At 43.2% G+C, this 144179-nt stretch overlaps 3 protein-coding genes and 1 long non-coding RNA gene across 8 annotated transcripts; 2 read left to right on the top strand and 2 right to left on the bottom strand.

Annotated features, from left to right (window-relative positions):
• Positions 1-34589: 34589 nt before the first annotated feature.
• LOC102999929 (cytochrome b-c1 complex subunit 7) lies at positions 34590-39168 on the bottom strand. Of its 2 annotated transcripts, none has more exons than XM_007164941.3 (4): positions 39062-39168; positions 36493-36564; positions 35473-35639; positions 34590-34795 (listed from the first exon to the last, which is right to left on the bottom strand). In XM_007164941.3, exons 1-4 carry the CDS (start codon positions 39078-39080, stop codon positions 34718-34720), a joined length of 336 nt encoding a protein of 111 aa, XP_007165003.1. In that variant the 5' UTR covers positions 39081-39168; the 3' UTR covers positions 34590-34717. The 2 variants fall into 2 exon arrangements, with proteins under 2 accessions (XP_007165003.1, XP_007165004.1); XM_007164942.3 differs by lacking the exon at positions 39062-39168 and adding an exon at positions 37001-37226.
• On the top strand, positions 38599-41157 carry LOC102999747 (uncharacterized). Its single transcript, XR_003622660.2, has 3 exons — positions 38599-39111; positions 39700-39732; positions 40662-41157. It is a non-coding gene; the product is annotated as an uncharacterized LOC102999747 (long non-coding RNA).
• A 1842-nt stretch (positions 41158-42999) lies between these two features.
• On the bottom strand, positions 43000-72827 carry MTERF3 (mitochondrial transcription termination factor 3). Of its 4 annotated transcripts, none has more exons than XM_007164943.3 (8): positions 72750-72824; positions 66419-66767; positions 64956-65108; positions 60393-60582; positions 56234-56381; positions 55780-55851; positions 54435-54596; positions 43000-43279 (listed from the first exon to the last, which is right to left on the bottom strand). In XM_007164943.3, exons 1-8 carry the CDS (start codon positions 72798-72800, stop codon positions 43085-43087), a joined length of 1320 nt encoding a protein of 439 aa, XP_007165005.2. In that variant the 5' UTR covers positions 72801-72824; the 3' UTR covers positions 43000-43084. The 4 variants fall into 4 exon arrangements, with proteins under 4 accessions (XP_007165005.2, XP_007165007.2, XP_007165008.2 ...); XM_007164945.2 differs by lacking the exon at positions 72750-72824 and adding an exon at positions 69133-69377; XM_007164946.2 differs by lacking the exon at positions 72750-72824 and adding an exon at positions 69250-69376.
• Positions 69665-136644, top strand: PTDSS1 (phosphatidylserine synthase 1). The gene is made up of 13 exons (XM_057531699.1): positions 69665-69967; positions 82242-82333; positions 93897-93941; positions 96747-96871; positions 107222-107380; positions 110970-111121; positions 113128-113269; positions 115205-115317; positions 118175-118240; positions 124811-124910; positions 132878-132946; positions 133690-133759; positions 135544-136644. The coding sequence occupies exons 1-13, from the start codon at positions 69789-69791 to the stop codon at positions 135651-135653; spliced, it is 1422 nt and encodes a 473-aa protein (XP_057387682.1). The 5' UTR covers positions 69665-69788; the 3' UTR covers positions 135654-136644.
• The last annotated feature ends 7535 nt before the right edge of the window (positions 136645-144179 follow it).

Below are 144179 nucleotides of genomic sequence, written 5' to 3'. Positions count from 1 at the left end.
TAAAGAAAGCTGTGTTTCAAGCGATCACTGTCATTTCTAACATCTTCATCATCCTTATCTCTACGCTCATTTATTTAACTTCTTGCCACATCTTCTCCCAAGGCTACAAATTTTGACAGAACACAAAAATCACTTGGCAGGAAATAAGGCATTTAGGGATTTTTTAGATTCCATCATTAACTAGTTGTGTGATCTTAACTAACACCACAATTACTAATATTACAGATGCTGATGCTGATAACAGCTTACATGGATTGCACCCTTACCATGTGCCAGAAACTGTGCTAAGAGCTTTACATGCTTTATTTCACTTGATCCTCACAACCACTCAGAAAAGTAAATATTAGTTTACAGAAGAAGAAACTGAGGTTCAGAGAGGTAAAGTCAATTGCCCGAGATCATAGAATAAGTAGCAGAACCAAGATTCAAATTCAAGTTGTCATACCTAGAAGCTCATGTCCTTAACCGCGTTTCAGTACCACCTCTCTCAATAACTTGCCCTGATTACAGAGCTGGTGAAGAACACAAGATTCCCTTCCACATCTGCCCAACTTCAAAGCTCAGCCTTTTACTAGGATGCTGTACTACTCGTGTCAATGACACAAAAGTTAAGTCAGGTTGGTGTCTCTCCTCCCGACCTACTCACTTTCCTGAAAGAAATATAGATGACAAGGAAAAACACTTTCATAGCTAGAGGGATTTAAATAGTCTAATCCAGTGCAAAGGGTCTCTGCATTGAACTATATAATTCAGGGGACAAGCAAGTGAATCCCCGTCTAAATGTTCAGCGATTTCCATATGTAAGAAGAAAAACACACTTCATAGGTAAGATTTAAGACCAGAAACAGTAGATCTGCAGGCTGGTAAATTTTTCTCACACTATATTCCATATGGCAATAGTAAACCAAGTCTCTGATTTCTTTCATTTCTTTAGAGACTATAAAAAAGTATACACTTGCAAGAATCAATATGTGTTTCGTTTTCTGCCATTTCACGTAATAGACAAACACAACCCTCTGTCCCGCAATAGAAATTTCATTGTGTTTTCAGATCGTCCCAGAAATATGTACATAGCAATGTCTAAACTCATCAGACAGTTTAATTTCAAAGTGTTCTGGTGTCCTGGGCCAGAATCTCATGGGAATGTATATTCAGATACTTCCTGGGAAGCCTCGAGGACATCTAAGGCAAGGTCTGAAACTGATTAGAGCAATATACCCAGGAGAAATGTTTTGCATGGCCTTCCTGGAGGAGACTGTCATCACTCTTGGGTGAGACCTGGGAGGTCACAGTAATTCACACCTGACAACAGGACCTGGTAAGTAGGACTGGGCAAGGGGCCCATGGTCATCCCAGTGGTATGTGTCTAAGTGATGGGTGTCTCTCCCTTTGAAACCAGGTGAAGAAAGCACCTTCAAAGGTTGTATGCCCAGGACACTTCCTTACAGACTTATTCTAAGCAGGGCAGAGAGAGGAGGAGGAGGAGTTAGGAGGGAGTACACTGGAATTTATTCCCACAGGACCTGGACCGTATCAGCCATTTGTAATGTGAAAAGTGAATGGGAGGGGGGGAGAGGGAGAAGGAGGAGGGATGTACAAGAGAGAAAAACAACTACAGAGAGAAAGAGATATTTGTTTTCTTCAGGTGCTTTGCCACCACTATCAGGAGGAAAGGTTGCTTAAAATAATGAAAAAGAAACGTTCAAGCTGTACTCCGTTTAAGCCAAAAATCAAAGTGGGCTCCCTTATTCATTCATGCATTCATTGACACATTCAACCAATACTGAGTCCCCACGTCAGAGGTACAGTAGTAAACAAAAACCCGGTCCTATGAAGCTTACAATCTAATGAGGGAGATGGACAGTAAACAAAAAAATAACCAAACAGATACATACTATGATGTCAGGTGGTGATAGGCATCATAAGTTAAAACAAACAAAGAACAGAGTAAATCATGGAGAGTGGGAGCCAGCAGGTCATGAATTTTGAGCAGAGCCCTGACCCCAGTGAGAGAGCCCTGCTCTGGCAGAGAGAGCTCTTTAGGCAGAGGGAACCACGAGGACAAAGGCCTGGAGGTGGGAATGGCTTAACTCATTGGAAGCAAATCACTGAGTCAGGAACTGATGGACCAGCTCAGGAAAGTGGGGCACTTCGATCTAAAACCCGGGCTGCTGCGATTTCTTCCTGCACTGTCGGTGTCATAGTGCTCTTTTATACATTGCTACATATAATGACGCTTGGTGTCACAAAAACACGATTGACTTGCAGCTGGGTAGTGCTGACCGAGCTGTGGATGGGCCTCATCAGCATGTGGTAGCTTAACACCACAGATTTACCGTGTATTTATATGCTGCACATATATTTGTACATGTGCCTTATTTTGGTGTGTGTATTTTCCATGAAATATGTCATATATTTTTTTAACATGCTTGGAAATGGTCCCTTTATTTCAATCCAGATGGCTCAGTATAGTACAAATGACAGCAGAAAGATCCATTAGTTCAGACTTAGCTTGTTTTTTTGTTTGTCTTGATACTGGGGGTAAACCAAAAAAAATAAGTGTTTTTTATCATTTGTATCTTTCCTTCATTTCACTGGAGGGGAATCTCCAAAGCCTTTTAATAATTTGGAAGGGCCTGCCTATCCCCTGCTGAGCTTTGCTCAGAATAATGCCTGGTAAACACAACATGATTTCTGGGAAAGAGCACATTCATAACTCCCTTGTACCCACCATCATCATTTTTCTTGATGACACAAACAATGGTTTTTCCTGAAAGGCCAGCTCATCTTCCTTCTCTTGTGCGTAATTATAAATCACCACAATGCTTTCAAGTAAGACCTTGGAGCCCACGGCAGGTCCCTTTCAGCCTAAGGATCACTATACTTAACCACGGCCACTTCTTCCTGTTTGTAACGTCCTGGGAGAGGAAGTGGAGAGGGCATTACAGATATGTCATATATATATTAGTACACAGCAAACATTTGCACATGTTTGTGCTGTGTACAGATATACATACAGTATATACAGTGTCTAATGCTGTGTGTATGTTTAAGTACAAGGCTTACTTTTTATTCAATGCAAAATTAAGGTGACTGAATAAAATGTTGAATTTTTAAAAATTAAAAGCCATTAACATTTGCCATAACTACCCTTCTGAGTGACTTTTAATGTCATTTACTTAAATAAATTGTAATACATAAAATTTCCTGGGAAAATCAACTGATATAAATATATAATAGCAGTGTAATCAAATTTTTAAAAATATCATTCAGACATTTTTCCAACAAAAGTAAAACAATTGGAAATTAAATTAATTTCTTAAACTTATTTTCAGTGAATTTAACTTTTAATTTTATCTCAATATGCGAAAATAGCTTTAGCTGCTAGATATTCATTTGTTATTGTAGAATTTTTTTCTTTTCAGCACTTGACATAATTACCGGTGGATTAATTTTTATAAAATTAAACAATAAACATACTTTCATTTAGTTTTTTTTTTTCATTTAGTTATTTTATTTAATTCTCCAAGACAAATGCTCCGAAGAGCAAACACAAACAATATTCACAAGGCAGCTAGTATTAGCCAACATGAACATATAGGCCACCTCTCCAAATGCAACTCCAAGATGGTGCAGTCAATTGAGGGAAAGACCTCCAGTCATAGCCATCTAATCACCACAGTTTTGTAGCACTGATCTTCCATACATTTTGTGTATTTTCCATGAATTCAATGTCCAAAGTGCTGGTACCCAAGAAAACCCAACGAGAGAAATTAAATAGTAAGGAATAAGATTTTGTCAAATAGAGTTGAGCTTTGGAGGGCCACAAAGAATTGTACTAATTTTTTTGGCCCCCAAGAACCAATTTCACCCCCTGAGGTGCGCTATTACCCTGCTAAGAACATGTGTCCTAAATTGTGAGCTCCTCAGTCATAAGGTCGGAGTCCTTTTCATCCTTGTAATCCATCCTCAGCACAGAGAATTGCCTAGAGTTGATACTCTTTAAATATTTGATGAGTGAGACAAGGAGGAAGGTAATGACTAAGTGAATTAGTGAAACAATAAACACTGGTAATCTGAGAGACCATTGTACACTGAAGTCCTCGGCAGGATGAGGACATTCAGTCCATCAGAAGAATGATGAAGGAAAAGAAAGGAAGAGAGGGACTTCTTGGAAGGAGAAGCAGGGTAGGGAAGGGCATAGAGTGGGTTTCAGGTAAGTGAGGGTGATAAAGTTCTGTGTTGGAGAGGCAGCATGGCCTGGGAGAAAAAGCAAGGCAGCTCATAATGAAAGCTCTTTGCTTCATTTCCAGATCTCACATTGACTGGCTGATGATTTTTAGCAATTTACATAGCATCTCTCTCAGTTTTCCAACTTTTAAAATGGAGTTGATAATACCTATTTCTTATAGAAATGATAAGAATAAGATATGTCAAATAGGTCTGTGAGGGCTTCCCTGGTGACGCAGTGGTTAAGAATCTGCCTGCCAATGCAGGGGACACGGGTTCGATCCGTGGTCCAGGAAGATCCCACATGCCACGGAGCAACTAAACCCATGTGCCACAACTACTGAAGCTGCGCTCTAGAGCCCGTGAGCCACAACTACTGAGCCCGAGTGCCACAGCTACTGAAGCCTGCGTGCCTAGAGCCCGTGCTCCACAACAAGAGAAGCCACCACAATGAGAAGCCCGCGCACCGCAACAAAGAGCAGCCCCCACTCGCCACAACTAGAGAAAGCCCGCGCACAGCAACAAAGACCCAAAGCAACCATAAATTAATTCATTCATTCACTTTAAAAATTAAAAAATTAAATTAAAAAATAAGTTATAAAATTTTTAAAAAGCTCTGTGAAGTAAAAATAATAATAGAAATATAATTATTGAGCCTGACGGGTGGAAAGATAGGGTTGGGCCAGACTATGACAAGCCTCAAATGCCACGTGGAGGTGTGGAATGGATACAGGGGCAGCACCACTGTTATAGGTTATTGGAAAGAGAAGGGAGATTGATGTTTATTGAGTAGCTACTATGTGTTAAGCACGTCTCTCTTACCTTACGTAATCTCCACAGCCAATCTATAAAGTAGATCCTGATATTGTCATTTTGCAGCTGAGAACACTGAGGCCCAGGAATGTTAAAGCTGATAGATTTGCTGATGGATTGGATGAGGACTGCCAGGGAAAGGAAGGAATTAAGAATGATTCCTAGTTTTTGGTGGTGGATGTGTTAAGTTAGACATGGTTTGGAGACATTCACATGGAGAAGGAGGAATGTTTTGTGTTTTTTGGGGGGTTTTTAAAATTTTTTATTTATTATTATTTATTTATTATTTATTTTTGGCTGTGTTGGGTCTTTGTTTCTGTGTGAGGGCTTTCTCTAGTTGCGGCAAGCGGGGGCCACTCTTCATCGCGGTGCGCAGGCCTCTCACTGTCGCGCCTCTCTTGTTGCGGAGCACAGGCTCCAGACGCACAGGCTCAGTAGTTGTGGCTCACGGGCCAAGTTGCTCCGCGGCATGTGGGATCTTCCCAGACCAGGGCTCAAACCCGTGTCCCCTGCATTGGCAGGCAGATTCTCAACCACTGCGCCACCAGGGAAGCCCAGGAGGAATGTTTAATGTGCAGCTCAAAAGAAAGGTTAGAGTTGGAGCTATAATTCAGGGACCCATCAGTATAAATGTGTCTCTATTTTTTTAGACCATGTTACTGAGACCATTGAGGGAGTTATGGATAGAGAGGGAAAGAGGAATGATTTTAGGAGAATGCCACATGTAGAGGTTGGGAAGAAAGAAGCAAATGGAAGGATGTGGTAACCAAGTGAATCAAGTGTTTGAGAAGGAAGGGGTCACCAACTAGGACAAATGCTGCAGAGAAAGAGAAGATTTAGACTGAAGGTGGACCTCTGTGGGAGCATGGAGGTGATTGACAAGCTTTTTGAAAGGGATTTCAGAGGAGTGATGGTAATAGACCCCCTAAAATTAGAGAGAATTCAGGAAAGAGTGGGAAATGAGGAAGTAGAAGCAGTGAGTGTAAACACTCCTTTGAAAATTTTGCCAGAGAAGAAAAAGAAAGATGGGGCTGTATCCAGAAGGGGAAGTCGGGTGAAGGGACAGTTTTTTAAAACATGGAAGGTGTTACAGAATGTTGGTATGCAGAAGAGAATGGTGAACCAGAGAAAGGGGAAAACATCAGCAGCAAAGTTCTTAGGTAGGTGAGAAGTGGCACAAGTGGAGGGGTTCACCTGAGATTGGAAACAAACAAACAGAAAAAAAACAACAAAAGATTGTCTTTTATAACAAGAGGGAAGGCAGGACATGTGGGTAGATGTATAAACAGGTAGTTGTTCTAATGGTAGAAAGATGTAGTTCTCTTCTGACTGCTTCTATTTTCTCTTCCCAGTGATGTGAGTTTAGAGGTCCTCAGGAAGAATGAGGAAGGGGAAGGGAGGACAGTTGCTTAAGGAGAGAAGAGAAGGTATAAAATAGTTGTCTTGGGGAAAAAAGAATGAATTGAGGAGAGAAAGAAGGTAAGATCACCGGGTGGTACAGAGGGCCCACTTGAGATTTATTGGTAATAACTTTAAAGAAGGAAAAATCAGCATACTTGTGTGTTTTCTCCCAGCTGAATTAACTGCTGCAGCGCAGGCACAGAGCAGAGCAGTCAGAGAGTTGGGTTTAATTAGAATTGGGGTTTTTCCAGTATCATGGAGGAAAAGAAAGACCAAGAATTTGAGGACACATGTAAGAGAGTGACTACCATCATGGACTACAGAGTCCATGCTGGGTTAAGAGGGAAATGAGGGAGTTGGGAGAGAAAGAGGCAGTGGTGAGGGACAGTAAAAAAGTGGTGAGGCCAGTGGTTTTGAGGTGCTGATAGGAATAAAGAAATTTTGGTGTGGGAATAATAAACAAAGGAATGAATGTGGGATGCTGGAAATCACAATTTTGGAGGCGGGGCAATTACTGAGAATGGCGAGATTTAGGGTAAGACCACAGGAGTAGGCAGTTAACAGGGGCTGCAGGGAAAGGGCATGAGAAGTGATGAGGTCAAGGGACTGAGGCCAGAGTGTTGAGTGGATTATCTATATGGATGCTGAAGCCACAAAAGTGATGACAGGAGTGAAGACTCAGAAACCCCAGCTTCAGAGATGCTCTGAGCCATCTTTGGCTCCCCAAGTCCTACTTATGCCACAGTGTTTTGTGATTTCCCTGATGTTCAGTCTTTATTACAGGAATCCCCCATCTCTGCAGGTGCACTGAGTTTCCATTCCTTGTAACCATAAAGCTGCAATCAGAGTTCACCAGGAGTTCCTCCTATTTTCCACTAAAAAAAATCAAGTTTCTGTTTCATTTCCCCTGAATTATGCTGACAGGAGCTAGCACAAGAGATATGAGGTTGGGTCCTGGGACAAACAAGAAGAGGAGGGGAGACTGAATACATTCTTGTTGATTTACTTTTGACAGTAGACTGACCAGGTTGCTCTAGAATTACCCTGAACTTTGAGAGTTACAAGATACTTGAAATCTCCTTTATTATATACTCTGGTCAAGGTGGGTACAGACCATGCTTTACACATGCAGGTCAGCCACACTGTGCTTCTCAAATTCTACTTTTAAATTTTGATCTTTGTCTTAGATTCCTAAAACCATCTTTTTTGCAGAGGAACTACAAAAGTTTCCAGTCAGATCATGCATTTCACTGGTTTCTCTTGACTCTGGGACAATATTTATGACGAGTTAGAAGTCAATTGAATCACCTAGAAAAATTCATTTTCATAAAAAAAGAAGAAAGGAAGGAATAAATGAAAAAATATACACAATGACATCATTTGACAGATTTTGCTTCACTGAAACTCACTGGCACATCACTGAATGGGACTGAAATTTTCAACAGCTCCTACATTTGGGCTGCCTTTGATAGAATATAAGCTGCAGGGAGACACAGCTGTAGCTGTCCTTCCAAAAGGAAAGGAAATCATTCTCAGAAATGAATCCCTAAAATGGTTGTTTAATGTGTGGCAGATGTGTCTCACAAGCTAGAATATCATCAGAATGCTGGTCTTTTCCCTGTTTCTCTGCAGGAAAACCATGTAACAGAAATGGATTTATCTGGTGTATTATCACTAATGTTCTCTAGATGCTTAAGTGTCCCTGTGGATTGGCCCATATAACTTAGAAACAGCTGCTGCCTGACAGGACACATGGAACAGTTGAACAAGTGTAACACATCACAAGAAAGAAACAAAATCCTAAAGGAAGAAGCCCCCAACCTCATCATGATCATCCAAAGGCAATTGGCATGTGGAATTCTTGTTTTCCTGCCCAGTGACAGCACCGGCATTTGGGAGAGGTATTAGAACCCAAGGCTCCTGTGACTTTGTCTGCCTTTTCCTCACCAAGGAGCCATAAGGGGATTCTGGACATAAGCCAGAAACTAACCATGCTGCAACCTACAGCTCTATGAGCCAGCAGCCCCAGCCCCAAACAATTCCTGGCATAAAGAAGCTTTGTTTGTTTGGTGAGTTATTTCCAGAATGTGTGCTTAATGCCACACTGTGTGTGTGTGCGCACGCGCGTGCCCACGCGTGCATGCGTATTTAAGTTCTATTAGGTCCTGAGGCTTTCTACGGAGGAGGGGAGGGAGGCAAGAAGACTAACCTCATTTCCTGGATGAGAAACTGAGACATGAAAATAGAAGTTAATGTCTGTATTAATTAGAAGAAAGCTAACACCTGATGGAGAGTTCCTTAAAGGTGAGAAATGTAGATGCAGTTCTCATATTCATCTTTGAATCCTTAGAGTTTTGAGGATTAAGAAATAGTATATGACTTGAATACAAATTGCATGTTGGAGGAATGTTGGTTGAAACTAAATTTGTTACACCTACAATGCTTCAGGCACAAATATCGCCTCATGTGATACTGGAAACTACTATCAGATAGTTGTCATCACCCGCATTTTATAGATAGGAAAGCAAGCTCAGAGAGGTTCAATAACTTTTTCAAGGTCGCACACAGCTGGGAATAGAGTACAGTCTGTAAAATCAAGTCTTGACTTCCCAGCTCCTGATCTTTCTATTACACGTTACAGCCTTTTCACTTGTAAATCAGTGGCTTCACTAAACCCTGCTTAAGGCAAGCCTCGACCACAGCACTTAAACAGTGTTTTCCTGTCTGTCTTTGCACCCAGAACATGAATTTCATGAAGGCAGGAACTTTTCTTAGGCCATACCTTCAAAGGAGAACACTCTACCCTGGGGCTGGTGTCTTATTTACCTTCATATCCTTAGTGTCTGGCTCAAGACTTGGCACATTGTAGGTAATAATGTAAATAATAAAAGCTGAGTAAATCAATAAGCAAAGTGATTGTGAGTCTAAACTAATCTACACAGGAACCAAATTCTGGATATGAACTGCATTCAGGAATTTCATACATATTACTTCGTGACTCTGTGAGTCTCACCATGAAAATGCTTTCTCAGTGATTCCTTCTTCCATCCCCTTGACCTTGTTATGGAGCCATGACTGGAAGAAAGCAGGCTCTCTTTTGGGAATAGAACTCTCGATGTTTTAGCACAGAAGGGCTCTGGAAGGAGACCTCCAAGCATGACTAGGCCTGATGATGCAGCTATTGTCAACCTCTCCAGCTCCAACTCCCCAACTGCCTGCCACCTACTTTGCCAGATGTCTCAGAGGACCTGTAGTCCTCCACCTCTGACCCCACATCACCATTTTCCTATCTCCCTCCTCTTTATCTTTGCTCACATGGACCCCTTTGCCCTGGATCCCTTTTTCCTGCTCCGTCCTCTGCCTACCCACCCCCAACTCCTATTCATACCTTATGACTCAGTTTAGAGGCCACCGCTTTTTGGAGGCCTTCCTGGATTTCTTTCCAGGCTGGCAAATACAGTTCTACTTAGTGTTCCCATGTGTTCTCTTGATCACCACATTTCTGCCTTCCACTAAGCTATGAGTTTCTCAGGGGCAAAAATTGTGACTTATTCATCTTTGTGTCACCATATCAATGGGAGCTTAGAAAAGAAAAAAAGGGAGGGAGAGAGAGGTTTTCCATAGACGATGAATTTGGGACAGCGAAACGTAAGGAAAGAGGGTAGCAGTTCCCAAAAGTGGGAGACAACTTAAGGAAAGACTAAGTTGGCTGGAACATTTTAAAATATCAGAGGAAAGAATAATTACAATAGGACCAACAGAGAGAAGAGACAGGAGGGAACAGAATGAACTTTCTTGGTATTTGCTGCCTGTAGCAAGGGAACAGGCAACAGTAGAAGCAATCTGATTCTCTAGGTATAGACATTGCTGGGGTTTTTATTCTCATTACTTAAGTGATTCTTACAGCATGTGCTGGACTTTTATAAGTTTAAACGACTGGGCCAACTTTGCATAGTGCACATTTTCTGTAGAAATGAATATTTATGCTGAGTTAGTTGTACAAATACACAGCTCATTGGAGTTTCTTTCCCCAAAGCTATCAAACTGAAAGAAAAGTCAAATCCACATATAATGGGATTTGCTGAATCTTCATCCCAGGGCTGTGCCAGTGTGGGACTAGGAAAAAAGTAATTCTCTGTCTATTAGGTGGTTAAAAAGCAGTTGCATAAAATCATCACCAAGTATCATTTTCATAGGGCCCCAATTCACTCACACCAAGTAATTCTAGAGTTAGGAAACTTTCCAAAGAATTCCTGCAGAGCTATACTGGGATAAAATCTGGCCCATTGTGAATATAAAATGGCAATTTTATTTAAACAGTTGTAGCTCCTTGGGTCTCTTCTGGCTGACTCTAATATTGCTCCTTGTCTATATACTTTGGACACATTTTCACTTTCCTCTAGAAAGAGTTTTATTGCTTAATCATCCTCCTCTTGCCGCCTCTCCCTTCTAGTGAGTTCTGTGTTGGAACAATGGAATAATATTTGCTTGGGGGTCTGTTGATGAATTTCATAGCAAAGTTATCACTAATAATCCCTAATGTGTGTTCCTACATTTGGCACACTGACCAAGCCACTTAACCTTCATATGCCATCACTTTTCCAGCTGTAAAATTCAGCAGATAAGTCTTAGTGTCTCACATTTCTCAAATGCTACATAGCCTTCCTACCATTTCTATGCCCAGAGTGAGTAATGACTTTCAACAGCCAAATTTAAAAGGCTGACTTCAATTATTGTCCCATCTGTGTCACTTCTCTGGCAAACATGGACTAATAAAATGCATGTGACCTGGAAAATCTTTAGTAGTTTTTTTGCAAGGTATTTCTAGTTTATGACCATGAATTGAACTGACTCTTCATTGGCCAGATAATCTCATCATCAGATTTAGCCATCAGGATGAATTTGAACTTCATCCAATAATAGATTATGATTTAGTTGTTGATTAGAGGAAAAAATAGATTGGTTTATGCAGCCAGGAAATAATTGTTGGGTATGTGCGATGTGCCAGGTGTGGTGAAGGGTGGTGAGGGTGTTGGTTGGTTGTTTTTTCCCCTAAATGAACTAAGCAAAGAGTAAAAGTCTTTTGGGGTTATGGGTAAAGCTGTCCCCATGACAATGGGTGTTGACAAAGATGCTTATTGGAGCCCAGTGGGTAGTGTCTGAGCAAGGGCTCTATCCTTGTTCCACTCTTCTGGTACCAGCCCAGGATGGCCATGACTTTATTCTTTTTCTCTACTAACCCCTTGGCCAGAGTAAAGGACAAAACCCACCTCTTTGGACGTGAATGGTGTCCACGGTAGGGCGCGTCACAGCAGCTGTATCAGCCTAGATTTGCAACCTTCCCTTAAAGTCTGTCCTAAAAATTCCCCTCAAGTGGTCTTTCCTTCCCTTTGCAACCAAATGGCTTGAAACAGAAACCAATGTTTACTGCCTTATTTGTTACCCCTCTTTGTCCCTTCTCCAGCTCACCTTCAACACCACTTACTGTGAGATCTAATCATATTACTTTATTGCTCAAAGAGCTTTTTTGGCTGCCATGGGTCCACCATATGAAGTGCAAACAATTCAAACTGTTCACGTGAACTGAGGTCATTTCTACCTCTTTAATGAGATGTACTGCAATGAGAAAAAAGAGCTAACCTTTATTGACAATCTAATGTGTGGCTGTCCTCACAACAACAGTGTGAAATTTATACACTTATCAGCCCAGGTCACAGATGAGCAAAATAAAGCCCAAAGCTGTTCAGTTACTCGCCCAAAGGCAGCTGCCTCAGGGCGGAATTGGAAATCAGACCTAGATTTGCCTGATTGTCCTTAGGCCTTCTCTGCCTGAAGTCTCTCAGCAGACCCACTAACCATGCCCCTCCCTCCTCCCCATCTCCCATACTAACAGGGTGGCCCAGTGCAAGAAGACACGTGGTCATCCCCTGAAACAACGTCCCTTTACATTTCCTTATAGTTCTCGCTGTAGACAGAGGCCTGCAGAACGGCTTCCCAGCTGGAGGCCAAAATCATGAGGGAACACAGCTGCAATTAGAAGAGCAAGCCCCCTGATTCTAAAAGACTCCAACAGCTGCACTCACCGACAACCCTGGGACAAGATAAGGCATATTGTGTCATGCTGGCAAAGACCTCCTTTGGACAGAGTAGAGGATGTGTAATGTGTATCTTCAAATTAATTTCAGCAAATGCCTATTTTTTTTACCCCACTTTGTCCCCCCTCCAGTTCACCTTCAACACCACTCACTGTGTGACCCAATCACATTACCACTCAAAGGGCTTTTCTGGCCCCCATGAGTCCACCATATATGGTGACCCCACAGCACAGGCGGCTGACCTCCTCCTCTGCGGGGCTCACGGCACCCCATTCAGGTTTCGTCAGGTCAAGTATTTTGTTTCATAATCTCAATAGGTTGTAAACCCCTGAAGGACCAACATTGTGTCTGCTGTCTTTACCCCCAGCATTTAGCAGAGTCTGAGCCTGTGATAAAGGCTCAGCTCCATCCCCAGCTCTCTGAGAAGGTTTCCCTCACACCAAGCCACCTGCCACCTCTCACCCAAAAGCAGAGCTAACAAAGCCCTCCTCTGTGTCTCCAAAGCACCTCATTGGTACCACCAGCAAAACACTTGTGTTCCAGAGAAATGAGTGTCTGTCTGTCCCCTGCCATCTGACCCCTGGTTGTCCCTCCAACCACACCTCCTTTACTGTTCCATTGTTTTATCTCCTCCAGCCACACTGGCCTCCCAACCATTTCTCAACCAAGCACATTCCCCCCTCAGAGCTTTGTACTTTCTGAAAACTGTCTTCCCCCAGAGCCACACGGCCTCACTTCCATCAGGCCTCTTCTCAAAGGTCACCTCCTCAGAGAGGCTGCCCCAAGCATCCTACCAAAATAGCAACCCTGACCATTATTCTCCAGCCCCAGTTTCCTTCATAGCACTGACCCCTACCTGTCTGACATTATCTACTTCTTTGTCTGTGTGATTACTGTCACCTCCAGTAAAATGTAAGCTCCTTGAGGACAGGAATTTTGTCTATGCTCTCTTAGAACAGTGCCTGACACACAATAACCACTTAATAAATATCTGTTAAGGAAGAAAGGAAGGAAGGACGGAAGGAAGGAAAGAAGGAAGGACTTCCCTGAGGGACCGTGAGAGCCTCAAAGCCAGGAGTGTGTCTTACGCACCCTTTAACCTCCAGCATCTAGTAATGGTCGGTCTATGACAAATCATGAGCTGGTTTCTTGATTTCTGATGCAAATCAGAGGTACGTGGTGCAGAAAAGCAGCTGGCCTTTCCCGAATGTCTGCCCTGTTACATATCTCTGCTACGTGCCTTGTGTATAATGCTTTGTTTCATCTTCACAACTTCCTAAGGTAGTTGCTATGGCTCCGCCTAAGAGGGGAGGAGACTCAGTGTCAGAGCGCGAATGCGACTTACCCAGAGTCACAGCTAGTGAAGGGCGGAGTTGGGATTCGAACCCAGTTCTCACACCAACACCTCTATTCCTTTCTCCACCTTGCCTCTCCTGAGACACCAGCTACCTTCAAACAAATGGATATTTGACTCATATACAGTCTTGTAATTCATGAAGTAAATCAAAGTAGAAAATTTAGAAAACTTTTTTCTAAGTAAGTTATTTTACTTCCTCTGATTTTTAAATTTATTTTTCCCATAGATCAGTGATATTCTCAGCTTTCCTTTCAAGAGGAAATAGAATGGAAGTGATTATGATAGTGAACACGACAGTCCTCGAAACCGATTGTGAATATAAAGTGCTGTATAAAGCACAACGATGGTGAGGCTAAAGTCATTGTTATTGCTTTCCAATTAGTCACATCTTTCTCAGAAAAATTAACTTGCCTGTGCAGCTCTTTCAAACTTAACCTAAATTTATTGCTTAAAAACACCAAGGGATTTTCAAACACATTGCATTCCCCAGGTCTCAGTGAAAGACTTCCTTTTCTTATATGTGGCTGTTTGGGATGTGCCCTTCTGGGGTGGAAGCAAGAAGGCAGCTCCAGACAGAGCTCTTGTTCAGACTCTTTTCAGGGAGGACTGTTTGGAGACTGGGGGTATTTTGCAAGAGGAGTGGAGCTTGGACTGATTTTTATAAAGTTACTGATTTTTAAATATCTTGCGTTTTCCTAAGTCTGTAGTCAGCACCACTGCCAGATGATGCCATTATCCTGGTGATTGTGGTCCATGGGGTCAGAGTCAACTAAGGACATATCAGGAGCCAACCAAGCTGAGTGCAGACATCTAGAGGCAGTTGCTTGTGCTGCTTTGTCTCAATAAAGGCTTTGCAGTGTGGTCGTCCTGTCAATTAAAACGAAACAACACGAAATGAAACAAGCACTTGCCCGCACTTTTTAAGAGCTAACTTTTCTTGGCTTTAAATACAACCTGTGTGCTGTTGACTTGTCAGTTACATTGCCAGCCCGAACCCCTCACATGGACGCCAAATCCATATGTCAGCTGCTACTCAGTATCTCCGTTTGGATGTCTAATAGGCATCTCAGAGATAACACATCCCAAACTGAGCACTTAACTGGCCCTTCACCTCACCCACCAAAACCAGCTTCTACTGCTGTCTGCCCCATCTCAGTAGCGGCAGCTCTACTCTTCCAATGGCTCAAAACAGAAATCTTGGAGTCATCCTTGACTCCTCCCCTCTCTCACACCATACATCTGGTCTACCAGAGATCCTGTTGGCTTTACCTTTGAAATATATCCTGAACCTGGCCCCTTCTCCCCAACTTCACTCTGCTACCCTGGTCCTACCTACCATCATAGCTCACTTGAACTCCAACTGTTGTCTCCTAACTCATATCCTTGTTTCTGTCCCTTGTGCCTCACACCCCAACATAGTCCCCAAAGTGATTTTTTAAACAAAAGTCAGATCATGTTGTTCTACTACTCAGAACTCTCCAATGGTCCCCCATATCACTCGGAAGGTAAGTCATATTCCTTAATATGACCTCTAACGCCTGTATTACTTTCCTAGATCTTCCATAACAAATTACCATGAATTGGTGGCTTAAAAACAACAGAAATTTATTCTCTCACAGTTCTGAAGGCCAGATGTCAAAGTCAAGATATCATCAGGGCTGCACTCCCTCTGGAAGCTCTAGGGGATAATGCATTCCTTGCCTCTTCCAGTTCCCAGTGCCTGCCAGCATTCCTTGGCTTGTGACTCATCCCCTCGCTGCTATGTCTTTCCATCACCTTCTCTGTGTGTCTGTCTTATAAGGATATGTGTGATTGCATTCAGAGCCCACCTGGATAATCCAAGATAAACTTCACCTCTCAATATCCTTAATCATGTTTTTGTCATATAAAGTAACAGGGAATATTCACAGGTTCCAAGGATTAAGACATAGACATATATTTTGGGGGGCCATTGTTCAATCACCATAGGGCCCTGCATGACTGGCCCTTGTCTCCTCTCTGGCCTCATCTCTTGTGTCTCTTTCTCTTGTTTGATCCTCTCTATACTCACTGGCCTCCTTGCTGTGCCTTATGTAGACCAAGGTAATTTCTGCCACAGTGCCTTTGCATTTTCTGTTTCCTCTGCTAGAATGCTGTTTCCTCCACTTCAGGTTTTAACTCAAAAGTTACCTTCTTAGTGAGGTCTTCCCTGGTCACCCTATCTAAAATTTAAATACCCCCTAGCATTTCATTTAGCCCTTCCCTGCTTTACTTTTTCTCCTCAGCACTTATATTGTAGACTTTGCCATTTTATCTAACTTATTATCAATTTTACATAATTGTTTATTGTCTGTCTTCCCTCACCAGAATGAAAACTACCTGAGGACAGGGGTTTTCTTCTAATTCACTATGTCCCCAGCACTTAGAACAGTGTCTGGCACATAGCCTTTCAGTAAATATTTGCTGAAGGAATAAGGTATCAAGCACTTAACTACTTGCTCAGGGTCTTATATGCATTACCTCATTTTAATTCTCACAATACAAGATGCAAACTGTTATTCCCGTTTTGCAGAGGGGGAAACTGAGGCTTCCAAGTTTAGTAAGTCACTCAAGATCACACAGCCACAGTGAGAGGCCCGCGCACCGTGATGAAGAGTGGCCCCCGCTTGCCACAACTGGAGAGAGCCCTAGCACAGAAACGAAGACCCAACATAGCAATCAATCAATCAATCAATTAATCAATAAAAAAATAAATCTTTAAAAAAAAAAAAAATAGAGCAGAGAAGGGGGAAAAAACTGCAGGGGAAAAAAAATATGTAATGTTTAAAAAAAAAAAAAAAAAAAAAAAGATCACGCAGCCAGAAAGAAGCCCTGCCTGGGTTCAAACCTACCCTGTGGGACCCCAAGGCCTGTGTGCTCAGTGACTACAAATACCACTGTACTAGTTTGCTAGGGCTGCCATAACAAAGCACCACAGACTGTGTGGCTTAAACAACAGCAATTTATTCTCTCACAGTTCTGGAGGCTGGAAGTCTGAAATCAAGATATGGTCAGTGTTGGTTTCTTCTGAGGCCGCTCTCCTTAGCTTGTAGACGGCTGTCCCCTTGCTGTGTTTTCACATGACCTCCCTGCCGTGTGTGTCTGTGTCCTAACTTCCTTTTCTTATAAGAATACTCAGTCATATTGGATTAGGACCCTCCCATAGGACCTCATTTTATCTTAATTACCTCTTTAGAGGCCCTATCTCCAAATACAGTCACATTCTGAGGCACTGGGGGTGAGGACTGCAACGCATGAATTTGGGGGCACACAATTCAGCCCATAACACTACTTCTCCATCAGACAGCTGACAAAAGAAAGGGTTCCCCTCTTCTTAAATGCTTGATCCATACTTCACTCCTCTCTGACATCTTTAATCTGCCTATCTTTAGTGGCTCCTTCTCTTCCGCCCACAAAAACATATAAACCCATTCAATTTTTTTTTAAATTCTGAGGTTTTCCATCCCCTTCAAGTTCGTATCCACTCGCCACTTGACTGCCAAACTCTAAAAAAAAGTCTCTCCTGGTCTTTTTTTTCATCACTTAAAATCATTCTCCTCCCAACACCTGCTGGAATTGCTTTTGCAAAAGTCACAAAGCCCAGGCTGGTGGCTCCTTTCACCTTCCTCACCCCTTCACCCACCATCGCCCCGTGCCCAGCCCGCCGCCTGCGCTCACCTCACGCCATGTGTTCGTCTCTGACAAGATGATGCCCCTCGGCTGGCAAAAGGGAAAAGCCACTAGGGGGTAATTTCTGTTTGTTGGAGTAAGAAGTGATTTGTTTTAGGATTTAGTGTTTAGGGTTAGCATTTAGGACTGACAGGTAAAATACAGGTTACCATGCAATACTGGGGACACGTTTATACTAAACAATTTCTCATTGTTTATCGGAAACTCAAATTTAATTGAGTCTTATAGTTTTATTTGCTAAATCTGGCAACCCCGTTAGTATTCAGTCTAGGTGAATGGCCTGTCCTTACTTTGCCCCTTCAACAATGTCTGCTACTCACAATCAGTGGTGATCTGGGGAGTGAGGGAACCAGGGTGGTGCCCTAAGTGGCCAAGGGTTTGAGGAAGGGAGAACACACACAAGAGACTGTAAATTCAGAGAGGGCAGTTGACTAGGAGAGCGGTAAGTCCACCCAGCCAATTCCAGAGATCTGGAAAAAGACAGTACCAATGTACCTACCTTATGAAAAGAAGTTCAAGCCAATTGATTTCAGTATGAAAGGAAACAATCACTCATATCATCTGTAACATAATTTAGACTACTTCAGCAAAGGCAGTGATACAGATGTAACCTAGCACTCTGGGAATACCCTGTCAGAAATACAGTTAGCCTTTGGAAGACCCTATGAGGTATCTACACTCTAGAAACAGTTTTACATGCACATTTGTAGAAACAGCTGCACCAGGAGTTTCAATGCTACAATCAGGTTTGTAAACAAGCATTACGAATGTTATAGAATATCTTACTATGGACACGAGTGGTGCTGAAGATATGGGAATCGGCTTGAAGTGCCGTACACGCACCTTGCGTGAGCAGGATGTCAAATCTGGCAGATCCGGCAGCTGAATGCCTTTGGGAGGGCGTGTCTCAATCACCCTCCTATTCACCCCATTGGTTATGGAGATGACCAAACAGGTGACACTCCACACTGGACAGGTAAGATGGACAGCAATTTATTAGTCACATATGCTCACAGCCTGGAAGGAGGACCCCGAATGCCACACGGGGCTATGCAGGCATCGCACTCAGGAACAAAGTGAACAGCCAGGGACAGTGGGAGGCAGGCTTTGCAGCACCAAGAGGGGGAAGTGGCCCCTGGCTTCCTCGGGAGGATGCGGTTGGCCTCTTTGAGTAATTCTGTGGGCTGGCAGGGAGCTGAAGCCCGCTACTCAGGGATAAGCAGCAACTGTGCTGGTCCCGGGGACAAGGAGGTTTGTTTGGCTGGGGGATCTTATCCACTGGAGCAGAGCAGGAAGGGGAACTTGCAGTTAGGCCATTCAAGGCCCTCTTGGTTTTACAAGAGGCCAAGGCAGCACAAAATATGGGCCCTTGATTTTAGACCACATGGCTCCCTAGGCCTAGGGCTCCACTTGGTCCTGTGTGTTCCTTCTTCAAGGAGGATTCATCCTATTAGCCTAGAAGCTGATTCCCCCACCGTTGTCACATCTGCCTCAAGAGAACATTACATGTCAAGTATTGCTGGAAATCTAGGACGCCACCAAACTTAAAAGAAAATGTTGACTGTGTGACTTTTTCTGCACCTGCTGATAAACGTGTGTGGCATCCTCTGAGACTTGCTTTTTCCACTGTAACATACCTCCTGATGGAGATGTTTTGTAGGAGAGACCGTATACTTCTCATGTACCTCTAGTCCTCAGACTTCTATCCAAATTAGTCTAGCAATTGTGAAAGGCCAACCGCAGCCCTAGTGGTCTGGAAGGCTTAGAAATGCCCAGGGGGCTGACCCTAGGGAAACATAAGCAATCCCCCAAATCTGTTCTCAGCACCCTTCTCGCCTCACTCACACTCACTCTCCAATGTATCTGCTCCCAGGGCTCCAATTGTAATCTCTCTGTGGATTTTCTCAGGATCATTAGATCCCAGTCTTCTCTGGAGCATCAGATTTACTTTCCCACCTGTGTGGTAAACATTGCCACATGACATCATGAATTCATTAATTCAACTATTTATCAGACATTTATTGGGTAATAAGTGTTCTAGATACAAACATACATGAGACGTCTTGCTGTCTCCATGGAGTCTATGTTGGGTGTAGGATGTCATCCAGGCACATAAACTCAACGTGTCCAATATATTATTACCATCCTCTATCCCCAAATCGATTCCTTCTTTTCCAACTAAAGACACCGCCATCCCACCACCTGCTAAAACTTACAACTCCAAAGTCATACCTGTTTTCTCTCTCTCTCCATATTCCTCACAATTCCCTGGGGGGCAACAGCATAGCAATAAAATCACAATAAACAAAATAAAGAATTTTATCACAGCCCCTTAACCTCCATCTCCAAACTTACCACCCTAATATTTTATTAAGTTATCACTCCTAGGGTCCCTTTTTAACATAGATTATCATCTACAAAGAGCTGTACTTTGTGCTTTATGAATATTTGCCTTATATCTTTGAAACACCTTTTAATCAAGGTTCTCATTATTTTTAAGGTGAAATTTCTAAAACTTCAAAAAGTCTGAAAACTCTGCCATCTAAAAGACCAAAGCAAGCCAACAGATAGTGTCTGGTTTTTTAAGGCCAGATCTGAAGTAGGGAAAGAAACATCTTTGCTGCTTAGAAAGATGCTGATGGTGCTATTCAGAAAGGGACCCTGAGGACTCCAGTTTTAAACAAACTCTAATAACAAAACACTGTCAGCCAAAAGAGAAAGCTGATCTCCTGACATAAAAGGTGCCAGCAATACCACCTTCCTCCCCTCGGTGAGGTTGCTGACGCCAGATGACGCATCTCCCACCCGCTTTGTGCGAGAGCCAATCAGTTCCCTTTGAATGAAATCTTTATTCAACGCTTTAAACACTCCTGGGGGAAGGGAGGGAGAGGACAAGAGAAGGATTTCAGAAACAAATGGAGCCCCAATCGCCAAGTTTCTGTTCTTGTTACTGTTCAGGTTTTGGCCCGTGAAGATGGTCTCAATTCCATGTTTTTCGTGAAGCTGGCTTGTTTGGCAAAATCCAATGATAAATACAAAACTCTGAGGTCAGTCTCACCTTACTCGGAAAGCTGGAGCTGGGAAGGTCAGCTTTTTGTGGTTGGGGAAACTTTGGAAGCCACTGATCTGCTGTTGACAACGGCAGGCAAAGATATGGGCCAGATAATTTTTTCTTTACAAATGTGCGAATCTAGGACTTTTCTTTGCTTAAAAACCCAACATACAAGCAATCCTTTGTTGATAGTTTGGTACCAGTGGCTAGGCGGGGGAGGGGAAGGCAGGATGGATGTGCAGGTAGAATGAACACGTAGAATCCATAGATAGGTCAAGATCTGTTCTTTAGTTAATAAACACCCAAACTGACCCCTGCCTCTTCTCCCTGTTTTTTTCATCCTCAGCTACTCACAGGCCGTCACACCCATAGAAGGGCAAGAAAGTAAGGGTAAATGGGAGGGGGCAGGGGCCTAGATATCCACAGACCGGCTGGTCAATCTGGGAGACTTGGTATCAACTTCTTGGGGCACAGATCTGCTTTCCTGGCATTGCTCCCCGGTCATGGGCCCCTGCAGCTGCTTTACTCCAGGTCAGTAAAATAAGCCCTTTTTCTCTTCCCACTATTGTCACCTCCCCTCACAGAAAAACAAAAGAGTCTAAATGTGGAGAAGAATCTGTTTCAGTGCTGGAAATGGAAAGGCCAAGGTAAGTAGTTTTGTGTCAACACCTGTGAAATCATAATAGGCACCATGTATTAAGTGCTTACTAAGTGCCAAGCACTGTTCTTCACGTTTACCTACTTATCACACCATCTTATGAGATGAGTAATATTATCATCATTCCATTTTTTTATAGCTGGGGAGACAGAGGCACAGAGAGCCTTAGCAACTGGTCTCAGGTCACAAAGCTGGAACTTGAACGCAGGCCGTCTAACTTCAGAGCCCATGCCCTTTCAGCGCCCCACACGGGCCTGGCCTGTCCCCTGAGTAAAGGTACGTGACCAATGGCCAAGTGTCCTGGACAACACTCCCCCAAGCACTCCCACACACACTCACTTATTTCCAGGAATAAAGGGCAGCAAATCGGGGTTGCTTGGAAGGGCAAAGAGAAGCACACAAGGATAGGACAGCAGCAGCCCTGATTCCTCAGACCGGACAAGAATACAGGGATCACTGTGGTGAGGCAGGCGCAGGGCCCCTGCATGCCAGGATGCCAACCAAGCACTCAGAGAGGGCTGAGAGGTGCCTCACCACTGCATTGTTGGTGATGGATGGGAGAGAAGGCAAAGCCAGCAAAGTGCCCTCCAACGTGAATGAGGTTGATGTGCCAATACTGGCGTTTTATGTGTATATAAGATAGATGTATGTTTGTATGTCATCTGGTGACCCACCAAAGACATGTAGCTTGGATTCAGTTTGTGGACTAGAAAATAAACAGCCTGCTTGCTGGTCACAATACAACCAAAAGGTCTCTTGGTTGTGGTCTTAGTCAGCTCGGGCTGCTATAATAGTATACACAGACATAGAGAGGCTTGGACAATAAACATTTATTTCTCACAGACAGGATGTCCAAGATCAAGGTACCAGAAGGACAGCGTCTGGTGAGAAATCACTTCCTGGTTTGTAGATAGCTATTTTCTTGTATCCTCACATGGCAGAGAGCTGAAAAAGAGGAAGCAAGCTCTCTAGTATCTTTTCTTATAAAGGAACTAATCCCATCAAGATGGCTCCACCCTCATGACTTAATTACCTTCCAAAGGCTTCATCTCTATATACCATCATATGGGGGAATTAGTGTTTCAACATACGGATTTAGGGGGGACACAAACATTTGGTCCATAGCAGATGCCATCCTATAAGTCTTTTTTTTTTTTTTTTAAAGAAATTCACGTTCTTTTATTTATTTATTTATTTATTTATGACTGTGTTGGGTCTTCGTTTCTGTGCGAGGGCTTTCTCTAGTTGTGGCAAGTGGGGACCACTCTTCATCGTGGTGCGCGGGCCTCTCACCATCGCGGCCTCTCTTGTTGCGGAGCACAGGCTCCAGACGCGCAGGCTCAGTAATTGTGGCTCACGGGCCCAGTTGCTCCGTGGCATGTGGGATCTTCCCAGACCAGGGCTCGAACCCGTGTCCCCTGCGTTGGCAGGCAGATTCTCAACCACTGCGCCACCAGGGAAGCCCCATCCTATAAGTCTTCATCAGCACCATTAAAAATTACACACACACACACACAGAAAATGCACAGGCTTGAACCAAGCTCAGAGAGAGCTCAGGCTCACAGATGAACACATCTACCCAACCCTCATGCAGCCAGAAAGTTTAATTAATTGACCCATTGTAATCACTGTGTCACTATACTGTCTCCCCAATATTCCACTACCTAGAATATAGAAGTAATCAGCTAGAATTGTCGAATTCAGTTACTCAGACTTTCCCATTGTTCCATGTAATCAAGGTCCATCTCTACCTTCTTCCCGAAACTTCCAGTGGGTCCAAACCTCACACAGTGTCTCTAGATTCTGACTCACAGCAGAGGTGGCTACAATTTGTAGCTATTGCCAGTATTTTCATTACTGAAAGGAAGTAAAGCTTCCAGAGTAAAGATAATACTGGGTCAAGATGAATTTAAAGATTTTCCAAACTATCAGAGAGAAACCTAAAAATACTATATCTCTATTTTTGTTTAACTCAGTCACAACCCCTACATTTAAAAAACAAATTTGTTTGTCTAGTGAAAGACTCTCTTCAAATACTTAAACAGCTGCCTTCATCAATCTCTCTACTCTCAAACCCCTATCTTAAATCTCTGGACCAAAGTCCATAGACCCTTTTCTCCTAGGAATGATGAAGGTATGGAATTAAGGTTATAAATTCAGTCAAGCCCCAGGACCAAGTTCCAAGTTGAAGTGTTAAGGTCTAATGTTGATATTTTGCTTTTTAAGTTAACCAAGTCATAATTTGAAACAGTTGTTCATCGGCAAATCGATTTTCTTACTTTTCCCTGATCTTCAGATAACAGTCTCAACAATTAAAAGATTAAAATGTGGGTCAGTGAGCTAAGCTATGTTTTAAGGTCTTGATACTTGAGTTAGTTAACCAACAAAATCTTATATCAAAATTTCAATGCAGGTTGGAATGAAAAGCAACTGGGGGACAAAAAGAATGAACCATTGCCCAAAAATGTCTGTTCCTTCTTTTGGCTCACCCATTTGTGCTGTAAATATATGAGTAAAATAAAGACATAAGGTACTCTCTCTAACCCCGGAGAAAAGTTCCAGCCAATGGGTCAGCATGTTCTTCGTCTTCTCAATCAATTTCCAGTAGAAAGCTCTCCCTCTGAGAAAAGGCATCTGATTGTGTTGCTTTTATGCCAAGTTCTGCTCACCAAGTTAAGTAACTGAGTCTTGCAATTTTCCAGTTAAGGGTATTAAGATTTGACCCTTGCTTTGGAGGGCAATTAGGACTTAGTCTTTCCGCTGTCGGCAAATTTCCAAGGAAGGACTACAAAACAACTTTTTCCTAGTTGGGTATTGAACATCACTGAAATGGTGGCAAAGGAGCAATGGCTTATATACTGAGAGCTCTGCCAGCAAGTACGATCCAAAATACTTTATAGATGATAACAGTGACACAAGACATATTAAAGGGTGAGAGAGTTCCAAGATTTAAGTTAGAATAGTGCTTTCTGGTGAGATGCATGCTATTAAGAAGTAAAAGAGAGGTGAAGAAATGAAGCTAAGTACCGGAGAATCATCAAATATCTTAATTATGAAGAAATGAAGACAGAGAGGCATTACTGCTGAGGGAGGTATGGAGTTTGCTTTTTCATATGGGAAATACGTACATATTTAAAATTGATGACCCTTAAGCAGGGGTGCCCTGATGATTCTGAGGATTTTTTTTTTTTTCATACTGAATCAGAATCTCTGGGGTGGGATTGGGGTGGGGGGTAGATGTGTATTGTGGAAAAAGCACCCCAGGTGGTTCTAACACACACATCCCTGGTTAAGAAAATTTGTGCTGCATACACATTTTTCTTCCTTATTTTCTCCTAAACCACAGCCTAATTTTTCCAATGCCATTAAGTTAAAAAGGAAATGTTCAGATTATAAAAACAATTCACTGAAAATTTGGAACACTTGAAAAAGTGCACATAAAAAGACTAAAATCTTCTCTAAACCCATTAGCCAGAGATATCCCTTTTAGTCCAGGGTATCTAAATCTAGAACCCTAGGAGGGATTTCAGAGGGTCCATGGTCTAAACCTCTGAAAATTTATGGAAAATTACTGTGCCATTTTTTCCCCTAAGCATATACATGGCTTTTAAAATGTTAGTAGCATATTATATATTTTGTTTTCAGATTGCCTTTTTTTAGTTAACAAGACATATTCTTAATATGCCATAGCCTTATGAACCCTTTGAGAATATCACTTGTAAAGAAAGAATAAAATTTCAACAGCCATCCCCCACATTGTTGGACAGTGATATTACCCATACTTGCTACTATAAACAATGCTGGAATTAACAGCCATATACATATATCTCTACATTTTTGTCTATTTCCTTTTCCCCTCAATCTGAGATGTATCTGAGATGACCCAGAGTCACTGGGTCAAATGGTATGTCCTTTGAAAGACTCTTGGCATCTCTTCATTTTGGGAAAGATTTTGTCAATCTGCACCTCCACCAGGAGTGTATTAAAGTGTGAGTGACTCTAGTTTTTTATTGGTATGCTTTTAGAACAGACTGTGCATCTTTGATTTCTTTTCAAGTCTTTTATTAGTAAAGTTCTTTTGGAAAGTGGCAGCCTGGGGCTTCCCTGGTGGCGCAGTGGTTAAGAATCCGCCTGCCAATGCAGGGGACACGGGTTCAATCCCTGGTCTGAGAGGATCCCCTATGTCACAGAGCAACTAAGTCCCTGCACTACAACTACTGAGCCCGCAAGCCACAACTATTGAGCCTGCATGCCACAACTACTGAAGCCCACGTGCCTAGAGCCCGTGCTCCTCAACAAGAGAAGCCACCACAATGAGAAGCCCGCACACCTCAATGAAGAGTAGCCCCTGCTCGCAACAACTAGAGAAAGCCCGCGTGCAGCAACAAAGACCAAAAATGCAGCCAAAAATAAATAAATAAAATAAATAAATTTTTTAAAAAATGGCAGCCTGATAAAGGGCCCAAGTGTCCTTAAGTGAGCTACCTGAAGAAGAAGGACAGAAGAACTCACCTGAATTACGCTTACAACTTCCTCAGGCCTCCAACCCAGGTCTCTCTTCCTCCAGGATGACGCCCCCGGCAGTGTTTCAGACATTACATGAAATTTCTAAAAATCTTATATGTTCTGGTATAATGTTATAAGTCATAATTCTAGTTATTACTTTAAAATGTATATCTCAGAAATAACTAAAAAAAAAAAAAAGGAATCTTGAGATGGGCAGATTATCCTGGATTATCTGTGGGCCCAATGTAATCACAGGGGTTCTTACAAGAGGAGGCGGGGGTCAATGATAGGACAAGGCTGTGAGCTGGTAGCAGCAGAGATTGGACTGATGTGGCCATGAACCAGGCAATGCTGGCAGCCTCGAAAAGCGGCAAGATTAAAGGAACAGATTCTCCCCCAGAACCTCCAGAAGGAACCAGCCCTGATGACACCTTGATTTTAGCTCCCTGAGACTTATGGGCTTCTGACCTCCAGAATGGTAAGACGATAAATTTGGGTTGTTTTAAGCTAGGTTTGCCATGATTTGTTACAGCAGCAATAGGAAACTCATACACCTTCCATTGATTTCATGATATTCTCCCAATACAAATGTCTGCTTAATTTAGCCACAATCCTTTCCAGTTGCTTATCACCCCCCTCCAGCCCTCAGCACGGTGTTTGGTCCATCCTCTGTGCTCCCACATCATCCCCTGCTTTCCCTGGAGAAGCCCGGCTCACCCTGAGTTGTGACTCACTACCTGCTGGGCTACCTCGCCCTCCAGACTGCAAAGTCAACAAGCACGAGGGTTGAGCCTGCTCTGTCTTTGGAGCCCAGCAGCTAGCACAACCTATGAGTAAACGTTAGTGAAATGAACAGATCAGAACTTTTTTGTACACAAATGTGTCAGAAAGGTGAAAACGCCTTGAGAAGTTAAAAATAAAAAAAGATTTGAATCGATGGAGAAACATTTTGTATTAGGCTCCTTTTGTATAGACAATGGAAATTATAAAAAATGGTGTACTTATCTAAAAGGGAAATTCTGTTCTGATTTATGACAGGATTTTTAAAAAGCTGACTTTCATGTGAACATGAAACACTAAACATACAATATGTTAGCTAAATCACTTGGATAGGACTGAAAGCAGAGCGAATGTAATCAATTTATGATATTATTAAAACCTAAGGGGAAATGAAATGTCCGTTTCAGTAACGCCAGGCGTGTCCATGTTTGTCACACTTCGGTATTATTGTAGGACACTTCAGCGGCTGTTTGCAAAATCTTGATGGTCTGCTAAACCTGGCTTTATCCAGGCTGGTGTGGAACACACATTTGAGACACTTGGGCTTAAGAGATCTCTCTCCCTTGCATGACACGGAGTTTTAAAGGATTTTCTCCCCCCCCCCCTTCCACCACAGTGTTCCCTGTCTAAATTTTTTAAGCCTTTGGACTCTATCCTACAAAAATGCAAAAGCACAAGTGCACGAGGATTTTCACTGCAGCTCTCTTTGTAATAGCATTCCACTGGAAGCAACCCAAATGTCAATCAACTGGAAAGTGGTTGAATAAATTATGGGACATACATAATCTGGAGGGCTATGCTTTCCTTAAAAAGAATGAGGTAGTTTTATACATAGTACTTGCTTCAAAATCATAGTTCACTGTTATGCTCAAAACCCTTCAGGCCTTCCAGTTGCATTTACATAAAATTCAAACTTATTCCCCAGGATAAAATGCCCTCCATGGGGGGCTGTGCCTGTCTTTCTGATCTTGGAGTTTGCATTCTCCCTCCTCCATTCGGATTCAGCAGGATGGCCTTCTCCATCAGCGTCCCCTCGCTGCTCCCCGCTCACGCTCGCTGCCACCACAAATCCTTTGCACTTGATGTTTTCTCAGCTGGGAATGTTCTTCCCTTGACCAATGTTTCTCAGCCTTTGTCACACAGTAAAACCATCTGCATTCCAGGCCGCATCCCAAACCAATCAATTCAGAATCTCCAGAGTTGGTACCCAGGCATCAATTCAGAATCTCCAGAGTGGTACCCAGGCACCAAAGTGGTTTTGGTTTGGGTTGCTTGTTTGTTTTTAAGCTTCCCAGGTGATTCCCTGAACAGCCCAGCTTGAGAACCAGGGTGGCTTCACCTGGTGGCTCCTCTTCAACATTCAGGGCATAGTTCAAATGTCACCTCCTCAGAGAAAGGATGATTACACTACTTTTCAAACCTAAGATCGATAACTGGTAGAGTTGAAAAAGAAACATATCAGCAAAAGATGAGTACAAAATGAAATTGAATTTGTAAACTTAAAGATGGTAAGTATGAGATGGCATACACTGAAAAGACAACAGAGCAATATAAAGGCAGATGGAATTTAAATTTCAGTTTGCTCACTTGCTAACTGTGATCTTGTAGCAGTTACCCACTCTCTCTGAGCCTATATGAAAAGCGGATAATCACACCCACCTTGAAGAGTTTTTTAAGGAATAACAAGACCACACATGGCACATAATGAACACTAGGTAAATAGTATTAGCTATTGTTAAGTAACAAAATGATTTTTTGAAGCAGTAATGCTTCAGAATTCCAAGAAAGTAGAAAATGTCAAGTGTCTGGGGATCAGAGAGGGCTTCTCCAAGTAAGTAGAATTTAATTTTTGCCTTAAAGTAAAGCTAGAATATGGGCAAGCGGAGAGAATGGTGAGGGTTGCGAGTGGCATCCCAGGAGACAGGGAACAGGAGGGACAAAGATCAGAGGTAGAATTTTGCAGAGTGCGTTTGGGGAAGAGGGAGTTAAACAAGAGGAAAGAGCTTGCCCAGAATGACAGTGCAGCAGTATGTCAGGATGGGCGAACCTTCTGTTTTCTGTCATACAGCATCTTTTCAGCACTGGCATTTCCCTGAATTAAATTGTGTCGTAGAGCAAGTCTCTGATTGGAAGCAGATCCATCAGGCGTAGAGGCAGAGAGGTGGGGGTGGTGGGAGACACTGCCTTTGACAGGAACTGGCGTGGCCTCTTGGAGGCTGACTCTGGGCCATGAATTAGCCAGCCTCAAAGAAGCAAGCTTGTAAGGTTTCCCAGGGACAAACCACAAACCAGTTCCGCAGCCCTTGGTGCTCCCATGGGAAACCCCCAACTACCTAGGGTTGGGGGATGCAGCCCAGCTCTGTGTGAGTCAAGGTCCTGGGTTGCCTTCAGGTTCCTGCAACCAAGGAACATTCAACGAAGGAACTACTAACAAAGGGCAGGCAGGGTTAAGAGGAACCAGCAAGAGATGGGTGTGGGAGGGAGAATGCTGCAGGAGTCCTGAGAGGGACTGCCAACCTGTAGCCGGGGTGGGCTGGGGGAATACATACCCTAGTCTTTCTGCTTGTCTGCCCTCTTCTGCAGGTGACTTCTCATTGGCCAAGCCCAAGCCGGAAGCCAGAGGGCAAGGGTGTCCGTTGATGCAATCCATACAGGTCAGCCCCTGGGGCTCAGAACGGGATGGAGGTGTGCAGAGAGTGGATCTGGAATGCCCAGGACAGCAAACAATCTGACAGAATGACAAGCCCACAGAAGGGGCTGATCACCAGCCTGCATCCTGAAGGGATCCCCCTTAGTGGGTCCCCTCCTCACCTTCCTCTCTACTTCCCACCTCCACACCCTACACGTGTAATTGATCAACCAGCCTTGCCAACTGGACCTCCTAGTATCTCTCAAAAATATACTCTGCTCACACCATATACCTAATTCCATAGGGATTAAAGGCTTATGGTTTTACTTCTTATAGCTAAAAGTACTGGATGAAAACCTTGCTGGATATTTATATAACCATGGAGTAAAGGGAGGACTTCTCAAACATGACCTTAAAGGCAAAATCACAGAGGAGAAGACTGATAGACTGTACCACATAAAAACTGGAAACTTCATTTGACAAAAACCACCATGAACAAAGTTGAAAAGGCATCAAAAAATAACCAAAACAAAATTCAAACAACGAAATAAGAAAATATCATTTCAGCAAATTTAAGTAAAAGGAGTACTGTCTAAATATATAAAGGTCTTATACAAATAGATAAGAACTGACCCAAATTGGGGGGAGAGGGAGGAACTAAGAAGAAAACTAAACAAATAAGGAAAATGCTGTGAAAATAAAAAGACACATAGGCAAAGGACATGAACAAGATTAAGGAGGAAAAACAACCTGATAACAGCATATGGAAAAATGTTTAACTACCCAGTCCAAGAAACGCAAATTTAAACAAGAAACCCTTTCTCCAACCAAATTCACAAAGGTTGTTCTTAATGAGAATACTCAGTGCAGGCAGGGGTGCATTGAAAAGAGCCCTCGTGAATTGCTTAGAGGAGTATAAATTATCACAGTCTTGAAAAGCAAATTGGCAGCTCAGTATTGAGAAACTTTAAAATTAATCTCCCTTAACCCAACTTGAAAATTCTGGGAATTTTTACTTGCTAGAACCTATTCAAACACTTTCCTGCTCACAAAGTGCAAACATCTCAATGTGGCATATACCTTCCAAGTTTCATTTCCCCACCTCCCAGCTGACATTTGCCACTCCATCAATGTGAAACCACCCATTCTTCTCTAGGCATACGCCTGAACATCCCTGCCTCTGAGCATTTCCTGTTGATTTCCCTCTGCTTGGCTTGGCTGGCTTTGCTTACTCTTTTGGAATTAGCTAAGGTGTCAGAGGGTCTTCTCTGATCACCTGCCAAGTTGAGTTAGTTTTCCCTTCTCCATGTTTCCATAACACCCAGTGTATATAGGCTTACAGATAATTTACACATTTGTTTACATATATTTACATGTTTATATACCTATTTACATATCACTCTCCACCATCTTGGTTTCTCTCTCTGTATCCCCTGTACTGGTGGTTTTCAACTGGAGGCAATTCTGTCCCCCAGGGGGACATTTAGCAAATGTCTGCAGACATTTTTGGTGGTCATAACTGGGGGAAAACCAGGATGCTGCTAAACACCTACAATGTACAGGAAAGCCGCCACAACAAAGAACTACCCAGCCCAAATGTCAATAGCGCCAATGTTCAGAAACCCTATCCTACGCCTAGCTTCTGCCTAGCATGAAACATAAAAAGCACACACCAAAAAATATATACATATAATGAACAAGCCCAGTTTCTTATTCCGTACAATGGGTGTAATTATATCTTATTCCAGAAGGTTGCAGGGAGGATTAAAAGGGACCACATATGAACAGTGCCTGGTACAAAGTTGATACTCCATCAATATTAGTTCATCCTAACAATAATTGCATAAATTAAAAATACAGACCCAGGATGTTTTGGTCCTGAAATAACGACTCATTTCATAAACCGCTTCATTTTATAGCTGAGGAGCCCGAGCCTTTAAAGGATGACTTGCCTAAACTGTTGGCATCAGATCTGAGTTTCTAGTTTAGTGGCAAACCATACTTTAAATGCATGCATAAGAAAGCAATTAAAAGCTGACTCTTGTAAAACAAATAATTTTTTTTTTGCTTGACTTATAAATACAAGTTCATATATATGTATAAAATTTTCTTTAAAATAGTTAGCATACTACTAGAACGATGATTCAATTGAATAATGTTACCAGAAGTTTCACAGGGATTTATTTTGAAATTACATTTTTGGCATTTTATGCAAAAATAGGCAAATGTATTAAAATACAAAGTTAAACAAATAATGCATTCTTTCAACTGTAGGAGAGAGAGAGTCAGAATCCAGAATACCATTTAAAATAGTTTGCCATAATACATAAGGCACTCAAATATTAACAAGCTTTCTGGAATCTACGCTAAAAATTAACAACCTTGTAATGATTCAGTTCTTCTTCCCTGCTCAGTTGTTAATACATACAATGAAATTTCTCAGCAAAATATAATTCAGACGCACCATCCGACCTGAGATCTCAGATTCTAACATGTTATGGCTTTTAATATGAATACCAGTATAACCAGAATTTAAACAAATTATGGCAAATAAATTAAAACATATATATTTTAACATCTATAGACTTTATTAGGTGTTCCTTACACAGTCATCTGGTATGTTTAAAGAGTGAGCAATCATATAAAAGGAAATACGGTCAAAACCGATTGAAGTAATAAAATCCTGAAACTAAATAACATCTCATAATTCATTGCACAGCATATATTAGATTTCATTACATCAGTATATAGCTTAGTAGTAAATCCTCCTGATGGCCATAAACCTCTAAGGTGTTGTCAACTTGAAAAATGAAGGGGAAGGAGTTGGTGGGGGCAGAGAATGGACAGATCTACAGAAGTGCTGGTGCAGTGCACCTCTAAGTAGGAAAGTTGTAGTGCATCACCACCTAGTGGCTGAATTTAGTACCTCATTCTAATAAAGGGACCTTTTTCCTGTTGTATCATCTCATTCACCCTTTAACTGTATTCATGTTATTGTGGTTCCTAATATTCATGTCGTTCAAATGGGTAAACCCATTTGCATTTCACCCACCAGGCTGTCAAGGATTTGGTTAAGGTTTTATGCTTACCTAACCTTTAAATTCTATTTTGGTTATTTTCAAAGTCACGCAACGGGGATGCCTATATTAACAAGATACCGTCGTTTGTGAATAGAGAATTATTATGGCTATAGGAACTCTGGGCTTTGGCCGTTTTTATTCTTATTACTGAATCTTTTAGCAAGTCAGAATAGTGCTTACTATGTGCCAAGAACTGTTCTAAGAGCTTGACATACAATGAAGTCAGTTAATTTTCACAACAACCCTTAAAGTAGGTTATCATTAGCCCCATCTTAGGCCTGAGGAAACTGAGCCACAGAGAGGTTAAACCATATTCCTAAAATTACCCGGTAAGTGAATGGATTCAGATCTGGGCCGTGTAACCCAGAATTGGCTCTGACTAATTCTACTATCCTGTCTACAGGATGATGAGCCACCAGCAATATATGGGATTCAAATTTATTTGAAAAGATCTGAGAAAAGAAAGAAATTGGAGCACTGAAACACTGGGAGGTCCTTGGTTGTCTGAGAATTTATCTTAGTTACCTACTTAGGTCTAATAGGGAAGCATCATGACAGAAGTCAATCAACAGACCCTTAAGCAAACAGTCCCTTAACATCAGCATCTACCTACATCTTCTTGTTTCTCTGTGATTGGCAATACTGCTCCAAAAGTGTAATTCAGATTACAAAGTAAAATCACAAATCTTACAAAAATACTAAACATGTTAAAGAACTGCTCTTATCATGATCAAAACCATTATCAAATGAGGATCTAGGCAACTTGGACAGACCCCAAAAAACTGACAAGAATGACTTCAGGATAGATGTTTCGAGTATCAAAGAGAAGATAGGCTCTTAGGGAATTTAATGAGGCTTCCTAATATTTTAGCAAACTTTTAAAGACACTATGTACACGTTGCAAAAGTCAAACGTATGTTTGCCAAAATCTTATCACACTCCATGGAAAAAATACATGCCAAATGTACACACCAGCTTTTGATTCTGTTTTAGGAATTTTAACTACAGGCATACCTCCTTTTATCGGGCTTCACAGATATCGTGTTTTTTACAAATTGAAGGTTTGCGGCAACCCTGTGTCCAGCAAGTCTGTTGGCGCCATTTTCCCAACAGCATTTGGAACTTCATGTCTCTGTCACATTTTGGCAGTTCTCGAAATATTTCAAACTTTATTATTATTGTGTTTGTTATGGTGATCAGTGATTTTTGATGTTATTACTACAACTTGCTGAAGGTATACATTGGTTTTTTAGACACAATGCTACTGTACACTTAATTGCAGTTATAAACGTAACTTTTATATGCACTGGGAAACCAAAAACTTCAAGTGACTCACTTTATTTTGGTATCTGCTTTATTGTGGTGGTCTAGAACTGAACCTGCAGTATCTCTCTATAACACAAAACTCGTTCGTCACATTCTGTTGCTTTGTTCTTCAAGGTAAGACCCCAATCAGACGTTCCCACCACACACAGCAGTGGTTTGTGGGACACTGTGTAGACTGCAGGTTCCACACAGTTCCTTCCCCCCTCGCTGTGGGGTTCCATGTTCTCGCTTCCACCAAAAAAACTTTTTAGAATTTAGGGGTGGGAATGATGACGTTATTGAATGGTTCTAATTTATATTAAAAAATTAGACTATCGCCTTAAAACTTTTAAATATTATTACTATCCAACGCTTATTATAGACTTTAATAATCATTTCCAAAGTGGAAAGCCACTAGGATCTGGGAAGAAAGTATGATCTGTCTTTATACTTTTGACTATTTTTCTAATGTCTGTTTTTTATTTTCTAATACACATATGAACACAGGAGCACATATATATAACTTATACAGACTCATATTGGGGTTGTATACATAATTTTTTTTTAAAAGATAGGATGCAAAAGCAATTATATTTGGACAACAGTGGTTGAAAAAAGGCTGTTTCCCAATCCTGGCAAACTAAGGGGTGAATCCTCTCTCCTTTCATTCAGTAACTTTTGAAGTCTGAGAGCCAATCTGCTTGTGCTGTTTGCTTCAGGTAAAATAAACTCACTGGTGCTTGTTTCTTGCTCTATTCCATCCTTGCAAGGGAGGCCCTGCTGGGGTTTCTAAGTATCTTGCTAACAATCCAGATGTGACCATTCTACTTAAACTGATTCAAGTGGCTTCTCTGGGCTCCAGGAGGCAGTTAACCACTAACTGAAAAATATCTTACAAGTTTGGAAAAAACTGTAACAGGTAAGTAAATTCAGTAGTTATTCGGAATAAGGTTTAAAATTCCAGAACTCCAGCAATAATTATAATAGAGATTTATTTAAAGTAATACATTTACAGCCCAGATAGTTCTACATTGTACATTTCAGGTTTAACCAACTTCATAAAAATACTTTAGGATAGCTGCGTCCAGATTTAGACTACATGATTATTTCTTTGCCCATTCTTCTCTCTCTTTTCTTTCCCGAATAACCTCTTTCAGATATGGTTCAAGGTAGAATTTATCCTAAAGAATGAATAAAAGAAAAATATTATATGCTACCATTACATACTAATATACCCCCAATACTCAATAGGTCTTAAACAACAAAAGAAATCTATCAAAATTAATTTCCAACTTAAGAAAATATATTCTCAAGCAGACTAAAAACTGTCTGCTTTTCTAAAATGTAAAACCCCATAAAGATATTGTAATAAGCTACTCTGATAGGTTATTAGAGAGAAGTCTGTCAGAAAAGAAAAAGGAATGAGAGTCTACAAGCTTTGGCCCAGTTTCAATGCAGTTCAAGGCGTGAGGGTTTGCTTCACAGCGTCCTTCCCAGGAGCTAGAAGGCCACTCAATGGGCCGATCACATGAACACCACCATTTTTTCGTCCGAGCAGAAAGCAGAGTGTAGAGGGAGAACAATGGCCTGGGAGGCAGAAGACCTGGATTCTAGTCCTGGATCTCTGTACCAGCGGCCTGCTTAATGATTCTGGAAGTCACTTCATCTCTAAGTCTCAATGTGTTTACCTCTAACATGGAGCTAACACTTGCTCTACTAACCTCACCAGATTGTCATAAGGATTTTGATTTGACACAACTTTAAGAACTCTAAAGCGCTATACAAACGAACGTGTTCTCTGTTTCTAATACTCAATCCTTCATGGCCAACATTATCAGATATAAAAGAGCTGTTCTACCTCCTCATATTTTGTCCACTGCTCTTTAGGCAAGATCTGCTGCCTCATGGTCAGGTCCAGTGCTCTCTTAATGCGAAACACCCTGTCGTTATAAAGGTTCTCAGGAAGCCTTCTTATGGCTTCTTTTACATCTTCATTCTCATATATCGTATCATCTCGCATTAAGCCTATGATAAAAAACAAGAGAGTAAGATTGAATATGCATCTCAAAACTAAGGAATTTCTAAAAAATGAGTAAAATTATGACTTATAACCTAAGTTATTTACTTAACTTGGGTGGTAATATGAAGAGTTAGGTATCATGGAAACTCAATGCATCTCACACACAAAAATGGGTTATCTAATGGATTATTTCTTAAATGGTACTGTGGAAACAGTATGAGTCTTTTAAAATCCACTGCCACAAAATTCACATTTTATCTACAGCAATTTTAAAATCATTTAAAATGTCTACTTTGTTTTTAAACACATATCAATAGACTATATCTCTACTTTCTTATACTTTAATTCTGAGATCAAGGTATTAAAGAATCTTAAAATGATAGTGTACTAAGGAACCAGTAACATTTAATGATGCTTCCCTCATGCTTCAATTACAAAAGATGAAGTTCATGGCAAAGTATAAAGTTCTAAAAAATAGTTCAGGCATCAAATAACTGTAAAGATGTCAGACAATTTTAACATTTGAAAAATTTCTACTTTCAAAGTTCATACAACTTAAATTTTAAAATGCTAAGCGGAGGAGTTGAGAGAGGGAACATATAATAAGGAAAATGTCCTGCTACCATATTTCAAGAACATAAATCATTTCCAGCTCATACATTTGAGTCAATTCCATCCCTCTCTTCTCATAATAATAAAAACGAAATGAATTTAACAATAAAATGTGACCTAATTTTAAGATTTCTAATGTACACAGGTGCAATTAGTTAACGTATTTTTGGGATCCATGATAACTCTTGCAAAAGCACTACTCTCAGAAAAAGAAAAAAAAAAACAGAAGAAAGCCCAAATACTCACCCAGTTTATTGAACCCGGCAGCATTGTAATACCATTTTCGAATACCCTCCAGCCACTTGCTTGATGCTGCAACTGATATTGTCACACTGTTAACTGCTAACAATTCACTTATATAGTACATAAGCAACCAGTTAAAAAATGCAAACACAGGAAGGAATTTCTTTTAAAAGCATATACCCTATATATTGTAGATAAAAATAGCTTATTTTATCTATGAGCAAAAGTATTGCAGGTAAAAAAATTGGGCAATTAAGTCATGGGGAAAAAAAGGATAAACTCAAACACTTAATGTACTAAAGCTCTGTAGGTACAATTACAGTCCCTCGATATCCTCAGGGGATTGATTCCAGGACCCCCCCTCAGATATCAAAATCCGAGAGGCTCAAGTCCCCTACATAAAATGGTGTAGTGTTTGCATATAACCTAAGCACATCTTCCTGTATACTTTAAATCATCTCTGGATTACTTATAATACTTAATACAATGTAAATGCTATGTGAATAGTTACCTGAGAGCAACAAATTCAAGTTTTGCTTTTTTAAACTTTGTGGAACTTTTTTCCCAAATATTTTCCATCAGGAGGTCGGCTGCATCCTCGAATGTGGAACCCATGAATTCGGAGGGCCACTCCGGCCTCTCAAAGTCAAGCATCCCATTCCTTTTTGTCCCCTTGCTACCATCAGAATTGAGGGGTGGGGGATGACAAAGAAACTGGGAACTTCTCCATCATTTGTAGTTTCAGAAATGGGTTACAGGAAATAACTGTAAACTTTTCAAGGGAGCTGGAGTTGTATGAAAAGATGAGATTTCAGCATACGCTAGCAAATCTAAATGACCCCCATCCTCCAAAATTTTTATTCTACATTACCTTTATTTCACTTGGCTACTCTCTTTAAAAATATATGTATTTCTGGGAGGGTTTTGATACCATTAGTCAGTCATTTAATATTAATATGGACTAGTAAAAGAAGCACATTTTCCTACTCCCAAGCAGCTAACTTTCCACTGAGGGAATGGATACTTGAAAATGGATGAGGAAAAATAGGTAATGTTAAAACTCTCTGGGGAACAGGACTGAGAAGGATGGGTTACCCAGCAGGACCTAAGGGCAACATGATAGTGCCTGATGTTTACAGGAGACATGTGGTACAGAAGGGGAGGTATGGCAAGTTTAAATTTTCTTTTAAAGTTTTGTCTTAGGGCTAGTCCCTTACCAAAGAAGGAAAACAAACTCTCCTTTTACTTCAACCCCTCCTTGGTACATCACAGCTTTGGTGAATCTCCTTGGAAATTAAGCACTATGTATAACGTTACTTCCGGAAAAACAACTACCAAAGAGTCAACAATATACAAACATACTTATAGGAGACAAATTATTTGTAAACATATTTACCAGTGATGGTAATAATGATTACTATTCATTGAACACTTACTGTGTGCCAGGCACTATTCTATTTGCTTTACCATCATTAGCTAGAGTTATTTACAACACGCCTATCCTTGCAGAAGAGGAATAAGGCTTACATAAATTATCCCATCCAAGATCAGAGGCAGCTAGTAATAGGGCTGAGGCCAGGTCTATCTAGTTTCCAAACACAGGGCAGAAGCAGAACGCCTACAGTATTTGCCAAGTTAATGAAATAATGAATTCTTAAATTTCTCCCCCACTCCCCAAAAGCTCAACGTCGTTTAGGTTAACGAATTTTTCTGGCAATCTGATGTTTCCTAATAGCTTCACAATTGCTGGGGGCAGGGAGAAAGGGACCAACATTTTTTAAAGCTATTCCAATTTATACCGCCAGAGGGCAGGGATTGGCAAAAAACAAAAACAAAAACAAAAACCCCACACAGGGAAAACTGCACTTTTTTCACGTTCTGTTTTAAGTATTCCGGTAATTTCTGCATCCTAGTCCATAATAAATACATTTGTTCCAGTGCCTGGAATAAATACAAATTTCTCCAAATCCACAGATCAAGGTGACTTTCCAGATAAGCCAAGGTTAAACTGAAGCTTCGCTGTAACCCTTGCTCAGCTGCCTCTAATTCCCAGTTTGAGAAGCGCGAGAGGTGGAACGAGATTGAGATTTCCAATCCTATTTCCTCCGGTCACTTCGCCTCAGTTATCTTACCAGCCGAAAAGGGAAACTAGCACCATCTTCCTCGCGCTGGCAGGAGAGTTTATGGAGCTAATAACGCACATGACAACGCTTGGCTCACAGTAAGCACTCAGTTCACCTGGGTTGAAAGTCAGCCACTAATTATCTCCTGGTACCCCTGAACTCTTCTAAGGCCGAGGGGAAGGGCTGCCGAGCTCGAGCAGGCCGGAGCGCCAGGGCTGTGGGAGCCACCGCGGGCACCTTCACCAACGGCGGATCCCATCCCGAAACGAGCCAGGCCTGGAGACAGCAGGGCGTGAGGCCAAGGCCTCCTTCAGGCGGCCTGGAGCCGCCGCCTTCCCTTTTGCCGCAAACCTGGCCATTTAGAGAGAGCCGAGGAAGAAGAGCAAGTTGCTGCGAGAATAAAAGGTTGAGCACGGCGATGCCCGCTAAGCAGGACACCGCTCACTTACCGGCAGGCCTACTCGCCATTTTAACCCGAGACAGAACCGTTGCCTGCTGGGTAAGTCCTAGAGGTCGCGCAAGGCCCAGTGCGCAGGCGTATTACGTCAAAGTCGCGGGGAGGGGCGGGGGTGGGAGAGAGAAGGTGCACGCGCAGGCGCAGTTCTGGCAGCCGGCGTTCGGCACCTGCCCCGCGCCCCTCTCCGCAAGAATTACAGCAGTCCCATAGGCTTGGACCCGCCCCTGGTTCCAAGAGGCATTCCATGTGACAAGATGGAAAAAACACTAGGCAAGGAATTAGGACACCCGGTCTTCAGCCTGGTTCTGTTGCTGACGAGCTTTGAGAGCTTGGGCAGTATAAATTGCGCCCTTTGTGACAAGCAACACGCTAAGCGTTTTATGGACATATTTTCATTTGATTCTAAACCTATAAGATAAATACTATGATTGTACCCATTGTAGAGAAGAGGAAACTGAGGCTCAGAAAGGTTGCATAAATTGTCCAAGGGCACACAAGCTAGGAAGAATCCGGATTCATCTTCCAGAATCTGAGAATCCAGATAAAACTTCGGCACTCCTTAATTCTAGGGCTATATGCTACACCACTAATCCAGAAGGCACTAACCCTCTCTCACCTTGTTTCCTCCAGGTGAAGTTCTACCTCAAGCCATAACAGTGGAAGGTTAGTTGAAAAAATTTTTAATATTAAATCTGAGATGTATAGCAGAATTCGAATGCAATTTTTAGGTAAAAGTACATTGTTAAGGTCTCAGTCCCAACATGTTAAGTCTAGGTATAAAAACCTAGGGACAGCAATATCACAAATTGTCGAGGGGGGAGAATTTTAATAAAGGATACAGAACAAAGTAATTGGTTAGTGGGTGAGGCAGGGAGAGGGGACAATTCAGACCCCCTCTTTACACCTTTCATCAAAATAAACTCCAGGTGTATTAAAGAGATTTAAAAGTTGGGGGAAAAAAACCACTCTAGGGACAGAAGACAATCCAAGTTAGGATGACTGATGCTTAGGCAGTTACTGATGAACTTCTGCCACCACTACTGTCTGGGTCAGCTCAGTCCATGGTAACAAAATACCGTAGACTGAGTAGCTTAAAAAACAAATTTATTTTCTCACAGTTCTGGAGGTTAGAAGCATAAGATCAAGATGCCAGCAGGGTCAGTTTTAGTTGAGAACTCTTTCCCTGTGGCTTGTAGAGGGCTGTCTTCTTACCGTGTCCTCCCATGGTAGAGAGAGAGCAAGCTCTTTTGTGTCCTTACAAGGACACTAATACCATCATGAAAGCCCCACCTTTATGACTTTATCTAAACCTATATTATCTCTCAAAGGCCCCATCCAAATGCCATTACATTGGGGGTTAGAGCTTCATTATATGAATTTGGGGGTGGGGGGGTCACAATTCAGTCCATAGCAACTACCCACCAATATCTACTTCTGTTTTTTTCCGTCCTGAGACCTGGGACAGTATAGAATGGCTAATTGTAAATCTAATTGTAAGTCCAAAAGGTTTAATGGTCTTAGTCACATTCCAATTCTAAAATTCTGTTGCCTTCTGCCTTTTTCTTTTTCTCTGTGCCACCACAACTTCTCAGTATTACTCAGCGCTATATGCAGTACTAAAAGGTGATGAATGGCTGCTCCCAGACTACCCTAGCCAAAGTGAAGTTGGAAGATATGAAGAAATGCAGTACATTTGTAACTTGGCACATTGCCTTAGAAGAAGTACTCAGTAGGGACTTCCCTGGTGGCGCAGTGGTTAAGAATCCGCCTGCCAGTGCAGGGGACATGGGTTCGAGCCCTGGTCCGGGCACATCCCACATGCTGCGGAGCAGCTAAGCCCGTGCGCCACAACTACTGAGCCTGCACTCTAAAGCCTGTGAGCCACAACTGCTGAGCCCGAGTGCCACAACTACTGAAGCTCATGCGCCTAGAGCCCGTGCTCTGCAACAAGCCACCGCAATGAGAAGCCCACGCAGTGCAACAAAGAGTAGCCCCCGCTCGCCACAACTAGAGAAAGCCCGCGCGCAGCAACGAAGACCCAACACAGCCAAAATAAATAAATTTTAAAGAAATTATTAAATTAAATAAAAAAGAAGTACTCAGTAAACTCTTCTCCCTCCCTCCTTACCCTTCAAGTTTCAGTTTTCTGGTTACAGGGTGAAGGTGGCAAGAAAAGGAAGACCTTGTCAAGGGATTATACCCAGGACTGTCACAAAATCCAGCTCCTACAGGCATTAAGCCTAGAGAGCCTGGATGTTTGCTGGTAGCCATTAGTGTTGATTCAAAAATTATTTTTGGTTTTCCTTCTGGCATGTGGCAGGATGGCACTTCTCTGCCCCCTTAAAGCTAGGCATGGCCATGGAGTGCTTTGGCCAAGAAAAATGTGAGACGTTTTTAAGAGCAATTTTTCACATTCCTTTCCCCTTCCATAGACTGGCTACATTTCAGACATGGTGGAAGCTCCATCAACCTCTGCCACTCAGATGATGTGGAGCAGAAACTTTCTGGCCCCAAGTTGGACATGTATGAAGTAAAAACTTCTGGGGTTTTAGGGCTGTTCATTACAGCAGCACAGCTAGCCTGTTCTGAGTGGGTTGATAATAAAGGCAAAATGAGGTTCTGAGCCATAGAAAGACTAGGCAGGATGGTTCCATGCTTTGCCTCCTGATTGAACTTTCTTCCTTGTTCCCTGTTTATTGATCTCATCCATTAGAGAACTCCATGAAGGCACATATCCATGCCACACTCACCAGTCTATTCTAGGAACTCAAATGTCTGTTGAGCGAATGAATAAAATACACCAACAGGAAGGCCCTGACCAATTACGAATTTAGTTTCTCACAGGGTTTCAGGATATCCAGCACACAAAACCCTAATGCACACAAACTTCCCCCAAAGTTAGTGGTTTAAAACACTTTGTTTCTCCCAGTTCTGAATTCGGCCGGGTAGCTCTGCTCCGTGTGGTATCTGCTGAGGCTGGAATATCCAAGACGGCCTCTTCAGTCCCTTACCTGGTGCTCAGGTGGCAGAGCCGGAATAGCTGAGGTTTGGTCAGAAGTCTTGTTCCACCTCATTTCTCCAAGAGTCACCAGACCTCTTTCCATCCTGGCTCAGGGTTCCAAGAGGACAAGCACAGATGCACAAGTGTCCCACGAAGCAGAGCGCACCAGCTGAGTCAGTGTGGGAGGGGGCTACGGTGCAAGCGCAAATACCAGGGGTGGCTCCTTGGGGGCCACCAGTGTTAACAGTCTACTCAATCTCGTGATCCTAAGGCAGGTAAGTGAAGCCAGGATGCCTCACCTTACAAATAACGAGTCAGACGCATGGGTTAAATCATTTGCCCAGGATTACATGTCTAAATGGTAAATGGAAAAAACAAAAACAGTATGCATGCTTCAAATCTTTACACACTGGCAAAAAGTCAGAGGTTTGTTATGGCCTTTTACTATGTCTCATTGCTTACCTTCAAACAACTTTTCTCCCTATCCCTTTTCCTTTCCTGATTCTCAGTAGCCAGCTATGGGCAACTTTGACTATCTTTGCTCAGAAATGTAACAGTGTAGATAATCCAAAATCGAATGTGTTCTGTAGCATAATCTAAGTGAGCAGTAGATATCAGATGGATAATATAGCCTGCTCCAGAAACTCCTAACACTTCAAAGAAAATAGAGCTGTCTTGTGATGAAACCACTTTAAAAGACTTTGAAAATAAAAAGGAAAATCTTCCACTGTTCTCATCTTCACCAGAAGGACAACACACCAGCCTAGTAAACTGACTCTCTTTCTCTAAGCTTGCTATATTTTAATTCTCTTCTTCCCAAGAAGGAAATGATTGAGTCAAAGATGAATTAACTTACCAGGAACTTGTAAGAAACATCTACCAGAAGTGTTCCCAAATTTATAATATTAAGAAATTGTTTCCGATATCAATTGAGGTTTGAGGTATTTATTTTAAAATATATTTATTCATATGTACATTCACTTTACATTATTACATTTTAACATCTATCAAAAACTACAGAGTTTTTAAGAATTTTTCAAAGTCCTGTACTGAGGCCTTGGCCATCTCTTCACAAAATATTTCATCAGGCACAGATACCAATTTGTCCAAAGAGATGTAGTTAGGTTTTGCTGGATCATACTGTGCTCTTCCTAAATAGGCAAGAAACAAATGTCTTTCTTTGACTTTAAACAACCTTGAATTAAATACCTAGAAAAGAAAAAAAAAGTTTTTAAACACTGTGCACTGAAAGATGAACTATAAAAATGTTTATCTGGCTAAAAATTTTAATAGGCTAACAAATATAAAGACTTGAGGGGGCGGAGTCAAGATGGCGCACTAGGAGGATGTGGAATTCGCGTCTCCTCACAACTAGGGCACCTACCAGGCACCCGTGGGGGACCATGGACACCTAAGGGGACGGGAGGAAAACCTAGCGACCAGGTAAGACGTGGGGCGTGGGGGATGTGAAGGGAGAGGAGAAGTGGAGGCGGGATGGGACTGGCGCCCCTGAGGGGCAGCTGGGGGAGGGGAAGGGATCCCACGCCAGAAGCGGGAAATTGGGGAACCACTGGGAGGGCAGAGGATCAACAGGGAGCATGGCCAGGTTTCCCCCTCCCACTTGGACCCCCAGGAACCTGCTGAGATCCCGGGCCTGATCCTCTGCTCGCCAAGGAGGTCCAGCTGCAAGGGTCCTGAGGGAGTGGGAGGGAGGGAAGGGGGAGCAAAAGTAAAGGCTGCACCTCCTGGGCCAGCACCCCTGAGGGGTGGCTGGGGGAGGGGAGGACTTCCTATACCCAGCGGGACCCGCCCACGGTTAGGGGTCCAGCAGCGACGGGGGAGACCCTGGGGGAGTTGGTGGGGGCGGGGGGGGTGGCGCAAAGGAATGAAGGGAACGGGGCCAGTGCCTTCCCTGTCCACTTAGGCACCGGGAAGCCTGTTGGGCTCCCAGGCCTAATCCTCTGCCCTCAGAGCCCCCTCCAACGAGATGGGCCTAAACCCCACCCAAACACCCTCACTCAGGGCCCTACCTCCTAACTCGGGAACTCCACACTCCAGAGCCCCTCCTTTCCACGTGCTGCCTCTCCCCTTCTGCGCACGTCCTAAGCAGAGGCCCCGCCCCACACTCAAAAGTCACCCCCCCCACCCGCCTGGGTCCTGCCTCCCAAACCCTGCCCCTGCCTAAGTTCCACCCCCACCTAAACTCCACCCCCATAGCCAAGGCTTTTTTTTTTTTTTTTCCTTTTTTCTTTCCTTTTTTCCTCTTTTAGATTGGGGTTCTGTTTTACCTTGTTGATTCATTGTTGTTGATTCTTTTATATTTTTATTTTCCTAATAAATCTTTTATTTTTCTAATTTCATTTTATTCTTTATGGTTTGTTAGTGATCTCTCCTTTTGGCTTGTTGCCCTCTCCCCCCCCCTTTTCTTTCTTTTTTCTGCTGTGGTTTTATTTTACCTTGTTGCAGTTGTTTCAATTATAGTTTTATTTTTTGTAATATATTTTTTATCTTTCTAATTTTATTTTGTTTTTTATTCCTTGATATTGTACTGCTCCTTTTTTTCTTTCATTCTTCCTTTTTTTTTTTTTTTTTCCTGCACAACGAAGCTTGCAGGATCTTGGTTTCCAGGCTGGAGGCAGGGCCCGAGCTTCTGTGGTGGGAGCTCCAAGTCCAACAGCTGGACTACCAGAGAACCTCAGACCCCAGGGAATATCAATCAGAGTGAGGCCTCCCAGAGGTCCTCATCTCAGCATAAAGACCCAGCTCTATCCAACTGCCTGCAAACGCCAGTGCTGGACATCTCAGGCCAAACAACCAGTAAGACAGGAATACAGCACCACCCATCAAAAAAAAAAAAAAAAAAAAAAAAATGAAACAACTAAAAAATATGTTACAGGGGCTTCCCTGGTGGCGCAGTGGTTAAGAATCTGCCTGCCAATGCAGGGGACACGGGTTTGAGCCCTGGTCTGGGAAGATCCCACATGCCACGGAGCAACTAAGCCCATGAACCACAATTACTGAGCCTGCACGTCTGGAGCCTGTGCTCTGCAATGGGAGAGGCCGTGACAGTGAGAGGCCCGCGCACCGCGATGAAGAGTGGCCCCTGCTCGCCGCAACTGGAAAAGCCCTCGCACAGAAACGAAGACCCAACACAGCCAAAAATAAATTAATTAATTAATTAATTTTTAAAAAAAAGTTACAAAGGAGCAAGGTAAAAACCTACAAGACCAAATAGATGAAGAAGAAATAGGCAACCTACCTGAAAAATAATTCAGAGTTATGATAGTAAAGATGATCCAAAACCTTGGAAACAGAATGGAAAAAATACAAGAAACATTTAACAAGGATCTAGAAGAACTAAAGAGCAAACAAACAGTGATGAACAACACAATTACTGAAATTAAAAATACTCTAGAAGGAGTCAATAACAGAATAACTGAGGCAGAAGAACGGATAAATGAGCAGAAAGATAAAATGGTGGAAATAACTGCCAGGGAGCAGAATAAAGAAAAAAGAATGAAAAGAATTGAGGAAAGTCTCAGAGACCTCTGGGACAACATTAAACGCACCAACATTCGAATTATAGGGGTCCCAGAAGAAGAAGAGAAAAAGAAACAGTCTGAGAAAATATTTGAACAGATTATAGTCAAAAACTTCCCTAACGTGGGAAAGGAAATAGTCAATCAAGTCCAGGAAGCACAGAGAGTACCATACCAGATAAACCAAAGAGAAACATGCTGAGACACATATTAATCAAACTATCAAAAATTAAATACAAAAAAAAATATTAAAAGCAGCAAGAGAAAAGCAACAAATTTCATACAAGGGAATCCCCATAAGGTTAACAGCTGATTTTTCAGCAGAAAATCTGCAAGCCAGAAGGGAGTGACAGGACATATTTAAAGTGATGAAAGGGAAAAACCTACAACCAAGATTACTCTAACCAGCAAGGATCTCATGCAGATTCCACGGAGAAATTAAAACCTTTACAGATAAGCAAAAGTTAAGAGAATTCAGCACCACCAAACCAATTTTACAACAAATGCTAAAGGAACTTCTCTAGGCAGGAAACACAAGAGAAGGGAAAGACCTACAAAAACAAACCCAAAACAATTAAGAAAATGGTAATAGGAACATACATATTGATAACTACCTTAAATGTAAATGGATTAAATGCTCCAACCAAAAGACATAGACTGGCTAAATGGATACAAAAACAAGACCCATACATATGCTGTCTACAAGAGACCCACATCAGACCTAGGGACACATACAGACTGAAAGTGAGGGGGGGGGAAAGATATTCCACGCAAATGGAAATCAAAAGAAAGCTGGAGGAGCAATTCTCATATCAGACAAAATAGACTTTAAAATAAACACTATTACAAGAGACAAAGATGGACACTACATAACGATCAAGGGATCAATCTAAGAAGAAGATATAACAATTGTAAATATTTATGCACCCAACATAGGAGCACCTCAATACATAAGGCAAATGCTAACAGCCATAAAAGGGGAAATCGACAGTTAACACAAAAATAGTAGGGGGCTTTTAACACCCCACTTTCAAGAATGGACAGATCATCCTAAATGAAAATAACTAAGGAAACACAAGTTTTAATGACACATTAAACAAGGTGGACTTAACTGATATTTATAGGACATTCCATCCAAAAACAACAGAATACACTTTCTTCTCAAGTGCTCATGGAACATTCTCCAGGATAGATCATATCTTGGGTCACAAATCAAGCCTTGGTAAATTTAAGAAAATTGAAATTGTATCAAGTATCTTTTCCTACCACAACGCTATGAGACTAGATATCAATTACAGGAAAAAAATCTGTTAAAAAATACAAACACATGGAGGCTGAACAATACACTACTAAATAGCCAAGAGATCACTGAAGAAATCAAAGAGGAAATTAAAAAATACCTAGAAACAAATGACAATGAAAACACGATGACCCAAAACCTATGGGATGTAGCAAAAGCAGTGCTAAGAGGGAAGTTTATAGCAATACAATCCTACCTCAAGACACAAGAAAATTCTCAAATAAACAACCGAACCTTACACCTAAAGCAAATAGAGAAAGAAGAGCAAAAAACCCCGCAAACTTAGCAGAAGGAAAGAAATCATAAAGATCAGATCAGAAATAAATGAAAAAGAAATGAAGGAAACAATAGCAAACATCAATAAAACTAAAAGCTGGTTCTTTAAGAAGATAAACAAAATTGATAAACCATTAGCCAGACTCAACCAGAAAAGAAGGGAGAAGACTCAAGTCAATAGAATTAGAAATGAAAAAGGAGAAGTAACAACTGACACTGCAAAAATACAAAGGATCATGAGGGATTACTACAAACAACAATATGCCAATAACATGGACATCCTGGAAGAAATGGACAAATTCTTAGAAAACCACAACCTTCCAAGACTGAACCAGGAAGAAATAGAAAATATATACAGACCAATCACAAGCACTGAAATTAAGACTGTGATTAAAAATCTTCCAACAAACAAAAGGCCAGGACCAGATGGCTTCACAGGTGAATTGTATCAAACATTTAGAGAAGAGCTAACACCTATCCTTCTCAAACTCTTCCAAAATATAGCAGAGGGAGGAACACTCCCAAACTCATTCTACGAGGCCACCATCACCCTGATACCAAAACCAGACAAAGATGTCACAAAAAAAGAAAACTATAGGCCAATATCTCTGATGAACATAGATGCAAAAATCCTCCACAAAATACTAGCAAACAGAATCCAACAGCACATTAAAAGGATCATACACCATGATCAAGTGGGGTTTATCCCAGGAATGCGAGGATTCTTCAATATACGCAAATCAATCAATGTGATACACCATATTAACAAACCAAAGGATAAAAACCATATGATAATCTCAACAGGTGCAGAAATAGCTTTTGACAAAATTCAACACCCATTTATGATAAAAACTCTCAAGAAACTAGGCATAGAGGGAATCTACCTCAACATAATACAGGCCATATATGACAGACCCACAGCCAACATCGTTCTCAATGGTGAAACACTGAAACCATTTCCTCTAAGACCAGGAACAAGACAAGGTTGCCCACTCTCACCACTGTTATTCAACATAGTTTTGGAAGTGTTAGCCACAGCAATCAGAGAAGACAAAGAAATAAAGGGAATCCAAATCGGAAAAGAAGAAGTAAAACTGTCACTGTTTGCAGATGATGTGACACTATACACAGAGAATCCTAAAGATGCTACGAGAAAACTACTAAAGCTAATCAATGAATTTGGTAGAGCAGCAGTATACAAAATTAATGCACAGAAATCTCTTGCACTCCTATACACTAATGATGAAAAATCTGAAAGAGAAATTAAGGAAACACTCCCATTTACCATTGCAACAAAAAGAATAAAATACCTAGGAAGAAACCTACCTAAGGAGACAAAAGACCTGTACACACAAAACTATAAGACACTGATGAAAGAAATTAAAAATGATACAAACAAATGGAGAGAATCAACATCTTGTTCTTGGACTGGAAGAATCAACACTGTGAAGATGACTATACTACCCAAAGCAATCTACAGATTCAATGCAATCCCTATCAAACTACCAATGGCATTTTTCACAGAACTGGAACAAAAAATTGCACAATTTGTATGGAAACACAAAAGACCCCAAATAGCCAAAACAATCTGGACAAAGAAAAATGGAGCTGGAGGAATCAAGCTCCCTGACTTCAGACTATACTACAAAGCTACAGTAATCAAGACAGTATGGTACTGGCACAAAAACAGAAATATAGATCAACAGAAAACAGGATAGAAAGCCCAGAGATAAACCCACACACATATGGTCACTTTATCTTTAATAAAGGCGGCAAGACTATACAGTGGAGAAAAGACAGCCTCTTCAATAAGTGGTGCTGGGAAAACTGGACAGCTACATGTAAAAGAATGAAATTAGAACACTTCCTGATACCATACACAAAAATAAACTACAAATGGATTAAAGACCTAAATGTAAGGCCAGACACTATAAAACTCTTAGGGGAAAACATAGGCAGAACACTCTATGACATAAATCACAGCAAGATCCGTTTTGATCCACCTCCTAGAGAAATGGAAATAAAAACAAAAATAAACAAATGGGACCTCATGAAACTTAAAAGCTTTTGCACAGCAAAGGAAACCATAAAAAAGATGAAAAGACAACACTCAGAATGGGAGAAAATATTTGCAAACGAAGCAACTGACAAAGCATTAATATCTAAAATATACAAGCAGCTCATGCAGCTCAATATCAATAAACAAACAACCCAATCCACATATGGGCAGAAGACCTAAATAGACATTTCTCCAAAGAAGATATACAGATTGCCAACAAACACATGAAAAGATACTCAACATCACTCATCATTACAGAAATGCAAATCAAAACTACAATGAGGTATCACCTCACACTGTTCAGAATGGCCATCATCAAAAAATCCACAAACAATAAATGCTGGAGAGGGTGTGGAGAAAAGGGAACCCTCTTGCACTGTTGGTGGGAATGTAAACTGATACAGCCACTATGGAGAACATTATGGAGGTTCCTTAAAAAACTAAAAATAGAACTACCGTATGACCCAGCAATCCACTACTGGGCATATACCCTGAGAAAACCATAATTCAAAAAGAGTCATGTGCCACAACGTTCACTGCAGCACTATTTACAATAGCCAGGATATGGAAGCAACCTAAGTGTCTATCGACAGATGAATGGATAAAGAGGATGTGGCACGTATATACAATGGAATATTAGTCAGCCATAAAAAGAAATGAAATTGAGTTATTTGTAGTGAGGTGGATGGACCTAGAGTCTGTCCTACAGAGTGAAGTAAGTCAGAAAGAGAAAAACAAATACCGTATGCTAACACATATATATGGAATCTAAAAAAAAAAAAAAAATGGTCATGAAGAACCTAAGGGCAAGACGGGAATAAAGACGCAGACCTACTAGAGGATGGACTTGAGGATACGGGGAGGGGGAAGGGGAAGCTGGGACAAAGTGAGAGAGTGGCATGGACATATATACACTACCAAACGTAAAACAGATAGCTAGTGGGAAGCAGCCGCATAGCACAGGGAGATCAGCTTGGTGCTTTGTGACCACCTAGAGGGGTGGGATAGGGAGTGTGGGAGGGAGGGAGACGCAAGAGGGAAGAGATATGGGGACATATGTATATGTATAACTGATTCACTTTGTTATAAAGCAGAAACTAACATACCATTGTAAAGCAATTATACTCCAATAAAGATGTTAAAAATAAAAAAAACCCAAAAATTATTATAAATGCTAGAGGGTTTAAACCCTTTGCCTTCTGCTAAGAAATTACGATTTAAAAGGGACTCAAAACTAACACGCAGAACAACTGTAAAACAATAAAGGGCTACCTTGTAGGCAGAGACCAGACTAATCCAGGGAGACAAGAGGAGCTGTTGAAAAAGCAAATCCTCAGGCCCCACCCCAAAGCTACCAAATCAGACACTTTGAGAGTGGGACCCACAAGTCCTCCAAGTGATTCTGATGCCTGCCAAGTTGGAGAACCAAAGTCAGAGATCAAAGTTTATGGCATCAAAAATTGTGTACGACTTCATAATCTGTGAAGCTTCCCTGTTTTCCTTTCTTTCTTTCTTAATTCCTGTTGCTCCCTCTGACTAGTATCAAAATGAAATGAACCTGGACTTCATGGGTTCAAATGATCCTGCCTTAGGGTTAAACTCCTGAGGAATAGAGTGAATACAGTAACTTTAAAAGGGAGTCAGAAGCAGGCTAAGTCCCTAAAGCCAGCTGCAAGGAAGAAGGGAGAATTGGGGGATCTGGCCAGACTCGAAATAGAGCCCTAAGCTGAAGAGACATCTGTGAGGCTCCCTGGCAAGGCCCAATGAACCCACATTCAGTATTAGGTCTCAGGCCCTTCTCTTGACTGTTATGTCAGATACACTGGGGACACTCCACATGGCACATAACCTCCAGGAGTCTTTCTTTATATTCAAGTGGAGACAAAATAATAACAGATCACTTGGAAAGGACATTATGAAAAACAATTGTTGAAAACTAAAGTAATTTGAGAACAGTGACCAAAAAAATATAGTGTGCTAACTCAACGTGGGATTGGCTTGCTTTTGGAACAAAACATCTTTTACTCCCTCTGCAGAAACAAATTATGTGCTGCTCTGCCTTCATTTTGGTAACTAAATTCCCATTACTGCATTATTACTGGTCAAAAGATGTAAGAAGCTTTTAGATGTATTTCTTTAGAAGTATGACGCTTCCAGCGACTCTCGACTTACAAAATTATCATACAACATACGGACAAGGCCACAAATGATTCTGAAGCTCCCAAGCTATATTTCCTAAATATAGTAACACTTTGAAGCACTTATACATCTTATGACCAGATATTACTTTCCCAGTGGTTCAAAGTGACTTTATTATCACAGATTTGTGTGATCTTTCAAGTCCAAAAGTCATGGCTCAGATTGAGTTTCTCTCTCTTTTTTTGTTGTTGTTGACCACCAGGGGCCACTTTGCAATGTCAGAAAAGTTTCATCCTATCAATGATCCGTTAAGTTCTCAAGGATTAAAACAAACAAAACACACCAAAAAAACCCTAACTTAAGAATTACTGGGGCTTCCCTGGTGGCGCAGTGGTTAAGAATCTGCCTGCCAATGCAGGGGACAGGGGTTCGAGCCCTGGTCTGGGAAGATCCCACATGCCGCGGAGCAACTAAGCCCGTACGCCACAACTACTGAGCCTGCGCGTCTGGAGCCTGTGCTCCACAACGGGAGAGGCCGCGATAATGAGAGGCCCGCGCACCGTGATGAAGAGTGCCCCCCCCCTCGCCGCAACTGGAGAAAGCCCTCGCACAGAAACGAAGACCCAACACAGCCAAAAATAAATATAAATAAATAAATTAATTAAAGAAACGTTTAAAAAAAAAATCAACATTCAAAAAAAAAAAAAAGAATTACTGATCGCCTCCTGTCCTAATGTAGACTCCAGCTCTGCCGTCACAGAAACCCACAGGGAAAGAGGAGAAACAAGGTTTCAGGGGATCCTGAATATAATAGCCTCTTTCCTGAACTAGTGGTTCCCTCATGTTCATTACCCTCACTGCTTTTGTTATCCTTTGCCTACCATGGTCACTGCTTTGAAATGACTAACCGTAGTTTTAAAGTTATAATTGTTTCCCAATTTTTAATTAATCATAAAATTATGTACCAACCAGAACTGTTATCTGCATGAGAAAACTGTTTCACAGCACTAAGTTTTTAAAGCTCCAGCCAAAAATTTTAAGTCTACATCCATTCCCTCACTGTCAGGTAATGTATTTTTCCATTAATGAGGTTTTTTGTTGCTGTTTTTGTTCTTTTTTTTTCTGGCTGTGCCACGCAGCTGGTGGGATCTTAGTTCCCGGACCAGGGATCGAACCCAGGCCCCCAGCAGTGAAAGCACTGAGTCCTAACCACTGGACCGCCAGGGAATTCCCAATGAGGTTTTTTTTTTTTTTAAAGCAATCCTACCCAGAACCCTAAGAGTCTGAGAATCCTCCCAATATGGAAGCCACAGGTCTATAACCAGGCTTCCCAGAAGCTAGGATTTGGGGAGCCTAAAATCTGTGTTTTTAAACAACTGATTTTGATGCATCTAGTCAAGTTTATAGTTTTCTCTACTTGGAAAGTTTCTGTCCACTGTTAACCCCAATTCATTCTACCGACAACTCAAATGTCACTTCTTAGAGTGGCAGTATATCTTAGGTAAGAGCATGGGTTTTCAAACTGACTGCCAGAGTTCTAATCCTGGCTCTGGCCCCTGGACAAGTTACTGAATCTTTTTATGCTTAATTTCTTCATTTGGAAAATAGGGACAATAACAGTACCTACCTCACATGGTTGTTGTGAAGATTAAATGAATTAATACAAGTAAAGCAGTAAAGACAGAGCTGGCACACAGTAAATGAACAATCAATAACTTACTATTTCTATGATTTTCCTACCTCTCCTAAATTAAATCAATAGCTGTATACAATATCTGTTAAGACTCTAACATTATGTAAAGCAATTGCATTTTAAAAACTTGTCTTCCACGCTAGATTATGAGTTCCACAAGAATACAGACCATGACTCATTGATTTTTCTATCCTCAAATCATATTCTCTTATCATGCTCTACTGTCACTGAATTATCTATCAACCCAGTGGAAAACTAACTGTCATTGCTTTTTAGTTGAAGATTACTTACTTTACAATGTTTCTATAAGCCAAATCTTCACCACTGCAGGCTTCTAACACTTTTTATAATGAATGCACATGCATTTGATGAAACAGAAAAATGCTCTATTAAGGGCCCATTCAGAGTGAAGTATGATAGGTAAATAAACACTACTATTTGTGAGGGAACTGCACCACATGCAGTCTAGTTCTGACAGTTATATTAAAGTCATAGTTCTTTGCCCACCTTTACATCAAGAACACATTTGGCAAGTGGAGTAGAGGAATCACTTTAATGAAATTCAATCTTTCATTTATCCAATGAATACTCACTGAGTGTCTATTCACATGCCAAACAGGAAAGAAGGATGACTTTTATGAGATTCAATCAATCATGTGTTCAACAAATATCTATCCAGTGCCTACTAATTGGCCCATTATAGTTCCAGGCTCTGGGAATTCAGCAGTGTATAAATCAGACAAGATCTGCTTTCAAAAAGTTAACATTCTTGTGAACAAGCAGATAATGTCATTCACCAAGTAAAGAACAGGAAAATGTCTAATTAGCTTAGAAAATATAATTATGGCTTTGGCATGACAGCTAACTGGAACTGTTTTATGCTTTGGTAGGAGATCATCATAACATGGCTTGTTAACTAATGGATTTAGATAGAATGTGAATGGAAAAGTACATTTAGAATTGAAAGTACCTTTAAGGGAAGTGATCTATTTCAAATTTAAAGGGAGAAAAGCACAAGAGAGTATGTTAGATTCCAACAGGCAGAATGAGGACTAGGTGACGAACTACAGGGAAACAGATTCATCACTCATTTCTCCTCTGGAGATGCACATGAACGCCCTAGAAGACGTCAGCTTTTCACAAGCGATCCATCTCCTGCATTTGCTAGATGTGGTCTTGCTAAAAAGACGCGCAAAGAGAAATGTGACCTTAACACGACTCTCAGAACTATACTGCATTTGGCCTGACTCCTCCACAAACAGCAAGGGGTTTTCACGAGCGGACTGTGCACATGGAGAGCAGCTCCGGATGAAGGGCGATGACAGCTCTTACAGAACAGCGGGCTATGCGCTCCTCACCTGCGGGAACTTGACAATGATGTGGTGCGGAACGCACATCACGTTGTGCACGTAGTCGAAAGTCTCGGTAACTTTCCTTTTATTTGCAGTTAACATCTTTGGGATTTTGGTGATCATATGTTGAATTTCATTACGTTTAAAACCTAGTTCAAGCCGATAAACCTAAAAGAAAGATAGAAATAGTTATTTTGGTAATATGCCAGAGGACACATTGATTCTCTCAAAATTTAAAATAAGGACATTAAAATCTGGAGATGGCTATTCCAGTGACCTTAAGGGTACATAGTTTCCTGCTTCTGGGGTAACCTGAATTTTAAACCCCTCTCCTGAGGATGAGCTAGTCACAGCCTGACGACCATCATGAAGATCACCAAAAGGAGCTAGCATAATTACGGAATTAGAGTAACGGTGCTCACAGGAGGCCTGGTCAGGTTATCTGTATGGGCCCTACACCACACAGACCAACAGTAAGACTTTCAAAGTGCTTTCTGAGCCTCTGCTCCCAAGCACACTCCTATGCATGTCATCTGGAAAAACTACATGTCAGAATTCTAAACAGAGATGATTGAAAAAAAAACACTCAAATTAGGTTAGGTCCTCTGTGTGCATTCATAGTATCCCATGCTCCCTCACCAATCCGCTGCTCTCATCACTCTGCAGGAGATCCCCCCACTGGATGGTAAGCTCCACAATGGCAGGGACTGTCTCCCCAGCACAGGGCATGGGCAGGCGCTCAGTAAACATTTCTTCAACGGCTGAGTATGAAACACTTTAGGCACCTCAGAAAATAGGCTTAATATACTAATTTCAAATACTCCGACAGCTTTGTATACAAACAAGTCATCTGCCCCTGGTTGTATACTATTCTCTTGGAGGGAGGGCAGTAAAGAGTGTCTGGTATGTTCTGTGATAGATCTAGAGCCGGCAGTTGGCACAGGTTCTAGGAGAGCAAAGTGCTGGCTACTACTCTCTTCAAAGAAGCCTTCTGGCTCCAGGCTCCACAGCTCATCTCCCGCCTAGGGGACGAAGACGCAGACCCTCACCCTGGGCAAAGGAAGCAGCTTCCAGGTCCCATCCAGATACCTAACCTGCTCCTCTAGGATTAGGGGTACCAGTGTCTGCAAGGAGACTAACTCAGGTAACACCTGGTTGACATGTGAAAAAATTATAAACTAAGATAAACTGCTTGCTAGAGATTTATTATATCATTTCCTGTGTCTATCTTTTTAGAAATAACTTCTTTTACAATCTAGTTTTCTTTAAGATGATGGGAGCAAATCTATCCTCTTCAGAGGACTTAACCACTTAAAGAAGCTGATTTCTCAAAAACTAACAGTCATCCTACCTTCATGTTTTCCTTCACAGGCTCCAGACTTCCAGTTAGTAGCCTGGGGAGACGAATTACCAGATCTCTAGTCTACAGTTATAAAACAATCTATTATTAATATGTATGCATATTCAACTAGGTTGGAAAAAACAAGGCATTACTAGGAATACAAAACTAAAATTTAAAATATGACCCAGTAGAGAAATGCTAAGGAACCCAGAAATACATAAACTTAATATTGTTTGAGGAAAAAAAACCAACGCTCAGAATAAAACTTAAGAAACCAACTTGATGGAATTATTACAAAATGATATAGCTATATGATTAACCTAGCAAGGTAATTCATTCTTGTACAGAAAATATCAGGCGTTTATAGAATTCATACAGGCCAAGTATCTGTTAGAAACATGAGATTTAACAGTTACTAAATGTAGCTGACATGGAAACATACAAATTCTCCCCTTCTCTTTACCTTCTTCACACTAAGTTCAAGTTCTTTCTGAAAAAATCCCAATCTGTTATCCAGTCTTTCCACTGAAAAACTCAGCAAAAATGGTGCATTTCTGACCATCTGTGCAATATCCACTTTACTGAAATTTTTTGACAGTAGATAAGCCACCCTAGAGAAACAAACAAAATACATGCACGTATGATAAATATTTACTAGTGTCATATTCCCACACCAAAAAAAAAGTTTAAGTAAATACATTCTATAATAATGGCCCCAAATATGGTTAAAACAAAACAAGCATCCACCCAACTCTAGAATGGTTTCCATTTATAATTGGAAGCAGAAAATATTTCTGAAATCCACTAACAGACAGATTCCCTTTTCAGTTAATCTGACTTATTTTATTAGTTGGTAGAAAAAAATGAAATAGCTTCTGTTTAAGATTTTTTTTTTTTTTTTTTTTTTTGCTAAGAATAGAAAACACACAAATTAAGAAGAGATTCAGAACTCTTTTTACAAAGAAAGACCATCAAGCATGGCTAAGACTGAAAAGAGGAAATTTTTTTTTTGGCTGCGCTCTGCGGCTTGCATGATCTTAGTTACCCCGAGCAGGGATTGAACCCAGGCCCCTGGCAGTGGAAGTGTGGAGTCCTAACCACTGGACTGCCAGGGAATTCCTGGAATTTTTTATTTTAGTACATTAATTGAGAATGTATTTTCATAAATAATTTTTACTGTGGTCCTTCAATATGTATTTTGCTAACAACTGAGAAGTTTCCTGCTAAATTTCTGGGAAACAAAATAAGGTAGCAATATACAGGAAGTTTGACTATAAAATAACATTATTGATTTTTTAAAATCTATAAACATAGTAAAAGGCAGTTTAATTAAATGCCTAAAATATTCCAGGACATTATCTTGTTTAATTGTCATCAGAGAAACAAAAACAAAAAACAAAAAACCCCCTGTGAGCCAGGTAAATTTCCCACATTGCATTTGAAAAAACACAGACTCAGAGGATTTAAATAACTTGTCTTAGACAACCAGCTAATTAATGACAAAGCTGAAACCTGAACTCAGGCATGCCTACTTCTAATGACTACAATATTTTTTTTTTTTACTACAATATTTTTATACCATATATCGGAATTTATTATATTTTATACTCAGTGACTATTACGTTACCCCTTTAAACCAGTCCCTTAGAGGCAATGAGAGAAAAAAATTGATAAATTTAACTACATAAAAATTTAAAATGCAAGGCAAAAAGAAAATCATCAACCATGTCAGACAAGTGACAGTCTGGGAAAATATTTACAACATGTCACAGAGAAGGAACTAATTTTGTTAATATATAAAAAAATGCTTACCAAAAAAAGAAAAAGGCCCAATTAAGAATAGCAAAGGACACTTATAATTTATAAAAAAGGAAATGTAAACAGAAGTTCGACATAAGAAAAGATCCTCAAAAAAAAGAAAAGATCCTCCAAACATCTGATGCTCCAAACATCATTTCCAAAACAATGAGGCAATGTTTTCATCTATGAAATGAACTGAAATCATAAAGTCTGATGACACTGTATTAGTGTGGATAACAGGGAAATTGGCACTTCTGTACACTGTTGGTGGGAGTGTAAACTGGAAAACCTGTATGAAGGACAGTTTGTCAATATCGATTAAAATTATAAATGCATATATCCTTTGACCTAGAAATTCTACGCCTAGAAATGTATCCTACAGATATACACCAATATGTGTGACATGATGTATATATAAGAGGAATCACTGCAGCTTCTTTGTGATAGTAAAGCCAGAAACAACCACCATGTTTACCAAAAGGGGACTAGACATATCCACAGTATGAACTATAAAAGGGTTAAAAAGAATAGGCAGAGCCAATAAAAACTATCTCCAACATAGAGTTAAGGTAAGAATGTGAGGTGCAGAATGGTATGCATAAATGCTACAAACTGTATGTACATGTGTTCTTGTGTATGTGTATACACAGATACACATACATGCTTGTATATGATAGAACATTCTTAGCTAGTTGAACAAAAAACTTGATAATAGTAGCTCCCTCCACAGATGGGTCTTGCAAGGCTGATGAGGGATAGGAATATGTAGGTTGGGAAGGAGAATTACCATTTTTTTCCTTTTTTCTGGATACAGGAAAGATCAATATCTGATTAAAATATTATTGAAACTGTTATCTACTGTGATAACTTTTCCAATAAAAAATTAAGATATAAGGCCCAGCCAAAAGAAAATTTCTAATAACTTAAATGCAGATTATTCATTTGAAAATTCTTAAAAAGAATCAACCAACTTTTTAATACATTTCAAATTCTCTTCATTGAAAAGAAAACAAGTATATGCAATCAGTGCTATTATAGAAATTCTAGAAAATAAGACTGCTGTACATACCAGAGCCAGAAGGTAAGTTCAAAAAAGATTATCATACCTTTGCCTCTTCCAGGAGAAGCTTATTTTTCACTGTATACCCTTTTGAGTACATGTGGTAAATTACCTATTAAAAAATTCCAAGTAACTTTTTAAAATGCTCCACTTTAATTTGGCAGTCAGCCAGGTTTAGGAAACATTAGACTATACTATTACATGAGAGTATTCTTTAATTGTTAGGAGCATGTGTGATCTTGAGCAAGTTAACTTAAGCTGCTTTTAAGCTTATGTTTCCTTCACAGAATTAAAAGTAGGGAGACAGTACAGTGTAGTAGCCAGGACTCTGGAGGTAGACTAAGTGGATTTGAATCCCACTGCCACTTATACTAGCTGGGTAATCTTGGGCAAATTATTTAACCTCTCCGTGCCTCTCCTGTAAAATGGGGATATTAATAATAATGGTGCAGTAGGCAGCCTCTGAGACAGTTCCCAATGATCTCCACCTCCTGGTATGTACTCTTTCTTGAACTAAATCTTGAACAAAAGGACAAGTTGGTTTTCAAATGGGGAGAGAATGAGTGTTCCAGACAGTCAGGAGGAGCAGAGCTGGACATGTCAGACTGAGTCCCCTAGAATCATCCTTTCCCTCCCCTGTACTGTAATAGCCTGTCTATATTACACCAGACTGTAAGTCACATGAAGGGAGAGAGTGTGTCTATCTAAGTGCCTTGCATATATAATAAGGGTTCAAACTATTCAATATAAGAAATGTAGTTTTTTTTGTTCTGTTTTTTCCCAGTTCAGAGACATTAGACTCTGATAGTTCAAGGAACTGCAAAGCTCTCTGAAACCAGTGTGAGAATAGTCTAGGGGGAGAAGACTAGAGGCAGATTAGTTGGGAGTCAGTTGCGGTATTCTTCACGTGAAATGATGGGGACCCGAGGTAAAGTATTCAAAGTGAAGATTAAGAGAAATGCATTGACTGATTTGAGAGCAATAAAAATAGAACCAACAGGCCTCGGTAGGTTATTAGATGTGGATGATAAAAGAAGAGAAGCCAAAGTTAACACCGGTATTTCTGATCTGGGCAGCGGGGTGAACAGCGCTCTCATTCAGGCAATCCAGGAAGACCTAATATAAGTGAGAGGTGGGGGTGATGATAAATCCAAGATGTGAACTTACGAGACACAGACTCTGCCTCACTCTCTGGTGTGCCCAATGCCCAGCAGGACTCTTACCTCACAGATCAATACTATCTCACTGTATCAGTTCTCACAGATGCAATAAATTCTTTGAATGTTCAATGAAGTGCAAAGATGTTTATAAAAGTGCTATTTAAAGAAGAACAAAAGGAAAAACCAAAATAGACAGAAATGATTAAGCAAATTATACAATATTTGCCAAAACAAGGTCACATGTCTACCATCAAAAATTGTCCAGAAAGAACAACAGAAAACATCAGGCTTTCAGAATTTTAAGTGTACTCTCAGATAATTTAGCCATTGTTAATGGATTTTTTTAAAAACTTATCCCAGTTTCCAAAGGATTGACTTAGCATTAAGTTGAAAACATAAAAATAATAATGGGTCGTTGAACAAAAGAACTGATTTAGATACTTAATTTTGATCAAAGAAGGTCCATAACAAAAAACTAACATTCACATTCATTAACTACCTCAGTAGATCCTTGTGCTGCTGAGACTTAAAAAAATAACTTACCCATATATTTCTTTATAGCCACTTCTAGGATTACGTGAAAATCATTCTAAAAGCCCTACCTGGTCTTAAGATTTTCAAGGTCTTCAGAGAAAATAGCATAGTTTTTCGTCAGGAATGTTCCCAGTTGGTTATCCTCTATGCCCAAATCTTTAAGAAACAGGAGTATCTGCTTAATGTCTTTTTCAAAATCCAGTCGCAGAAGGAGGTTGGCTGCATCCGGATGTTTTTCTATCTTGGATAAATCCACTCCTGGAATAAATTACGAACACCATTTGAAGATAACTGCTTGGCTGAGTCATTAAACTTTATATACAGAAACACAAGAAATTACTGATGGAGATCAACAACCCATCCCAAGGAGACCTGAGACAGGCCAATAGAAACTTCTAAATATTTTTAAACTAATTTGGTTGCAGAAATAAAAATAAATTTTAAAAAAATGTAGTACTTATTTCAAAGCCATGTATAAAGGAAAACAGTGCATTTGGGGCTAAATTTCCACCCAAAACAAATTCACTACATCATATTGACCTAGGATCATCATCTTTACCGATGGTTTCTTGAATATTGTTTGCAGGATGCTTATGAGCCCCTAATGATCTCCACAGTAACTGCTTAACTGGTAATTCTGCAGGGTAAAAAACCCTATGAATTGTTACTTTCTTTGAAGTTTATCATTTCTTTAATTATAAGCATTATTTTAAAAATTTGTTTATGATCGCCTCCACAGAAGGAATAAAAGTTACCCTGTCTTACTCATTGTATTCTCCAGGCCTTTAGCATAAAGACAAGTACCTTGAAGGAGCTCAAGAAATGTCTGCATGAAGCAGGTGAACATACACAGCCCTCAAGTACAAAATGAAGCAGAAAGTATACCACCTTCCGCCTTCACATATCCTTAGAATCTTAGGTAATCTAAGTAAATGAGACAAGGGACAGGAGAGATTAAGAAGGGGGAGAAAGCAAGTTGTTATTTGACTTTGGTTATGGATATTATTAGATGTCCACGTTAATTAGGCAGGGAATCAACGTAACCTTTGATTCAAAATTCTCATTAAAACTAAGCATTTTATTCTCTCGCTTTTTTCCTTTTATCTGATTTTAAAAAATTAAACATGAATAGGAAAGGCCTATTCCTTATCTTTAAAATAAACATTTGAAAATAATGTAAAACTTTAGTTTAGACTTAAATTTTATATTCTTAAAAATATTTCTCAAAAAAAAAAAAAAAATTTCTCCAGGTTAAAATGTAACTCTCAAACCAATTTCTAGATGGAACTTTACGGTCTTAAACATAAAAACAATGAAATAAAAGCACTTTTTTTTAATGGTGTCTACAACCAGAAAAATAAATTATAATTCCATGTATTATTAGATCCAAATATAATTCCAAACTCAAATTTCTTGATATTAAAACAGGTATTGATATAAGATGATCATGAACAGAAAAATAGATTACACAAACACACATACACACAGAATGAAGACACAGAATGAAGACCAAAAACAGATCCAGGATGAACTACAAATCTAGTATACAATAAGGACATTTCAAATCAATGAGGGAAAAGATGGACTATTCATTAAAATATAATGGGACCTCTAGCTATATATTTGAAAAATAATAATTCCTTCTATGTCTGATACAAAAATTAATTTCAGATAGATTAAGAATCTAAATATGTACTAACTCTAAAGCTACTAGAAGAAAACACAGAATTTTAAAAATAATATTAAGTATGACTACATAAGCCATTGTATGGCTTTCTGTAATACATGTATTTGCATAGAAAAAGGTGGGGTAATATATGTACTTGGGTAGAAAATTTGCACTCAACAAATTGGTGACAGTGGTTACCTTTGGAAAGTGGAACTGGAAACGTAGAGATGGTAAGAGTTCTCTCTCCTGTAACAGTCTGCACTTTTAACAACGAGATGTAATTCTTTTATAATTTAAAAATAATACTAATAGAAAAATAAATTATTCGATGGATGGATAAATAAGATAGAAACTAGTTCCAAAAATCTGTGATAAATGTGGGAAGGGATGCTTTGAAAATAACATAAAGGGTTCGGACTCCAAACTTATCTCAATATTACAGCTGACATGTGCTGAAGTGCTCCACTCAGCATGCGCCGTCACACCCTGACTGTGCCGAAATCGAATTCCTGAAAAGCTGCTTCTTAACAGCAACAGGAGAGCAGAATCTCACCAGGAGAGCACACTGCTGTCAGCACAAATACTTGGGCTTACTCACGATTTCATTAACTTGAAAAAATAGTCACTGAATGCCTCTCATGGACCAGGCACTTATGGGGATATAAAAAATGAGTAATACATGATTCTAACTTCTAGGTGACCACAGCCTAAGTTGGCTTTACCCCATCAGTTCAGTAACTATAATTACCACTGTATTCAGTTATGGTTACACATACTTAGTGCATCAATCAGGGTCTGGCAGGCAACAGTAGTTGTCCTAGAAAGTTCAAATGAAAAAAACTTTAATGAAGGGACTCTGTACAGTGGTGTGAGCAGAGTCAAGGGAACAAACAAGGGCATCCCTAGCACTACAGAGACAGGGAGGAAAGAGTGTTATGAGAACCCAAAGGGAGCTGGAAGCTATAAAGAAAGGGCTGCTCAGTAGGAGCTGTTGCCATGGAGCAAGGCAGTTACATGACCCAAGGCTGGGAGGGAAAAGGGAAAAAAAACTCCCATCTGCCCTCCCTCTTCTCCTACAGGTGCCCCCCACTGCTGAAGCTGCCCAGAAGCCAGCTGGCAAAGGAGGTCAAGTGCAGAAGTTAGCCTCCTGGGATAAAGAACAAGCAGAGAAAGGGAGAAAACAGATCTGAGAAGCAGAGAAGAACCAGGACACTTGAGTCCTCAAAAATACTGTTTAACAATGCAATCATGGCTCCTCTAGGGTACTGTTATTTAAGTTACTGCCAAGACGTGCTGTTGAAGTATCAGCATACAGATGAAGGAATGGCTGAAACATATTTCAAAGCTCTAGGTATACTGTGAATTATTTAAATGTAGGGACCACATGGGTCTTACGTTTATCTGGCATTACCCATAGCACCTCTCACAGGGCTGGGAAAGCCCTGGGCTTTCATGCCTGCAGCCGATGTCATCTTTCTCTCTCCTCTGAACCCACAGAACACTTTATTTGTATCTCTGTGTGGAATTTATCACTTCATCTTTCATTTTTGGATTTCTGTTATTCTTATGTATGTGTATTTAGATGCTCCTGAAGACCTGAAGCTTCTTGAGAACAAAGGCCATTCCCTATACATTTGAGTAACTTGCACAGGGACAGATGAGTAAACAATTATAATAGTGCTATTATTGCCAGGACTGAGGTAAGCAGGGGGTGATGCAAAGAGCCCAGAGGAGCCTCACCCTATCTGGAGGGTCAGAGAAGACATTTGGGAAGTTACTTGAACTTGAGTTAAGTTCTCCAGCTGTCAGACCTGGCCAGCAAAAAGGAGGGAAGCGGCAAGCAAGTGAAGCTGAAAGGCTAAGCAAGGGCCAGACCAGGAAGAGCTTAGAAGGATTTCGCGTAGGTCACTGACATAGGCAGATTTGCATTTTAGAAAGAGCACTAATGTTAGAGAGATTACCAGGGCAGTACTGCTGAAAGGAAGACTATCAAGTTAGGAAGCTCCGAACTTTTCACTGAAAACTAAGGCAGTGACTAAGCAAGGAGAGAAGCAGTGGATTTGAGATAATCCCTTGCCCATCCCGTTCCTCTCAATCCCCCAAAGGAGGTTTCTTATCTGGGAAAATCAAATAAGAGAAGTGCCAGGTCCAGAGATAATGGGAAAAGCAGAAAGTAGCAATAAGGTGCTAGACTGAAAATATTGGTAAGAGGACTGACCTAAGTTTGCAGGGAGATCTCTTGGCTGCCTTCAACCATCCAGAGCTAGGAGCAACCTACCAGCCAACAAGCTAAGATGGTTATGGCGCAGGCCTAGAGAGAAACCGTCCACATCAGGAGGATAGCGGGCTCCAGAAGGAAGGTCAGGGTAGTAGGGAAATGGAAGTAATATATCATCTGATAGAGTTGACTGTAGGAAAAACTGTCCTGAGAGGCCATTGGAAGTTGTGGGAAAATTTAAAGAAAACTAATCAAATGAAAAACAAAGCAATTGTTAACTCCAAGAAAATGAAAGGTTGTAAAGGAAGGAAAACAATCATAGCACACTTTCTAGGCGGCCGTCGAGCAATATTTAGAATTATAATGAAATCAGTGACTAATGATTAACCTCAAAATTGTTAATATAGCCTATTGGGAGAATTGAAGAGAAGGAGAGGGAAAAGTATGTGTATATATAAGAGATTAACTGATGTCTAAAACTGATGAACCAAGCAACAGCACCATAAGCAATTACATGAACATTGAGAGGTTAAATACAAACAGAAAGAGCTAGGAGAGTAGATACTCTAGGGAACGGGGTGCAAAGTCAGGAAGGATGAAGCTGGGAGTACAGTTTTTCACTAGAAGCCTTTTCACACTATTCAACTTCTATGCATGTGTATTTTGATGTGTATTTTGATAAAGATTAAAACTGCTAATTTTAAAAGTAAGGCAATAAAATAAGTGTAGGTTACTGAGACTTACCTAGAAGCACTAACTTCTTCAGAGTCTCGGAATGATCCACATAGTCTCGAAGTGTGAATGAAGATGGGGGCAGTGGAGGGTCCGCAATAATCTGAATGGCCTCCTCCTCGGAAATTGGCTGCAATGGAGACAATGGAGGCAAATCGTCCAGTCCTTTGCAGCCAGGATATGGAAAAGGAGAAGCGAGTTAGCTCTCCAATCTGTACACTTGAAGCTCCTTCTACAAAGACAGCCACTTGCCTAGTTTGCTTCTTTTTGAATCTTGGCATCATTTCTGAATTAAACATCTCAAAATTCCATATATTTTCTACCTTCTAAGAGGTAAGGTTAAGACTCTTTAGAGATATCAACTACTATTCCTCCAAGATAAGAAATCTGTTGGTGAAGTCCGGTACAAAATTCCTTTCCTTCACTTGTAATCAACAGGTATGAATGCTAAAGACCAACTGACCTTCAAGTACGTTTTGAGAAAGAGATCGAGTTTACCACAGCTTGTTAAGTTGGCCAAAAGTACAACATACCAGCCTGAATTGTACGGGTTCAAGTCATCACATCCTGAAGTGTCTTCACTTTGATCCAATCCCTTCTCCTCCAAGGTATTCTCAAATATGTCTGTAAGAGGACTTCTATGATTCTGCTTCTATCACCTACAATCCTTTGCCAAGGACATGACCTCTCCAGTACAGCCTTGAGTCTGAGGTTTGGTTTGTCTTAAGTCAAACCCTTAAGTATAGAAGATGCTGGTAACTGTAACCTACCGTAGGCTAAGGAATCAGGGCCGTGACTTTTTATTCTATTTTTGGTCTCTAATCACTACCCTTTCTCATTTCTCATAGCCAGCCTCCCCTCCCTGCCCTTACCCCCCAGCTTGCTTGCTTTCATCTTCTACTTAACCTAATATTATCTCATTTACGGTGAAATATTCCTTGCATAGGAATGTGCCTAGAACAAGAAGCACAGGATGGAGAAGACTAACTAAAAAAAACTACATGAGGGCGCTTTTTGGAGTGTGCTATTTGTTGTTCTTTTTGTTCTATTTGTTGATTGTGGTGGCTGTTACACAACTAAAAGCATTATGTCAAAATTCATAAGACCGTATACCCAAAAAGGAGGATTGTTACTTGGGTATAACTATACCCTAACTAGGTATATAGAATAGGGTAAATTAAATCCTAATAAACCTAATTACCACCAGAAAAAAAGTTTTTTTAAAGAATCTAAATAACGAACTTATAAAGTGTTATTCGTATAGCTACAAAACGTTCTTATACATATTAATCTCTAAACTTTTTTCTTAGTCAGTAAAATAGAGGCATAATAGAAGCAAATGAATAGAAGCAGCATTGTTCTTTTTCTTTCCTGGCACAAAGTATGACTTGAAATGGGCTAACAAAATGTAAACAGGTAGTCGTTCAATCTACCGAAGTGGGGCAAAGGGGAATTTTCTGAAACTTGAAAATTACCTTCTAGAGACAGTTCAGAATCAAAGCTGGGTATCTTTTGTGACTTCTGTGACGGCTCATTCACAGAAGGAAGCAGAGTGTTTTGGGCGCAATTAATCTCTTGCCCACTTGAGTTGGTAGACTGGGAACTATTCCACACAGAGGAAGTCCGATAAGTCTTAAACCCCGACCGGAGAAAGCAATCGTCAGAGGACAGCTGAGGCTGAGCAAAAAAGCCAGGCAACAATGTTTTTCCTGCTCTCGGAAAACATTTTCTGAGTTGCGTAGCAGTAATGGAGCTACTCAACTTAATTGAGTTGAGCCATCTGGGTATCTGTTGGGCTAGCAGGGCCATTTTTCTTAAAGTAGCCTACAAAAGAAATACATAACTATCAAAAAAGAGAAACGTATTTTACTTAAATGTTTAAAACAGTATTCAAACAACAAAAAGATAAACTGGAAATTATTTTTTTCTAATTAAAAGGTGTTTAATAAATTTAGATCCCTAAAGCAGTCAGATGTTTTTAAGCTCAGGAAAAGCCAAAAACAAGGCAGTTTCAGTTACAAACCAAAAGACAGGAACTTCTGAACTGGAAAAATAAAGATATACTTTGCAATTTAAAAACAAAAAGCAAAATCAGTGGCGTAAGAAAAACAATTAAAACAAAAATCTGTAAATGTTCAAATTACAGCTGAACCTGTTAATATTTAAAGAAAACAGGTGATGCAATTAAGTGCTCTTGAAATTTGGTTTGAAGGACATTTAAGAAGAAGATTGCTGATCAAAATAACACTGAATTATTCAGATACATTTTATGTACGTACATTAATCACAAAATAAAAATAGGAAGAATTCTACTTGGTCTTAAATGAATCATAAAATATTATCATTGCTATCTAGAAGGTTGTTTCTTGCTTCATTCTCAGGGTTGAGCACTATTATTACACAGATAAAGCTGTTCCTCAAAAGAGAATTGAACAAAACCAGTTTTGCCAAATTCTGTTTGACTGTAGGAAAAAAGAAAAAGCCTTTTAAAAAAAGGGGTCAAAACTAATAAACAAAATGAACAGACAGAAATAATACGCAACCAGCAATGAATATATGTATATTTTGACCGAAAAAGCAGTTGTTTTTAAAGAGACTTTTATCAGGAAAGGACTTTTATATTTAGCCAGCTTAATTAAAGGGTAAATTTGGTGCATATTATTTTACATTAAGTAAGACAATCCATATAAAATACAGCATAGAGTCTAGCATATGCAAAATGCCCAACAAATGTTAGCCATCATCATCAATATTATTACTGATTACACAACCAAACATAAATGAATTCTGAATTAACTGTTGCATACAACTTTTTGATTTCTCTCTATTCTGAAATTCAGCTTGTTTTATGCTCTGAATTAGACCAGATAAATGCTTGAGGGTCTAACCTCCTCTTAGAGATTTGTGGTTTAGGGAAGTCTCCTGAAAGGAATTTATAAAAGTGAAATGTCTCACTGTCATTCTGAAATGATCTTAGAAAAGAAAAAAGTATTTACAATAGATAGCCTTGTGGGATAGGTGACTTTTGTTAAACTTTGGTGGGAAATGAGCCTCCAAATCTGCCGTGTTTCCCCTCAAACCTACAATATTCATTCTCTGCACAGCAATGTCATAAGGGCATTGAGCTGGAAGCCAGAAGACCTGTTATGCTGCATTAAGACTAAGTTTTTCACCGTGATCCAGCACAACAACTGGCCCATGATGGGGGGGTTCAATAACCATTCTTTAAATGACAACTTTTAAAAAGGTTATGGGTACAATAAGATGATTCTTAAGCTCCAAAATGTTTTGACTTCTCAGTTTGTCTAAGCAATGTCCTACTTTAAAGCAAACTCCTGAAATCCCAAACTCACTCTGAAGCCTCTAGAGTAAGGCTCAAATTAAAACTCCTCTCACATTAGAACGATTTGCTTTTGAATTCTATCCATATTCATTAAAAGATCTTTATGCAAACAAACAACTAATGTTTATACTTCTGTTTTTATTTACAAGCGCACTATCTTCACTACATCATTTCATCGTCGTGTATACCTCTTAACAGTTGATTAATTGTTCGTTCACGAGAGCAGGGCTGGGTCTCATCTCTGGATCCACCCTCCCAGTGACTATTCCCTCTAGCCCAGAGCCTTGCGCTGCTCCAATGTTTTATGGACGGAAATGAATCAGTTGCAACTACGGTTAGCTCATCTGCTTACACAGTATTTAAACCCGGTAAGGCATTTGCGCATGTGTATAAAAACCCTACCCCGTGATCAGCCCTCTAACACGACCCTTTTCATCAGGAAGGTTAAAGTTAAAGAAAAAAACCTGTAATAATTCTGAAGTCCATTAAAATATGTCATATACTAGTTCTCAACTGTGTGCCTTAGTATTTCGTTAGGAATAGGAATTGGCACTTAAATATTCTTTGGCGAGGGTTCAAGATTTCGACCTGTGTAAGGCTAATAAATGAAATCAGGAGATGAAAGGTGGGTGGGAGGATGGCTTCGTAATAACGGGCCTCTCATCTACTGCTTGACGCCCTCCCTAGGCCATTTTAACAAGTCCATTTTAGTTCCCCAACCGAACTTCCGGAGGAAGGCCGTTGACATGCTGGACCTCCTTCCGCGTCCTCCGCAAAGCGCGCGAATAAACAAACATGATTGCGTTTTCGTTTCATCAGCCAAGAAAACAAAACGAAATTATTCACCTTTAATTGAAGACCTAAAGGCCAAGAGGTCCCCGGGCGCGGCCTACACCAGGATAGGGCCGGACCCGAACCCCAGCAGGGAGTACGCCCCTCGCGCTCCGGCGGCTCCCGCTTTACCTGTGGCGAGGCCTATGCCTCGTGGTCTTTCTCGCAGGGGCCACCAGACTGGCCGGGCCGCGCGGACTGCCCCGCAGCACAGCTACCCCACTTGTCTGCCCGCCCGCCGGTGGCTCCTAGCTCCCTAGCCCACGTGGGCTGAGGCCGGAGTGGGCCAGACCATCTGCGAGGCTGCGCGGGGGGAGAGCGGGCGGCGTGCGGGGGACAGAGCCGGCCAAGGGCCACAGCTTCCCTTCTCCGGCGCGCCGCCTCCCTCCAGACTCTTCCACTTGGAACCTAAAGCCACTGCGAGTCCCTAGAGATGCACGTCCCCCAACGCCAGCCGGGGCCCGGCGAGCGGCGCCCCCCGCCAGAGGCTGCGTTGGCGGCGCCGCGACCCCGCCCTCCCGCGCCTGTCCTTCCCTCTGCTCCTTGCCTTTGCTCCTCGCCAGACCCGGCCCCGGCGTCCAGCCGCTTTCTCGCTGCGGCTCGTCACCTCCGGGCTCCCAGCCTCCACGGGCCGGGGCCGCCGCCGCCGCCGCAGGACGGGGAGGCGGGCCATGGCGTCCTGCGTGGGGAGCCGGACCCTGAGCAAAGATGATGTGAACTACAAGATGCATTTCCGGATGATCAACGAGCAGCAAGTGGAGGACATCACCATCGACTTCTTCTACCGGCCGCACACCATCACTCTGCTCAGCTTCACCATCGTCAGCCTCATGTACTTTGCCTTCACCAGGTGAGGCGGGCCGGGCTGCGCTGGGGGCGCGCCCTTGGGCGAAGGGAAGGGGCGGATGGGAGGCCGTGGCGGGGAGCATGGCCGGGTGAGGAAGTGGGCTGATTGCTCCACGCACACGCTCTTCCACCGGCGGGCATGTCACCTAGCACACCCAGCTTCCTTCCCGACAGCTCCTCTGGACCGGCGTTCGTCCCTACCCTCCAACCCACCCCCATCCCCACTCCCATCGCCACCGCCACCCCTCTCCATACCACCTTTCCCCATACAGCGCCTCGGGCCACATCAGGAACACTCGTGGGTCACCTAGCACGATCTCCGCCCCCCCTTCTCTCGCGGCTCTCAGCGTCGCTCCCCACACACATCACGACACTGGCCCCCTCCTCCGGCCTCCGTCCCTGCCTAGCACACCGCATGAATCATCTGGTATGCACCACTTTCAGCACATACCTCTTCACACTGAAAACACCCCTGTCCACAGCGTCTTCCACGCACCATCCACAGGCCCAGGACACAACCCAGACCCCTTCCCGCGGAACTCCTCCAGTATTCGGCACTACCCGCGTGCACAAAATGCACACGTGCGGTGCACTCCAGTCTGTATGCATTGCATGCAAATCATCTCGCGTAACCCTTCCCCCAGCCTCAAACACCACTGTCTGTACCACAACAGAAACTGCGGCCGTGGACACACACATCACAGCGGACATTCCAGCACTGCCACACAGACACCAACCCACCACACATCACACAGTGCACGCTCTGTTCTGTTCATCACCTAACATACATGCTGAAATGAGACATTGTCAGGCCATTGTAACAGTGCCTGGTGCATCATAAATGCTATGGAAAGTGTTAAATAAAACGCACAAACCTCACACACTGTAGCACAACTCTCATATCCCCCTGAAAACACACACTCAAAGCACTTCTAATATATACCTGTGCATAGGAGTTAACCCTGCCCAACTTTCGTCAGCCCAGAGCTTATAACTCTACCTCACTGAACATGTGGCCCTTCAACCCCAAGCCAGGGAACTGATTCATGCCTAAATGATAGGCACACCTTGGGTCCTACTTATAAGGATTCATGTTTTCTGAATGAATCTCTTTAAAGAAAGAAAAGGTGTGCCTATACCATGCTTAAAAGACCCACCCAGAGAACTGGAGTTTTGGAGCCATACTGTTGGTCTCAAGACTATTCGTGTGACCTTGGTTAAGTTATTTAACCTTTCTCTGAGACTCAGGATCCACCTTTAAAATGGGGATAGAACATGTACTTACCTCATATGGAGTTATAAGGATTAAATGAATATGTGTGAATGCACTTAGCAGAGTACTTGGCACATGATGCATAATTAATGTCAGTTACTTCTCTCCTAGTATATTTATCCAACAATCAATGGTTCTCAGCCCAGATCCGCAGAAACTGCAGGGTTATATTCAGTGGCCACAAGCATTGAGGGAACTTCTGGTATTTAGTGGGTGGAGGTTAAGGATGCTAAATGTTTATAACTCAAGGGATAGCATTGTACGACAAAGAGTTGTCCCTTACACGCAGGCACACGTGCACCTACACACTTGTATACACACAAGTGCCAATGGTGTCTCCCTTGAGAATCAATGCACTTTTTCAGATTTTCATAAAACTAATAATGTCCTCCTACATCACACTTGTTCCTTATCTCCACAATCCATTTGACTCTTGATTCTTATTTTGTAACTCTTTATCTATTTGCATGACTCTATCTAAAGCCATAAAGCATATAAACAATTACTCTTAATGATTGAGGGAAACAGCTACTATTATTGTAAAATCTTCTGCTAATGCTCTGCAGTGGGGTAAGACCAGATCTTTCCACAGTATCCAACCAAGAACATATTTCTAGCTTTGGAGAGAAATCAGTCTTGTCCCTATTTATGGTTGCCCTCAAATACTTATCACGTCATCTGATTTTACCACCTAGTAGCTGTGTGGCCACTTAATTTTGCTAAGCCTCAGTTTCCTTATCTGTATGTAAAGTGAAAATATCTAGTAATACCTGATAGGATTTTGTTATAAGGGCTCAATTCATTTTTTTAGATAATCTGTATTTAGCTCAATGCATGACAAATAGTAAGTGCTCAGTAAACATTAGCTATTGTTATTATTACATCATTTCATTGTATGCTAATGCCTTCTACATTATGTTTGTCATTGAGTGAGAGTGTGGTGTGCTCTATAATTAAGAAAAGGGATAAAGACATTGGAAAAATGGACAGTGCTTTGCTCGGGTAACATACATCCCTGTTTCATATTAACTTCAGTTTCACTTCATCTCGTGTGGTTTGGCAAGAGATGGAATTAGTGCAGGTGTTTCTTTGGAACTTAGAAAAGTAATTATGGCATTTTATTTTAAATAATGAGAAGCAAGAATGAGCAGTTAGTTTCAACCTTTTATCTTTAATATTATTCTAGACCCTTTCAGAACAGATTTCTCTTCCTCTTTTCTAATACAGAAAGTCACATTCTTCTGGAATTTCCCTTTTACAGCATATTCTGCCAAAGCATTCAATAAATTACAGCAGTGAAACTATAAGAAATGAATATGAATTTTAACAGCTTGTCAAACGTAATAGAAAAGGCATAATCTGAACCTCAGGCTATGGCCTATTCCAAAAATGATAATAATTTTACTTCTTCCACTAATTTCAAAGAGACAGAAGTCACATACTAAAGAGCTACTTAATAACAAGATTCATGTTATAGAAAATCATAAGCACCATTAGTACAATTAGTACTTACTGTGTCTTCCTCATTTTTTGTAATGATTTGTGACCCCTTAAACTGAGACATTACAGTGATAGCTCTGTCTTCTTCCATAAAGACTGAAAGTAATTACTTCTTAAAGTTTGTTTTTCAAAGACTAGTAGTTGAAGAGAGCCAGGGATAGAATACTTTCGGGGTGTCAGATTACCCGTATGTGTGAAACAGTACCTGGGTCATGTCACATGCTGCAGAGACACAGCAAGAATTTAGGATTGGCAAGGATTAGATGCCTGTCACAGAAGTCTGAGACAAGTTTGGACTTATCAAGCAGTTCTTTTGTTAAATAACAACTAGGCCAACTCACTGTTAAATCATAGCGTTTAAATCTCCAGTCCCTATCACTAACAATAAAGCCAGATGTTATTGAATCATTCCCCCTAAGATTGGAAAAGCTCACTTTGCCACATTTTAGGATAAGTATTTTTAGAAATTAAATGCTTTGGCATATGTCTTATAAGTTTGTTCAGCCAAAGTAGGGCAAGGAGAGCCTTTCTCTTAAGCTCAGAGTGCCTCATATTTACGCTGCTTTCATAGGTTGGTAAACTTTGAAACGTTGAATGGCCTCACTTTCAAACACTCAGGCTTTAGATTTGAAAACACCAAAATTTACGAAACCACATTCGTAGCAGCTCACTCTCTCCTTAAGAGGCACCTGGCAGTAAAACAGTGGAGTCAGTCTCTCCAGTGACACTTGTCCAGCAAAAATCATCACTTACCCAGAAGAGATTGCCTTCCTGCTGCTTCCTGTACCTAAGGGATCATCTGCTTACCTATGGTTTCTCCTTGATATGGGACTGAGGAGGCGGATGAGGGCAGGGAAATGGACAGACTTTCGATTGACTGATTTTTCTTTGTTGGTGATACCGGTTTTTACTTCATTTCCTTTAGTGGCTTTGGAGCTCCAGCTCTTCATCTTATCACGGAGCCATAGTTCCACCTTCTGTGTCTCTTCCCTCCTGGATGCCTGCCAGCCTTCCCTGTTCTTTCCCTGTAGACCACATCAATTCCCATTAGAAAATAACTCCTGATCCTGCCGATTCAGTTGTCTTGAGCCTATTTCCTTTATGTACATCATGTTCTTTCTCTCCCAATAACAGAAGGCCTGGCTGTCCTTGTTCCTGGACACCAGCAATGTTAAATGATCCTCCACGTCGGCTGTGTACTGGGGCTACGCCAGCCTTGGAGGTGAAGGAGCGCGCTGTGTTAGGTGGCGCCATCTAAAGAGGTCCAGTTAACAGCCATCTTTTTTTTTTAAATTTATTTATTTTTGGCTGTGTTGGGTCTTCGGTTCTGTGCGAGGGCTTTCTCCAGTTGCGGCGAGCGGGGGCCCCTCTTCATTGCTGTGCGCGGGCCTCTCACTGTCGCGGCCTCTCCCGTTGCGGAGCACAGGCTCCAGACGCGCAGGCTCAGTAGCTGTGGCTCACGGGCCCAGTTGCTCCGCGGCACGTGAGATCCTCCCAGACCAGGGCTCGAACCCGTGTCCCCTGCATTGGCAGGCGGACTCTCAACCACTGCGCCACCAGGGAAGCCCAACAGCCATCTTAACATTTGTCTTCCTCACTTCCTATTTGAATCATATTTTTAATTGGATTTAAATAAGCACCTTTTAGGGACTTCCCCGGCAGTCCAGTGGTTAAGACTCCGTGCTTCCACTGCGGGGGGCGCGGGTTCGATCCCTGGCCGGAGAATTAAGATCCCGCATGCCCCGTGGTGCGGCCATAAATAAATAAGCACCTTTTAATTATCCTCTCTCATCCTTATTTCTGGTGTTTTATGTCCTTAATAAGATTACACGTTTATTGAAGGAGAAAATGTGTCATATTTCTTTGGGGTCTTCTGTAGTAAATAAGCATCTGAGTGACTCAAATATTTATTTGGTTTTCATGATGCTTACCTCAGAGAGTTTACATGCCTAGTATTGCTGCCTAGTGTTTAGCATTTTAGGTATAATTCTATTACCAAGTGTAATATAGTTTATCTTGTGATATAATCCCTCTAGCCCCAGATTTCTATAGGGAAGTTATCAGCATTTTAGTCGCAGCAAATCTGGAAGCCAGGGACTCGTCCAGGCAGCTAGGACTGCTTTCCTGAGCCCTAGGTCCTGGCATCACATTTAATTTAGTTCAACAGTCTGCACTCCGCCCAGCCCAGGTCTCCGCCATCCTGGAGTTCATCTAGTTTATCTTCACCAGGTCCAGCTGGGCCTTAGCAGCTTTCAGAGCTGTCCTCCTCTGCCCATGCCCAGGCTTTGGCTCAGCAAACCCCCTGCTCTCTGGGATAGACACTCCCAGGCCTTGGCTCCATTTCCCTCCGGTCCATCGTCCACACTGCTTTCCTCATGACCTTTTGAAATCAAGATCGTGATCTCATCCGTCCCCTGCTTACACTCTTTCCCTGGATCCCCATCACCTATAGCACGTGCTCGCTGGACCCTAAGCTCTTTCATTACAGAGCCTTACATCTCCCCACACCTGTACACGGCACACACAGCAGGCCCAGACAGCTCCCTGGCTCCGCACCTAATGCCAGGTTGGCACCTCTCTCTGACTGGAGAGCACCTCCTGCTCTCCTGCCATGAGCCCACCACATCCCTGGCAACGCACCTGGATGGTCCCCCACCAGCCACCTTTCTTGATTGTTCCAGGAGGCTCAGAGGAAGAAATGTTTATATACTTCCAAACATTTTTTTTATTATTGTATCTCTCCTGTTGTAGTATTTGTTTCTATATCAGTTTCTTGAGGCCAGATATCTTAATCATCACAGAATACACACCCAGTAAATGCTAAATGAATCAAATATTAAAAAAATCATTTATACAATGTGAACTTTCAAAAACTCTCACTCTTCTCTTTTCGTTGATACGTCAGCTGTAATTCTTAAAAAGAATCCTAACTTTTTATAAAATGAAACGAATGTAGTCTTCAAAGCTAGTTAACATCGGTCCACCTTGTAACCCGGGACTGAGTTTTCCATTGGGAGAGAGGATCCTTAACGGTGACTAGCCTCATAAACATGAGCCTACCTGTGGGTCTCAGTTTCAAGGATTCCTATTAAAGAGATGGAAAGGAGAAGATAGGAGGGGGAGAGGGGACAATCAACTTTGCAGCCTTAGGAGTCAGGATAGAGTTCTTCGCTTCCTGGCCCCAGGGAGACAGCCTTGTCTAAAAATTGTCTGTGAGTGAATGGAGTTTGTTTTCCCGGTCTCCTTGCCTGTAGCCTGTTGTTCAAGTTTAAGAATCTGAGTCCAAAACTTTTTGAGTTCAAACCTTTGTTAAAAAAACTCGGGGCTTTCCTTATACTTGTCCTGCTTTTAGGGTTCTCTCCTGGGTAGTTACCTGTATTCAAACAGGGGTGACAGAAGGAGTTGAGATGTTTGAGTACTTGATTGGTCAGCACTGGGGCGGGAAGGTGCAGTGGAGCCTGTGGGCCTAGGCCGTGACTCCCCCTCACGTTACCCGGGTCTCGGGCCCGCTCAGCCCTGGCCTCTTGCTCTTTCTGGCACCCACCACACTGAGAAGGCCTGCTCTGTGCCAAGCGTTGTGCTGGGCACTGGAGATACAGTGGGTGAATGAGATGGGGCCTGAAATTACAATTTTACTCTAATCCATTCAGTATTTTCACTGTGTATGGTCAGGGCTACGCCAGCGTGCTTCTGGAGCTCCTCCTAAATTTAGCAGAACTTCAGGGAAAAGGACTCTGCCTCCCTAAGCTTGTCGGTATCATACCGGTAAGGGTAGCAGTCTTGACCTAGAGCCAGCATTCCAGAAGCCCTGGCACCTACTTCACCCTGCCTCTATTTGTTGTAACTGTGGGCAAGATAAAGCAAGAGCTTTATTTTCTTCATCCTTCAAGTAGAGATAATACTCCCCCACAGAACTGTGGAGCAGTTCAATCAAATGCCAGCTGGGAAAGGTCTTTGGAAAGTTCAGAGCCCCAGAGACCGAGGCGCTTGTTATTAGAGCCTCAAGAGGACCTAGGAAAGAGGTCAGGGCACTGCCACGGCATCACAGTTGAAAGCTTGAAGTCTTTTTATTTTTTGTGGCTGTAAAGTAAAATGTCTTATTTGAGCAAGAATCCTGAGGCCAGGAAAAGTCAAGATGGGGGTCTGGCAGCCCTGACTGCAGGTTATGAGCTCCCCTGGGAAGTGAGAACTACATTGCCCCCTCAAAGCCTGAGGAGATGGTAACAACCCCACGAACAGGGGCCAGTCTTGTGTGAACAATCGAGGTGGGTTTTTGGTTTTGGGGGTGTTTTATCAGGTTAATCAGAGGCAGTGCCAGCGAGTTGAAAACTTTTATCTCAGGCCAAAGTTATACTAAGATAATAATTTAATTTTTATGTCTTACTGTGCTTTTCATCATGATTCTTGCAAGAATCAGGACCAAGTTTGTTCATCTTTGTCCCCAACGATAGGTGTCAGCTAGCTGACGGAATGGGTGGACAGACATTGTAAACTAATAACTGACAGGCCCTCTGTGCCAGGCACTGTTCTAAGTCCATCGCACATGTTATTTTATCCTCACAACAACCCTGTGAGGTAGAACTATTATTGCCCTTTGATATACTGAGGAGGAAACCAAGGCACAGAGAGGTTGAGTAATCTGCCCAAGGTCACACAGGCTGATAAGTGTGAAGTCAGAATTCTGGTCCACGCAGTCTGGCCACAAGCCTGTCTTCCTTGTCACTGAACCAAACAGCCTCCTAAAGGGGGAAAAACTTAGACTTTGGAGTCAGTAAAATGCAGATTATGATCATTTCCCCCTTTGAGGGTGTTAGGAAGATTAAGAGAGCTAACATGCAAAGCAGCTAGCTAGCTTTCTGAGTGAGGCACAGATCTAGTGGATGTCCAGAGATAAACCCTTCTTGTCCTCTAATTGAGGGTCTCTGGAGTCAGTAGTGTGGTCTTTGCGGCCTTTGCAGCCAAGTTGCTTTTCATGATTAACTGTGGAAAATGTCTGTGTCCCTCGGCATATGGTTAAGTCTCTGGATTGCTGGGAGCGGAGAGAGAAGAGGCCACACCAGAGCTTACAGAATGGCCCTGTGTGGTCAGCTTGTCAGGAGGCCAGTGGGGTGGGCAGCCCTCAGTCATGCATTCCGTTCTTTCTGCGCGCCCACCTCTTGCAGGGACTGTGCTGGATGCCGAGGGTACACCCTCTCTACTCTCAGGAAAGCCAGAGGGTGTATCTGGGGCTGCTAGTCTGATAGGACTCAAGATTTCTTCTTTAGCTCACCTGCCTACCCTTCAATCTTCGATCACAGGAGTTTGATCTTCCTGTACTATATATTTTCAGTTTTGCCAAAGATCTTGCTGTCCATCTTTGATACTTTTTGTTTTTCTAATTAGGCAAATATAAAACGGCCAGCTTTTCAGACTCGCTGCTGTTTTATTCAGGTTTAATTGGCCTTTTTTTTTTTTTACTTCTGAAACTAGGCCATTCTTTTGATCCTGTCTTTCAAATAAAATGGCTCAAAATTTACAAAATTGCAGTTTCATTGTTTTATCACTGATCTCAAGTTCTTACAAATTTAATGTTGATGTATAATTGACTTTTTTGAAACGTAACATATCTACATTGCTTAAAATCCAAGATACCCCAAAGGGTATATAGTGAAAAGTCTCACCTCACTCTTCTTTTATCCTCTTTGGAGAAAACCAGTGTCACCATATCTCGGATGGATTTCCAGAGACATGCTATGAAGCCACGAGCAGAAGTTACAAGTTATATATACATACACACGCTCTCTTTTTTACATAGAAAGCTGCTTACTATACTCACTGCTCTGCAAATTGCTTTGTTTACTTCATGATCTCTTAAATTATTCTGTATCAGTTAATTAATTAAAAGCTTCATTCTTTTTACAGCTGCCTAGTACTCCATTTTGAGACGGAGCCATAATTTACTTAATCAGTCCCTTTTCGGTAGACATTTAGTTGTTTCCAAGTTTTGCTAATACATATAATGCCACAGTGAACAACCTTGTACATATGTCATTTTTGCATAAATGAAGGTATATCTGTGAGATACATTGTCATACATGGAATTGCTGGGTCACAGGGTATACGCATTTGTAAATTAATATGTTGCCAAATGGCGCTCCATAAAGGTGGTATGTGAGAATGCCTGTTTATCTATTTCTGCATAGCCTCACCAGCTCAGTCATTAAATTTTTACCTTTGTCCATAAGGTAGATAAAAATGGTCTCTTTGTGTTGTTTCCATTTGCCCATCTCTTACCATGAACAAGGTTGAACATCTTTTTTTTTCACTTGCCTGAGAGCCAATGGATTTTTCTGCTCTGTGAACTGTCCCTTCATATCTTTTGTCCATTTTTCTATTTGCTTTTCTTTGTCCATTTGTTCTTCCTGTTAATTGATTTGGGGGGAGAGCTTTGTAATTAGGGGAATTAACCCTTTGCCTTCATATGAGTTGCAGATATTTTTTCCAAGCTTATGATTTTGTTACTGATTTCTTTGCCACGCAGATTTGTCAGCTTTCTCCTTTACGACTTCGGAGGTTTGTATCGTACTTTCGAAAGGCCTTCCCCACTCTGAGATTGTTGTGTTTTGTTTAGGGGTTTTTGGGTTTTTTTTAATTCTCCCATCATTCCATTCTAGAATTTTGTTTTGGTTTTACTTTTAGTTTCTTGAATCATCCAGAATATATTTTGGTATAAGTTGTGAGTTATGGGACTCCATCTTCTTTTTTTTTTTTTTTTTTTAAGGATTTTCTTATTTTTATTTATTTATTTATTTATTTTTGGCTGTGTTGGGTCTTCGGTTCGTGCGAGGGCTTTCTCCAGTTGCGGCAAGCGGGGGCCACTCTTCATCGCGGTGCGGGGACCGCTCTTCATCGCGGTGCGCGGGCCTCTCTCTATCGCGGCCCCTCCCGTCGCGGGGCACAGGCTCCAGACGCGCAGGCTCAGCAATTGTGGCTCACGGGCCCAGCCGCTCCGCGGCATGTGGGATCCTCCCAGACCAGGGCTCGAACCCGTGTCCCCTGCATTAGCAGGCAGACTCTCAACCACTGCGCCACCAGGGAAGCCCGGGACTCCATCTTCTTTTCCTAGGCCACAGTTATTCATTTTAGCCTTTATTTTATTTTGTAACTTACAAATTGCATGCCCTGTCAAACTCTCTTATGCCATCCCTGTGCATCTACCATGAGTCAGGTTGATTTAGGATGACAGATAAGTTTTCATGAGGCAGTTTGGCAAAGAGGAAAGATCATCATCTTCAGAGTCTAGCAGGCCTGGTTTTGAATGCTGGCTCTGTAACTTCTTACCTCCACAATCTTGGGCAAGTTACTAAACCTATCTGAGCCTTTATTACCTCAGATGGTTGATAATAGCCCAATGGGTTGTGACAATTAGAGATAATGTCTAGAAACTGCCTGTTCAGTGCCTGGCACACAGTAGACACTTGAAGAACAGGAGCTATTATCGTTGCTGTCATTATTAGCAATATCAGTAGTGTGATTTGGTCTGAATGAGGACACTGTGTTCCTACCCTCACTGTGTGTAGCCATCCTTCGGTAAAAGTTGGTGTTCCTGGAAGTTGGATATGGGGCTTCCCTGCATAAGCCAGAGGGCATGGCAAGTGCCCTGGTAATGGTCGGGCTGGCATTTTTAGGTTGTGTTCATAACCTCTGGGCAGGTGTTTAATTATTAGTATGTCCATTAAAATAAGATTGTACTTTTTAATGCACTTCCTTCCTGCAGAAGGAAGTCTGTCTGATTCTGTAGTTTGGTTTTGTAATCAGATCTCTGAAGTTAACAGCCAAGCATTATTTGTCCAGCATTAGTTTACGGCTACTTGGCCATATGATGATCTAGGAAATGTTTAAGATCTGTATGATCTCTTATTTCAGAACCTTATGTTCAATCCTGTCATAAGTCTGGAAATCATTTCATTGGGTGCAGAAACTGAGCAGCCTAAACAGAAGTTGGCATCTAAGTTAACTTCTGCTTTTAAACCAACACCCCAGGACCCAGTCCTTAACTAGGTAATTCATTACTGTTTCATTCCTACCTTTTCATGTATGTATTCTGATGGTCTAGAACTTCTTTCTACGCAAACTTGGTTTTCTTCTAAGATTTTTTTTTGACCTGTTCCTTTTCCTTTAGTAATATTTAATCTTAATTTAATATTTGTCTTTTGAAAACTCTTTCACTACAGTCCTTCTCTAGATAAACCCAACTTCTTTTATCCTTTTAAGATTTATTGCTACCGGTCTCATCATCTCTAAACTATCTCCTTCCATTCTGTTTCATCTCATATTTTCTGTCTACTCATCCTGTGTCTTTTGAAACTGAAACACTGAACTTCCCTCTCCCAAGCTTCTCAATAATTATCAATACTTCAGAAAATTTTACTGTCGTGTATTTCTGTTTTCCCACTTTTGTTTGCTTCTCTGAGCCCCAGATATGTTACTAGAATCTTCTTTTTTGTTGCAAACTGTCAAAACCTAAATTCTTCACCATCAATGTTAAGAAAATTTCCATTTGGGAAATTTTACTTCATTTTAAAACAGTAAATTTTCTTCCATAATCAATCATCAGTCCAGAAATATATTGAGGGCCTATTAGTAAATAATTCCCTGCCATTAGGAGTTTACTTTCTACAGAGAAGATAGACAACATATAAACCAACAAATGTAATCATTTCAGTTACTGGGGTTATAGAGGAGTTAAACACAATAATACATTAGAAATGACCAGGCAGGAGAGGGGGGAAGCTTATCTCCTATTTACAGTTCTTTTGCTTCTGCTCTGAGTTTAAATCTTGTATTTTGTTTTCTCTTAATTTTTCTTTCTTTTTTTTTAATTAATTTTTATTGGAGTATAGCTGCTTTACAATGTTGTGTTAGTTTCTTGCTGTACAGCAGAGTGAACCAGTCATATTCATACACTCTTAATTTTTCTTTTAACATTTTTTACTGGTGCTTTCTGATTATGTTACACTGCCCCATTTTTATTCATCCCTTAGATAGCCAACTGCCCATATTTGACAAGCGACTGCATAATCTCATTGCATTATACCCTTATTCCTTATAATCTTATGCTTCCTTTCTGATTCCTGAACAATTTTTCTGCCACAGTCTATGTAGTAAAGGTCATCTTTAGTTAGTCTTAAAACCAAAAGGTATTTCTCCAAAATAAACCTTACCTTTTGACATCCTGGGTATTTTTAATTTTTTTTAAAGAACAGGGATTCTCAAATGCTTGTCTGAGCAGAATGTGTGTTGGGGTGTGAGATTGCCAATTGCCTTCCTCACAAGAACTGGACTTGACTATGACACTGTATTATTTTAGGACATGATAGTGAATAGTAAATAGCGTGTGTAATGACTTAGCTCAGCAAAATAAAGTTAGCAATCCCCCAGTTTTTAGAACATGGAACTCTTACTCCTTCTAGGCTGACTATTCAGATCCAAAAATGAATACTCAATGTTCCTTTTCTATTTTCAGGGATGACTCTGTCCCAGAAGACAACATCTGGAGGGGTATCCTCTCTGTAGTTTTCTTCTTTCTTATCATCAGTGTACTAGCGTTCCCCAATGGTAAGTGATGTAATGCTTTATCACATTTCTCCTGTGCATTGTGCCCTTGTTGGTATTTTTGAGATGCATGTCATCTGGAAGATGAAACTAGAGGGTGGAATAAAAAAAGACTCTTGAGTGTTGTATGGTGGTTAGGGGCACAGGCTCTGGAGACAGACTGCCCTTTCTGCCACTTCCTAGCTCTGTCCCTCTTTAAGACATTTCTCTCTGAAATGGAGAGAAGTACAGTTGTAAGCGTTCACTGAATTAAAACAAGTAAAATACTCTGAACAGGGACTGACAAATTGTAAGCTCTCAATGAATGTCAACTATTGCTTTTGTTGCTGTGTTTGTTATTATCGGCCGAGTCATAAAATACTCAATTACTGTTCAGTTACTCCTTTTTTGCTAAGGACAGGGTCAGTGCTCTGAAGAGTATTACTTAAATAATTGTTGTCTTAACTGTAAACTTTGTTGGGATAAGAATTTTCATTATCAGGTTAAAAAAAAATTATTACTGTGAAATTTTCCCCCATCATGATTATAGAGTGAGGCAAAAGCCTTGGTTTAAAAACTAATTTGGGGGCTTCCCTGGTGGCGCAGTGGTTGAGAGTCTGCCTGCTAATGCAGGGGACACGGGTTCGAGCCCTGGTCTGGGAAGATCCCACATGCCACGGAGCGGCTGGGCCCGTGAGCCACAATTGCTGAGCCTGCGCGTCTGGAGCCTGTGCCCCGCGACGGGAGGGGCCGCGATAGAGAAAGGCCCGCGCACCGCGATGAAGAGCGGTCCCCGCACCGCGATGAAGAGTGGCCCCCGCTTGCCGCAACTGGAGAAAGCCCTCGCACGAACCGAAGACCCAACACAGCCAAAAATAAATAAATAAATAAATAAATAAATAAATAAATAAATAAGAAAATCCTTAAAAAAAAAAAAAAAAAAAAACTAATTTGGTATCTTGCCATACTTAAGATTCATACCTTTCCTCTGAATTGTCCCTTATGAGTTGCTTTATTTTTTCTTATTCCCCTTTAGTACTTTCTCCCTGGAATATTCTCTTATTTATTCTCTGCGAGTGATTTCTAAATGCTCACTTTTTATATCCTGTTTCTTTTTTTAAGTTTTTTGTTGTTGTTGTTGTTTTGTTGTTTTTTTGATGTAGACCATTTTTTTAAAGTCTTTATTGAATTTGTTACAATATTGCTTCTTTCTGTCTTATGTTTTGGTTTTTTGGCTGTGAGGCATTCTCCCCAACCAGGGATCGAACCCACACTCCCTGCATTGGAAGGCGAAGTCTTAACCACTGGACCACCAGGGAAGTCCCTCCTGTTTCTTCTACACTTAGGATATTTTGTAACTGTTTCAGTCTCTTTTTATGAGTTATGCTTCATGGGCCCTGCTCAGGTTTTAAATATGATGATTTAAGATGCACTTCTTCTCCATCCTCCCATCGTAGAATATAGTGTGTAATATTAGGAGCTCATCATGAACGTTACTGATTGTTATCTGAAGCTGCACTGTGGTGATAGGATTCTAATACCCATTCCAGTGTGCGTGGCGGGGGGTTGGTGTCCCCGCACCAACAAGCAAGTTGAACATCAGCTGGGTGTCCTATAGTGCCACCCTATTCTGACACTGTCTACCTGGAGGTAGCATCAGATTGCACAGGTTAAGTCCCACAGGGTTGCTCCTGCCCCCGCTGCAGATGCCAATCACAAGTCCAGGGTGTCACCTGTGCTTCTGACCGAATGGCTGTAAATCCTCCTTGGGTTTGATTAATTTGTCAGAACAGCTCACGGGACTCAGGAAACCAGTTTGCTCACTAGATAACTGAGAATATCAATCAAAAGCCAGATGAAGAGATGCGCAGGGTAAAGTCTGTGGGGAGGGGCGAGCAGCGTCCCAGCCCTCTGCAGGCGCGCCACTCTCCCCAAATTTCCACGCCCTCACCAACCCAGAAGCTTTCTAAACCCTATCCTTTTAGTTTTCTATGGAAGTTTCATTCCGTCGGTGTGATTGATTAAATCTTTGGCCATTGATTCAACCGCCAGCCCCTCCCTGCTCCCCAGAGCTCAGGGCGGGTGGGACTGAGGGTCCCTACCCTCTAATCTCATTGTTGGCTTCACTGACCCCCATCCTGAGCGGCTTCCCAAAAGTCACCTCATTAACATAACAGAAGACGCTTCTCACTCTCATCGCTTAGGAACTTCCAAGGAGTTTAGGATTCTGCTCCAGGAAGGGGACAAAGACCAAATACTTACTTCTTATACATCACAGTATCACACATGGCAAGTCCTTTAGGCCTTCCAAAATGTTGGCAGTGGAATTTCGTTCTGTATTTTTGTGGGTTCTGCTGGTAGCATAATAATCCAACCAGTAAAACCATGATTCTGAATCCTTCAGGGAATGGATTGTTCTAGATAGCCAAGTTATTTGGCAGCTGCATTTAGCTCTCTAACCACTCAAGCTTTTAGATTAAATTTTACTTTTATTTTATTTTTATTATGTTATTATTTTTTTTTTAGTGAAAACCTTTCAAGATATGAAAACCTCTGTCTTAGTATAGGCCTCTATAATAGAATACCATAGACTGAGCGGCTTAAACAGCAGAAGATTCATCCTGCGGCAGAATTCTTCTCCAGCTGTGAACCTGTGAAATCAAGCAAGTTCTGTGCTTTCAGAATACAATAGTGGGCCAGGCACAGAGTAGGCATTCCCATTCCCAAAGGAAGAAACAGGAAAGAAGGAAGGGGTGACAAGCCCCAGGCAAGTCCAAAACATAGGAAGGCAAACTCTAGGCGATCTCAAGGCTCGAGAATAATCCTCTTCGGCTTGATGCTCTGCCTTCCAGACCCACTGGAGCAGTAGTCTGCCGCCACAGCTTTCCCAGTGGGGGTCGAATCCCCAGGGCTCCGGTCCCCTGTCTCCTGCCCCAGCAGAGCCAGGTGTTGGTCTTGCCCTTTGAAACCAAGGTGGAGGCAGTCCTCCTCCCCTCCCCCCATGGCCCTGTGGTGGAAATGACAGCCCAGATGATCTCTGAGCCACCTTGGGGTCCTTCTTCCTATGTCTTAAAGGATAGCAAATGTTCACAGTCAGGTAGCTCTATGGTTTGGCCCTGTAGGGTCCAGGAGGTACAACAGTCTTCAGCTTCGGGGTTAGAATTTCAACATATGAATTCTGGGGGGACACAGACCTTCAGTGCCCAGCACCTGCATACCTTATGCAGGTATGACCAACATAGTTTGGCCTTTCCACAATGATGAAAGTTCTGATAATGCAGAGTGATTGGAGTATGAAGATAAAATATTCATAATATAGATAGGTCATGGAATGAAGGGGGATTGGTCGCTATGGCATTCGCTTTCTAGGAAAAGTCCCCAGTGTTGAACAGTTTTTCTAGCTATTTGCCAACTTTCTTTTTCCTACCACTTCCTTCACATAAAATCTCAGGATTTTAGGTTTAGGGAGAGCTTGGACCTTAGGGAGCCCATCCTTTCTTTCAAGGGTGCTGTGCTGTAGTGCAACTTAAGTGGCCACTTGGGGCATCAAGCCTTTTACACACACTGAAAATACCAGAGGCTATGGGTGGCCCCCCTGAGCTCTAGAACCTGGCTTTACAAAGATGGAGTAAGAATACAGCCCAGGAAGAGGAGATGATGAGCTGCATCTCAGATTTGATACCAACACAAGGTCTGTGGCCACCAGGGTCCCTAGGGAAGGTGAGTAGGTGACAGTTCAGGTAGTGGTCACCGTCACCCCCCTCAGCCTTCTACCTTCTGTATCCTATGAAGTTCTGCTGCTTACTTCCCGGCCATCACTTGATGCCATGAACATTATTGTTCTATGCCCTCTATTCCTATTTCTCATCTTGTCTGTGCCCTACCATCCTTTTTTTAAATTTTTATTTTTAAATCAGTCAATCAGAACATAGTACGTGTGCAGGAAACGGATCAATCCAAAGGTATGTCTGTTCTTCAAGTCTCCAGCTTTCCTTGGCTGTGTATTAATTGTTTCCTAGTTCTTCACAGCTTCAAAGGTTTCTTTTCTGCTTTTTTAAAAATTTAAACTTGCTATTTCTGAGAGCCATTTTGGAAGTTTGAGGATTCTCAAAGATCAGTCTCTCCATAGCCATGATTTTACAGATAGCCCTTCTGTGGAGCTTTGGCAGGAGCTGGGCTTTGGGACTTCATTAGCAGCTGTTTTTCTTAAGGTTCCAAAAGCCCTGAAGGTTGGGGGATTAAATCTGTTGGACGTGACATTTTGCATGATTTCTGCTGATTTTTCCTCTCTTCCCTCATGAAGACATCTAATCTTCAATGTCCACTTACCTGGCTGAGTCTCTCATGGTGGGACTGGGCTTTTGTTTTCCTCTTGGAAAGATAAAAGTTGTTTGTTTTATGCTTTTCTTATCCTGGCTGCCCGGACTTTGTGATACACACAAAGTGCGGAGGACCCACAGGGCTCATGTAGTTCAGCCTTCTCCGTTTACGGCTCGGAAAGCTGAACCCAAGGCCGTCAGTCACCCCTGAGCTGCCACCCGGGCACTGATGCCAGCCTGATGTTAGGGCTCCGGCTCCCACACATTCCTGTACTAGGCGGAGTCCTGGCCTTTTCTCATACGAGGCCCATCGTGAGGTGTTTCGTCCCTGTCTTCTACATGTTTCTATCTCCCTCTGCTTCTTCTTCTCTCTGTCAGTCTCTGGCTTTTCTTTTTCCCAGGAGCACAGTCTTAGGGCCTGAGTTGGCCTGTGCCTAGTGTGCTTTGGACCCCAGGCCCAGCGGCGGTGGTTGTGCCTTTGCTCCTCTGGATCCCAAATGTCAGCCCGCAGATTGATCTGAACCTTCTGCCACCAAAACCAAGGGCTCAGGTTTAGAAAAGGACAAAGTCCCTTCAGCATTCTGTGCAGGAAGGATTAGGGCGTTAGGGAAGCAGTGCTTGGAGGGACTGTCTTGCAGCCACGTGTACAAAGCAAACACAGTGTCAGCCTTGTTTTCTAAAGAGCCATTTGCTCACACTTTACATCAGATTAGTAAAACTGTAAGTTTTCCACATTAAAGAATGCTGTTATTGAATATTTTTTAAATTGGGGGTGGCCTTGGAGGGCGCCCTAGAGATGATTGGGGAGCTGGCAGGCACCGGGAAAGGGTACTCCTGGGCATGTGGCTGCCCCCCACAGCTGGCATTCAGACTACAGCCTTTGCAGGAGCCATGATGCTCGGTGGATGCTTCTCCGAGGGGAATGGACACGACTCTCCTTGTTCCAATCTCGTCACCTTCTCTTCCCCTCTCCCCACCCTTGGCACAAATTCTCAAATTAAGTAATGGAATGAATGGGAGCAGTGGAGCCCAGCATTTGCCTTGTCCTTGAAAGGCAGTTTTGGGGAAGTGCCCGCAGTGGATGGCATTCCCAGAATGGCTCTGTTTTGGCAACTTCAAACGCATTTATCCTTGACCTAGTAAAGGCTGCCCTGAATGTTTAAGTATAGACCTAAGTTTGGTTGTGTCCATATGTCTCGTATGTGTGAGTTTACATACGCTCTCTGTGTGCTAGAATTGATCAACTCCTACAGGAGGGGCCCTCTGGTTCTTTTGGTACAGAGTCTAGATAGCAAAGAAGGCCCTTGACTTTCTCCATGAGGTTTATGACAGTCAGGATGCTTTTGGCCACAAGTAATAGGAAACCCCTTTCAAAATGGCTTAAAGAATAAATAAAATGTTTGCTTTCTTACATTACAAGAAGTTCTGAGATAGAGTGGTTCAGGGTTGACTAATTCAGCAGCTCAGTGACACGTGAAGACCCAGGTTCTTTACCTGTTTCTGCTCCACCATCTTCAGCAAGATGCCTGTGCTTTGCTGCCCTCATGGTCTTGGGACAGCTGCTGCACTGCTGAAATGTAGTCACAGACAGTGTCCAACAGAAGAGGAGGTCATGTCTTCCCATGCATCTTTTTAAGAGTGAAGAGGCCTTTTCTAGAGACCCCCCAGCACACTTGCCCTCACTCCTCTTTCATTAGGCTTGGGCCACTTGCCTCCGCTCCAAGCAGACCTGAGGACAGGCGTTTACAGTGGCTGGAGGACATCAGAGGCAACCATAGATCTCTAGTAGATCTTCACTGACTGAAAGAATAAAAGAGAAACAGGATAACCTCCATTGGCTTAGAATTTACCCCTGAGTTACACGGGGGAGGAGTGGAAACTCAGAATTTCATTTGACAGTCAACAGGGTGAGCGGTGGGGTGAGGTCTAGAGTTCCTTCCTTCAGTCCTACAAACAGACATGGAGAGAGACCCTGAGGGGAGACCTTGGAGGGAGAGGGTCTGTTACCTACGCCTGCTTCTTTCCTGCTGTCTTCTCTCCCATTCTCTCTCTTTTGGTTCCCTTGAAAAAACTATTTTAAATGCCACGTCCACCTTCTTATAGTAACTGACACTCAAGTGTAAGTGTAATTTTAACTATGCCACTGTGTCATTGGAGTGTAATTACAATTGCATCACTCTGTCACTGGAGTGAAATTTAGAAACCTGTTGCATCTCCAGCTGGCTGTGAGATTTCTTTCAACAGGTGACTTCTGTGTGCTTTTCCAGCTCCTGAGGGCCTCCACGGACTCTCCCTGCCCTTCCCCCATGCCCCGACCCAAACCACCACAGCCTTACCCTGTACCCCCAGTGCCCGGCCCAGAGTGGCCTCTCAGTAAATATATGTTGAATTAAGAATGAATCTGCCAGGAAAAAAGTTCACAGAATTAGCCCTCTCTTTTCCTTTCCTCATCTGCAAGAGGAGCGCCATTCAGCACTTCTTCAAGGTATTTTGAAGAGAGTGAGATAACTAATATTTCTTGATTTTCCTAAGTTTATCCTTCTCTTTGTCCTTCGGCCCCTTCTGATTCCTCTGAGCTGAGATAGTGCGAATCACATCTCCTTGACGCATGAAGGTGATAAAAATGAGGGAAAAAAAAGGTACTGTGTCCCCCCATTCTCTGTCTCCTGCTCCACTACTTTTTCTTGTAGAAAAATTCTTTCTTAGGTTTGAAATTTGCTTAGAGATAATTTTATTCACCTTTTCTAGGTTTTTCCTAGAGGAATTTAAACTTCCAAATCATACAAATCAAATATCTCATGATTTTATTTGTCAATTATACCACATAAAGCTGAAAAAGAGATAATAAAGAGAAGAGGCAGCCTGAGAGGACCTGAGGGCACAGACGTGCAGCTGCGAAGATGCAGCTTCTGACTTTGGTTAAAAGGGTCCTGCCTCCCTAGGGTTGGTCCCTGGAACTCCGTTATTCGTGGATATGACAATAGATTGCTGGCTAGTCAAGCTGTGATCTTATGTTTTGACTTCTGAGGAAGTGTTTTAAATGCTTGCTTTCTCAAGGCAGAGTCGTTTGGTTTCTATTTTCTTTTGAAATAAAACTTGCTCTTAATATCTGATAGAAAATGATGTATTCTAGACATAGGGACTGATGAGAAAGTAAAACATGTAATTTTTCAATGTGCCTTGTAAGAAAACCACCTTTGTAAATAAAACCAGCACGTGTTTCTCCATCACCACCCTGAGACACCTTCCCCATCTCTCCTGCATAACTGAATTGAAGACCCAGACTCTTCCAGGCAGCTTTTACCAAATAAGAAATATAGACAAGAAGCCCACCGTGAGATGGGTCACCCCTACTGATGTCCTGGCCATAACAGTGGGCAGAGGAAGACCACCGAGAAAATAGTTTGCTGGGAAATAAGACCTGTGGGAAGGTACTGGGATGAGGTAAATTTTCCAGGAAGGCTAGACTCACCTGGGCAGGTGGATGCAGTAGGAGGCTTTCAGGGTGACTTGACCAGAGTAAGCAAGTGTGGGTGACCTAGTGAGCGTAAGTATCAAGGCTTCTCATACAGGAAAACACCAGCCTCATCCTTGATATTTTAAAAAGCAAAATAGTATTTTCAGCAATATTATTGTCTTTGATGGTGAAGAGGCGACTCTTTGTGAGTAAAGCTACAGGCATGTACTTCTGGAAATACTACATGAAAGCATTCAGAATTTCTTCTCAGAAAGCAGAGGACAGATTGGATGACTGAAGTAAGGCCTGGATTGGGTTTTAAAGTTAGCAACTGAAAGGTCATCTAACATTCCAGGGCCTTATCTTGCCTTTTGTAGGCAAAAGGCCCCAGTGATCTGTTCTCACTACCTGGTTCAGGGCAGAGCTCCTTGGTGCGCTGCTGTCTGTTCTGAAACCCACCGCATCAGATTTCTGAAGCCTTCCTCAGATCAAATGCAAGGCAGAAAGGACTTTTTTTTAATTGTATTTTATGAGAAACATTTATGAAGTAATATTATGATGTATAAATGGGATATTGGAGAAGAGAGGAAAAAATTCAATAGCAGCAAGTCAAGATAAGCCTTTAAAAAACCAAACTGCAGTGCAGTAAGATGAAAATTCTCTTTCCAGGCCCTGGAACGTGTGTCTTGTCTCTGGAATCACAGCCGGACAGAGAGAAATACCCTTGGGCTGAAGTAGTTACCTGTTAGGTTAAGGAGAGCTTAAGGCCCCATCAACCCCAAATTCCTCAACCACTCTACCCTCTTATTTACTCTGGAGCACACTGCTTAGGGTTAGATATAAGAAAGGGCCAAGTTCTGTTTTCCAGAGGCCGCTCTTAAAGTAATCACAGGCCGACGACGACTTTGGAGGCCTTTCTACTGGTGGATGTGAGGCGCGGGAACGTGTATCAGTTCCCTGCCGTCTCCCTCACCTTGCTTATCAATTCCACATCGCGGCAGCGCTAAACACCACTCACTAGCTTGCTTCTCTCTTGCCCCTCGCCTGGCCCCGAGACAGTCCTGGCTCAGACCGTCAACTCCTCCCTTCCCCCCTCCTCCTCCTCCCAAGCTGGCCCAGTTCTGACAGTTGATGGGAAAGTGCACATGGGCTCTCAGACCTGATGTGGAGTCCTGTGAGCATTGTGACCCTGGGTGAGTTCCTTATGCCCCAGTGTCTTTATCTATAAAATGAGAATGATGGTGGTCCTCTCACCACCCCACTGCCAAGTACCGACTGGGCATGGAATTCTGTTGCGAGCCAAATAATAGATCATAAAATTTCAGAGTTTCACCTTATAAGAAGAAATCATAGAGAAAACTGGGGTCCCACGTTATGTCTGAGGGGTTAATTCAATAGTTTGGATGGTCATACAGAGTGAAGTAAGTCAGAACGAGAAAAACAAATACCATATGCTAACACATATATATGGAATCTAAAAAAAAAAAAGGTTCTGAAGAACCTAGGGGCAGGACAGGAATAAAGACGCAGACGTAGAGAATGGACTTGAGGACATGGGGAGGGGGAAGGGTAAGCTGGGACGAAGTGAGAGAGTGGCATGGACTTATATATACTACCAAATGTAAACTATATAGCTAGTGGGAAGCAGCATAGCACAGAGATCAGCTCGGTGCTTTGTGTCCACCTAGAGGGGTGGGATAGGGAGCGTGGGAGGGAGACACAAGAGGGAGGAGATAAAGGGGATATATGTATATGTATAGCTGATTCACTTTGTTATAAAGCAGAAACTAACACACCATTGCAAAGCAATTATACTCCAATAAAGATGTTAAAAAAAAATAGTTTGGATGAAGTAATGCTTGCAAACCAAACTGCTACCATAAGACAAGTCATTCCTGGTGACAAGTCAAGCTATTAAAATTACTTAAAAGAAGACAAATTTAGCCATCAGTTTTCCAATAACTTGTGAAGAAATTTAACCAGGTTATGTTACCTGGGAGGGGATTCTGGTTTCTATGCTTTGCTGTGTCTTTTTTGAGAAAACAGCTGATTAAAAAGAATATAGGTGTCCCGTGCTGTCTGAGCCTTTGCTGTCAGAACTCAGAAATCGAACAGGCACAGATAAACTTTCAGACAAATCCCTCACTTATCTGAGCTCTCTCAACTTGCCATCCAAAACTCAGACACCATATTATTTTGAATAGAGTCCCTCAAACTTAATTCATCTTCTGATCTCTCCTCATTTAAACTCAGAAACTGAATCAATTTGGAGGGTAGAGGTACTTGTAACTGATATTACTGAAATGAACTTGATTCCTCCAAAGAAAGCAGTTAGAATGTTTCAGTGTGGTCTTTTTAAGAAGAGATGAGCCCTTTAGAATGAGTCCCACAATAAAATTTACAGTGTAATGTTTGCTGCAGAGAGGATTCCTGGTTATAAGCAATAGAAGCTGACTCTGCTGATGCAAAAGCCTGTTCTCCAATACTGACCGGCTGGAGGAGTCCTAGGAGGGCTAGGAAACCAGGCCCCAGGCTAAGCTTCTAGGAGCTGGCAGCACATCACCCAGGCCTGGTCTCATGAGTGAGCCTTGGCTACAGTCTGTCCCAGCATCACGTGTACAGACAACTCTAAATGGAACTGCCTCTGCCACAGTCGCCAGTGCCACCTTCACCAGTGTGAGGAGTGCCACCTCCCACTAGTGTCCCTGCTGGCCAGGGCCAAAGGGAGAGAGGGAGGGAGAGGAAAGCTCTGCATACTTACCTCCACTGTCACCCACTCTTGATGTTGTCTGGCGTGGGTGCGACTAAAGGACCAGGACCCACTTATAAAAAAGCTGAGCAGCAAGCTCTGGCATCTCTCCTGGAGACGTGGGATCACAATGCTAGAAATCCTCCAAGTGCAGGAGAGCGTGGGCAGCCCCAAATAGGTCAGGTGCCCTCTAGAACAATGGTCAATATTTGCGAGCTGTAACCCTTCAGTCGGTGGTAAATCAGTTTAACAGACCAAGGCCCAGCTTACTTGCGTTCCTCTTCTATTATTATTTTTTAATGAAATAGAACAGAAGACAGAGTATTGTTGTATCACTTGAGTAAGAGTAAATTTCATCCTGTGAAACTTTGGTTTCCCTCGTGTGGAATCTGCATCTGTGTATCTGAGCTAGTCAAAGGTATTTTGTTACCACAGGTCATCAAAAGCTCCTGCACCAGCGTGTTCCACTGCTCCAAGGGTTTGCTTTCAGTGTCACTCCCCGTTGCACTTGTTTTCCAGGCACGGTATTTCTCTCTTTTATTGTCAGAGCCCCTCAGTGTCCGCTCTCTTTCTCTTTCTCTCTCTCTCTCTCTTCTCTCTCTCTCTCTCTCTCTCTCTCTCTCTCTCTCTCTCTCTCTCACACACACACACACACACACACACACAGACACACACGATGTCCACTAGCTCCTGGGGGGCTGTGAGGTTTCTTGTTAATGTCCAGTAAGTATTACATACAGTTAAAGGCTGGCCTGGTGACCTACTCGCTGTTATAACATTGTGTCCACAGGAAATTAGGATCTGAGTTCGGAAGACAAAGCTTTAAAAAAAAAAGCCTCTGTTGAGATTGGTGCCTGTTACAATTGTGGGGAATGGTTGTTACAACGTGGATAAAACATTTCAACCTAGACTTTTGACCCCAGAGTATTTATGTAGAAAAAAAAATTGAACAGTGGAGAGCTTTTTTTAACCCTTTATCTCTGTGGAAATCAGCATCACTGTCTTTATTTTAGTCTTGGTTTGAAAGCAGTCTGTTCTGACCTTGTAATGTTATCTCTGCAGGTCCGTTTACTCGACCTCATCCGGCCTTGTGGAGAATGGTTTTTGGTGAGTTACCTATTAGTCGGTTTAAAAATCCATTCTACTTGAAGCAAATCTTTTTCTGTATATTGTAGCAGTTTTCCTTACCACTCTACTGTAAAACTTAATAGCTTTTTACTTTTTGGTGTTCCTGATATCAATTTTTTTATTAAAATGCTCTGCCACAAAAAAGTGCTGGTGACAGCTGAAATTCTCAAACACGTGAACTGTTTCAACCCCCCACCCCTACCCCTCTCACCACCCCGCCCCCATGCTGTTGTCTGTTAATGCACAGGATTTGACATGAGGGAATGTGGCTTGTTCTTCCTGACGTTGCTCTTCGCTAGTGCAAGCTCACGTGCATCATATGAGCACGTTTGTCTCGTCAGCATCCAGGAGAGACTGAAACCCCAGCAAACTCCCCAGTGTTGTGAATGGGAAAGAACTTAGAAAAGGAGAAGTCTTAGCAAAGAGCCCTGATTTGAACTAAGGTTTAGTGATAAGCATCTCATATAAATGTTGGATCTCTTATGGTTACTTGATTTCTAGTCCAAAGAGTAAAACCACCTGAGTGGATTTAAAGCATATCTTCAGAACTTCAGATATTGGCTTCACCTTACCTAAATAATCATCAAATAAATTATTCAAGGTTCAGAAAATTTAATCTTATGCAAAAGGACCGAAAAATGGACATTTTGCTCAAGTTTGTTTATTTTTCACCCTTCAGAGATCATAGGCAAATCTCTCTGAATTTAGTAATGAATCTTGGTCGTTCGCTCAGCAGGTGTTCACCGAGTCCTTCTGCGTGGGTGGCTGCTCTGGCCCCGAGGCTGCAGGTGGAGGGGCCCCGGGCAGGGAGGGCAGCTATAGCAAACACACTATGAAACAAATCAATAATCAAAAAGTAGCTGATGTCACGAAGCGCTAGGAAGTTTATTAAAACCACAAGATGCAATAGTGACTAAGTAGCCGCTTTCACTTTCAGGTGAGGGGTGGCTTGAAGGAAGTGTGCTTAAGAAGAAACCCGCCTGCAAAGAAGGATGCAGGCAAAGATGCAGGGAGGAAGGCCAGGCTAAGGGCAAGACTGCCAAAGTGGTCCCCAGCTAGAAGAGGCTTGGTGTGTCCCCAGTCAGTGTGGCCGGAGGGTAGCAGGCCTGGGAGTAGTGAGAGAGGCAGAGTTGGGCACAGATGGGACCCCACAGGGCTTGTGAAGGGCAGGAGGAAGTCATGGGAGGATTTTTTTTTTTTTTTTTTTTTTGCAGAGAAGTGCATGATTCATTTACATTTCTTAAAAGATAGTCCTGGGTGCATTATACTTATAGCTCATGGACTTAATATTGCTGCTTGAAGTTATGTCCTTTTTAGCTAGTTGGCTACATCTGAGTTTTTCAGATTTCAAATGGTCCATCATAAGTAGTGAGGAGTTTTATTTCTTCCCTGGGATCTTGGAACACTTGGATAACCTGATGAGAACTATAGACCCTTTCCCAGTACACACATGCTCACACACACACACACACACACACACACACACACACACAGAGTTCTGTGTATTATATCTGGGGCTTCAGGAATGTTGAAGACCAACTGTGAACTCTAGGTTAAGAGCCTCCTGCTGCACAAACACTTTCTGTCTTAAAATAATTATTTCAAAAGGGTGTAGTAGGGGGTGTTTGAAGTGAAAATCTGTAAAAGTAGCTGGTACATAATATATAAGAAGGTTATCATATAAGCTTGCCTAAAAACACATGCGCCCTGGGCCCCAGGATGCATGACTGAGTCAGCCGTGCTACTCGCAGGCCTCCCGAGCTCCCCGAGGACCGGGAGAGGCCCCTTCTGAAGGCCTGTGCTGTAGCCGCTATGGAGAATTTCAGCCACGGACATTCTCTCCTCTGGAGCAGCTCTCTGGGAACTAGTGCCAGCCCGCTTTGATGGGGTACTGTGGTCCAAGGTCATTTGTATCACAGCGTCTAGATGTCCTACATACGCATTTTCATTCTAGCAGGAAAAGAAGTGACAAAGCCACTGGTGGCTGGTTCTCAAGCCTTTCTAAAATGTATTTACAGGCGTTTGCCTTCTTAAAGTAGATTATTAGCTGTCTTTTTTAAACGATATGGGGTGATTATTAGCATACCAATTACGATATGATGTGACAGTAATGTGATGCCCACAGGGACTAAGGTGGGGTGTAAGATGGGGATGAGTGACCATGGGCCACCTCTCGCCTCCACACCTGTCTCTGTCTCTACCCCAAACTGGCCTGTCCGCCTGGCTTCGCCCATCTCCGGTCTACTCTGCACCCAGTGACCAGAGTCCATTTCCTGAAATGTTACCTACATCATCTGATTTCCCCATTTGAAACCCGTCAGGTGCTCCTTCTTTGACTTAAGATCAAGTCTGCCGTCTTCGCCGTGGCCCCGAGCCCTGACCATCACTTCATAGCCGCCTTGCTCCGTGCCCCTCTCTGCCAGCACCCAGCCACGTGCTGGCTCCCAGACCTCATTCCGGGGACCTGCCTGCTCGCCTCTGCCTGCCTTCCCTGCCTGAATGCCGCGTCCACTCCTCCACGCTCTGGCCCGTGGTCCGCCACTCCTCCAGCTCTCAGCATCAGCATCAACCCTTCTCAGAGAGGGTTACTGACTCCTCTCGGTCTGAATTAGGACCGTGTGTCAGACTCTCATCACAGGAAAGACCAGCTTGTCACGGGGGTCTCCACAGCCCATGTTACAGCACCAGTGTCCGCTTTGGGCCATGAGCAATTTGAGTACAGCGTGTGTTGTGCGTCTGACACCGGCTCTCTCCCCGACTTGAGGATGTTTCTATTTCCCTCAGGGCTCAGCGTGCTCTACTTCCTGTTCCTGGTGTTCCTCCTCTTCCTGAACTTTGAGCAGGTTAAATCCCTGATGTACTGGCTAGATCCGAACCTTCGATACGCCACAAGGGAAGCAGATATCATGGTACGTACTTGTCTGCTGTGTCTTAGAGAAACTGGTTGACTCTTGGGTATAGGAGGTAATTGACTTCCCGTTTTAAATTGGTCCTTCTCCATATTTCCTACGTAGATATCTAAACACCAGGTCTCTGGGCAGGTTGGTGCAGTGCGTGGTTCCGTGAATGATACAGTCCAGGGAAATGAATCCTCTCCTGGCCCAAAGCGGGTGGTAGGAAGATGTGAATATTATCATCCGGCAGCCGTGGGTGGGAATTGGGCCTCTGACACTTGTAAGCTGTAGGACCTTGGGCTACAAACTTATAGCCTATTCCCTCTTTTGTTAAGTGAAATAATACTTATCTTGGAAGTTTATTGTGAACTAAACGAAGGCCTAACACGATGCCTCGCACACACCAGGTCCTCTGAGGGCGGCTACTCCTGCTACGTCAGTGTCACCCTTGGCCCCTCTGCTCCCTGACCCCGGCCCTGATGCTGTGATTCTTCCCACCTGCTTGCCATGAAGGGGCCAGTTGTAATGATGGAGGCTATTTCATTCATTAGTTTTATTAAATGACAATAAATACTTTTATTCTGGGCTAAAACTACTCTGTACTTTGACTTTTAGTGAAGAGACTATTTTATACTGTAATACTGTTCCTTTCCTTTTTCACTTTTTAAAGTGCCTACCATTTAGTGCAGATTGAAGAAACACCTAGTGATGATCAGAATAGGAGAACAGGCATTTGGACCGTAGATGGGTCCTTGTTTAACAAACAAAAAAGCAATACAGAGGGACTTAATAACCAGTCCAAGAAGTGATCATTCCTTATAGCATAGTTGAGATTGGTCAGACCCTTCTTGGAATGGTGTTTCCAGATTTTATCTTTATCTTTTATAAAGGACAAGCTAAAGACAAAAATAAGAATGCCAAAAATTATTTAAAAGTGTCAAGGAGAAAAGTCTGTCTTGGAGTTTCTTCCTCTAAGAAAGAGAATGGTACGGGGTGATGTACAGCTTCTAATGATGCTGTTAATGACAGTTACAGTGAGGTTGACAGCAGTTGCTCATTGTGGATTGTCTGCTCTGCCAGGCAGTGTGCTGGGTGCTTTATATACAGTCTATATATTACTGTCTCCATTTTACCAAGGAGGAAATAGAAGCTTAATATAAGATCCCTCTGGGTCCAAAACCTACATTTCCCCCTAGGCCTGTGCCTCAAGCATATAGTTATTATAAAAACAAGTGTTTGACACTCACAGGCATCTTACAAAATGGAGATCGGGAGAAGGATATCCCAGATTATATTTCCCCCCACAAGTTTCTTGGGTTTTTAAGCAAAATTGGTCATATTACGAAGTAAACTAACTTCAGGTGGATTTGCTGTTGTGTCTCTCAGTCTTGTTCTCACAGTCATGGGGGGGAGGTTGACTCTAATAATACTTTGACATCTACCTTCCTTAGGAATGTGACATCACAGGGACATCCGATTGTCACAATTACAGCCCCAAAAGAGCTAAAACCGGCTTTTAAAACTAGTTTTCAAGGATTGGCTAATTCTTTCTTGCCAAACAAAGCCTGAGGCTGTTTTCAACTTCTGCAGTTCCAGGTGGTGGTAGACCAGCCTCAGTCTTCTCCATCTCCAATCCCTTATCACTTTTTACTTCCTTAAAGGAATCTTTTACAGTTCTAAGGACCTGTTCATTGATGGCTCTAGAGAAACGCATTCCCTTGTTAGAACCTGTGGTAAGGAGGAGTGCCTTTATGCAAGACAGAAGCCTTTAGTTGCCTGGCTCCAGGAGCCCTCTGCCTTCCCTATTCTTCAGCTGCCACCTATTCCTAATCCTGGTACCAGGCTCTAGTCCGTGCCTGGTATCGCACATTGAAATTCAGACTCCCTTTTCCCTTAAAATTAATATTATAACTTGGAGTTGGGGGGCGGGACAGTCATTGAAATCCTATTAGAGGCAGTCTTTTGTATAATTGGAAACTTTGCTATGTTCCTAAATATTTATTCTATTCAAAAATATGTGTTCTAAGCTTCAGACGAGCTTTGTGAGCACATCCGAATTGGAGATTGGGTGGTCTGGAGCAGCAGTCTTCCATTTAGTAAATACTCACTGAGCTTTTCCTACGTGCTAGACACCGTGCTGGTGGTAGTGGGGAAGAGGGTAGGCCCAATCGCTCCCTGTACCATTGGAGCTTAGACTCTACAAGAAGGCAAATTAAACAAATTATCGTTGGCTCTTTTTCTAAGTGAGTTGTCTAAGACAACTCCAATAATTTTTAAAAATTTTATCAACACAGGCCCAATCTTGTTTCATTCCACCCTCCCCCTGCCACCAACACACACATATCTTGCATTATCAGACATTTTATCCAAATATATGGATTTTTTTAAACATAACCACAATGCCATTTTCAGTCACTTAAGGTAACAGTATGCAGTGTTCACATTTCCCCAGTCACCTCGTAAAGTTTTTTTTACAGTTGATTTGTTCAAATTAGGATCCAGACAAGGTCCCCATATTGCCTTTGTTGCAGCTCTTAATCTGCAGTCCCTCCATACCGTTTTTCAACCTCGAAGTTTGTTTGTCAAAGAAGCCACATTGTTTATTTTATGTAGCTTCTCGAGTCTGGATTTTGTAGCTTGCATTTCCAGGGTGTCGTTAACGTATCTCTCTGTCCCCCTGTATTTCCTATAAACTGGAAGTTAGATGTAGAGGCTGGATGGGGTCCAGATTCCAGTCCAGTTTCCGTGGCAGGGCTGCTCATAGATGTTGCTGTGTATCACACTAAGAGCCACACGGTGTCTAGGTGTCTCTCTTTTATAACATTAAGCTTGATCATAGGGTCAGGAGGTCAGCATCAATTGTAAGATGCACCATCAATTACAAGTATGACTTTGGGAAGGGGAAAAGGGAAACCTTATATTATATGTGCACCAAACATTGTAATATGTTGAAATATCCACCCAATTCTCAAAATGCTAAATGTGAAAAGATGTGTCCTAGAATCAAGAAAGCACAATGTGAGGGAGAGGAGGGGTTCTGACGCTCGGAAGGGCCCACTCACGGCGAGGGAATCAGCGTGGACAGGGAGAGACCTTCAGGGGGTTGGGGGATCGGAGGGGAACACAGCCAGCGTCTCGCCCGCCTGCTTGGCCCCAGGCCTGAAACTCTGCCCTCCAGGGTCCCCTCTGGCCACAGAGGTCCTGAGCCTAAGCCCCGCCCCCCAGAGCCTCTTCTGGCCTTTTTATTATTTTTTTTTTCTGTTGTGGTTCTGTTTTGCTTTGTTCTTGTTTCATTTTTATTTTTATTTTTTCTAATGTATGTTTTATGTTTGTAATTTTATTTTATTTTTTATTCTTTGTTATTGTTCTGCTCCTTTTTGTTTGTTGCCCTTTTTTTGTTGTGTTTCTGTGTCACTGTACGGCTTATGGGGGGTCTTGGTTCCCAGGCCGGGTGTCAGGCCTGAGCTCCTGTGGGAGGAGCACTGAATCCAAACCACTGGACTAACAGAGAACTTCAGGCCCAGGGAATATTACTCGGTGTGAGCTCTCCTGGAGGTCCTCATTGCAGCACCAAAACCCGGCTCCACCCAACTGCCTGCAAACTCCAGTGCTGGACGCCTCAGGCCAAACAACCAGCAAAACAGGACGCAGCCCCACCCATCAAAAAAAATGAGATGACAAAAATATATGTTACAGACGAAGGAGTGTGGTAAAAACCTACAAGACCAAATAAATAAAGAGGAAGTAGGCAATCTACCTGAAAAAGAATTCAGAGTAATGATAGTAAAGATGATCCCAAATCTCGGAAATAGAATGGAGGCACAGGTCAAGAAAATACAAGAAATATTTAACAAGGACCTAGAAGAACTAAAGAACAAACAAAAAGTGATGAACAACACAATAACTGAAATGAAAAATACACTAGAAGGAATCAATAGCAGAATCACTGAGGCAGAAAATATAGCAAATCTGGAGCAAGTAAGTGAGCCTGAAGATAGAATGGTGGAAATAACTGTGGAAGAGCAGAAGAAAGAAAAAAGAATGAAAAGAAATGAGGACAATCTCAGAGACCTCTGGAACAATGTTAAACGCACCAACATTTGAATTACAGGGACCCCAGAAGAAGAAAAGAAAGAGAAAGGGTTTGAGAAAATATTTGAAGAGATTATAGTCGAAAACTTCCCTGACATGGGAAAGGAAATAGCCACCCAAGTCCAGGAAGTGCAGAGAGTCCCATATAGGATAAGTCCAAGGAGAAACATGCTGAGACACATATTAATCAAACTAACAAAAATTAAATACAAAGAAAAAATATTAAAAGCAGCAAGGGAAATCAATAAATAACATACAAGGAAATCCCCATAAGGTTATCAGCTGATTTTTCAGCAGAAATTCTGCAGGCCAGAGGGAGTGGCAGGATATACTTAAAGTGATGAAAGGGAAAAACCTACAACCAAGATTACTCTACCCAGCAAGGATCTCATTCAGATTCAACAGAGAAATCAAAAGCTTTACAGACAAGCAAAAGCTAAGAGAATTCAGCACCACCAAACCAGCTTTACAACAAATGCTAAAGGAACTTCTCTAGGTGGGAAACACAGGAGAAGAAAAATTCCACAAAGACAAACCCAAAACAATTAAGAAAATGATAATAGGAACATACATATCGATAATTACCTTGAATGTAAATGAATTAAATGCTCCAGCCAAAAGACACAGACTGGCTGATTGGATACAAAAACATGCCCTGTGTATATGCTGTCTACAAGAGACCCACTTCAGACCTAGGGACACATACAGACTGAAAGTGAGGGGATGGAAAAAGATATTCCATGCAAGTGGAAATCAAAAGAAAGCTGGAGTAGCAATACTCATATCAGATAAAATAGACTTTAAAATAAAGACTGTTACAAGAGACAAAGAAGGATACTACATAATGATCAAGGGATCGATCCAAGAGGAAGATATAACAATTATAAAAATTTATGCACCCAACATAGGAGCACCTCAGTATATAAAGCAATACTAACAGCCATGAAAGGGGAAATTGACTAACACAGTAATAGTGGGGGACTTTAACACCCCACTTTCACCAATGGACAGATTATCCAGACAGAAAATAAACAAGGAAATACAAGCTTTAAATTACACAATAGATCAGATAGACTTAGTTGATATTTATAGGGCATTCCACCTGAAAGCAGCAGAATACATTTCTTTTCAAGTGCACATGGAACATTCTCCAGGATAGATCACATCTTGGATTACAAATCAAGCCTTGGTAAATTTAAGAAAATTGAAATTGTATCAAGCATCTTTTCCGACCACGATGCTGTGAGACTAGGTATCAATTACAGCAAAAAAACTAAAAAACACAAACACATGGAGGCTAAACAATATGCTACTAAATAACCAAGAGATCACTGAAGAAATCAAAGAGGAAATTTTAAAAAAATACCTAGAAACAAATGACAGTGAAAACATGTTGACCCAAAATCTATGGGACGCAGCAAAAGCAGTTCTAAGAGGGAAGTTTATAGCAATTCAGTCTCACCTCAAGAAACAAGAAGAACCTCAAACAATCTAACCTTACACCTGAAGCAACTAGAGAAAAAGAGCAAAAAAAAAAAAAAAAAACCCCAAAGTTAGTAGAAGGAAAGAAATCATAAATATCAGAGCAGAAATAAATGAAATAGAAAGCAATAGCAAAGATCAATAAAACTAAAAGTTGGTTCTTTGAGAAGATAAACAAAATTAATAAATCTTTAGCCAGACTCATCCAGAAAAAAAGGGACAGGACTCAAATCCGTAAAATTAGAAATGAAAAAGAAGAAATTACAACTGACACCACAGAAATACAAAAGATCATAAGAGACTACTACAAGCAACTATATGCCAATCAAATGGACAACCTGGAAGAAATGGACAAATTCTTAGAAAGGTACAACCTTCCAAAACTGAACCAGGAAGAAATAGAAAATATAAACAGACCAATCCCAAGTAATGAAATTGAAACTATATTTAAAAATCTTCCAACAAACAAAAGCCCAGGGCCAGATGGCTTCACAGGCAAATTCTATCAAACATTTAGAGAAGAGCTAACACCCATTCTTCTCAAACTCTTCCAAAAAGTTGCAGAGGGAGAAACACTCCCAAACTCATTCTACAAGGCCACTATCACCCTGATACCAAAACCATACAAAGATACCACAAAAAAAGAAAACTACAGGCCAATATCACTGATGAACATAGATGCAAAAATCCTGAACAAAATACTAGCAGACAGAATCCAACAACACATTAAAAGGGTCATACACCATGATCAAGTGGGATTTATCCCAGGGATGCAAGTGATACAGCCACTGTGGAGAACAGTATGGAGGCTCCTTAAAAAACTAAACATAGAATTACCATATGACCCAGCAATCCCACTACTGGGCATATACCCTGAGAAAACCACAATTCAAAAGGATACATGTATCCCAATGTTCATTGCAGCACTATCTACAATAGCCAGGATATGGAAGCAACCTAAATGTCCAACGGCAGGGGAATGGATAAAGAAGATGTGGTACCTATATATGGAATATTACTCAGCCATAGAAAGGAATGACATTGGGTCATTTTTAGAGATGTGATTTTTAGAGTCTGTCATACAGAGTGAAGAAAGTCAGAAAGAAAAAAACAAATATCATATATTAACACATATATGTGGAACCTAGAAAAATGGTACAGATGACCCTATTTGGTGGGCAGGAATAGAGATGCAGATGTAGGAAATAGATGTGTGGACACAGGGGGCCTGAGGCAGTAGGTAGTGGGATGAATTGGGAGATTAGGATTGACACATACACACTACCATTTGTAAAATTGATAGCTAGTGGACCTGCTGTGTAGCACAGGGAGCTCAGCTCAGTGCTCCGTGACTACCTAGATGGGTGGGATCGGGTTGGGAGAGTGAGGTCAAGAAGGAGGGGATATATGTATACATATAGCTGATTTACTTCATTGTACGGCAGAAACTAACACAACATCATAAAGCAACTCTTCTCCAATAAAAAAATTAAAACAGCTAAAAATAAATAAGAATGAAAGCTTAATGATTTCAGTGTACAGTGCAGTGCGATAAAGAAAAAGATATGGGTGCTATTAGAACTTATAAAAGAACCCCAATCTAGTCTGGGAGGTCAGGGAATGCCTCTGTAAGAGCTGATGTCTAAGTTGACAACTAAAAAATGAGTGGGAATTAGCCAAGCAAAGCGGGAGTAGGGGGCCGAGGCCATTATTCAGGAAGAAGGAACAACCTGCATGGAGGCCCCAACTTGGGAGCTGGGATCAGTCAAGAGTGAAGGAGAGTAGGAATTAGAGGCAGAGGAGGGCAGTTCCTGAGGCTGGGGAGACATTGGTGAGGAGTTAGGATTACACTGTGAATGTAATAAAAGACCCTGAAGGTTTATAAGCAGAGGAGGTCCACGATCTCCATTGGTGCTTTAGCGGGTCAGTAAACATTACACCCATCTCCAGTCCAGTGTTGAAACTGGGGAAAAAAGTGCACAGTATCAGCTGATGTCTTCCTGGTTGAAGCTCAGTGAAGCAGATGGCTTTAGACCTGCGCCACGAGGTTGTGCTAATCCCCCGCCCCGAATTAGGTTTCTGCTCCCCTGTCCCATTGGACAACCACGGGCTTCTTCCCACAAGGCAGAGCCTGACTCACAAAAATTCCTCCAAGGTTGAAAGAACAGATGGGAACCTGTGCTGTCTGTGGGCGAATGATTTCCATAGAGAGGACCCTAAAGAGGGTGGAGTACATGTGTTCTTTCTGCCTCCAAGGTCACCACCTTCCCCAGGGAAGAAGGAGCGAGAGAGCAGGGCAGGAGGCCCAGAGATCCTTCCACACTGGGAAGGCTGTCTTCCCAGACACCACCCCCCACCCCAAACACACACACACCCAAAATGGTCTGATTTGTGATCTGCAAAATCATTTTGTATGTAGAGAATCGATTACAGAGAGACCAGTTAAAATCTGCAGTCTTAAGCTAGAGCTGGGTAGTCAGGTGCTTATCAGAGCATCATGTATACATTTCATAGTTTTAGAAAGCTACTGCAGGCATCTAGGCAAGAAATAACAGTGGTGGTGAGACAGACGGAGGACAAAACACTTGGGGAGGTAAAATGAATAGGACTTGGTGTTTGGTTAAGTGTTGGGCAAGCAAGGGAGAGGGTGGAGCCGCCCAGATCAGCGAGCCACCAGCTGGGAGGTGGGCAGAATCTGTCCTTAAACTACTGCTTACTTCCACCTCCCCAGACTTGGCTTCCCCACCTCTGTGTCCTCATTCCATGCCCTGTCCTCCCGCTTCCAGGAGTTCGTGCCTGCGTGTGCCGCTCCCCGTCTGCATTAGAGCACGGTGTCCTGCATCCCTCCCAGCACCAGGGTCTCGGGATCTTCCAGATGTGATTATTGGCAGATTTGTTCATAATAATTATATGCCAGTAGACACATTTGGCTCTTTATGGTTTTCAAAGTGCCTTTACATTTGTTGAACACAGAAATATTCTCATGGAGAGTAGTAGAAAGGCCTCCAAAGTGGTCTTCAACCCATGATCCCCTTAAGAACAGATTTCTGAAAACAACTTAGCCCTTTCTTATCTAACCCTAAGCAGCCCACTCCAGAGTAAATAAGAGGATAGGGTGGGTGAGGAATTTGGGGTTGATGGGGCCTTAAGCTCTCCTTAACCTTTAAGCTCTCCTTAACCTAACATGTTACTGCTTCAGCCCAAGGGTGTTTCTCTCTGTCCGTCTGTGATTCGTGTGACGGGCACGTGCTCCAGAGCCTGGAAAGAGAACTTTCATCTCATTGCAGTGCAGTTTGGTTTTTTTTAAGCCTTATCTTGACTCACCCCTATTGATTTTTTCCTCTTTTCTCTAGATTTCCCACTTACACATCATAATACCACATCAGAATGTTTCTCAAAAAAATACAATTTTTAAAAATGTCCTTTCAGCTTTGCAAATTAAAATGGATTAGGTCTGAGAAAGGCTCCAGAAGTCTGATGCGGTGGGTTTCAGAAGAGACAGAGGGGCACCATGGTGCTCTTTTGGCTCCCTCAGAAAGTATTGCTTCTAAAATTTGAAAATATTATACTTTATAGGAATTCTGTCAGCTGGCTGAAATCTTACTCCTTCCTATCGGATTAATTTGGGGAAAAAAGAATGTGAAATGTAGAGCTTCCTGAGAAATGTTGTCATATGATAATTACTTCATAATAAACACAGAAATATAAGGAAGTTGATTTAAAATTACTTTAAAATATATTAAAAACGAAAAGATTAGAAGTGGAACCTAAATTCTTAAAAGCTTTATAATGTTTTAATATTTAAATTATGTAATATTTGATACATTTTTGGGTGGAGGAGTAATTCTGTTTTCTTCTAATTTCTGAAGTTGGATGTTTCAGCGTTTCTTCTTTCCTAATAAAAACATTTAAGGCTTTATATTTTCCTCTAACTTCTGCTTAACTGCATCTCATCATTTTGATGTGTAATGTTTTCATTATCATTTAATACTGAATATATTTTAAATTCCTATTATGATTTCTTTTTTACTCCATGATATTTAGAGATACGTTTTAAAATTTCTGAACCTGTTGGGTTTCTATTTATTCTTTATTTGTTGGGATTCTATTTATGTTTTTGTTAATGGCTTTAACACAGTTGCCCTATGGGCAAGTGACATGGGCTATATGATACTGCTTCTTTTTTTTTTATAAATTTATTTATTCATTTATCTTTTTTAAAAAAAATTTTTGGCCACGTCGAGTCTTCGTTGCTGCGCACGGGCTTTCTCTAGTTGTGGCAAGCGGGGGCTACTCTTTGTTGCAGTGGCTTCTCTTGTTGCGGAGCACAGGCTCTAGGCACACGGGCTCAGTAGTTGTGGCATGCAGGCTCAGTAGTTGTGGCTCGCAGACTCAGTAGTTGTGGTGCATAGGCTTAGTTGCTCCGCGGCATGTAGGATCTTCCCGGACCAGGGCTCGAACCCGTGTCCCCTGCATTGGCAGGTGGATCCTTAACCACTGCACCACCAGGAAGTCCCGATACCACTTCTTTAAGATGAGCTAAGGCTTTGTAAAATGGTTTTGCTTCCCACTTTAACCAAGCTTTTGCAATTCAGAGCAAAGCAATTCTGGTGTATAAACTCTAATGCTGTCCATTTTTCCTCAAGCATCTTCAGTTACCAAAACTTTTTATTGGGCAGGACATATATTAATTATCAAGATCATATCAGTTCTTTTCATTTTATTGTCCAAATCCTGGAAACAAGTTGATTTCTAGAGTATTACTAATTATTTCCTTTTTATTTTAAACAGGAGTATGCTGTGAATTGCCATGTTATCACCTGGGAGAGGATTATCAGCCATTTTGATATATTTGCCTTTGGACATTTCTGGGGCTGGGCTATGAAGGCCTTGCTGATCCGTAGTTATGGTCTCTGCTGGACAATCAGTATTACCTGGGAGCTGACTGAGGTAAGAAGGGGGTGTGGGCTGCTATCTAGATGCTACAGTGTGGACAGTTTATATGCAGGAAGAAGATAGTCCATCAGTTAAGAGTCAAGTAATCCATTCTGCAGCTCCTGTGGTACAAAACTATATACATCCCCAAGGGATATTTTATACCTTTGTCAAACAAACTGAGAAACTCCTTGTCAACTTAAGGTCTGCTTTGTCTCACAAGTCTTAAAGAGAAACAAATGGAATCAAGCTAAAGAATGAAGTTAAAATCCTAAGCAAGATAATTCAGTGGCAATGAGGACATCTGCTAAGAAGTTAATAGGTAGTTTACCCACTAACTAGTTTCCAGTTAAATAGAATTGTGGTGTTTAGGAATTATGAGGCCATCCAGGACATTTTGTCACCTAAAAATGGATTCCCAGTATAGCTCAAATACCACGGTCATCAAAAGTTTTTCTCATTCAATGAATGAAAGAGATATATTCTTTTTTTTTTTTTTATGGCTGTGTTGGGTCTTCGTTTCTGTGCAAGGGCTTTCTCTAGTTGTGGCAAGCGGGGGCCACTCTTCATCGTGGTGCGCGGGCCTCTCACCATCGCGGCCTCTCTTGTTGCGGAGCACAGGCTCCGGACGCGCAGGCTCAGTAGTTGTGGCTCACGGGCCTAGTTGCTCCGCGGCATGTGGGATCCTACCAGACCAGGGATCGAACCCGTGTCCCCTGCATTAGCAGGCAGACTCTCAACCACTGCGCCACCAGGGAAGCCCAGAGATATATTCTTGAAAAACTATTACCGAAATGATATTTTGGGAACTAATTCATTTATTGTTCAGTTATTATGTTATTCTTAATCATTCCCAGGGAACAAAATTTGGCCAGTTATTTCTTGATACCAGTCATTGTCGTGACCCTAACTTTTATCAAAACATGCCAGTTAGATATTCGCTTCTATTAATGTTCCTCTCATGGCCCTGAAGCCCGAGTTCAGGGTGTGGGCAGGGTTGGTTCCTTCAGAACCTGTCCCAAGCCTCTCTTAGGCCTCTGCTCGTGGTTTGCTGGTCATCTTTGGTGTTCCTTGGCTTATAGATCACCCCAATCTCCGCCTCCATCTTCACGTGGCCTTCTCCCTGCACGCGTTCACATGGCATTCTTTTCATAAGGACACCAGTCATGTTGGATTAGGGGCCGACCTCCTCCAGTACGACCCCTTCTCAACTATTACATCTGCAGTGACTGCATTTCCAAATAAGCTCACATTATAAGGTCCCGGAGCTTAGGACTTCCAACGTATGGATTTTGAGGGGGAACGATTCAACCCACAACAGTGCCCAGCACTGTTCATATATCATCCTGAATCTTCACCATAACCCAGAAGGGCAGTGTGTGTTCCCAGTGTACCGATGGGAACCAGAGCTCAGAGCCAGGAGTGGATGCAGAGGTGCTTGATGGGGAACGCGGCCCGTGCTCCTGCCCTCGTACCACGGGCTCCCTCTAACTTGCAGGCGTCTTCAGGACCTCACCGCCGTGTGACCTGTGCAGGGCACTTGGCCTTCCGCAGCCTCCCTTGCTTCCTCCCCTGCCCGCCCCCCCTCCCCCCCCCCCCGCCACTGGGCCTCTTGCGCCTCCCTTTCCTGCTCCTCACATCCTGTCGTCCCCAAGTCCTGGTGACTCTTTTCTCAACACCTCTCCAGTTCACCCCTCTGCTCTGCTCTCCTCTCTCATCTGAATTTCCCATCTCCTCCCTGCACACTATCTTTGGCCAAAGTGAACCTTTCACACCTCAGCCCGATCACATCCTTCTACTAAAAACTCTTCCCTGTTGGTCCATTGCTCTTAAAACAAAATCCAGGTGGCTCCTGAGGCCTGGTGTTAGCTGGCCCAGCCCACCCCCCCAGCCTCCTTGAACCCTCTCACCTGCCCTCTGCTCCAGCCAGCTTTGCATTCTTTGCTTCAAAGATGCTGCGTCCTTTCCTCCCACAGAGGCTTCCTCTGAGTTCCTCCCTCTCTGCCCTGTCTCTGCACTGGCTGGGCTCATGTTTGTATACCTGGCTCTTCTCCTCTGACACACTCAGCATAGGTTAAATACTTGATAGATGTTTCCTTTTCTGCTAAACGTTATGCCTCAAGAGGGCAGGGCCCATGTCTGCCCGGTCCCAGACCCCAGCGCTCTGCCTCATACGTACAGGCAGACGCTCCCAGATCCCTAGGGAGTGAACAAATGTGGTTCCTTCCAGCTCCCCGACTCCGCTCTCTCTGGGCTGTCTCACCCCCGAATCCGGTACTTTCCAGAAAGACTCCTCGGGCGGACGTATGTCCTCCACCTCCCCTACCCCGTATTATTTCAGCAAGCCTGTCGTTGGCTTCTGCAGAGGTTTCTCTCTGCCCCGTGTGAGTTAATGCTCCATGTCATGGCCTGGACCTGGGAATGCAGTCCCGGGTGGTACGTGGCCCGCTGGGGGTCAGCACACAGCCCCTCGCTGTCACATGCGGGAGCTGTTCAGTATCTCCTCGGAAGCAGGCATATCAGGAAGGCAAACTCCTCATACAATATTTGTGTTCTTTTACAATCTATGAAATGCTTTCGTGAACAGTTTTAACTGGTAGCATTTATTATATTACTTCAGAGGTTTATAATCATGGGATTGCCTCTTTCCAGAGAACCGTCAGGCGTTGTCTTTGTAATTTCAGACCTTCTTAAAGCAGGCCTTCACACAGCACGCCATGCTGCTCGATACAGCCGATGGGTCCTATGTTTTGGACAAAACTCTTTCCGTAAAAGACTTCTGTTCCACCCTTGATCTCACCGTGCCCTTTTGCTGGAATGTCCTCACCTTCGTCTCCCATCTCTTGAAATCAGTCATTCCTGTCCTTAATGATCCCACTCCACCCTGTCTTCCTTCCAGAAGTCTACCGCCATTGCCGTCTACCAGAATGAATCTCTTAGCGTCCCTGCTGTTTCGATTTACGGCACCATTGTAACACTTGCCACAGCATACCTGATTTTGCGTTCTGAATAAGCGTCTGGCCTCTGCCCTTAAGATCAAGAACCTTGATCCATTTTATCTCACCACCTTGTACATCGTAGGCACTTAATAAAAGATTATCGCTGCAAATCACTTAGTGTGAGATTTCCTATTAAGCTAATTTACCGCTTACTCACTGTTTTTCCCAACTATCTATAGACCGTTTCTAAAATACGCAGCTTAAATTCTCAAGCTGCTAATTTTGAGGATTCTGCCAGTGTTCTGTAGGCAGTTAGGAACATTTTGCTCTCTTCTCTCTTCTGGGTCCATGTCATGTTGTCATTAGCCAAGGTAATTTACTGGTAGTATTTTTCAAGATGGGTCATCATTTCTTTAAAGCCCTGTGTCCAGAAAAAAGGGGAGCTGTTTGGAGTAGCAGTATTTGCAAACCATCCACAAAATAAACAAGAACCTGATAACAGACCTCGGTTTTATTTTATTTTTTTTAATACATCAGGAAAACCTAAAATGTCAACACGTTTTGCTAAGAGAATGTACTATTAAAAAGGAAAGTTATCTTTCTGCGTGGTACCCCGGGTTTGCTTTTTTCACGTTTGTTTTTTCGTCATCGCTTGTGTTTCTCAGCTTTTCTTCATGCACCTTCTGCCCAATTTCGCCGAGTGCTGGTGGGACCAAGTCATTCTGGACATCCTGCTGTGCAACGGTGGTGGCATCTGGCTGGGCATGGTCGTCTGCCGGTTTTTAGAGATGAGGACTTACCACTGGGCAAGCTTCAAGTGAGTCATCTTCCTCCGGGCCCTGAGTCACGGTTTCTCACAATGTAGATTTAACTGCCTCAGTAGCACGCAACATGAGTACGTTCTCTGATGATCAGGAATAAATTATGCATTAGTAACTGGAACTCAAAAAATGATTATAAACCCAGTTTCAGGCATTGATCCAGAAAATGCTAAATCATTTACGAGTTTCTCAAATCCATCCCCTCCTTTTTATCCATATGCCTCAGCCTGAATTCAGACTCCCATGGCTGGATTGATTCGTCCCTCATCCCCAGGTTAACCCCTCTGAGCCTCTGCCACCATTGCTTGACTGATCTTCTTAGGAACGTCACATCCATCGTGTCATTTCCCTGTGGTGGCTTCTCATGGGCCTTAGGACAAAGTCCATAGGCTTGGCAATTATAAGTCACTTATTTATTCTATCTCAAATTTATTTTGTTATGTGGTATAAGGGGGAGATTTCACAACGTTATTGTATTTGATTAACCAGTTTTCCCCATCCCTTTCATGAATAATCCTTTCTTTGGCCCCTGACTTGAAAGGACACTTTTTAATATATTTCATACAGTATATACTGTAACAAAATCTATAGCAGTGCTGGGTTTTGCTCCAAGCAAGCTTCATACGCAGTATCTCATTTGAGCCTTACATCAATCCTAGGGATAGACACTGCCATTCTCTTCACTTTAGGGTTGAAGGTACTGAGGCTTCAGTTTAGTAATTTGCCTGAGGACACCCAGCAAGCAAGCAGTAGAGTCTGAATTTACATCAGGCTGTCTGGGTCCTTAAACACTCCATAATGCTTCCCTATTTTCATACATTTATGCTTCAAATTCAACTTGAGAATCATCCTGTCAAGTTCCCAAGACGTAAGCGCAACTAATGAACAAAAATTCCTGTTGGTCTTAAGTTACATTAAACATATGAATGTATATAGATCAGGTTGGATTAACCTTTGCACTACATTAAGTATTCCAGTTCTCCATCACGCTGTATCTCTGTTTATTCCCTTCTTCCTCTACCTCTTTCCGTGACGTTTCACCATTTTTTATATACAGATTCTTCATCATTCTTGTTTATTTTTGGATAGTCTGTTTCTTTGTTGGCCTTGTGCCTCAAATCTTCTTGCTGGGAGATTTTCTCACTGCATGCTTGTTGATGGGTGGGTGAGTGAGTGAAGGAACAAACCTGGTTTCCTTCTACTCCCCCTTCCCATCCCCCCCCTCCCTCCCCAAGAATAAAAGGCCTGGCCTGTTTATCCTTATGCCATCAGCACTTTAAAACGGTGTCTACGACCTAAAGGTCCTCGATATACATATTTGTTGAATTAAAAAAATCTTTACCATTTATTAAATACTATGACCTTGGATTTCGGCTCTCCTGGTCTAGCACAAGAGGACCAGAATCTACCCCCAACTCTCAGGTTTACAAAGTGAGCCGGCGTCAGCCATTCCCTTTTTCGGAGCTTCAGTGTTCTCATTTGTGAACCGTGGGGCTATTTGTTTCTATCACAGGAATATGAAATTGAGTGATTTCTAGGATTGAAACTAAGAAAGGTTAAAAATCACCGTCACTCCAAACTGTTCACTTAATTGAGGAAGCTGTAGAGTGAGGGAATGCTGTGGGTCACCTCACATATGCAGCATGTTCTCTGTTTTATCAGGGCGCCCCGGGGGCGGGGGCATGGGTGGGAGTCGTGTCCTTCCTGGCCTAGTTCCAGGTGGCTGTCTTTAATGTACCTCAGCTTCTTTTGTCGCCAGTTCACAAACTGTGGCCTGTGCTGGCGTGGCCAGTCCACTGATGCTCCCCACCTGGCCTGCTGCTCTCAGCGCATCACCTGTGAGTAGAGGCCGCTGTTGGAGAGACGTTCAAATAGAAGGGAATCTTTCTGTTCTGAGCATTGGTTGTAAGAGAGTCAATGCATTTTTTACAGTCTTTTGCTTTTTTGTTTCTTCCCCCTCCTATCTCTCTGGATTTTCACCGGAGCTGTTTTCTTCTCACAGGGATATCCACACCACCACCGGGAAAATCAAAAGAGCCGTGCTCCAGTTCACTCCTGCTAGCTGGACCTACGTCCGGTGGTTTGACCCCAAATCTTCATTTCAGAGAGTGGCTGGAATATACCTTTTCATGATCATCTGGCAGGTATTTCTTCAAATGCTCAAAAGTAGGGGAAAACAAAAACAAAATAAAAGCCATCCAGGAATTTAGGGTTCATGCTAGTTGACATTACTTATCAGCTCGATGCTTTGGAAGATGCAATATTCTGCAGCTGACATAGAGGATAATTAAACAAAGTGATGCTGTTACGCCTAAGGTCTTGCTTCATCGTGAAGACGTTTTAAAATATGGATCTTTGAATTACAAATTGGAAACAGATTAAAATTCCCTGTAAAAACTTTGTGCTCGGCATCTATCACCCAGTGAGTTAGGCATTGGATTAATTTCTCGAATGATCGTTTTCAGGACCACAGCAACAAACGTAAGGCTTTTTCTTGCAGTCCAAATTCAGTATTTGAGTTTTAAAATTGTGCCTCAGCTGTTACCACTTTGGGTAATTTGTAGAACGCTAAATACAGAAACCCTCTGCTGCCTGTGGGGACTGGAGCCCTTTGGGGACCTGGGTCCTCCAGAGTGGCATCGGCGGTGGAGAGTGGCTCTCGCTCCAAGCAGACTGAAGCGATTCAGACAGCCAGGGGTCTTGGAAAGGGATTACCCAACGACTCTGTTTTCCAGAGGCAGCCTTTTTTACTGTCCCTCCTGCCCCCAGGTTAATTGTTTCACAACTTTGGGAGACTAGCTGAGGGAAACCAGCTTTCACCTGAAGGGTCTTTCAGAATCATCAGACATATTTAGAACACATATGCACAAAATACTCCCAACGTAAGGAGAAAATGGGCGTGTGTCGCTTTAAAGATAGACGGTCCTTGTCCACAGAGGGAGAATAATAATGCCCATGTCAATAAATGGAGTTTATGGCTACAGAAGTGTTTGTGAATAGTTATATAGTCACCGTGGTTTGGGGAAGTCAGTGTGTATGCAAATGGAGTACGATTAAGTTTTATCTTATGGGACAATGCCAGGGAAGGTAGAGGTTTTCTTTTATTGCGAGGACCTAGGAGGAATTTGGATTTGCCCAGGAGAGAGAGCGGAATGTGCTCCTAGAACGGCAGAATTCCACTGGGCCCACTTTCCCCTTGATCGTGAGCACTGTGCAGTGATCAGCTTTCCTTATGTGGTGAGGAGTGAACCGTTTTTATTTTATATCCTTAAACTCAGCCCTGTGGGGAAAGACGCACATTTTATGTCACTGAAATGAACCTGCTGGTCCACGTGATGTGCTCTTAAAGCAGTGACCTTTCCTAATCTCTGCCCCTTGCTTAATCTGGAGGGGAAATGCAGTGGCCTGTGGGCATTGAGCACAGATTTCCTGGTGGCCATCTCTTTTGTGCTGCCAGGACGGGTCATGGGACGAGCGGTACTGGGCGCCGCCCTCAGGGAGCAATCCCACTGCCAGGTGAAGCCTGGACCAACCCCACACCCACTTTTAAGAGCTGCCTTCGGTTGAGGGTCTGCTCGGTCCCTGGCACAAGCTGACCGAGTCCACAGTCATCTCTCAGTCACGCACACACGCCTCAAGCTTCTTTTGGTTATTGAAGAGCCTCCTTTGCTGCTGTCAGACTTTTCAACCTGGCCTCATTTCTGTCGGGCTGCGGAGGTGTTCCACGGCACAGATTTGTTTTCATCATTTCGCTCTTAAAGCATCTCTGTCCCGACTGTCCCAGCAGCTCACACACGTGAGCCAGGTGACAGTCACATGAATCTGGCAACACAACAGATGGCTGAAGCCCCCTGTGCCCCTCTCAACACACAGCACCTCCCCTGGACCGCTGCTTGGTTGGTGCCTGTGTTGTACTGGTTGTTACCGGGCTTAAACAGCAACCCTTAGAGACCCGGTATCTTTTCTGGAAATGCTTTGAACATACCAGTTATTTTTAGCTGTAGAATGTCCATTGAAGGAATAGATGTTCATGACTTAGCACGAAGCACCACGTTGACTCACGCCTCCTTCTTTTGCAGCTGACTGAGTTGAATACCTTCTTCCTGAAACACATCTTTGTGTTCCAAGCCGGTCATCCGTTAAGTTGGTGTAGAATTCTCTTTATTGGCGGCATCACGGCTCCCACAGTGAGGTAATTCTGTGTTAGCCTGACCGTCAATTGGCATGTTTACCTGCTTTGTATTCTCCTATGTAGCATAAGGGAAGTCACGTAAACTAGCAGATTTTCCATGAAAATGTCATTCTGAAGAATTATACATCCAGGGGGGGAAAAAAAAGGACTTCTACATCCAGAATATGAAGAAAACGTTTTGCCTCTCAGACCTCAGTAACATGAAGACCAGCACCACACCATTATTTTCAAACCCCTTTACGATCTTCACTGCTGTTCTTTTTTCCCCCATACCATCCTACTTAAAACAAAATGAGTAACAGAAATGCTAAGGTTTTCTTCCTGAGATTATTGAAAAAATAACAACCGTTTTTATGGTGGATTGAAGTAATAAATTATGTTATTTTTAGAATGAGACTTTATTAGTTCTTTTAGAGCCAGTTAATTTCCTTTTAAAAATGTCCTTCCTGTGGTCCTCCAGGACAGCAGGGACAAGGATGGGTGTCCATGCCATCCTTCTCCTGGATTCATGACTCAGGTAGGGCCTTAGAGATGTGGCAGTGTTCAGAGACTGTCCCCGACGTGGACCGATCCCAGTGGACTTCAAAGCAAAACACTTGCATTTGTTTCATTGTTCCTATTTGGAAATGGCATTGGGGTTTTATATCTAGTATGGAGGACCGGCATTGATCAGCAGGAACACCCAAGATCTCTGCACAGCTGATATAAATACAAACCAAGCAGATAAAAGGGTTTGCTCTTTAGAAGCTGTAGGATAACTTAATTCATTATTTGTAATGGACTTGTGAACTCCACAAGTAGAAGGTCTCCCTTGCCAGGGAGAGTGGGTGTTTTCCTTGGTCAGACATAGCTCTCACCCCCAGCTAGCACCTTTTCTTGTCCTCATTCGTTATTACAAATATATTTATAATATATATATATATATATATAAAAGGAAAGTAACAGCTGGTAAACCGCAGCCTTTTGTCACTTTATAGACCAGTGGTCCGTCGAAGTAGTTATCTCAGGAATGCAATTTTCCTTTGGTGGGTTGGAGCCTCCCTACTGTATTTAAAATTTGATTTAATTTGAGGCTTCCAGTTATTTTCAGGAAAGATTAGCAGCAGTTTCTTCATAAAATTAGGAGCAATCAACAAAGTCAATAAGCGGGGAAAGAAATGTCCTATAAAACAGAACAGCAAATCACATGTGATTTATCATGAAAATTTCAATATTGTTAAACATTTCACAACAAAAACTAGAGATTAGACCAGAGACTAAAAATCCAGTGTTCAGACTTTTCGAGAGCTCCTTAAAATTTTTGCCAAACCCTATGGGTTTCCACACAATTCTTTTTTGTTTAGAACTTAGCCACTTTCTGTGTTCCTACACCACTTGAGGCTATTCATATGTAAGGAGATGGTTTGACAAGCTTCTTGGAAAGATGGAAGTACTCTGATGGGTTTTAGGTCCCAATTAGGAAATGCCAGGCCCTAAAAGGGAGAGAAAGCTCATAGGCTTCAGTATAAATCATACATACATGCCAGATCTCCGTTTTCTTCCCTTTTAGACTTTCACATGACTCTGCTTTGAGAAGATATTTGAGTGAACATTCTTTTAATCAAATAATATAATGTGCAGTATAGGACAGGGACACAATTAGTAAAGTAGCTGAACTGGCAAAAGCAAATTAGGTAATGAAAATGGGAAGTTAGAGGAAAACCTGAATTCTTTATAGTTACAATTCTTCACTTTGGGGTACAGAGGCGATAGTTTATGGATGAGCTTCAGGCATCCGTGAACCCCCCGAAGTTTAATGCAAAATTCTGTGTGCATGTTTTATGTGCCTTTATCATAGCTTTCATCAAACCCTCAAAGGAGTCTGTGACCCACCTCCACACCTCCCCTCCAGAAGATGATGGGTTAAGTTTCAGGGGCAGTAATGAGACTCTAAGCCCGCACTGTCCCACAGACAGCCTCTCCCACGTGTGGCTACTGAGCACTGGGAGTGTGGCCAGTCACCCTGAAATGTGCTGTACGTGTAGAACACACACTGGACCTTGAAGGCTTAGTGCAAACACAGTATAAAATGCTTCTTTATAATGTTTTCAATATATTGGATTATATATAAATAAATTATTAAAATGAATTTCATCTGTTCCTTTTTTACTTTTTTTTTTAACATCTTTATTGGAGTATAATTGCTTTACAATGGTGTGTTAGTTTCTGCTTTATAACAAAGTGAATCAGTTATACTTTTTACTTTTTTAACACAGTTATTAGAAAACTTTAAATTGCACTTGAGGCTCATACTGTATTTCTATTGTGTGACTGCTGCACGAAGCCTCTCAACTCCGTGTCATCGCCTCTTTGCTGATCATGTCAGTAACATTCAAAGTTATCGGCCTCAGTGACAGTGAGGTGCAGCTACAGTCCCATTCCAGTTTCTGAGAGCCACAAATGTATATATTTATCTCCTGGTTACGATCAGCAACCTGTTTCCTGGAAAGAGCCAGAGGAGATAGTGACCATACAGGAGACCTTCTGGAATCACCTCCATGGAGAGAGACTGAGGCACCCACCTGGGGTGGCTTTGGCTCAAGGCTGTGGGAGTCTGTGTCTGAATCAAGACCGCCTCTGCCAATAATCTGGCTCTTTAAACCATCCCCCTTCAGCCCAGTCCAAATTCTTAGCCTCTTACAGGAAGGTTTCAACAGGCACCGGCTTCCTATTCCCTTAAATAGAACTCGACCAGGCAGCTCAAGTATGTGGAACAAGGCAGACATTTTTTATACTCACCCTGTCAAAGTGATTTAATTCTATATTGACTTGCTGGTCTTCCAGAAGCTCTCAGTGAATTCCACCTTTGTTCTTTCAGACAGTACTATGCTTACCTCACCGACACACAGTGCAAGCGTGTGGGAACACAGTGCTGGGTGTTTGGGTGAGTAATCTTTTATCGTGGACATATAAAACCACTTTAGCCTCTGAATTTCTTGGGTTATTTCTGAACCCTACATTAAGTGCCTTTCAGCGCAGTTGTGTTTTTGTGTGTCTTTCATTTTTAACATTCCTTTTCTGATTTAAATTTAGAAGAGTTAATTGGCGAGTTACACAAAGAGGGTGTAGAAATTGTTTTTTAAAAAAATATTAGAAAATCAAAACAAAAGATAATTCCCATGTAGAACTTGGAGACCTTGTTTCTTGAAATAAATTAGAAAATGAGTTATTTGAATTCCCTGTGAAATTGATGGTGAGTTTGGGACAACATATCGTGATGGACTTGACCACATTTTACGTTACTTTCACACCAGAAAGACCCCACAAAGCGGCTGCTTGCTGTCTACTGGGGTCTAATTTTATTGTCCCAAAGAAAACTAACACATGGTGACAATTTATTGTCTCACTACAGATACAAATGCTGTATCTGAATTTACAATTATTTAAATGATTTGAAAGAAAGCAGAGGTCATCCAGTTTAACCCCCAATATTAAATGTGAGATACTCTTCAGTGTCTCAGATAAGTGCTTCTTCTGCTTCAATACCATCAACATCTCACCATGCCATTTAGCCACTGAAGTTCCAGAGACATCCAGCACACCTGTAGGTGAAGTTCAGTCCCTCAGGGAGCTTACATTCAGGACCTAACCTAGGTTCTAAATGGAGTGTGACAGCATAAAGATAATCTGATGAAAACCCCAACAGATTTTTAAACAGAGTAACTTTTTTTCCCCTGTATTACATGCATATTGATAATGTAAAAAAAGAAACTAAACATCATCCAAAGACATCAACTATTTAGAGATACTTGCTGCTTACGTTGCATTGTCATTCCTTCCAAGCGTGCGTGCGTGTGTGCGTGCGTGTGTGTGCGTGTGTGTGTGTGTGTGTGTGTGTGTGTCTCTGGAGCTCTCACTCCAGATTCTGGGGAGTTAGTAAAGTTTGATCTAGGCAAGTTTCCCACAGCCTTCTTTCCAAAAGACAAAGGGCCATTGTCACTGTTTCTCATAAATTCTGTGATGTAAGCTGATTTTCCTACACAAAGTAGCTTAAAGGGTGATAGGATGGATTCGATTTCCATCCTATGGATAGGATGGATTTCCATTGATTACTGATCTGGCGGGATAGAGAATTCACACATCTACCAGATTTCTAATATACTTCTGTCACAGGAAGGAGGAAGATGGGCTACCTTCCTACTGTCTTGTCCAAGGACTAGGGATCTTTCCTGCATTTCCTTCTTCCACCACATGCCTCTTTTTCCACGGGCATTTTTCTCTTCAGGTTTACAAGTCCTTGCCACGGTCTTACTCTACGGAGAGTGGGTATATTTGCCACAGAACTCTGTCTACTTACCTGTTGAGGAAAAGGAGATGGCAGATCAGAGAGAGAGGCAATGTTACAACAAAGTTTTTTTTCTAATCAGGCGGTCTGAAAATATAATCCCTGTGGAGGGAGAAATGGCCGAGAGGAGCAAGGCCAGAGAGTGGTGGCAAACGCCACTCCAGAAAGCTGCACCTTGCTGAAAAGTGGTGAAAGAAAGTAAAATGCAAATGATCTGAGATGCAGAGGTCAGTTGGCTAACTTAGGATGCTTTATTATAGAGACTCGAGGACGCCCAGAATGGTGATATCAAGGTTAGCGAACCTTGAGAACTAGTGGGCCATGCTGAAAAATAGCAAGTCCCTCTTCGTAACTCAAGCAGGGCAGACCTGCCCGGCGCGTGAACAGGGGCAGGAGCTGCCTCTGGACGGTCAGCACGATCAGTCCGTGACGGTGAAACAGGAGGCCCGGCCTCCAGTCTCTTCTCTGGTGTTTGCCCCTTGGAGCCCACTACCTCCCACCTTCTGCCCCTTCCTTTCCCAGGCTTCCCTGTTGCCTTCGCTTTGTCTTTTTTTTCGTGTTCTATCAAACAACAACCGCTGAAATGTCTGATTTCCTTTAACACCTAGTCCCTGCTTTATAGTTTTCTTTTCACTAACTTTGGAATGACTTTGGCTCTATCGAGGTGTGGAGATGTGAGGGAACAGAGTAGGAGCCCGTGTAGTGACGGTCGTATTCTGCCTTTGGGGAGCCGGTGGGGGGAGGTGAGCAGGGCCACCTGAGGCTACTTGCCCACCATGCCCACACCCCATATTGTGTTCTCCTCAAGAGGGCACTTTCCTCCTCTGTAAACGTTACACCCTCAGAAAGTTGGCATTAACAGCTGCTGATGTAAGGAAGAACAGACTTGCAATGTGGCCTCCTGCAGTTGTGCCGTAGATCTGAACTTTACAGCCTTTTATATTACACTTAACCGTGCCGAGCCCAGCCAAGATAGGACTCTATCCAGCCGGGGAGTGGGAACCCACCGGGGAGAAGCAGGAGTGTGGAAAGTTCAGCTTCTTTTTTTTTTTTTTTTTTTTTTAATTAATTTATTTATTTCTTTCTTTATTTTTGGCTGTGTTGGGTCTTCATTTCTGTGTGAGGGCTTTCTCTAGTTGCGGCAAGCGGGGGCCACTCTTCATTGCAGTGCGCGGGCCTCTCACTATCGCGGCCTCTCTCGTTGGGAGCACAGGCTCCAGACGCGCAGGCTCAGCAATTGTGGCTCACGGGCCTAGTTGCTCCGCGGCATGTGGGATCTTCCCGGACCAGGGCTCGAACCCGCGTCCCCTGCATTGGCAGGCAGACTCTCAACCACTGCGCCACCAGCTTCTTCTTGTTACTGCAGCTCTGTAGGCGTGTCAGGGCCAGGGCGAGGTAGACAGATTCCCCAGGTGTGCACCATCTTCATCTTCGCTTTTCTCCCCACTCAGCTCCCCCCAATTATAATTGAGTTTCTGTGCCTCCAAAGGAGAGAACTGGGCTGGTTTATGAAGAAAGGTTGTTGGATCCCTTGGCCCTGGAAGGCAAGCATCCGAGCTTTGGCTGTAACCGGAGTGAGCAGTCACTTTTCCGCCTCCGGAAAGTTGCTGAGCCTCCAGGGCTTGGGTCAGAGTCAGCGGTGCCTGGGGCCCAGTTGCTCTCAGAACCGCCCCTCACCCCATTAGCTTCCTGGCACGTGTTATCCCAGCCCTACTGGTGACCCCTGACAGTAAGCTGCCGCCTCTGCTGCTGTGCAGATTGTCCCGTCCAAGGTCAGCTCCACATCAGCACGTCCTTCTCCACCCTCATCTCTCCTGTCTTCTCCGCGGTGTCTGCCATCTTGAAACTGTTCTCTTCCTTCTACAGCAGCTGCCCTGCGGGTTTTCCGCTTCCTTTTCTGCTGTGTCTCAGTTTCCTTTGCTGGCTTCCCCTCTACCCCTCTGCCCTCTGCAGCTTCTTGTAATTATGCCGTTGTTCTTCCAGGCTCCTTTTTTATTTTTTAAGGGTAGACACAATGTGAAGCACAGGGTCCTTCTAGGAGGAGGGAGTGTGCAGAGGGCAACGGACAACCGGAGGAGGCCTCACCCGACCCCTCCAACCTCCCCAGCACGGCCGGTCACCGCCATCCTCCCGTTGACCTTTGCTCACAGCCTCTCACGCCGCCTTCCCTCCGGCCCACGCGCCTGTTTCCCACTCTGAGCGCTCACGCTGCAAGGGTAGCTTCGTTGCCAGTTTCCTTTCTCTGGTATCTTCCCCTTCATCCCATCCTCCTCCAGACTGACCACGCTTTTTCCTGCCACTCTCTGCTCCCTTGCTCAAAAACACCTGCACTGACAGCCCCAAGCCTCTGCGGTAGTCACAAAATTTTTTTTTAGAAAATCCCTTTCCTCCAAGGACATCTTGCTCCAGACCCTAACATACAGCAAAACAATTGAGCAGAATGGTTCTGGGTACCCCACCCAGGACCCTTTGCCTCCTTCTCACCCTCTCCGTCCTGTCCCGGGGGTTCTTAGGCAGTCAGGACGTTCCATGGAGCATGATTGAAAGTGCTTTCTATCTGGTTAAGGCTCAGCTCAGCTCTCACTTCCTCAGGGCCAGGGATGATGGTGAGGGGCCATGGCTAGTGGGTAAAGGGTCCACGTGACTGTTGGGTTTGATGCACGCCAGCTCCTGCCGCTTCCCACATCCCCACATCTCCCCCCAGGTCCTCGGCCTGGACTAGAAAAAGCGCCCCTGCACCACTCTGCTCCTTACCGCAGTTCTCAGTTCAGCCGCCAGAACGATCACCTTAAAACGTAGAGTGAATCACATTCAACCCTCTGCTCCAACACCCCCAGGAGCTCCCCTGTCCCTCAGACTAAAAGCCAAGCTCTGGGGTGGCCCTCAAGACCCGTGTTACCCTGACCTCGCTCTGCCCCCTCCCCTCACTCCTGGCCCCCTCCCCACCCCCGCCCCAGTCTCTGTTCAAGGTCACCTTCACGGACAACAGCTCAGCTAAGATTCCTCAGCACGTGGGGTCAAGTCATATCCTAAAGTTCCTGACTGAAAAACACTGGTCTTTAGGGCAAACTTCAGGTCGTTACGAAGTCAACTGAGTGGGTCCTGAACAGCATTTTCTTAAAAATGAAATAGAGTAAGAAGATGTCAGAGCCAGGGGACAGTTGTTTTGTGTGACTTTTGTTTCAGTCATGTGTGTGTGTGTGTGTGTGTGTGTGTGTGTGTGTGTACTGGGCCACAGTGAAAAATATGCTTCCTGCCGTGGGTCTCAGATCACAGAAGTTGGAGAAACAGCTCTAGTCTGCTGGTCACCAAGCTCTTGAAAGCTGCCTCAGTCGGCTTGAATACCCAGAAACCTCTCACAGTAAGCTCTGGGTGTTCTGTCTGGTTAAGGGCAGGTAGGCACACTTCTTTCCTGGGCTTAACAGTTTCTGATGCATCCCAGCAAGAGGTCCCAGCAAGAGGCAGCATACGCTCTGTGTGTCCGCCGGCAGGCACCCTTGCCCTCGCTGCTTCCCTGCCTTCTAGTGTCGGCTCGCGGCCTCGACTTCAGTGTGACAGTCGACCTCAGCCCTGCTCTCAAACGTGCCGACCTTTGTTGTGGCCGGGAGGTGGGGAGGAAGAGGGGGTGCTCTGTAAAGATTCAGGCGACCACTCCTAACCTTGTTTCGTTGGGGCTGTGGGCCAAGACAACTCCAGATTCTCTAGAGACGTGTCCAGGAGACTTTCTGCTTTGCACAGGTGGTTCTGACTCTGGGCATTCAGTTGTTTAGAGCCGTCCATCCATTTGACCATGGCAGTGACCTCTGTGTCTGCCAGTAGGGAGGGGACCGGGGGCCTTCTGGGCCCCTTCCTGCCCTTTTAGAGATTATCTGTGCAACAAGACCAGTCCCTCTAGATTCCGTCGTGAGCAAGGCACACCTAAGGTGGCCTTATCTGAAATCGCTGTTCCTGGGCAGTCTTTGGGATCACGTGACCGGCTATGTCACCCTCACCTCATCCGCTCTTACCTTCAAGCTCTGAACCTTAATAAAGGTCTGATTTTAATATTCATAGATGAAGTTGTATTATACAAGATTAGCTTTTTTCTTTCATGTTTTAATTAAAGAGGGAAACATGGAAGGTTTTTTTTCCAGCGTTTTTGTATTCAGCAAAATTGCTTACAGATGCAGAGGATAAAGGGTTTTTATCAGCAGCAGAACTGGAGCCTATTAAATCTGGAAATTCTAAGATGGCTGGGAGGGAATGTGATTGCTGCCTTCAAGTTATTGAAAGACTCACCTGGAAGGCTCACACTCCCATATACAACTGCGGAGGGCAGAGTTAGGACCAGGGGTGGAAGGAGGCAGATACCAGGCAGATACCAGCCTCCTGGCAGATACCAGGAGACAAGGAATGACTTCTCAACAGCTAAGGAGACTGAGCAGCAGAAGCAGCTGCCCACAGAGGTAGTAGGTTCCCTGGCCCTGCAAGGGTTCCAGCCAAGGGGGCGTCTGTCCACCCATTGTGATAAGTTCCGACTTAGATGATACCAGGCAGCCTCCGGCTATGAAGACGTACGAGTCGAGATTGTAGTCTGTGAGGAAGGAAGATGTAAAGAATATTTGATTATTTCTGGCGACGGATAGAGAGATGAAGAGGCAGAGCACAGAGGGTTTTCAGGGCAGTGAAACCATTCGGTATGACCCTCTAATGGTGGATACATGTCATTATACATCTGTCCAAACCCATAGAATGTACATCACCAAGCGTGAACTCTGACATAACCTATGAACTTTGGGTGATGTGTCAACGCAGGTTCGTCACTTGTGACACATGTTGACAGCAGGAGCGGCTGTGCATGTGTCGGGGCAGAGGCTATAGGGACTCTGTACCTTCCCCTCAAGTTTGCTGTGAACCTAAAACTGCTCTAAAAAAAAATAGTCTGCGGAAAAGAAGAGAGGAGTGACGGTACAATAAACTTTTAATTAAATCTAAATATGTATGTATATATAATAATATATATTATTCCTGAAGAAAGCACAGTGTCATTTTGTTGAGGACCTGCTTCCCGTGTTTGGGGCAGAAATCTTATGACCACTTGAACTTTATGATGGAATTATGCATATTTCTGGTAATGCATAATGCTCTGATAAGATGAATTCGTATCTAACCTCTTGTTCTGTCTAACAGGGTCATTGGTTTCCTGGAAGCTATTGTCTGCATAAAATTTGGACAAGATCTCTTCTCTAAGACCCAAATACTCTATGTTGTGCTTTGGCTTCTTTGTGTGGTAAGTCATTACTTTTTTACCCAAAAGTGTTAGTTAAAGTCCCCATGGTGTCTTCTAAAACAAAACAAAACAAAACACTCTTGTGTACCAAGGTTCCTTAGAAATTTATAGACAGGACGTTCTACTGTAGTAACGCAAGACTGGCCACTAGTCTGAAGTTCAAGAATAAATACATAGGACCACATGGCACCTAAAATTGGTCACTTTTGCAGGTTCTGGTCAAATGCCCTCAGCAGGTGCATCATACTCTCATTTATTTCGCTTATGAGAATTCATCTACACTTGCTGAAAATGTCAGGCCTGCCATGAGGGGATAAGGATGGTTACAGTGTCCCATAACATATGTATTACTGTCCAAGGGTTTATGTACAAAATGACAGACTGTTGTTTATAGGCCATGTGAGGTGTTTTTGGAGGTAATCAGACCATACAGTTTCTTCCCCGTGGGGCTGACATTATAAACCTGTGAAGGATGTGTTTTCCTCTCGGAAGGGAAGAGCCCTGGGGGCCTCCAGCTGCGTTGTCCTGGGACTTTTCCCTCATCTTTCAAATGAAGCAAGATCTTGCCTAGCTTAAAATTCTGTGATTGCGCTTCTTAATTTGTTTTGTTACTTTGGGGAATCATTTAAGATTCTTCCCTTTTACTTACTTGGTCCAGAAAATTAACTCAGGCTTTTTTTTTTTAATGAGCATAGAAAATTTCAAACATATGTGGAAGTAGATAGGGGGTCGCTCACCCGTCATGCACCCATCATCCAGTTTCAACAATTATCAACCCATGGCCAGTCTTATGTCCTTATATTCCATACTCATTATCCCCAACCCTGGGTTACTTTGAAGCAGACCCACTTTACTATTTCAGGATGTATCTCTAAAAGAAGATAAGAATGCTTTTTGGTTGGTGCAACCACCGTACCATTATCACACCTGAAAAAGAATTAATTCCTTCATACTGTCAAATAGCTAATCAAAGTTCACATTTCTAACGTTTCCTTACATTTTGTATTCTTTAGCAGTTTATTTGAATCAACATCCACTGATTGCAATTGGTTGGCATGCCTTTTAATAAAAGGTCTCTCTTAATCTACAGTTTTCCCTTTGTCTCCAGCTCTCACCTTTACATTGAAGAAACAAGCCCTTTTGTCTTCTAGATTTTCCCTCAGTCTGGTTTTACTGACTCCATCCTTACTGTAACTTAACAGATTTCTTTGTCCTCTGTATTTTCTGTAAATTGGTAGCTGGATCTAGAGGCTTAATCAGATTCAGGTCTAATTGGTGGGGAGGGGGAACAAGACTAAACTCTTCTTATTGCCTTTTATGGTGTCTATTTTTAGGGTTACTTGCTAGAAATCCTAACTGTGCCAGGGCACCTTGAGCCTGGTCTGTCCTGTTTTATCTCGAACAACGAAAGGGAATAATGATCTCCTTTGTACTCAGGCTCCGGAATTAACGCCCAGATGTATTTTTTCTGTTGCAGTGTGACTAGATGTAAGGATTGGTTAGGGGCAGTGTGTCAGATGGGCCAGGGGATCTCACCATGCGCACCTCACATTTCTGTCTGGCGTGGGCACCCCAGCTCTGTGAATTGTAGCGTGACCCGTGGCGGTGGGCAGGTGTGGGTGCAGCCCTTACCCTGCGCCGCTGGGACCACAAGGAGGTTGAGGCAGGCGGGACTCCTGGGACGTGGGCCAAAGGCCCTCCTCACAACGGCCCACTGTGGGCCTCCCCCTGGGGCATCAGCAGCCAGAAAGGTCTCCCCAAGGCCGTGTCCAAGGAGCCGTCTCTGGTCACCCAGCCGGTGGGGCTCCTCCAGCCTCTCTCTAAGTTTTAGAGATTTTCACTCTGTTTTGCTGATTAGACCCTTAGCATATGCCTCCTTACGTTGGTGAATTTTGATCTGCCTTGGTGTCTGTATGACGGTAGCTTATTTTGAGGACATGACCCGTTCCTCAGTCTCTGTGTCACTTAGCATAGTCCCTTATAAGTCTGTCATGTTGTCACGTTCTTGTTAGAGCGGCCCTGGTGCTGGAGGGCAGGTGATGGTGAAGATTTATTCATGCTTACGAGGTGCCAGACACTGTTTGAAGCACTTTTCATGAATTGCATATTTGATCTTTACACTTTGAGGGGAGGTACTTTATTATCCCTCTTTTATAGATAAAGGCACAGAGAGGTTCACTAACTTACCTAAGGTCACACAGGTAGCATGTGGCAGAGCCAGGGCTCAAACCCAGATAGTCTGGCTGGAGATTTCCTGCTCCCCCTCCACGGGTGTCCCCCTTCGGAGGATCTCCAAGTCCACGTGGGAATTACACATGCAAACTACTTACATCACAAACATCATAAAAGATGTGTGTGTTGTAGCGAGGTGGATGGACCTAGAGTCTGTCATGTAGAGTGAAGTAAGTCAGAAAGAGAAAAACAAACACCGTATGCTAACACGTATATGTGGAATTTAAAAAAGCGTTACTGGTGAACCTAGTGACAGGGCAGGAATAAAGATGCAGACGAAGAGAACAGACTTGAGGACACGGGGAGGGGGAAGGGTAAGCTGGGATGAAGTGAGAGAGTGGCATGGACATGTATACACTACCAAATGTAAAATAGATAGCTAGTGGGAAGCAGCCGCATAGCACAGGGAGATCAGCTCGGTGCTTTGTGACCACCTAGAGGGGTGGGATAGGGAGGGTGGGAGCGAGGCACAAGAGGGAGGAGATATGGGGACATATGTATATGTATAGCTGATTCACTTTGTTATACAGCAGAAACTAACACACCATTGTCAAGCAATTATACTCCAATAAAGGTGTGAAAAAAAAAAGAAAGATGTGTGTGCACGGAGCTAGAGGAGCCCTGGAGAGAGCAGCAGACAAGCTGGGTGAAGCTCCTGGAGGTGATGTGTGCTCAGGATCACAAAGGATCACAGTGAACGGCTCTCCCATCCCTCAGGTGCCCCAGCCTAAGACCCAGGCGGCTGCTTCCTCTCCTCTGTCAGCCCCCAAGTCAGCCCTCCAGCTCTATTCATTCGCCCAGGTGGCCCAGCTCCATCCCCTCCTCTCTGTTCCCACTGCCTCTGCCCTCTAGACACCCATCTTCTCCATTCTGCCCTTCACCTCCATTGCCTACACTGCTGCCAGAGTGATCTTCCAGAATTCCGATCGGAATCCCTTTGCCCTGTGTAGAATCATTTTCCCTATTGTTGGGGCCTAGAGGGCCTAACAGTACAACATTTCCCCCCACCAGGTTCAGAGCAATTAGAGATAGTCAGGATGGACGAAAGCTATGGAGACAGAACGGCAGCTTTACTACTGAGGGTCCACATTTTTCAGTATCAGCTTCAGGTGCGTGCCAACAAGGGGCTTCGGAATAGTGAACCCCAGAAGCAGACACGCTTCCTCTGCAGCCCCAGGAAGCAAGCCCCCCGCATTGCGCTGGTGGCCTCGCACCCAGAGGGAAAGACGGGAGACGCCCAGCTTCCTTATCTGTTATTCCCTAGGCAGTTAAGATACTGGCCTCCCTGGGGAAGGGGCGAGGGGTGAGGGAAAGCAGGAGTGTTATACCAGGGAAGCTCCCTCTGTGTAGACAGAAACAGCAAGAAGGAAGCCTCATCCCCACCACAGACCTACCAGCTGAAATAGGAAGTCCTGCTTGTGTGTTTAGGGCCGTCATTCTCTGGATCGTTCACCACCCCTACCCCCTGTACCCTGCGCTCGGGCTCCGCCAAACTATTCCTAGTTACCTCAACCCACCGTCCTTCCAGACTTGTCTTGCCTTCACCCAGGAGGCTTCCTCTGCCCGATCTGAGTGCTTTTCCCTGCGTTCTCTACCTGGTGAATCTTAACGCCAAGACCAAACTTATATCCGTGTCCTCCATGAAATACGCTCTAACCTGCAAGGCAGACTAGACAACTCCCTCCTCGGGGGACCAGTCGCATTTGGTACATGTTTCTTTGAGTTCTAGCCCCAGTGTGATGTAATCTGGGGTATTTATGTCGGTCTCCTCAACATGGCACTTCCTGCTCACAAAGAATAAGTTTCCATTGTCCTTTTGTCCCCACGGACACTAGCACAGTGCCTGATGCACAGGAAACACTCGGCAAACGCAGGGAGGAGAAAGGACTGAGGTCAAGGGACAAAGACCGGGAGACACAGAGGCAGGTTGAGAGACAAGTACGTCCAAAGACTCGAAGCCATGCCAGTGCCCGCGTCACAAGAGGACGGCGACCTGTTTGGGGAGCAAGAATGAGAGCGAGTTGGAGGCAGAGGGGATCGTCTGCGTAGGATGGGCTCTGTGTGTCTTGGTTGGAGATTCGAAGGTTTTTCAGAGGAAAGACTGTCTCACGGGGCAGCTGGAGGGTGGGAGAGTATGGGGGGGAGGGGATTGGAGAAGGGGTGAGCCTGAGGGTGTTGGAGGGACCTCAGTGAGAACCTATCCAAGGCAGCGGCATTGAAGATGCAGAGAGAGGGCTGAATCCGAGAGCTAAAGAGCCCGACTCGATAGACGCCGTCCCCTTCTGAGAGCTGGGGAGGGCAACTCCAGGCTTTCCTGTTTGTGCCACTGGTGGCTTTTGGTGCTGGTAACAGGTTGGAGGATATCAGAGAAGCCCCTCGAAAGGAGATGAGTTAGGTGTGAGGGACCCTTAGATTTTACAGGTGAAGGTGTCTTGTGTCATTGGAAATTCTGGTCTGTCCAGTAGCCCTGGAGAGACTCGGTCGGCGGTGGAGGTGAAAGAGGTGGGAGGCATCCGTGTGTAGGGTACGGTTGGAGCCGTTGGGTCGGTAAGAGTCGGGGAACATAGTGTGGGAAGGAGAAGCTGGCTGAGAATGGCATCTGGGGAGCATCCACATTTTAGAGGCCAGGCCAAGGGCAAGAAACAGCCACAGGAAAGAGGACTCTGAAGATAAGCAGAATCCCCCAGTTAGTGTTAGCAGTGATGAATGCCATGGAGGGGGACCTGGCCTGAAAAGAGGCCTTTGGCTGGGATGAGTAGGGGTCCCCACTGCCTTGCACATTTACCAGTTAGAGAAAAAGTGTGGAAATAAGGTCCTGGCACGTTTTTATAATCATGGCCTTTATTAGAGATCAAGATTGGTCTCAATCTTAGGAGTGAGGCAAACATTATTGAGTAAGAGAGCGTTGAGTTACACCAGGCCTCCACACTAAGAGAAACAAAGCCCCCAATTAGTCGCCTTGCCTGGTAGGAGAACGTACACAGAATTTGAGATCAGTGTGGAAGTAAAGCTCCCACATGCTGGTTAATAAGCTGCCCCAGCACCAGTTGTCTGATCAGTCTGGGTGAATTTGAGCACACCTTACCATAGCGTGGAAGCCACACCGGGGGGTGTGTGCTGCCTTGGCGCTCTCAGCCCTCATGTTTTTCTCTTTCTTTTTTTCTTCCTTTTATTTAAACAAAATCCGTACACTTGTCATTTTAAATCCAGGCCTTGACATTTTAAGTGGGTACTTGCCTAGATTTCCACAGGTGTGATTGCAAACCCATAAATTACAAGCTTTTGTCTCCTGGGACAACTGTATAAAAGGGGCCTCTTGCACCCAGGTGAAGTGGTAAACTTGGCAGCTGCGGCAGGCCCTTTGCATGGCGATCGTGATGATAAGCATCTGTCTCCCAGCACCTGCCAGTGTTTGCCTGCCCCGCTGCAAAGCCAGCTCTGCCCAGCTGTCTGCTGCTAGAGCAGCCCCAGCTGCCCTCCTGCCCACCCAGGGGAAGGGAGGAAACTGGGGGAGGAAGAGGAAGAGCCCCACACGCCTGCCCTCTGGTGGGCGGGATGCACAGCGACAGCCAGCCCAGCCCTGACTGCTCCCATGGTCTAGCACCCCCCCACCCCACCCCCGCACAGCCACTGACTGGTCCTCGGAGGTGGAACCTGTCCTCCCTGCCCTCCGTGTGAAACCTAGGCCGACCTGTTCTGCTCTTTGTCAAGGAGCTGACATATACGTAGGTTTACACAGTGCGGATGCTCTAGTCTTCCCACTCTTGCCATGCCGTGAAAATCGTACATTTAATGGTGGTTGTATATTAGAAATCTGAACAAGTACTGGAATATGTTAAAGATTAGAAGTAGTTTTCATTCTATAATTTTAATATATTCATATATTGCCTAATTTTTTGATGGGGGGGATATGAGCTTTTTAAAAAAATTCCTAATTTATACCAGTTTGCATATGGATTTAATATAAAATGAACTAGTGGGTCTTCTTATATTTCATGTTACCTCTCCACCATGCTGCTATTCCCACTTCATTGATGTAGAAGGAGAATGGCCAGCTGGAGCGCTTGGACTCCTTTCTTTCTTGAGACTTAAGGTGACTCTGTGCGCCCAGCAGACACTCAGTGAACGTCACTGACCTGAGGAACTGGGCCAGGGCTAGACTACAAGCTGCGGTGATGAGAACGCACAGCCCGGCCTTCCCTGCGGTCTTGGCTCTTCCCTCCAGGCTGTGGGCTGTGCAGAGGGATGGGATGGGACTGGCTCTTCCCATGATGCTTTTCTTCCTCCAGGAATGGATGAGTGGACAGATCAATAGAGATATAAAGAAGTGTAGACATAAAATCAGTATTTATCTCGATAGCCATCCCTGAAATTTGATCCAGGGATATAAAGAGACCTGTGTTCTGGCTTCAGTCGTGCCACACTGTAGCTGTGTGTCTTTGAGAAGGCAGTCACCTCTCTGAGCCTTCATTCCTCTGCTGTGAAATGAGGGGAATTGAAATTAACGATCTAGAGGCAATGCCTCTAGATCTAAAGTTATGATTCTTAGAAAGAGTTCAAATTATTCAAGAAGAGAAGAGTCCATCATGATTTCACAACTGTTCCCACGACTGGGTCAAGGTGACAGGTCCCCAAGAGGAAATGCAGCGGAAGAGATGGAGGTTAGGAGTCCTTGAGGAGGATTCACTGTCAATGGGTTCCTAAATCAAGGAATTCTGAAGAAATGTCATGGCAGGACGGGCAGTTTGGTTTGGTTGGGTTTTGGTGATTCACTTACAGTCGCGAGGGGAAGGGGAGGCCTGGCTGGAGGGCCTGGCCCAACACACTGCTCAGTCCAGGCAGCCAGGAAGTTTTCCCCGACCTGTAGTTTGTTGGCACATTTTTAAACTTTGGATTCTTAGGTGCTATGTTTTTCCTTAAATTAGAGTATAATTTAGGGTGCAGGGGGGCCAGTGGGGCACACTCGGGGGTAAGCGGAGGTGATCCTGGCCTCTGGGTACCGGTGGACCACGCCCTTCTCTTTTCACACCAGGGCTCACAAGACATTTTTATTTTCTCTTTAGTTTCCTATCTACTTAACTGAGAAAAACAAAAGCCACCAGAACTGGGGTCAGAGCGGGGCCACTGAAACTAAAAAGCAGCGCCAAGCCCAGGGCAGCGGTGTCCCGCTGGGGTCTGCCACCTACACGTGGGTGTGTGTCCTCAATGCCCTCCGGCACCACTGTGACCCCAGACTGAATGAAACTGCTTTTTCATTCAGAAATCCTCTTCCCCTCAGAAGCTGACAAGCTAAGTCCTTTTAACTCTTTCCAGTGATGGGTGGCAGGGTGCAGAGGATGGGCTGTGAAAATCAGGCCAAAAAGAAAAAAAAAGAAATACAATGTAGAGTCCTATACGTCCTCTTAGGCAGAACCTGCAGAGCTGTTCAGAAAATGCATCGCACCTGATCCCACATCTAGAAATGATCTTCACTCTGACAGTAGAGTCACAGTGGTAACTGTGGCCTCATCGGAACTCTTCTTGCCGAAAGCTTTAGGGGTGCCCCCCCTGCTGCCCCCCGGGGTTCACCTCTGCCGCATCCAGCCCTTCTGTAACCGGCATCCCGGGAGAGAAGGCAGAAATGCATCGAGCCATCGTGTATGAATTCCCATTGAAACCCTGAAGTTCCGGGAAATGGGATTTTTTTTGTGCACCCTCACTTATAAAATGGTTTTGTGCTTGTTTTTCTCTTCCAGGCTTTCACTACCTTCCTGTGTCTGTACGGCATGGTTTGGTATGCAGAGCACTATGGTCACCGAGAAAAGGTATAGAAGGGAAGGTGGAGATGGTCTTTTATTTAAACTAACCACGTCCTGCTTGGCACTTTAGCCCAGAGCACATTCACGTGAGGATGTGGCACGTACAGCACAGTGAGAGCCGGGTGTCAGCCTCCCCGCTTTAGAAACGTAGCCAGTTCAGAATTCACTTCCTATCAGTTGCCATCCTTGCTTGTGACTGCCCTATTCAATAGGTCAGGACTTCTATCCTCATTTCTTAAGGGGGTTAAAGATTAATTATTTGTTTATATATATATATATTTTTTAAAATTGCATGGCAAGCCCCAGAGCAGTTTTTGAAAAACTAGGTCTTTCACTCTGTGCAGGCCTCTTCCCGTATCCCAGCCTGGGGCTCCCATCTGGAAACTCCTGCCCTGCCCACTTCATAGTAGATGAAGATTAAGGTAGAGGATAGATGTGAGTGGGCTTAAAGTGCTGTAGCAGTCTTGTCAGCTGTAATTTTTTTTTTAAGTAAAAATAACAGCTTTCATCCTTTATTCATACTTTTAGTCTAAGGAGCTAAAGGCGCTTTCTAGAAGATGTATTCTGCATCACCTGGGATATAGCCTTGATCTTATAGCTGAGAGCATACGCGTGAGGTGGTCCTGCACTTGCTGGTGGGGATCCCCAGCCCGGGAGAGGCCAGGGTTGAGCAGCCTGGCTTGTTTGCTGGCCCCCCCTCCTCCCGGGAGCACTTGAAATTCCACCACTAAGCCTGCCTCTCTCCCTAGACCTACTCAGAGTGTGAAGATGGTACCTACAGCCCTGACATCTCCTGGCCTCACGGGAAAGGTACAAAAGGTATCTCTCTCTTGCTCATTGTTAAAAACTCTCCTGGGTCCTCTCCCTCCCAAGGCCCAGGAAAGGGATTTAGCATCAGTACTTATCTTCCGAATGTTGATAAATATATGCCCTGAAGGGTCTCAAACCTACACCTCGCATGTCTCCTGTTACTTATTAAGAAACATGCAAAGTGCTCACAGGTTCTGCCCAAGAAACTTGCTTCGTAAGAAGAGGTGCCACGTGGTTCTGCCTTTTCTGAGACAGGAAAACGTAACGAGACCCCACTGTCTCAGGCATCCTGATCGGGATGTTCTTCCTCTTGACTTTCATCGCGAGTGAAAAGCGTTAGGAAGAGTCGTGTGCCAGGAGGAGAAACCTTTCCGAAGAGGTGGATCAACTTAATCGTGTTTATTCAAGAGATAGACCAGCATAAGAGGGATCTCAACAGTGTAGTCAGGGATCTCCCACTGGCCTCTCTCCAAGGAGCATTTTGGAAAGATTTGGGGCCACCTGGTTATCCTAAAGAATTTGACTTGTAGAACAGTGACCCAGAGGAGGTGCCACTGGATAGTAATTCCATGTCAGTTATGAGCTGATTGTGGGCTTGACCGAAGGAAGAGAACTGAATGTCAGAGCCCGTGAATTTTAACCCACAGCATTGCTCAGAGAAGCGGGGACGAGGGAGGGGAAAGCACTGCTGAGGCAGTTGCTCTCCCGAGTCCTTTTGGGGTGAAGCGCATCACAGCTGTCCCTGGGGAAAACACTAGCGAGTGCTGGTCACCCTGTTTGAGATGGTTTCTGCTGAATCAGCTACCTAATATAGAATGCTGATGGAGGTAGGCACAGGGGTTCCCCAGGGCTCCCTTATTCAGAACCGTCCTAGAGATCAGTCCGTGGCAATTCCGGGTTCTCCACTGAAAAGACTAAAAGAAACAAGCAATGGTAGAGATATATTTAAATGAAAGGTAGACAGTTTAAAAAAAAAAATCTGAGCCCTGGAGCAGAGAACCTTTTGGCTTAGCTGCTAAGCCAGAGGCTTTCCACGTGCTCAGCCCGAGGGCAGAGCCAGCCTAATGCCAGAAAATTCCGATGACCTTCCAGGCCTTACACACCCTAACCCGGAATGCCCACCCTCACCCCACCACTACCCCGGCTCCAGCCTCCACCTGGCTGATGCCTGCTGATTGCCCAGCACTCAGCCAATGTAGACGTCTTTCTCTAAGCTCCCACACAAATGATAGAGCGTGACAGACGACACCATCCCTGCAGCGGCAGGGGCCTGATTTGTAAAGGTGGCTTCCAGATCAAACCGTTGAGGGCATGTAATATCTTTGATTTTTGCCAAGTCAAGAATCCATTCCAATTTAGGGATTTAGAAACAGTGGTGTGTAGCGGGTCAAGGTGTGGACACCTAGTTGATGCGTCCTTTGATTGCTAAGGTAGACTTGACACCCACGTGGTTTGTTTTCATTGTCCCTCCTTTGTGCTTCGATGTTATTTGTGCTCTCACTTCTGGTCCCCATCACCATGACCACAATCCACCCTACGGTGTGAATGTAAACATCCTCGGGACGCTCCTGTCTTTGTGGAGCCCTGACTTGCACACCCTGGCCCCAGCTGTGCTAGCTCAGCGCCGGGGTTTCTGTGCCTTGATTCATTGATGAGGCCACTAGATGGCGCACAAGGGTCAGTGGAGGAGCGGTGGGACGGCCGGGCAGGGAGAGCCGGAATCAGAGGCTTCAGAGGCCCGAGCCGGGAGCCCACAGCCCACGGTGACGGTGTGTCCCGATTCCTTTGGCCAGGTTCTGAAGACGGCCCACCCAAGCATCCAGGCAACAGCGAGAGCCATTCTTCCAGAAGAAGGAATCGACATTCCAAGTCAAAAGTCACCAACGGAGTTGGAAAGAAATGAAAGACCCTGGTTAATCAAAGATGTTCCAGGGAGTGCCTCGAACTGGGAGGGGACGGAATTGGCTGGACCTCCCTGTGGGGAGGTCGAAACGCATAGCGTGAACGGGAAGGAGCGGGGGCTGGGAGGGGTCATTATTTGAGAGCATAAGTCTTGTTGCCCACAGACCCGGCCACACGGGGCAGACCATTGCGGGGGGTCCTTCGCCACTCGGGTGTCTCTTGTAACTTCAGCACTTGGCACGTGGTCACCGGTAGCAGGACAGCGCTCAAAGGAGAGCGTAGCTATTTACTCAGTTGCCAGAAGCAGTTCTGTGCTTGCGTGTGTTGTGGATGCAGTTTAAACATCTTCACTCAGGCAGGGCACCAGCCAGCCAGTTGACGGACTGGTCACCAGGTTTCATTTTTCTGAATCTGCCTTTCCGTTTGACTGACTGATTTAAGTCCAGGCCACTTATCTGTCTTTTATTTTGTCGTTTCTTATTTCTATGTCAGGATGCTTACAGGCCTTCAGAAGCCACCACTGAAGTTAAATTGGGGGAGGTTTCTCTTTTTTTCTAGAGGAAAAAAAGGGGGGGAGAGTTTGTGTTACACTTTAGCAGCCTTCTCCCCTTTTTAGGACCTGAAACTACACAGCGGTGGGTGGAAACCAGGCTGAGGAAAGGTTAGCTACCCACGTAGGATCCTGGGCTTCAGATCGGAACCTTTCTGTTCCCTTTCCAATGTCGCTTGTCCAGACTTATACACAGTGCACAGGCGTGGACCTGCCGAGAGGCAGTGCTCACCGCGGCCCCTCCCCGCCAGGTGCCTTTTCCATTTTGTTTGTTTTCCTTCCATGGTGTGTTGCTGACATTGTCTTTTAGTCCCCTGTGAGGTGCTGGTGAGTATTCCCTTTCATCCATCCGTGCCATGCTCTAGAACATTGACCCTGATAGTTCACCACTTCTGATGGATCCCTGTTTTAAATAAAACAGTTCACGTTAAAGCCCATCAAATTCTGTCTCTGTAAAGTGCTCATTTCTTTGCCTCTTATTGGTATTTTCCACTATTTGTAAGCAATCACTGTATTTTTCAAGTGACTTTAGGATAATATGAATGTGTATGTGTTTTACGTAGTGAGAAGAAAAGAAAAGAAAATGTGTGCTTTAGAGGGCTTACAGACACATGTCCCTTTTCCTAACCTTCCCAAGTGATCAATAGAAAATGAACAAGATAGTCATTGTTTTCTTACTAGGGTAACGGTTACATCAACCAAGTTGGATTTTTTTCTCTAACAAGTGGCCGGTATCCAGTTGATTTTCCTGCAGATATAAACTTGCTGAAAGCAACCCTTTTGTTCCCCCATTTCACAGAGCACAAAAGTTTCGATGTCTTTTCCCCCTTTAAGGAAGTCTTTACCCATAGAAGTGTCATGTGTTTCTTTTCCTGCAAAAGAATCCCAGGGTGAAGGGGTTAAATGAGTCACGCAAAGCAAGGATCACCCGCTGTGCTCGGGGTGAGGGGTGAGTGTCGCCAGTCACCGGGCCGGTGCGCCCGTGCAGTCCCAGCAGCGGCCCCATCCTTCCCATGATAGTCCTGAAGAGAGGCAAAGAGGTGCTCATCCCATAGACCCACGTGCTCTTTTATCACCCATCAGAGAGGCCTTTCTTAAACAGAGGTACAATGTAAATCTGTTTGACTTTGAAAGTAGGTGAGTTTGTTTCGTTTTGCTTCTCCGAGCACTTCTGTGCTTCACGGACACCGTGTACATCGTCGGCCTCAACTCCACTTCCTCGTTCTGGGCCACCTCCCTGAGTGTCTCCGAGTTCGTTTTCTGGCGCTTTAACCCTCCTCTGATCGATAGCCGGGCGCAGCTGAAGACGTTTCCTTCCCCAAGGCCGGCCTAGGGGCGGCACCCGCCCACCTGCGATGACTTGGATTTCCTTGGGTCACGTGAAAGCAGCGTGCACGTGAGACAGTCTTTCCTCAGTGGCTTTGTACGGAACGGCCGGGAAAGTCCTCAGCTGCTTTCCGAGTCCTTTCTTTGAGTTTAATCTTTCTTTTTTTCCCTTTCAGTAAGAGCTCTTGACTACAGTGTTTCCAAAACTAGTGCTTTCCTTGGCCAGCCAGATCCGCGGCCGCCATTCCTCCTAGAAACTGTGCTGCTGGGTTTGGTCTACTTTTTCCACTCATTTCTATGCAAGTGGGCTTCACACTGATGAAAATAGATCAGAGTTGTCATTTAGTATCAGAAATGATTTGATTGCAAGTGATCTCACATTTGCCATTTACAAACTGCCCTCTTAAAAGGCACCATTGTTTTAGAAGTAATGTGCGAAGAATTCTTGACGTATATTTCTCTGTATGTAGCATGGCATGGAGTGTTGAGTACTTTTTCTTTTTTGTCATTCTTGGTCTTTCCATGGCCTTTCCCTGCCTTTCTTGTGTCTGTTTTCACCATTTGTAAAAGCCTTGGCCAAACTGCTCCCACAGCAATGCTAGGACACTTCATTGACCTGTTTTAAGCATTTTGATGATAAAAGACATCCTATAACTGCCAGTCTTATTTTCACCATGACTGCTTCTGTAGTGAGCTCATGAGTAAAGTACTCACCTAGGAGAAATAAAATAAAATTCTTTACCAAATACATCAGGTTCAGCCCTATTGGTCTCCCGTCTGAAGCCGCTCTGCATCATCTCTAAGTGATACCTCTTTTTGTCAGGGGTCTCCCTTTGGAACTGGACCCTTGGGTTGCCTTATTTGTTGATAATAGCGCAGTTAGTCAGGCCCTTACAGGGGGAGCTAAATGCAGGGTGGAAAAGAAAAAATGTAACCATTGGAAACCAGAGGAAGTGAGCACTTTAAACAGGGGGGATTAATTTGTGTGCTCTGTGCTCTTTGAATTATGCTTAGTGTTACCCGCGTGTTCACCAGGTGGGCTTCACTTACAGAGTTCTTATTGCTATGAAAACCAGGTATCCCCCAGGTAGGTAATTGCAATCCTCAATGTATTTCCCACTTTTATGATTGAAATCAAGATGTGAGGAGAGCCAAGACTTCTGTTTATCAGTGTTTCGTTGCAGGTGCATCTCTTGCCTTCATTGTGCATGTGCATTGCAAGGGTTATATTTGAGATTTGGTTCTTTGTGAGTTTCAGTATTAGTAATGGCTAAGACCAATGGGCTTCAGAGTCTGGTTGCTAGCCCATAATAGATTTTTACAACATTTCGCTTTATCACATTTTATTCTAAACCTGATGCTAGGACTGTCACAGGTGAAGGTTACAAAATTTTTTAATTGAACTCGGATATTACCTTTGATGCAATAAATACCTACAGCTTTTTTATTTTGCTGTCTTCTGTGAATTTAGAGGAATTATTTATTAATGTCTACCAAAGAATGGGGAGAATAGTTGGATGTGTATATTTTTGGTTTTTGTTTTTTTAGTGTGTGGGAATGCTGAAATGTAAAATTTTCCTTGTCACCTATGTTTACTAAAGATCACCTTTAATCCCTTTCAGAAATTCATCTGCAATTTTATCTACCTTGACATTCCCTTTCTTCCATCCCCTTCTCATAAACCCAGTGAGGACAGAAACATCATTCAGAAAATAGAATTTGCCTGAGAGTTTTGCTTTCCCAGCTGATGGCAACCAACCACCCAACCTCCTTAGCCATTCTGGGCTCATGCTTGAACCTCCTGAGCCCCAGGTGTTAATTTTGTTTGCTTGTTTTGTTATTGGAATGCTCTGAAAACGTTCTCCAAGGGCCTGCAAATTGTGGGCACCCATATGCCCCAAATGGCAGGAAGGTTTTCTCCGATGTGCTTGGCCTCCTGTCCCTCCACACAGTCTCCCCAGGGCCTCAGATACCAGTGTTCCTGTGTACCCCCTTTCTGGACGCTGAGTAAAGGGGACTCGTGTGGCTTTACAGCACAGGAAATAAGGTTTGTTTGCCTTTAAAAGAAAAGTAGATAAACCTGAGACCAAAGACCTAAAATATTTCATTCTCATGTCTGAAGTATACATATTATAGCCTTAATTACAGTGTCAAATTGCAGGCAGGATTTATGTTACAATCCATACTGGAAAATCTGGACTGTAAACCTTCTTGTTCCCACTTGCCTGACTCATTCTCATCAGTCCAACTGCATATTCACGGGCTGATTAGGTATTTTATGGATGCAACCTGGGAAAGGCGTCAAAATGTTGAGAATCCTCTACCTTCTCTTAGACTGTATGAAATCCAGGCCAAGAACAGAGGGATGAGTTCACTAGGGCCACCGCTAACAAATCTTCCAAAGGCGCTTGAAGCACTGGGATCCTTCGAAAGACCTCTGGATGGGGCTCTGGGAAACCCCTCCCTCCCTCGAGTCTCCCTAGTGGCCGCCATAGCACTCAGCTGGCTTTGCTGGAGAGCCAAGTGCCAGAGCAGCACTTCTAATTCCAGGGAAAGGGGGTCCCTGTGACCCCCCACACACACACACACCCCTGGGACGCATGTGTGTTCTTCAGTCCTGTGAGTTTGCTGTTAATCCCTGTCTTCCGGGGCCATGAGGCTTAAGTACCTGACCCAAGAGTACACCGCCACTAGGGGACGTCAGATCAACCCAGAGCCTTATGCTTTTTCTCCGACTCCAGGCTCCTTGTCTTAATTCTTGGGCACATGTCTTAAGCCCCATTACCGGACCCGAGCCTCCACCCAACCCCCTGCCTTGCTCCCAGACAGCCCCAACAAATGGCTGATGAGGAGCCCCTGGGGGCGCCCACGCCTCTGCCTCCCCTAGCCCTGGTGCTCGCTTTACTAGCGATGGCCCAAACCTCCAGGCCACTGCAGATGTTGATCCTCGGTGTGATTTCAGCTGGTTGCACGCTTGGTGGAAGGAATAACTGGTGTCTCATGCTCCTTGAAGCAGGGTCCCATCTCTCCCCATTTGGGTTCTTCTCCTGGTGTTTCGGTGCATTCTGCAAACTGTCAGAAGGCAATTCCTCCTGCCCGTAGCAGCTCCCTCTGCCCTCAGGAATCTGATTTACGATCTGGCGAGGCCATAAACCTCTGCTCTCCACTTCTGAAAAACAGCAAAAAGTATGGGAAAGAATGTAAATTATAAATACTGAATTCCTATGGTCAGCAATAATGTAACGGCCTGGGTTGTTGTGTTTTGTGTTTTTTTCTTTAAATATGGTATCCATATGGCTTTAATTTCTAAGGGCCTGCGTTCCCCGCCCCCCCGCCACCATCACCATATTTCTAAGGAGAACAGATAACAGTGAAATATCCCACTGGGTTAGAGTGTTTTTTCCAAAACGAGAAATAGCATTTTCTGATGATTCACTGGCCCAAGACTGAAATGCCTCTCTTCACGGAGAGGGATAGAACTCTAGGTGACAGTGACACCTCCACAGTCATCAGCCTGCCGATCTGGTCGCTCTGCTCCAAACCAACCCCTGGTGTTGTCACTTAGCAAAACCCACCCCCAATTTTGACTTTCCAGGAGGAGGTTTCTCCTGTAAGATGTTTTGAAATTCTCTTCCTGTCCCTCTTAGCAGTCAAGGTCTGCTCACTCACTGGAAACAGACTTCTTACTTCTACTTGCACCGCTGCTGCAAGCAGTGAAAACCGCTGCAAACTCATCCTGAAGACCAAACGGCGGCTGGGTTTGAATTTTCATTCCAGGGGTGGGTCAGCTCCAGGCTTAGATTTCACACGCAGGGTAGAAGCAGCTGCTTGCTCCTCTGAGGCAGGAAGGAGCCGCTGGTCACCAGGTGAATTCCTGCTGCCCTTCTCTGACCACAGAATCCAGTACCTGAGATCATTCTGCTGGCCTTCAGCGTTTTTGCCCTTAAACCCAACCTCGTCCCAGTTCAAAATGATGGGTGAAAGCTGCAAAATCACCCAGGGTCCCAAGTTACTGTTAGAACAGCCCAAGTCTGCCAGAGCATCTATTAAAATTGATGGGTCTGTGTTTTTCTTCGTGTGGTCAGGAAGTGTGCTCAGGAAGTGTGCTGACAGCAGAGGAGGGTGCATGAGAACATGATGCTTGAGATCACAGGCGTGTCCACCCACAGAAGTATATAGGCTTACAAGCACCTATTCACTCCCACGCTCGCCTTCATGTCTTCCTGTCATTTTCTTTGGACCACATTTGATTCACAAAATGCCAGGCTCAGCTTCAGCATGGGACTAGCCAGACCACACGTAGGGCGTGGAGGAGAGGGCCAAGGTTCTCAGAAATCTCTGAGTGGATGTTGTGTACGTTTTGACTACCAGGATATCCTCAACTGCAGGTCCATTCCTCAAAATTGTGTCTCTGCCAGAAGGTTCTGTGTATGTACATCTAAGTAATTTCAAGAGAAGGTGAAGATAAGCCCAGTGGTGATGGTCATAGAATATGTACACGTCAACTGATGGGTAATTTTATGTGTCAACTTGACTGGACCAAGGGATGTCCAGACAGCTAATAAAGCATTATTTCCGGATGTGTCAGCAAGGGTGTCTCCAAAAGAGAGTCGCATTTGAATCAGTAGACAGAGTAAAGCAGATTGCCCTCCCCAGTGTGGGCAGGCCTCATCCAATCTGTTGAGGGCCTGAATAGAACAAAAATGCAGAGGAAGGGTGAATTTGTTCTCTCTCTGCTTGATCTGAGACATCCCTCTTCTCCTCCTGGACGTTGTTGCTCCTGGTTTTCAGCTTTCAGACTCAGACTAAGACTTAAACTCCCCCTTTGCCCCACTACACACATACAGTTAAGCCTTTGGACTTGGACTGAATCACAGCGCCCGCTTTCTTGGTTCTCCAGCTTGCAGACAGCAGGTTGTGGGACTTCTAGGCCTCCATAGCTGTGAAAGACAATTCCTATAATAGCTCTCCTCATATGTATAGACATATATATATATGTGTGTGTGTGTGTGTATCTCTCCTGTTGGTTCTGTTTCTCTGGAGAACCCTGACTAATACAGCCAGGCTTATATATAGACTAAGGTTTGTAAGTTAAAATTATAAAGGGAAATGAGAAAATTGGAGTCCTTGAGTAATGAATGCTCCAAAATGTGATTGCTGGCCTGTAAAGCAACTTGTATTGCCACTGGTTTTTCAGATAACATTGCCGTGAACAGCAGAATTTCCGTTTAAGTTTAGAACAAGGGCATGCATACACCTTCTGGTACGCTGCTGTGGAGATGGCCAGTGCCGTGAAATCTACCCCAGATGGGTATAATAGAGTGGCCCAAGGACAAAACCAGAAGTCCACATCATACACTGGACTCATTGCCTCAACCTTTCCCACCTGTCCTATTCTGACCCTTGGTTTTTAAAAAATCATTGCACTACAGCCATACCACCCCGAATGCACCCGATCTCGTCTAAAAAATCATTGCAAACAGTTAGTTGTATCTTGTTTAAAAAAAAATCCTTTAATGAGCAGCTGCTCAGACTGAGAGAGGGGGAAAAGAATGTTTAGTTTTTCCAAATAAATTTCTTTATATTTAGTGTGTTGGCATCACCCAACTGCTCTTCTGCTGAGACGCTAATGTGACTGGCAGGTAGTGTTTTTGCCCTACGTGGCAAAACAATTAATAGTAAAAACTAACGCTAACTATGTGCTGGACACCATGCTTGGTGTTTTCCCTGGATCATCTGATCCGTCCCTCATGAGATCCTTATTGGAGGACAGACTGGAGAGGCCTTACAGAGAGAAGCAGTGGGGCTGGTACCTGATGAGCAAGGAGCTGTGGGCTTGAGCCCACACTCCTTGGCGTCTCACGGATCAGCAAGGTCCAACTCAGCCATGTGTCCAGCATCAGCTCCTGCTCACCCCCTGCCCCCCCTCGTGCCCTCCACCCCCCACTGAGAGCGTAATGGGACCCCCGCCCGCCATTTCCATGGCCCACCAAGTACACCACATTTCCAGGCTCCACAGCATCTGTGACACGCCTGGAACGTCTGCCCCCGGCACTCTGCCTGGTAAGTTTCATCGTCCTGAAAATCTCAGCTCAGACGCCCTGTGCTCTGTGAAACTCCCCTGATCCCTGATGGGCATGGATGTGCTCCTTCCCTGTGTGCTGTATCCACCTCTGAGGGCAGTTCTGTCTCAGGTCTCCTGGACTCAGCCCAGGCTCCTAGCAGTGTTCATCCCCAACACCCAGGCCAGAGCAGGTGCCCGGTAAATGCTCTGAATGAGCACGTGACTGAGTGGGGCTGTGGGACAGAGGCCAAGGACCACCCCTTCCAGGATGGACACGAGGTGTGGGCGGCTGTTCCACTTCCCTCTGTTTCCACAGGAATCCCGCATGGAGTCCTCCGGCCCAGCTGCACGTTGGCCTGAAGTTGGGTCTGCAGTTAAGTCCTGCTGCCTCCACTCTTTATCTTTATTTTTTTAAATGATACCGTCGTCCATCTCATATGACATTTATTTATTTGCTTGTTTGTTTATTTATTTAGCCAGGCTGTGCAGCATGCAGGATCTTAGTTCCCCGACCAGGGATCAAACCCATGTCCCCTGCAGTCCTGCAGTGGAAGCGTGGAGTCCTAACCACTGGACCACCAGGGAAT

Source organism: Balaenoptera acutorostrata, chromosome 17 (assembly GCF_949987535.1).
Source record: "Balaenoptera acutorostrata chromosome 17, mBalAcu1.1, whole genome shotgun sequence".
Taxonomy (NCBI): Eukaryota; Metazoa; Chordata; class Mammalia; order Artiodactyla; family Balaenopteridae; genus Balaenoptera; species Balaenoptera acutorostrata.
Note: the sequence above shows the minus strand (reverse complement) of the source record. Positions and strands in the feature narration are given on the sequence as shown.

Coding starts and splice junctions, on each gene's coding strand:
- LOC102999929 (XM_007164941.3), bottom strand. Junction 35,640..36,492: donor TGCCGGGTTCAATAAACTGG/GTGAGTATTTGG, acceptor TTTTTATCATAG/GCTTAATGCGAGATGATACG. Junction 34,796..35,472: donor AGTGGACAAAATATGAGGAG/GTAGAACAGCTC, acceptor TTCATTCTTTAG/GATAAATTCTACCTTGAACC.
- PTDSS1 (XM_057531699.1), top strand. CDS start 69,789: ATGGCGTCCTGCGTGGGGAGCCGGACCCTGAGCAAAGATGATGTGAAC. Junction 107,381..110,969: donor TTACCTGGGAGCTGACTGAG/GTAAGAAGGGGG, acceptor TGTGTTTCTCAG/CTTTTCTTCATGCACCTTCT. Junction 113,270..115,204: donor TTTTCATGATCATCTGGCAG/GTATTTCTTCAA, acceptor CTTCTTTTGCAG/CTGACTGAGTTGAATACCTT.
- MTERF3 (XM_007164943.3), bottom strand. CDS start 72,800: ATGTCTCAGTTTAAGGGGTCACAAATCATTACAAAAAATGAGGAAGAC. Junction 66,768..72,749: donor CAAAAAATGAGGAAGACACA/GTAAGTACTAAT, acceptor TTTCTTTTGTAG/GCTACTTTAAGAAAAATGGC. Junction 54,597..55,779: donor CTGTGAAGGAAAACATGAAG/GTAGGATGACTG, acceptor TCTTTCTTTTAG/GTTTATCGGCTTGAACTAGG.